We start from the raw sequence: 142,813 nt of genomic DNA, 5'->3' as shown, positions 1-142,813 counted from the left end.
CGCAGGCAGGAGGCAGATGCATGGCCAGCGGGCAGCCTGCGCCTTGTCTGGGCCTGGATGTCTGTGCTGAGGACAAGATGAAGGGCTACTTCTCACTAGTCCATTCAAATTATTAACTCCTATTATTAACCCATAGTAACCCCACCAGGCCCTGAAGAGCTATTGAAAATGGAGTTTTTCTTCGCTCTGTCTGGAACCAAAGACCTGGCATTTTCAGAGCAGACTGTAAACACCCACTTCCTTCTCTCACTATCTTCCCAAAGATCAGAGCAGGAGCTAAATCCTCCGGTACTGTAACATCAGTCTGATGTAGAGCAGCAGGCCCGGACACCTTCCTGCAGGCAGAAGGCCCTGTCCTCCCCCTCCTTCCCCTGGCCTTCACATTCCAATTCCCAGGCTGCGTGCTCATGTGAGATCATAAGTCACAGCACAATAAACCACTCCAGAGTGTGTAATAAGTGAATTATTTACCAATGACCCTGGCTAAATGTTCATAGGGATAAATGATTAAGCCGCAGATCTGTCAAAAAGTTCCCATAAATAAGTAATTCTGTGCCGCCTTAATGGGCTTTGTAAATTACTCATTCATGCCACCGCTAGATCACTCTCCGGGGTAAATTCCTCAGGCCTGCTGATTTACTGCCGAGGTCTGTACAGGGTGAGACAAATTCTGTTAGCCAGCTGGGCAGACACCCCAGGTGCCAGGCCACCTGGCAGAGCCTCCAGGAATGAGGTTACTGGAAACAGGTTACTCTCCAGTGTCACCTCACAAGAATGTGTGGTCAGACGTGAGCTGACCTTGGCCTCCTGGAGTTCGTCCTACAGGATAACACTGAAGTACCCAGGCTCCTTGTCATCCATCCTTGCGTCCCAGGCTCTGCACTTGATGCCAAGAACATAGAAGGGTACCCCACTGGGCTCAGTCGAATGAAGGAGGTGCGATGTGGTCAGCACACACTTGAACGCTATTTGCATTCATCGGGGGACTATCTAATTCAGCTGAAGAAACGGGGCAGACAGCAAAGCATGCCCTGGTTCTTAGAGCTTCTGACCATAAGGGACACTTCTGCTGCTGTTTTATTGGCCACTGCAAGTCCCATAGTGGTGCTTAAGTTAAACTGAGACAGAAAATTCTAATATGGGGCAGAGAGGGGAGGGAGTGGCAGAGAGCAAAAATTTGTGACCAACTCTAATGCTCGCCCAACCTGCAAATTCTGGTTTTTTGAATTACAGGCTGAATTTTTATGTCCCCTCTCCAATGCCCCCTAATTCATATATTGAAGCTCTAGTCCCCAGAGTGATGGCACTTGAAGGTGGGGCCTTTAGAGGTGATTAGGCCACAAAGGTGGGGCCCTTCTGATTAGTGCCCATCATTTCACACATGAAAGAAATATAGATCATTCCTCTCCCATGTGAAGATAGAGCAAGAAGGCACAATCTACAGGCCAGGAAGACAGCCTCACCAGAACCCAACCTGCTGGCACCATGATCTTGGCTATCTAGTCTTCAGAACTTTGAAAACATGTTTCTGCTATTTAAGTCACTCAGTCTGTTGTATTTGTCATAGCGGCCCCAGTTGACTAAGACACTAGCTATGTGGTCAGATCCCTAGACTTCTTTCCTTTTATTTTCTTCAGCTATGAAGCAAGGGTAATGACTATTTTTAGGGATTAAATCAGATAATACATGTAATACATGCAGCGCTGTGCAGGTGAGTGCTCAGTGGCTTTGTGGCAACTGCTATTATGTTCATCCTTGTCATTAGTAGCAGTGGTGTCATAGCAGAAGCCGAATATTGGAAACTGAATACTGAAGAGTAGGTCACAGCACACATGCACAAACACATTCACACGCTCACCTTCCCTGGGTAACTTGCTCCCCAGCAACAGCAGCCTCCCCAGCAACCTGTCAATCTCACCACACAGACACCTTCAGCCAGAAGCAGGTTTGGGTGGCAGACAGTGGAGCAGGTCTGAGCAGGTGCCAACCTCTGTTCCTTCTGCACACATGTCTGGGTCACTCACTGACACCAGGCTTCAGATATCAATTTACTCCTTCCTTCCTTCCTTCCTTCCTTCCTTCCTTCCTTCCTTCCTTCCTTCCTTCCTTCCTTCCTTTCCTCCTCCTCCTCCTCCTCCTCCTCTTCTTCTTCTTCTTTTTCTTTTCTCTCTCTCTCTCTCTCTTTCTCTCTCTCTCTCTCTTCCTTTTTTTAGTACTGGGGATTGATTCCAGAGGTACTTTACCACTGATCTACATCCCCAGTCCTTCTTATTTATTATTTTAAGACAGCATCTCACTAGGTTGCTGAGAGTCTCTCTGAGTTGCTGAGGCTGGCCTCAAACTTGCAATGTTTCTGCCTCTGCCTCCCAAGTCACTGGGATGACAGGCATGTGCCACGAGCTTCAGTTACCAATTTTACCACAAAATCAGAGCAATGATATAATATAAAGACCCAAGTATTGGACCAGAAAATCCTTTGAATTCCCTTTCTGTGTTAAGACCTTTGGTTCTCTACTTGGCCCTCACCTCACCTTGCAAGCTTCCTGGGCCACCTCCTTGAACTGGACCTGCATGACTGTGGCTGGGTTCCAATGGGGTGGAAGGAAAGGAGCTTTGGATGAGGACTGGCCTCCTCTGCCTTCCCAGGGACCAGAGAGACATCTGTGCCTCTGGCTGTCATGTCAGCACAAAATGTGTGCCAAGGGACCAGGAGGAAGCAGATCACGTAAAGTGGCTTGTTTTCTGTGAGTGTCTCCAGCTGACTCCTGGAGGCATGAACCCATTACTGAGGGGAGGGCCCCAAACTGCTGCTGACCACCGAGGCTCCCTACCTCCCTCACCAACCTGCACGGGGAACCGTGAGGCCTAATGAGTGGATCTCGTTTAGATTGTCAAGGCTGCAGGTCTGGGCCCACAGATCGGAGCCCTGCCGGCTCTGCCTGAGCAAGCCTGAGGCGGCTGGGAGGCTTTATGTTCCACTCTAAAAAAGAAGACATGATTTCCCATCTTTCATAATCGAACCAACTCACACTTACTCACAGCTTGGCAGGCTTTCAGCACTGCGCGAGCATCAGTCAACTCCTCGTTCAGTTCATTCCACAGTGAGACTCTACCGTAAGCACAGGGTTGTGCTAGGCAGAGGCAGGGGCTCAGACATATTTACTGTGCATTCTGTGCCTCCTGGAAATGCACAAACGATTACAGGAGATAAGACAGAGGTGTTGCAAAAGGATAATGTGAAGTTACAGCACGGAATTCGGTGAGGGTCCCTGGAAAATGGAAAGCTCTCTGATGACAATAAGCAGATAAAGGGGAGGCCTGGGACATGGGAAGCTCTCCTTCCCCAGTGCTCCAGCCCTGTGGACATGGCCCCAGCTTTGAAGGTAGCCAGTGCTCCAGGGGGAGGTCGGGCCTCCAACTGTTGAGCAAGGGTGGATTGCTCACCTGCACAACAAGCAGGTGAGAAGAGTCGGGTAGGGGAGAACAAGAATAGCATTGTGTAGTTCTTTGAGCTGGTCCATCTGTCCCTCACACGTTTCCAGAAGCCAGGGAGTGCTGACCAGTGGGACAGGGTATGAAGATGAGGAAACTGGGAGCTTTTGCCTCCTCCTGATATCAAAATCAAAACAAATATTTGTTGCATATCTATTATGTGTTATGCCTTGAGTTAAAGACTTTCATTCTATTATTTAATTTTCACAGTAACCCCCTGGATGTGTTCAAGGCCAGCCTGGGCAACTTAGCGAGACTGACTCAGAATAAAACATGGAAAAGGTTGGGGTCATGGCTCAGTGGTAGAGGTAACATTTATTGAGCATCTACTATGTGCCAGATATTGTTACAAGTTCTACACGTGTATTGATTTGTTTAATCCTCATGACATCCCTATGAAAAAGATGCTATTACGTCCCCCAATTTTGATTGAGGAAACTGATTCACCAAATAGTTTCATCAATTGCCTGGGGTCAAATAAATTGGAGTCTGAGAGCCACGCCCAGGCAGGCTAGTTCAAGAAGAGAAATGTTCTTTGTGAGTCCCACACACTGCAATCTGTTTTCAGCTTCTGTAATTTGATTCATATTCTTCCTTCAATCTCAAATACCATTCCCTTCTTGCTTGCCCTGGAGAAAAATCACTTTTTTGGCAGGTGGGTACTGAGGATTGAACCCAGGGGTGCATTAACACTGAGCTACATCCCAGTCGTTTTTATTTTTCCTTTGAGATGGGGTCTCACTAAATTGCTAAAAGCCTAACTAAGTTGCTAAGGCTGGCCTTGAACTTGTAATCCTCCTGCCTCGGCCTCCCAAGTCACTAGGATTACAGTGTGCACCCCTATGCCTGTAATCTTTCAAGACTTGGTTCAGAACTTATTTTTTCAAAGTATTTCTTTCTTTCTTCCTTTCTAAATTGAGCTAGGGTCTTAAAGTTTTTCCTAGAGTGTGTTGCTGTGGGCTGGGGATGTAGCTCAGAGGTAGAACACTTGCCTAATGGGCACGATTCCTGCAAAACCAGAAAAGTGTGTATTGCCATGGAACCCTGTGAACATCTCTGTGTCCTCCTCTGGATAGCCTCCTCATCCAGATCTCATCTAGACCTACCTATAGCCCGCCACCCAGTTGAATACTGTTTCCTCCTCCTCTTCCCTTGGTTTCTAGACCACTATTCTGAGCCAGGCACGGAGGCATGCGCCTTTAATCTCAGCAATTTGAGAAGCTGAGGTAGGAGAATCGCAAGTTCAAGGCCAGTCTAGGCAATTTAGTAAGACCCTATCTCAAAAATAAAAAGTAAAGCCAGGCGCCATGGTGCATGCCTGTAATCCCAGCTGCTCAGGAGGCTGAGGTAGGAAGATGGCAAGTTCAAAGCCAGCCTCAGCAATGGGATGAGACCCTGAGCAACTTAGTGAGACCTGGTCTCAAAATGAAAATGTAAAAAGGGCTGGGGATGTGGCTAGGTGGTTAAGTACCTAGGTTCAATCCCTGGTACCCAAAATTAATTAATTAACTAATTAATTAATTAATAAAAATTTTAAAAAGCTGGAAATGTAGCTCAATGGTAGAGCACCTGTGGGTTCAATCCCCAGCATCAAAAAAAAAAAAAAAAAGTACACCTCAAAACAAAAAATACACTCTCCCTTGGCTTTCTGTCTGCTCTCCTTCAGAGTCTTCTTGGTTGAGTCCTCTTGTCTCCCTGACCTCTAAACATTAGAGTGCCCCCAATTTCAATCAACCAACCTCTTCTCTCTTCTTATCCACACTTGCTCACATCTTAGGTGATCTCATCCAGTCTCATGGCTTTAAATACCATCTATATGCTAATGACTCCCAAATTTATATCTCCTGCTCAGAATATTCTTTCCTGAATTCTAGATTTTGTTATCCAACATTTTAGTGACTTTCTCCACACATGTGTCTAATGGACTCTTCAAACTTGACAAGTGCAAAACCAAGCCCCTGATCTTCCCTGTGCCCTGCCCACTCACCCACCCAAACCAGCTCCCCCTGGGCTCTTTTCTGTCTCAATAGGGGACCTTGGTCCAAGTCTCTCCTAATTGATGGCAGGCAGGCTCCACACTGGCCTCTCTGCTTCCGCCTGCCTCCCTTTGCAGTCTGTTCATAACACAGCAGAACATTTTGGCTGCTCAAAACCTTCCACTGGTAACACGCCTTATTAATATTAAAAGCCCAGAGTCTTTACAATGGCCTCTAAGGCCCCGAGTGTCCTTTCTGACCACTGCCTTTCTGATCTTTTCGCTCTCCTCTTTGCTGCTCTTCAAATGCATTCAGCGTGCTCCCACCTCACGGGCCTGACGCGCTACAGCCTCCTGGAACGCTTCCCCAGACCCTGCACATGCAGCTCTGCACCTCCTTCAGGTCTGTACTAAGTGGCACCTTTTCAGTCTTTCCCTGGCAAGCCCATCCCCTGTTCCAATATTTTTGATCCCCCCACCCTGTGTTAGTCAGTTTAATTAGTTTTCTCTCTGTGACCAAAATACCTGACAAGAGGAAAGACTTATTTTGGCTTATGGTTTCCAAGATCTCGGTCCATGATTGACTGGTTCTAAAGCAGAAACATCATGGTGGAAGGGCATGGTAGAGGAAAGCAGCTAGCTCATGAGAGCCAGGAAGGAGGTGGGGGCAGGGAGGAGATAAGTCTTCCAGGTGACTTGCTTTCTCTAGCTAGGTCCCACAACTAGGACTCTCAACAGTCCATCCAACTACAATGAATTAGTCCCTCAGAGAGACTGAGGAGACCAGAGCCCTCACCACCCAATCATCACCTAAAATCCCCACCTCGAGTCTTGCTGCACTGGGGACCTAGCTTTTGATACATGAGCTTCTAGGGGACATTCCAGATTCAAACCACAACACCCCTTTCCACTTTATCTGTCATATTAGTTGTCTCCATAAAGGCAGGGGGGTTGTTTGTTTTTCTTTTCGTTTTGTTGCTCTGTTCTGTCCCTGTGGTTTCTCCAATGCCCAGCACAATACTGTGCACATAGTAGGTTGAATGAATGAATGACTTTCTGAACTCTACTCCTGAGCCAGAGCTCCAAGTCGGCAGTATGGTGGTGTTTCCTTATTGGCAGCAAGCACCGCACATTTCCAAAGCAAAAAATGCTCCTCCATTCACATGTAAATACAGAAACGCAGCCCCGAGCCAAAGAGAAATTACTTTTGTGTTCTCCCATATATGTGGATTGCCTAGGCCTCTGCCCATCTATCAGAGACGGGAACAGACAGCCAACGAGAATGAGGTTCACTTACAAATAGAAGCAACGACTTTCAAACCGGCTACTTGATGAGCAAAGTTCTGGAAAATGCTCTCTTCAGAAGAAGAGAGGCCATTTCTTGCTCACCTGGGAGGAAATTTCTGGTTTATTGTGTTTCTCTCCAAAGTTATGGCTTTCCAATCCTGCCAGCAGCCACCAGGGGAGCACTGCCTTTCAGAGTGGGGCTTCCAATTCTGAAAAATTAATTTTAAATAGAGACACATTACACCTCCCTGCAGAGCACTTAGCAGGAAAGTGCTACTTAGACTCAGCACAGCTGCCAGATCTGCTCAGACTGGGGTACTGATGGTGGGTGACTCTCTGTCCCCAGCCCATCCCTGCAGGTCCAGCCTGGCCAGGCTCCCAGCCTCCTTCTCCCTTCCTGAGTCTCTGCACAAGGTTTTGCCTTCTCTTGTTCTTCATTGGTCATTTATATAACACTAAGAGTTAATGGATGTCTGCATTTTTTGGTCTTGCACTGTATTAGGAAGGAAAGAGTATGAAGACAGAATGAATGTTTCAACATGTCACTCATTAGAGTAGGAGAAGATCCTTCAAAGGCCATACTCTTCATGGGGCTCACGCTGATTGCGTGCAGGCCCTCTGTGCAAGTAAGAGACAAACTGCATACACACAGGATGGAATACCAAGAGGCGGCCTCAGATGCAAAGCAGGCCTAGGGGCAGTGTGCAGCAAGGACAATAACATGTCATTGGGATTCTGGCGAGCTGGGTTCAAGGTCCATTGTGGCATGAGGGTTGAGACATCAGGCCAAAGGTGCTGGACCTGACCCTGTTGGAGATGGCGCAAGGTCTAACCAGGCATTTGGAGAGAAGGGACAGGGCTCGAGTGCCAGGCCCACGTGAGGAGGGGTCTGCGGCAGCAGTTTGGCGGACGCTGGCTGGGAGTCCATTAAGCAGTGATGGAGGTTGGCTGGACACGACCTTGGCAAAGGTGTTTCGCAGATGTAATTTAAGTCCCAAACTGACTTTTGTCCAGCTGATTTTGAGTTTATCAGAAGGCAGGCTAAGCCCAGGACAGGGACACATCTGTGATCCCAGCAGTTTGGGAGGCTGAGGCAAGTTCAAAGTCAGCCTCAGCAACTAAGTGAGGCCCTAAGCTACTCAGCAAGACCCTGTCTCTAAATGAAATACCTAAAAAGGGCTGGGATGTGGCTCAGTGGTTAAGGGCCCCTGGATTCAATTCCTGATACCACCAAAAATAAATAAATGAATAAATAAATAAATAAATAAATAAATAAAATGGTGCAACTACAAAGTGAAATACTATGCAGTTGGTAAAAAGAGAAAGAGAGAGAAGCCATCTATATAGCTAAGGAGAAATTTCCTGGATGTAATGTTAGGGGAAATACTACCATTTGTATAGGAAAGGAGGAATGACTATGTACACATTGGTGTGGGCTTATATCTGCATAAAGAAGCAATGAGAAGTTGGGTGTGGTGGTGCACACTGTAATCCTATTGACTCAGCAGGCTGAGGCAGGAGGATTGCAAGTTCAAAGCCAGCCTCAGCCATTTAGCAAGGTCCTAAGTGACTTAGAGAGACCCTGACTCAAAATAAAAGACTGGGGATGTAGCTCAGTGGTAAAGCACCCCTGGGTTCAATTCCTAGTACCAAAAGCAGAAGCAGAAGCAGAAGCAGAAGCATCAACAGCAGCCTCCATGAGAAGATGGGACAGAAGCTAATTAATCCAGTGTCCTACAGTGGGGTGGGGTTGTGGGAGGAGCAGAGTGGGAGGAGGTGGGTGGAAGGAGACTCCCTAATGTATTCATTTTTATATCACTTTTTGGAAACTCTGAATCTATTCAAAATAAATTATTTAAAGATACTGAAACATTTGAGGAAGAAAGAGAAGAGATTCCCAAAGGACCAAAGGAATGGAAGAACTAGGATTCTGCAATACACAGTTTCCAAATTGCTGAGGAAGAAGCCAGAGGTCAGTTCTGCCCTAGGAACACAGTAGCAGATGTTCCTATGTGCTCCGTTGCATCTGCCAGCGACGTGGGCCTGTGTGGCCAGGTACTGCTGAGAGGTCCTGAATGTTGAAGGAAGAGTGAGGGAGATATCAGGCTATGTTTGCAGGTGATGGTACCCAGTCTAGAGTAGTGCTGTCACTCACCATCTTTGTGACAGGCTGATCTAGACAGGGCAGGTGCTAATGGGCTGAACTGGGTCCCCCCAAATCCAAACATTAAATTCCTAATCCTAGTACCTCAGAATTGACTGTATTTGAGGATAGGGTGTCTAAGGAGGAAATCAAGTTCACTAAGGTCATTGGGGTGGGCACTAACCCAATAGGACTAGTGTCCTAATAACAGGAAGTCAGGACACAGGCCCACACAAAGGTATGAGAACAGAGAAAAAAGATGGTTACCTACAAGCCAAGGGGAGGGTCTTAGAAGGAACCGACCCCGTTGACACTTTGATCTAGGGCTTCCAGCCTCCACAACAGCGTGTAAAAAGAGTCTGTAATGTTTTCTGGGTGTGGTGCTGCACCCCTATAATCCCAGCGACTCTGGAGGCTGGCACAGGAAGATTGCAAGTTGGAGGCCAGCCTCAGCAATTTAGGGAGACCCTGTCTCAAAATAAAAAGGGCTGGGGATGTGGCTCAGGGGTAGAGCACCCCCGGGTTCAGGCCCAGTAAGGAGACGGAGGAGGAAGCCGGGAGGGGGAGGGGCAGGAGACTTCGTATTGTCGAGGCCCCCAGTCCGTGGGGCAGCACTCTGCAGAGGAAGACTAGCGGAGGTTTGTGCAGAAGGCCACAAGCCTCTCATTTCTCTCTCTCAAAATCTCCTTTTCCCTTGGTCCAGCCCTTCCCCTCTCAATGTCCCTCTGTTCTGCTCCAGGAGCAGAAGGTTTGGCTCTGAGGGCACTGTGCAGAGCGGTCCCCACCCCTCCCCACCATCTGACGGCCCATTGTGCCCACAGGGCCGGGCGGGTGATCTGAGGGGGAAATTCCCTCCTCCCTGGAAAGTTCTCCGGCTCCCCGCGCAATAGGAAGGGAAGGGGCGGCTCCCAGGCCCGGAGGCGGCTGCAGTCTGCCAGGGACTCGCGGGCGCGCCTCACCCCCGCTCCCAGACCCCCATCCCCCGCTGCCCCGCGGCAGCTGGGCACCGGCCCTCCCCTTCCCGGCCCTTTGTGGCTCCAGTTTATTTTCCAGTTAATGAAATGGGGGAGGCTGAGTCACTGCCACTGCCCCTGGAGACGCGGGAATCCTGAAAGCATCCCCTTCGCTCGTCCCCCGCCCCCGCCCCAGGCTGCAGTTGGGTGACACCTGCCGAGAGTGCCTGAGCCAGCCCTGGAGCTACTGCCAAGGGACCTGGGCCCAGGCCAGCGTTGGGTGGTGTGGGAGGGAAAACCCTGCAGCCTGCAGGTCGGATCTTGCTTCTACCATTTCCCAGCTGTGCGTCTTCAGGCCAGTCACTCAGCCCCTCTGAGCTCTGGGTGCAGCCCTTAAGCTGTAAGACGTGCTGGAGGAGTTCTGGGACTTTGCTCTTGGCTCTGGTGAGGGAAACAGAGTGTTCGTGTTGTCGCCAGGCTTTGCAGCCTCCCAACTGAATAACCCTGGACAGGCTACCTAACATCCGAGAGACTTCAGTTCCCTCAGCAATAAGATGTAGGAAACACGTAGTTGTGGAGGGTAGATGAGAGAATTCAAGTAATGCACTTGGAATAATGCTGGCATATACCAAAGGCTCAGCGGAAGTGCTGCCATTTTTATTGTTATTATTCAACCTTGCCTTGATAAAGTACCCGAGCTGTAGACAGAGGTGAATCCAATTTATGGTTGGGAGGTTCTACCTATCATAAAGGGAAAGAATACAAAATATAAATGGAAAATCAGGTAAATTTTTTATTTTAAGAATGAGAAAGGGAGTCCTAACAAGTTATAAATTCCTAAAAATGGGCAAATTGAAAATTATTAACAACACAGAAAAATAACGTAATTTTTAAAATTAACTGCCTAACACATTTATATAATATTTTTTTCTACTTTTTTGTTTTGGCTGCATGCTCTTTGATTGATTCTTCATAATGATTTTGTAATGTTTTTTATAGAGAGCAGTAAGATCATTCAGTTTTCTTCTCGCATGGTTGATCAAAATTTGTTTTTTTTTTGTTATTGATAGCTTTCATAAGTGTCTTTTGACTTCAAAATTGCTATTGGTAATACCATGTATAATTTTAGGATTGTCAAATTCGGGAAAAAAAAATAAAAGAAGAAGCCTCTACAGGCTTTTTCATAGTTGAACTGAAGATTTCACCACTGTTTAAGTTTTCTTACATAGTAACTGATCTTAAATAGTGTTTTAAAAGACAATAGTCATTAATCAGTTTGCCTAGTTGTGATGGCCTGTTATGAGTTTTATGAGCATTACCTTTATCAAATAACCAAGGAATTTAAAACTACTCTTTATTAACTGGATTATCAGAAAATCCAATAACCCAAGGCAATGGTGTTGCAGGCCTACAGTCCCATCTACTTGGGAGGCGGAGGCAGGAGGATCGTAAGTTCAAGGGTAGCCTTAGCAACATTATTTTGCTGAGACCCTGTCACAAAATTAAAAAAAAAAAAAAAAGGGCTGGAGGTGTGGTTCAGTGGTTAAGTACCCCTGGGTTCAATATCCAGTGACAGAAAGAAAGAAGGGAAGGAAAGAAGGAAGGAAGGAAGGAAGGGAGGGAGGGAGGGAGGAAGGAAGGAAGGAAGGAAGGAAGGAAGGAAGGAAGGAGGAAGGAATGGAGGGAAGAAGGAATGAAGGAATGGAGGGAGGGTGGGAGGAAGGAAAGAAGGAAGAAAGAAGAAAGGAAAAAGGAAGAAGGAAGGAAGGAAAAAAGAAAGGAAGGAGGAAGGAGGGAAAGAAGGAAGGAAGAAGGAAAGAAGGAAAGAGGAAGATTGGGATGGGGGAATGTAGCTCAGTAGTAGAATATCCTGGGTTCAATCCCAAGTACCAAAAAAAAAAAAAAAGTGAAGAAAAAAGAAAAAAAATATCCATGAGCCTATTAGATATATCTCTCATCCTCTTAATGCAGTTTCTCTTGAGGGATAATTTGAAGCTTATGTTACAATTAACTTCTTAGCGTTAATAATTTCTAATAGTACCATATAAAAATACATGGGAACCAGGTGTGGTGGTGCACGCCTGTAATTCCAGTGACTTGGGAGGCTGAGGCAAAAGGATGGCAAATTTTAGGCCAGCCTGGGCAACTTAGACCCTAAGCAACTTAGTGAGATCCTGTCTCAAAACATAAAATAAAAAGGTCTAGGAATATAGCTCAGTGGTAAAGTGCCCTTGGGCTCAATGCCTAGTACCCAAACCCAAACAAACAAAAAACCCGGAAAAACAAAACCATGGAGCCAGACCCAGGGGCACAGGCCTATAACCCCAGCTACTCCACAGAAGGATGGCACGTTTGAGGACAGCCTCAACAACTTGTTGAGATCCTGCCTCAAAAATAAAAATAAATAAATAAAAAGAAGTGGGGATGTAGCTCAGTAGTAGAGAATCCCTGGGTTCAATCCTAGTACAGAAAATAATAATAATAGATACCTGAAAAACATTTTCATGTGGTATGTTCATAACTGTATACACTACATTATTAAGCAGCCTCCTGGCAGGAAAGAACTTGCATTTTGACAAAGCATCCATGAGAACCAAACCCACTGCTCACAGCGTCCCACATGTGGCGATTAGAAGAATCTTCCGTGGCTTGACTTCTGGCTCCATACATTTCAAACACTGCTCTCAGGTCCAGGCACTGGAGGTCATGTTCTTGTCACCATGACCCTCTAGTGCTGCACTTAGATGCATGATGTTACCTCAGTCACCTTGGGAGCCATAGGAGCAACTGCGGAAGCCGTTCCTGCACCAGGAGAGTTAGCACTTCACACCCCCTTTCACCCAATCTCAGCATGATTTCAACTCGGTTTTTAGGCCACCAAACACCTGTCCCTCCTTCACCACCAGGCATGAGGGGAAGTGGGATGGAGGCAGAGTCATGATGGAAAGAGGTAACAGTGTCTCACTCTTGTTTCTTTTATGCAGAACCAAATGAACATACTGGCAGGTGCTTCCCAAGGGCTTAAAGGCCTAAGTGAGCCTCCTCAGTCTCATGGGAGATCTGCCTATAAGCTCTTGGACTGGGTATAATTTCAGGGGCTCTGGGTATCTCTAGGACACCCCCAAATACCTCCTTATCAAGTAGAAAAGTGTCCATAATTACACTTAGAAATTCACTCTCTGGCCAAAGCAATTTCCCAACTTCTCTTTTGAATTTTTGATTTTGAATTTTTGAATTTTTGATTAATTTGAATCCCAGCAATTGGGAAAGTGAGGCAGGAGGATTCCAAGTTCAAAGCCAGTCTCAGTAACTTAGTGAGTTCCTGTCTCAAAATAAAAAATGGAAAGGACTGGGCATGTAGTTCAGTGATAGAACACCCCTGCGTTCAAGTCCCAGTACCACAAAAAAAAAAAAAAAAAAAAAAAAAGAAAAGTAAAAGAAAGAAAGAAAGGCCTTTTGGTATGTGGAAGAGAAGCAGAATATAGAGCCCCTCCCACTTTAGTAGTATGAATTTACTCACGGGGGAAGGGAGAGTGTAAGCAATAGTTGTGTTATGATTTGGATATGAGGTGTCCCCCAAAAGCTCCTGTGCTGATGCAGGAGGTAAAATGATTGTGAGAGCTATGACCTAATCAGTGACTTGATCCATTTAAGGGATGAATAATTGAAATGGATCACTGGGTGGTAACTGGGGAAGTGTCTCATGGGGCCTTCCTTAGGGATTATATATTTTATTCTTGGCTCCTTATACCCTTCCCTCTGCCTCTTGTTTGTCACGAGATGAACAACTTTCCTCTCCCACACCCCCCCATGATGCTGTGCCTCACCTCAAACCCAGAGCAATGGGGCAGGCCGATGAAGGACGGAACCTCTGAAACTGTGAACCCAAATAAACTTTCTCCTTTCACTTCTAGTTGTTAGGTATTTTGACCCCAGCCATGAAATGCTGACACAAACGTTCTCAGGATTCTGGAATAAAGATTCTTTTTCTTTCTTTTTTTTTTTTTTTTTTTTTTTTTGTGGGAGGTTGGGGGCATTGAGGATGAAGATTGAACCCAGGGAAACTCCACCACTATGTCAAACACTATGCAAAGGATAATCCATACTGAGCTACGTCCCCAGCCCTTTTTATTTTTATTCTGAAGTAGGGTTTCACTAAGTTGCCCAGGCGGGCCTCAAATTTGTCATCATCCTCTTGCCTCAGCCTTTTGAACCTGGCCAATTTTTTTCTTTTTCCTTTTGTTGGTACTGGGATAAAACTCAGAGGCAGTTTATCACTGAGCCACATCCCCAGCCCTTTTCATTTTTCATTTTGAGATGGAGTCCCACTAAGTTTTTGAGGGCCTTGTTAAGTTGCTGAGGCTGGCCTTGAACCTGTGATCCTCCTGCCTCAGCCTCCTGAGTTGCTGAGATCACAGGCGTGGGTCAAAGCACCCTACGGGAATAAAAATTCTTGAGGAAAGGCTGCATCACCAAAGGCAAACTTCAATTCTCCCTTTGCATGTGGAATAATGCGTTGGCCAAATTTTGGGTTGTACATGGGCTCTGTTAGAAGGTAGAATTGGAAAAAAAAAAAAAAAAAAAAAAAAAAAAAAAAGAAGGTAGAATCGGGGAAAAACCCCATACCATCCAGCGTCTTTTTAAGTCACTCTGTAATCATGAGCCATAATAGAAGATATCAGAATTATTAAATAATATTAACATGAAGTTTTCAACAAATTCACTTTTCTCAGTAAATATTTTGGATTTTTTTGAATGCTTTAAGCCACATGCTGGTGACTTAGTTCAGGATGAATTGGAAAGACACATAATTTTTCTAATTTACTTTGGCCTGCTTCCCCCGCTGCCACCTGTTCCCTCTCCCCAGCCTCAGCTTAGAGGAGCCCAGCAGATGCCAGCTCAGCTGAACTCCACCCACATCCCTCCCCACCCACCTTGGGCAATTTCTGCTCCACACTTTCCCTGAGGTGAGCATTCCATGATGTGTTCATTTGTTTTTCCAGTACTGAGGCTGGAACGCAGGGTTACCACTGAGCTATTTCCCCAGCCTGTTTTATTTTTTGAGACAGGATCTAGCTAAGCTATCCAGGCTGGCCTCCGCTTCTGGAGTAACTAGAATTAAAGGCACTGTTGATTCACCAGGCTTTGCTGATGTGTTTAAGAAGGAGAATCTCCATCCACTTTTGCTGTTTTCTCCCTTCCTAATCTACACAGAGGTGGCGGTAAAACCTCCCCAAGATCCTGAGCAAAGGGGCAGAGAATGGAAAGGGGACTAGCATGAAGGAGCTGGGCTGGCAGGTGACTGTTTACCTCTGTCCCTCAGGTTGACTGGGACCTTTTTTCCCCATGTAAAGCAGGTAGGGGAGGGGAAGGCTCCAGAACATTCCTGGGGCTGCTTCTTTTCCTAGCAGTAATTTTCACTTTGGTAACTCCACTGTCTGAGCAAGTCACGTTAGCTATGAAGAGGCAGACTCAAAGCAAGCCGAGTGCCATATCTTGAGAAGAAAATAGGAACCTGGGCTCATTAGATGGAAATCGGTCTACGGAGCACACGCCCCAGGTCTCCAGGAATAGAGGGAACATGGTAATGTTTGACATACGGGGTAAGAATCCCGCAGTCATATTCATTGGCTGTGTGCCCTTGGACAAGCTGCTTAACCTCTCTCTGCCTCAGGTCCCCTACACAAAAGTGGAAATGATGATGCCTACCTTGTCATTGTAAGGACTGAAAAATAATGCCTGTTATAGCTAGCAGAATACCAGACGTGTTGTAGTTGCTCACAGAGGAGTGGGTCCACATAAGGGACGGTCAGGGACCTATATTTGATTGAAAAACATCCTCTCAGCTGGACACAGTGGCACACACCTGTAATCCCAGTGGCTCTGGAGGCTGAGGCAGAAGGATCTCGCGTTCAAAGCCAGACTCTGCAATTTAGTGAGGCCCTAAGCAACTCAGTGAGACCCTGTCTCTAAATAAAACACAAAAAAGGGCTGGGGATGGGGCTGATAAAGCACCCTGTTTTCAGTTCCTGGTACAAAAAAAAAAAAAAAAAAATTCTCTTGAACATCCATGTGACAGATCCTGAACAGACTTTGAGGGATCCTAAGATGCATAGGGGAAGGGATCCTAAGATGCATGGGGGAAGGCTCTCAAAGTTTGAGGAGGAGACAAGACAAGACTATTACAGTTATGTGTCTGTAATAGTCAACAGCCAACCCGAAGGACTGGAGCATCAACGGCATTGAAGGAGATTCAGCGGGCGCACGGCCCAGTCGGCAGCTCAGGGGAAATGGTGCATTTGAATTTTGACTGGAGACTTGGGGTGGAAATGTAACCCATGTGCTGGGGAACGCGTGGACGGAGGAGCAAGGGGGCAAAAACCCAGTGACTGCAGAGGCAAACTCTAACGGGTTGGAAATTATGGACAGCTTGACGAGCAAATAGAGCTGGAAGGAGACACGCTCTCCGTGAGGCTGGAAGGTGAGTGACGGCAGAAACCTTGCTTGCCTGAATTCCCAGCTTCAGTGAAGCTTCCCCCCATCCCAGTACCAGGGATCGGATCCAGGAGTGCTTTACCACTGTTCTACACCCCCAGCCCTTTTATCTGAAACAGAGTCTCGCTAAGTTAACCATGCTGGCCTTGAACTTGCGATCCTCCTGTCTCAGCCTCCTGAGTCCCTGGGAGAGAGGAGTGCACCACCACACCAGCCCATGGCAGGTTCCTGAATGCAGGTTTTTGGAGCACGCGAGTACCCGCAGAGCAGGGGCCTGGCCCTGACATCCTGTTCCATATGATCGGCAAGGAAGGCGGCCACTACTGAACAAGGGAATGAGCGGGCAGGCGGGCAGGGAGAAGCACTAGTGAGTTACACCGTTATAAATACACTTTAGGGCCGTGTGACTTGGCCATAAATCGCCACACTGTGCTCAGGTGATGTCACCCGACGCTCGACTGTATTTATAGCTTTGTTCACTGTTCCCTGGGATTTTTTTTTTTTTTTGCACATTCGAGGTAATATGCATCTCCCACACACACTCACCCTGTGCAACAGAAGACAAAACTTTTACCCCATTTCTTCTCTTCTTTTTCCAGCTCTTTGCAAGGATGATTTCCTGGAACTTAACAAATGTCTACTTAGTGGGGAAGTTCCTCCTACAATCTAATTATTATCTCTCTGACTTTGTATTCTGTAAGATGGTGTCTAGCTCCCTCAATTCACCAGGAAATCCTTTATGGAACTCAGAATGGAAAACATGTCCCTGTTTTTCTAAATCCTGAGTGCCTACTAGGTGCCAGGCGCTTTAGCAACAGCAGCGACCCATGCTGGCACCGTATCCACCTGCACAGGGCTTAGGATCAAGCAGAAGAAACAGACGTGGAATACCTAATATGTATGATTGATGTTACTGGTGGAAATAGAGGAGACTTGAGGGAAACCTGTTTGGAGGAATTAGAGAAGCTTCCACTGAGAAGAAAGGTTTAGGGTGAGGGCTGAAGAATGAGCAGGACTCAGCCTGGGGGCCAGGTGCAGGTTGAATCCTGGATGGAGAAGAACCCTTAGGCAAAGGAACAGCATGTGTCAACACTCCACCATAAGAGAAATATGGGCTGTTCCAAAAACTCAAAAGAAGACTGATGGCACTGGAATAAAGGAACAAGAGGAGAAGTGGGAAGCAGTGGGGCAGCGGGGAAGGCAGATCCATCCAGGGAAGCTCCGGAAGCCCAGGGAAAGATATTGGGTCTGATCCTAAGGGTAATTTAGCAAGATCTTGTTTCAAAAAAACAAAGAAAAAAGAAAGAAAGAAAAGAAAAGGTGGGGGGAATGTTGTCATCACATCTGGTCTCGAGTGAGACCACTGGAGCTGCAGGGAATGGAACAGATGAGGAAGGGGCATGAGCAGACATGAGAGGCCATTGCTACAGGTCAAGGCAGGAGATGACACAGCATGGACCAGGTGGTGATGGTAGAAATGGAAGGAAGCGGAATACTACCTAGGAAAAAAAAAATCAGCAGGCTTTGGAGAATTGGGGAGAGGGAACAATCAAGAACAGACTAGCAGGCATCTAGTTTGAGCCATAGGATGCAAGGTAGTACCATTTATTTTTCTGATGGCGCTGGAGATTGAACCCAGGACCTCATGCATGCTAGGCAAATGCTCCACCACCACGCTACATCACCAACCCAGGGTGGTGCCATTCTTGAAAGAGGAATACTAAGCAAGCCAGGGCTTTCTGTGGTTTTGTTCTGTTTTTGGTGGAAAGACAAAATTTTCCTCTGAATTTGTTTGGTCCCCAAAGCCTAGAGTAAGACTCTGCATGGGAAGAACTTAGGGATGGAGCTAGAGGAAAATTTAACGCTCATGGGGCTGTGGGCTGGTAGAGAAGGGGAAACTGCCATTGCCTGGAAGCAGGGGACTTGGTGCCAGGGCCTTATTGCTGGCTGTGTCGTGGAGGCTGGGATAGAAGCATTGGAGAGACATTAAACCAACATTCTCCATCTGTCCATTTAGGAAATGCCATCCGAGCCAGCATCCAGACCCTGCCTGGCAGGCACTTCTAGGCCTGTTCCCTGGCACAGAAGCGGGAATCCAATGGCAGTGGAGGAGTGCCACTGGCCCGAGTGTGGCCCGCAGTGTGTGGGAGCCAGAAGTGGGCCCCCGGCCCGGGCCTCAGGGGGAGCCTGGGCTGTGACTCCTAGGGAGAAAAGGGGCCCCAAGGGTTTGAAAAAATAGTGCTCTCTTGATGCACGGTACATCCCAATGACTCAGGAGGCTGAAGCAAGAGGATTGCAAGTTCCAGGTCAGCCTCAGCCACTTAACAAAACTCTGCCTCAAAATATAAAGAAATAAATAGAACTAGGAAGGTAGCTCAATAGTAGGGCACCCTTGGGTTAATCCCCAGTATCGAAAAAAATAAAATAAAATAAAGAAAGACAGTTCTCAAATAGAGAGCATCTATAGAAATACCCCTAATGGTCCTGATGAAACCCCTCAATTGGCACAGCCGGGGAATAGACCCTGACTCTGTATTAGAGGCAAAGAGTAACACAGTACCACAGGGTAATCAGAGCTAGTAAGAAGCTGAGGCACAGACAGGGCAATTATCTTGTCCAGGAGCACACTATAAACTTTGACTGAAGACCCTAATTCTCAGTTCTCAACTCCAGGAAACTTTTCTTGATACCTCTAAGGCTGGACTTAGTAGTAGTACCTGTTCTACACACTCTCTCTCTCTTTTTTTTTTTTTGGTGGTGCTGGGGATTGAACCCAGGGCCTTGTGCTTGCAAGGCAGGCACTCTACCAACTGAGCTGTATCCCCAGCCCCCTGTTCTATACTCTTAAAAAACCTGGGCAATGCTGGGTGTGGTAGGGCACACCTGTAATCCCAGTGATGCGGGAGGTTGAAGCAGGAGGATGTCAAGTTTGAGGACAGCCTCAGCAATTTAGCAAGACCCTGTCTCAAAATAAAAAAATAAAAATAAAAAAACAACTAGGGATGTGTCTCAATGGTAAAGCACCCCTGGGTTCAATCCTATACATATATATTAAACCTTATCCTTAAATCTACCAGGATGTTTGGTGTACTTAAATTGTACTTTAGCTGCCTGCTAAATCTCATCTTGAGTTTAGATGCCAACATAAGTCATAAACCTACCAATTCCAAGTCTGATAATAATGGATCTAATGGTGGGTGGTTTGGGGTCTTCAGGGAAGCATTGGAGAGTCACAAGACCATGGGTTTGGTTTTTGAATCCAAACAACTAAAAACAAGGATCAAAGAAAGATGAGAGATCTCATTTCCCCCTACTTACTGGTCATGTGGTTCTCTCTGATTTCCAGAGATGTAGAGTAGACTCTTGTCTTTTGCATAATGGTCATATCTGGGTATAACGACTCCCTTTGCTAACAAAAGTATTTGGGACCAATTTGGGGTACAGGGTGGAAAGGGCAGAGTTAGCAAGACATTTGGGCTTCTCCTAGTCTGACAGATAAGAGGCCTGGGTTCTATGGCTGGCTTTCTTATAACTTGCTCTGTGACCTTTGGCAAATTATTTGACCACCTCAGAGGGAAATGGACTTGATGTTATCTGAGGTCCCAGCCCGTTCTAAAGCTTGGCATCTGAGTCCTTGATTTCTATTACTTTCCCCATCTTTTTCCTAATTAAATCTACTTCCCACTTTCCTCCCACACACACGTCCATTCCCCAACTCAGTGCCTCTGTCGAGGTTTCCCAAACATTACCCACCTTCTCTCTCTGAGCAGGTCTCCTCCATGGGGCTGCTCACTGGAAGCAGAAATCTTCCAACCCTGTGAGCTCAGACAATGAAGTCTTCATTAAACCTAATAAGAGATAACTGCTCCACTCGGCACCGATCATCTCCTCATGCTGGAGCTAGAATATGAAGCCCTGAAAGTGGGTGGCATGGAAGGGACCACAGTCGTTCACAGCAATGAGGTCATGCTGGTATGCTAGGTTTTTGTCTCTATGACCAAAATGCTTGCCAAGAACAACTTAGAGGAGGCAAATTTCACTTGGGCTCATGGTTTCAGAGGTTCAGACCCTGGTCAGCTGACTCTGTTGCTCTGGGATCAAGATGAGGCAGAACATCGGAGCGGAAGAGTGTGTTGGAGGAGCCCTGCTCTGCTCCTGGCAGGGGAAGGGGCCTCAGGGAAGACGCACCCTTCCAGGGCACACCCCCAGTGACCCACCTCCTCCAGCCCTGCCCACCTGCCTATGGTTACTACCCAGGAAGTCCATTCAAACGAGGATGGACTGATTAGGTTACGACTCTCACCATCTAATCATTTCACCTCTGAATATTCCTGCATTAACAAAGGGGCTTTGGGGGGACATCTCCCGTCCAAACCACAATAGCTGTTCCACAGTAAATTCACACTGGGAGTGTGTTTTTTGCCCAGGTCATCCTTTCTAAGGTCCTGCTCAGAGCTCCATCAACCCATCCAAACCATCTCTCCCTAAATATTTTGAACAGTCCTCCCCAGCAGACAGTCCCTTGTAGGGTCTAGCCTTTACTCTCTCTGCATCAATAACAGCACTGCTTCTTCACATATCCTCCAAGGCCCCTCCAAGGAGTCCCACCGCCTTGGTCCACCTCCCTTCTTCAGGAGGCTGAGGCTGGTGCCCTAACAACCCCACAGTTGCCCAGCATGCCTAATTTCTGCGGAACTCCCTTCTGGCAGTCTCAGATCTTATTGCTCCAGGGTGCAGGGCTTCCTTAGAATGTCTTGGCTCTGCACACAGCGGGAGGGAGTAGCTGAGACCACTGGTCCTTGGCAAGACATGGAGCGCAGTTGACAAATCAGAGAGGAGGAGCCACCAGTTTTCAGGCCCAGGATTTCTCTTCTCATTCCTTTTACAGAGGGGCCAGGCCTGATGGGATCCAGACTTAGGGCCCATTGACCTCTTAGAAGTTCCAGGAGCAAGTGTAGTGGTGCAAGCCTGTGATTCCAGCAACTTGGGAGGCTGAGGCAGGAGGGTTCCAAGCTTGAGGCCAGCCTGGGCAACTTAGTGAGACCCTGTCTCAAAATAAAAAATAAAATGACTGGCGGTGTAGCTCAATGGTAAAGCCTCCTGGGGTTCAAGTTTTTGTACCAAAAAATAAAAGTAACCCAGGTGTTCTGCCTGATGCTTATTCTGCTTATTCTTCCTCTTCCACCTCTGGCTCCCCTCCCAGTGCAGATTGGCATCTCTCTCACTGCTGTTCAGATGACCTCTTGCCCCCGCCCTTCTTCTTGTATACCTCAGAAGCTGGGCCTCTTAAGGAAAAGGAGAACATGAGACAACGGACTGGTATAGCAGCAGGAGGTTCAAGGCCTAACATCTAGAAGGACTGTATGCAGCCGCCTGGGCTTCAGGGCATAAAAGCAGAGAAAGTGTGAGAAAGAGCTGCCTTTAGTGGGAGGGTTTTTTTTTTTTTTTTTTGACTAGGGATTGAACCCAGGGGTGATCTACCGCTGAGCCACATCCCCAGCCCTTTTTATTTTTATTCTGAGACAGGGTTTGGCTAAGTTGCTCAGGCTGGACTCGAATGCTGGGAGGACTTTTGAAGAAGGGGACATCTCTTGCTGCTCCGGGCTGCAATCTGCAGCAGAGGGAGAGATGCGGCTCCCTCCAGGGCTCCCTCACCCTGAGGGACTCGCAGTTCCCTGTAGGGTCAGGATGATTTTCCAGGCTGAAAAATAAGATCTTGGCCTTTCTCTCCTCTGTCTCTGGTAAGCAGCAGGGACACAGTCCTCCACCCCCTTGCGGGGGAAAGAGGACAATTTATAGAATTGTTCTGCTGTTCTTAGCCCTCATTGAGACAAAGAATTCATCTCTGTCTCTCAGGGTGGCTTCTTGGACTGATGGTCATAAATTGCCTTCCTGCTCACTTCCTGACCTCTTGCTCTTTTTGCTTTTGTGCTCAAAAATTTATTAATATTTCTCTTGACTCCATATATAACCTTTGACTGCATCTTTCTTTTTTCCTAGGTGGAGTGCTATCCTTGGGGATGACAACCTCTGCATCCACACTCACTTGCTTCCTTCTAGGCAGGGCTCTGTGCTTGGGATGAAGAGGAATCCAAAGGAAGAATATTCAAAAGGTCCCTGCTTTGGGGAATTCCCAAACAACAACAAAAAAGTCACAACTAGCATTTATTGAGTGTTCACCATGTGCCTAGCACATACTCTTAAGGACTGTACGTAGATTGATCTGCTCAGTCTTCATGATTACCCCATATATTAATCGACTTTGTGCTACTGTAACTCAAAACCTGAGATGGGATACTTATGAAGAAAAGAGGTTTATTTAGCTCACAGTTTTTTTTTTTTTTTTTTTTTTGGTGCTGGGGATCAAACAAGCACTCTACCGACTGAGCTATCTCCCCAGCCCTAGCTCACAGTTTTGAAGGTTCAAATTTCAAGGTTGGGCAACCCCATAGTTTTGGCCTCTGGTGAGGGCTGTTGATGGTGTCACATCATGGTAGGAGTGTATGGGGAGACCAGGGACCACATCGCCAAGGAAACCAGAGAGCTGAGACCCATAAGAATTACATATGCTCTCCAATTACCTAAGGAGCTCCACTTTATTTAATTTTATTTTATTTGTGTTACTGGAGATTGAACCCAGGGGTACTCTATCACTGAACTACATCCCCAGCAGTTTATATTTATTATTTTGAGACAGGGTCTCACTAAGTTGCCCAGGCTGTCCTTGAATTTGTGATTCTCTACCTCAGCCTCCTGAGTTGCTGGGATTACAGGCCTGTGCCTCTTGCCTGTTAGGATCTCTCTTTTAAATGTTTTACCACCTCTCAATACTGCTGCCCTGGGGACCAAGCCTCTAATCACTTGGATCCTTGGGAAATACCCAAACCATAGTTCTCCATAAAGTAAATAGTATTATTATTCCTGTCTTCAGATGAAGAAACCTATAATCAGAGAGGTTAAGTGTATAAACTAAAGTTGCACAGCAGTAGGGGCAGAATGTGGATTTAAATCCTTTTCTGGTTTCAGTGTCCTGTTTCTTGCTCTCAATCATTCTGCTATCTCACTGATGAGGAGAAGGTAACCTAGCTTCTTATTTATCCTCAGGGAGCTCCAGACTAAGGGGACATGGACAGTCATTGCCTCCCAGAAGTCTCAAGTTTAATAGAGGAGGCAGATATCCTGTCCTATGAAGTATGTCTAATCTCATGGGAAAGACACAGGCATTGTCTTCAGAGTACCTGCCTGATACTGGGGGCTCAGCCCTAGGATGCTCCCATTTGGTGAGAGTTATGCGATTAGACTCCAGGAGACTCAGTTAATCCAATAAGACAGAATTGTGTGCATTGATGCTGAAGAAATGAGAATGGAGCAGAGTTGGGGGAGCTTAACTGGGGTTGCCCTGGAAGAAAGGGAAATAATGCAGGATTGGTAGCAGGCAGAAGGAATGCTAGCGGAGAGAAGAGGGCAAGGTATCCTGATGGTGTGCAGGCTTGCCAAGGGCAATGTCTGCGAAGCAGGAGTCTGCTCACATCAGTGGTTCTCAATTCTGTTTGACCATTCGAATTACCTGTGGCTATGTTTATTTTATTTTATTTTATTTTGGTACTGGGAATTGAACCCAGGGGTTCTCTACCATTGAGTTACATCTCTAGCCTTTTTTGAAATAAGGTCTGAGTTGCTGAGGTTGGCCTCCAACTTGCAATCCTCCTACCTCAGCCTCTTAAGTTGCTGGCATTACAGGCATAAGCCACAGTGCCTGACCCTTGGAGTATGTTTAAAAATACTGATGCTTGAACAATACCCCAAAAGAATTATCTTAGCAGGGCAAAGTCTCAATACTGCTTTTGTTTGTTTGTTTGTATACTGGAGTTTGAACCAGTGGTAAACCCAGAGGTACTTTACCACTGAGTTATATCCCCAATCTTTTAATTAATTACTTAATCAGAGATAAGTTTTCTAAGTTACTGAGGGTCCTGCTAAGTTGACTATGCTGGCCTTGAACTTGGGATCCTCCTGCCTCAGTCTCTGGAGTTCCTGGGATTACAGGTGTGCACCACCCACACTAACTCAGTACTGTTTCTCAAATGTCCACCAGGAGAATCTAATGCAGCTGGTGTGCAGTGGTGCTCGCCTGTAATCCCAGTGGCTCTGGAGGCTGAGGCAGGAGGATTGCAAGTTCAAGACCAGCCTGGGCAATTTAAACAGACCCTGTCTCAAAATAAAAAACAAAAAGGACTGGGGATGTAGCTCAGTGGTAAAATGCTCTAGGTACAATCTCCAGTACCAAAAAGAAAAAAGAAAGAAAGAAAATGGAGATGCTTATGCAGAGTTTGTGTTGAAGACCTCTAGGTGGGGTGGGGATCTGGAATGCTGACTGGTTTATGTGGAGGGGATTCTAGAGAAGTGAGTTTGGGGGTTGGGATTAAAGGGAGAGAGGGAAAGGAAGCCAGGAGAGCAGAAGAAAGAGGCAAGGTTGCTGTTTTGGCTGTTAGGAAGTGGAAGAAATTTGGCTTCATGGTTGCAAGAGTAGTGAGATGAGATAGAAACCCTGAGGGAAGTCAAGAGCTTTGGTAGCCCAGTGCTTCCTCATGCTTAGAACAGGTATCAAGCCTGAATATCAGAAGTTGGAAGGCAGGTGATAAGCACTAGACTAAGGATGTTCTCCTTCCTTACTGAGAGACCCTTTCTTCTTAACATTTCCCTACATCACCAACACACCATCCCTTCTCTCCAGGTACCTTCATTCAGTGTGAAAATGGGAAAAGTCTGTCTCATTGATTCTTCCAGAATTCATCTACCTCAGGACTTTTGCATTTGCTATTACCACCTACCTGCTACTTTCTTCCCTGAAATGTTTGGTTACTGAATCCCTCAGCTTCTTCAGATCTGTGATTAAATGTTACTGTAGCAGGGCAGTTTAATTTGACTACTTAGAAGAATAGCAATTCATCCCTTCCTTCCTTCCTTCCCTCCCTATTTTTTATCCTGATTTATTTATATTCCTTAGCATTTACCATAACCTAGTGCATTTTATATTTTTCTACAGCCTCTCTCTCCTCTCCAGAACCGAACACTAAAAGGGAAGGATTTTGTCTACATTTTTTCATTGTTGTATCCCCAAAGCCTAGGATTGTGACTAGAACATAGCAGACACTGAAGAAATGTCTGTTGAATGCATGATTAATGGATGAATAAATGAAAACCCCTTATGTGTCTGTATGTGCTGTGTATCTGTGTCTGGGGTTGCATGCTTGTATTTCTGGGCTAAGAATGTTCTATTTTTAAATTTTTAAATTGCACGTTTGCTTCTGCATATGTGCTTCTGAACCCATGGAGGATTCTCTGGGTCTGTGCATATTGTGCTTCTGAATATGAGCTTATGTATTTTTCTGCTTGTGTCCTCTAGTTGTGTGTGAATGAGTCTGGACCGCTCAGCCCAGTGTCAGGATCCTCGGAGGAAAGAGGATTTGTAACTGTCTTTCACCAGGAGAGGGCACCAGAGAGCCATGCGCCTCAGCTCCGGGGCCGAATCGACAAATCTTGGCGGGGAGTGTTAGGGACCCAGGAGACCTAGAATCTGCAAGAAAAGAGGTGCAGAACTCTCTAGGCCAGCATTATTGTAAAGTTGTGCAATTCCTGTGGCTCCTCTGTTATTTCCCCTCGATTCATCCCTTAGACCGCCAGGCACCCTCAGCACCCCTGAGCGGTATTTGGTATAAGGGTTGGAAGATGAGCTGGTTGCCACACTGAGCCCTTTAGAGGAGACCCTCTCCTGAACGTCCTCATTACTCTCACCAGAAATCCCCTCCCTCCCAGTTCCTCCATCTCTCGACCCTAAAGGATCTCCAACTCCTGCGTGCTTAGAGATCTTCCCGTGGCTGCTCTGTCTTCTGGCCAGTTTTTCGAGAGGCGGGATGAGACGAGATCCGGAGGCCTTGGCCCTTCAAAGCCGTCGAGTTGGCTGGCTCTCCCTCTGGATGGGTAGATGCCCAAGATGAACAAAGGAAGAGTCGACTGTGCCTCTTCGCAGCCGCTAAGGACTCCAACGCTTAGTCTGGCCCCACAGTGGCTGAAAGAACCCCACTACCCCACCCCTCGCTGCGCAGGGGTTCAAGGCCAGTCCAAGAAGATTCTCCAGTTCCGGGTTCTGTAGGTGGGGAGAGGACTGTTCCTCCTTGACTCCAACATTTACTAGTCAATTGAGAATTCTTAATTTGGAGAATCTAGGGTTCTTAATTTGGAGACTCTGGTGTGGAATTTTTTTTTTTTTTTTTTTTTTTTTAAAGAGGTCTTTAAGCTCTTTAACACGCCTCTCCCACACACACATACTCAAACACATACACTCACATGCCCTCCCCCTCACGGTCATCCTCTGGGTTAGAGCGTCGTCCTCAGTCCAAGTCCCCCCACCCCATCCACTGCCCAGTTCCGTCGCCCGGGAGCCAAGATTGTGTCTCGAAATGGGAAGGGCAGGGGTCCGGCCCGTCCTGCCCCAGAGCTCACGAGCTCACGACTGTCGCGTTCTTTACCCCCTATGCCTTTGCCCTCAATTCCTTTCTCTGCTCTCCTGCCATCTCAGTTCCAGCGAGTGGAGCGAGTGTGTGTGCGCGCGCGTTGGGGGGCAGGGGGAGGGCTGGCGGAGGGAGGCGCCGTCGGAGGGAGAGTAGACGTCAGGAGGAGGGAGGGAGGGAGACCGGGAGACAGGGAAGGAAGAGAGGGGAGAGAAAGGGAGAGCGGCGCGGAGATCGAAAGAGACCCGAGATAAAGCTTGAGAGCAGAAATAATTGAGGCGGGGGGCGGGACGAGAAGAAGGACTGGGAGGAAAGAGAAAGAGGCTCGGAGGAAGGGAAGTGAGTTTGTGCGCGTGAGTGTGTGCGTGTGTGCAGGGCGGGCGGGGGGCGGGCTCCGGGCTCCCTCCTCCCAGCCCGCTCCTCTCGCTGGCTCGCCAACTCCGGGCCCCAGCCGCGGGCGGGCGCACGGCGGGCGGGCAGCATGCTGAGCCTCCTCGTCTGGATCCTCACTCTCTCCGACACTTTCTCCCAAGGTAAGGCCCCCACCCCCAGCCAGCCCCCGAAGCTCGGCCCCACCTCGGGGCCCGGGGCGCGCCGCCGCCGGGGAGCGGGGGTACCGGGGTGCCCGCGCCAGGCGCCGGGGTCCAGACACCGCGAGTCCTGGGGGAGGGGGCGCGGAGTCACCGCGCTGGCTAGGAGTTTTCCGTTGATTTGCCCAAGTTGTTTCCTCTGGTTGCGCGGGAGAACAGAGAATTGGGGCCGCGAGGGCCGGGGTCGGAGTGAAAAGGGGACCCGAACGCTCAAAGTCTTTCTTGGAGCCTCCGGCAGCCCCACCTGCCCCTCTGAGGCCAGGGGTCCGCACTCCTGTACCCTAGCTAAAGAAAAAGCTGGAAAGCGGGTGGGGTTTCAGATTTGGGGTGGTGGTGCGCGGAAAGCAGGGGACCCAGTCTCCCGAAGATGATGCTAAGGGATCTCCCTACTCCAGTCCAGCCCCTGGGTTGGGGAGAGGAGTCTGACCCGCGGTTCTAAGCTGCCCGGGGCTGCCCTCTCTGGAGGAACGCGAGTGCTTGGGGCCTTTGGTGGGGTTTTGGAACCGCTGCCCTGTAAGAGGGGGAGGTTCTGGGCTGGGAGCGGAGTTCCAAATACAGCTTCAGGCGAAGCTGATGGGGAGGGGACACTGAAAGTGGTTTGGCACCCACTTGGGGTCACAAAAGAGTTGATGTCTGGGGGCTCATTTGGAACTGGCAGGGGAGAGCCTGTGGTGGAGAGAGATGAGGATGTTGTTAGTGTATCCTGAGCAGGGCTGGTGTGTGTGTGTGTGTGTGTGTGTGTGTGTGTGTACCAAAGGTCCAGACTCCAGCCAGGACTGGGGTCTGTGGGAGAGGGTTCTGGCCTCCTGGGTCTGACTCCAAGGGAGATTTAATCCTCTGAGCTCCACTCCCCACCCCAAATAGAGCTGACACACAGAGAGCAACACACAAACACTTAAAACAGTCACAGACATTGAGACAGACTACTCACCTACTGAGACATAGACATACCCACAAACGTCCCCCACAACGAGACAGACACATACACAAAGACACAGACACATCTGAGGAAAACAGATTCCTCCCCCACAAATGGCACACACTTGCACATTCATATACCCCAGCATCCAAACTCATATGCACAGTTCATATATGCAGGCGGGCATTTACAAGGACATGGCACCCACTTATGCACACATACACTTCCACATACATCAACCCTCTAGCAAACAAAGAAACTTGAAGAGACAGTCACACAGGCAGACACCTATGGAGTCCACAAAATGGAGGAGGTGGTCTCTTTTGGGGTAGGGGCTGATCTGAGAAGAGGAAAATCTGCTTCCATGGAAGAGCCTCAGGCATAGCCCAGCTCAGTTCCCTTCCTGGTTTGTGGGTGTGTGTTGGGGGTGGGGTGTTTCACTGGACCCCTCCTCTCCTTGCCAGGCCCCTCCCCAGCTCCGAAGGCAAAGCCCAGCTGAGTTGGTGGGGACTGGTCTAGCCTCATCTTTTCTCCCAGGGCATCCAACCCACCCCCCAAAAAAACACCCTTAAGGTATGGGAAAGCTCACACATCTGGTGGAGTGAGAGTGGGAGGTGGGGTTGGGGGAAAGGGGGAGGCCTGGCCTCCTGGGTTGGCAGGCCAGGCCATCCACTTGGCAGAAAGTTGGGAAGATGACTTAAGATGACTTAAGTTCTGACTTTGTTCAGCCAGGCTGTGAGGGAGGGGGAGAAGGGGGAGGGCTGTGCCATGGGGGAGGGGCGGCTGGGTCAGTGTTGGCATGTGTTGGGGGCAGGCTTCTGTCTGTCCCTCTCTCACAGCCCTCCCGTGTCAGCAACATGGATACGGATGGGCTTGAAGGAACAAAAGCTGCAGTTAGCAAACAGGAGAGACATGTGGATTGAATCGGGGACAGGAATGGTCAGAAAGAAATGTGTGTGCTGTGTGCCTCTCTCCCTTTGGAAAGGGGGAAGGGGCTGGGGAACTCAGGAGCTCCTCCCACCTCCTGGCCTCCAACTGTGGTGTGTGAGTGTGAGTGTGTGTGTGTGAGAGCTGGACCTCATGAAAGTGTGCAAAAGTATTTGGGGTGGAGGGGGAGGATACCAAAGAAAGGGAAGGGAGGGAATAGTCCTGAGGGAGAGGAAATCACTATTGAGTGTCCAGGGGAAGCTCTGCAAGGGGCTGGGAGGCTGGGAGGGGAAAAGCAGGAGTCTGGGGAGAAGGCAACATGCTAGGGGGTGGGGGTGGCAGGCCCCCCTCTCCTTAGCCCCCGGCCTTAGAAAGGAGTTCTATACCAGGCACCCGGGCAGGGAGGGAGGAAACAGGGGTACTGCCGTGGGGTTGAGGGATGGGGTTGGGGGTGGCCAAGAAGGCAACAGAATTGAGGGGAGCAGAGAGGAGGAGCCAGGAAGGGGAGATTCAGCCTAGGCCCAGAAATAAAAATCGCATTTTAAAGAATTTCAATGGGCTTCATCAATCTTCATTTTTCACTAAATAATTTTCTGTATCTTATCTAAATGAAAACCATTATCCTTCCCCCCGTTTCCATCATGCGCTGGCTCCTCAGACTGATTGCGCCGAAAATTGAAATATTTATTCATTTTCTGGGAGATTTTCTCGCTCCCTAGTCTCGGGGAGGAGAAATTGAAAAAGAAAGATTATAGCTAATCAGAGCAATGTGGGATGACAGGCCAGCTCAGGGCGGGAGCTGCCGCCACAGGAGGGGTGGCTGTGGGGGTAGGGTGAAAAAAATCTGTCCCTCTCATCCCCAGAGCTCCCCCTGGCATTCCTGCTGTTGCTTTGGAGGGGAGTAAAGGGTAAAGGGAAGAGGCCCCAGGGCCTCCTAAATTCCCAGTGTTTAACTCTCTGAGCATAGCTACATCCTGGCAGAGAACAGCTACTCTGGGAAGGTACTTGGGAATTGGCCCTCCCCTCCCGGTTTGGCACATGGATACACACACACTCCAGATGTCCCACTTCTGCCCAAAGCAGGGCATTGAGCTTGGGGAAGAGGCAGGGGAGACTGGCGGAAAGCAGAACACTGCCGGGTCCCCCTCCTTGACCTTGATTGGACTCCACCTTCTGTCTTCTAAGTGAGTACTCAGACCCAAAGGGAGGCCAAGTTCTTGGTGCCACAGTCCTGGAACCAGATCAGCTAATCCAAAGGAGGCAGAACCCAGTCCTTCCCACCTTCTTACCAGAACTGGGTGTTGGCCATCCTGGTTGTACCTTTGGTTCTCTGGTGGGGTAGGGGTGAGTGAGGAAGCCCTCTGCCCTTATCCCCTGCATGCATAGAGTGTCAGGCTCTGATGAAACTCCTCTAGGACCTCATTATGTAAATGGGGACCAACTCTTCATTTCTTATCCTATAGTTTCTGGTTCAGTGTTGTGCATACGGTAAATGCCCCTTAAATATCTGATCAATGGATTGATTCGATGACATTGCTGCAGTATTGGAGGGAGGCAGGATTAAATGGTGATTAAATCACAAGTTGGCGCCCAGCTGCCACCTTGGTAGTCATGCAAGCTTAACCAAGTCATGTGCTACCTGTGCCTCAATTGGCACATCTATAAAGTGAGGACAGTCATAACGCCTTATAGGGCTGTGGTGGCCATGAAATATGTTGATTTGTGGAGAGTGCATGGAACGGTGTCTGGCACACAAGTGCTCAGTAAATGCTTCATGTGGCTTTGGGTTTTGATGTAAGCGGATCGGTAGTGGAGCTGTCTGTGCAGACTTAGGATTCTCCTTTTGTTTTCTAGCCCCAGCTCCCCTGATTCTTGGCCCTGGGCTTCAGTCAACCTTTGCTTTGTATCTCATGGAAAGAAGCCAGTTGTGGCCAACCCAAAGGAGAAAACTCAGTACACACTCCCTGCCCCATGTCCAGATCTCAGGAAAGGTCACAGGAAGGGACTTGTGGAGAGGGCAGAGTAGAAGGGGGTTGGCATTCAAGTGATAAGGAGCCAGGGCTCTCCTGTGATGAGGGACGCTAGCTCCAAGGTGGTGCATTTCAGTCTGGAAATAATATGAATCATTTATTGAACCCTCATGCTAATTACTAATTATGCATTAGCTAATCTAATCTATACAGCAATCCCTCCGAGATCTACTCTGTCAGTAACCCATTTCATGGATGAAAGAAACGAGGCTTATTTATTATTTTTGGTACTGGGGATTGAACCCAGGGGTGCTTTACCACTGAGCTACATCCCCAACCCTTTTTATTTTTATTTTGGGACAAGGTCTTGCTTAGTTGCTGAAACTGGCCTTGAACTTGTGATCTTCCTATGTCAGCCTCCCACACGTTTGGGATTACAGGTGTGCACCACCATACCCGGCTAAATTGTTCCTTGATGAATATGACAGTGCTTCTAAACGACTTTTAAAGAAAAGGATTTTATTGGCAAGTAAGTTTTGCAACCCCATGTTTTTTTCTAATAATAAACACAGCCTTATAGGCCAGTGAATTACAAATTGCAAACTATCCCTGTACTTCCAAGGCTGACTCCTCGAGAGGCTCAGAGGCGTACAGAGGCCTGGAGTGAAGCATTCGCAAATGTCAGCTTAGAAATCAGTCCAATGCCTGGCACATAGGGAGGCCAGGGCCTCGGAAGCCTTGTTCCAACCTGCCTGATTAGGCCCTCAGCCCTGCTTCCTAGCCTGTGTCTTGCCTGGCCCAGAGTAGAGGGAAGATGTTATGTGAGGTCAGCTCTCAGCTGGAGGTGGCACATGCCTATTATAATACAAGTGACTCAGAAGGCTGAGGCAGGAGGATCCCAAGTTCAAGGCCAACCTTGGAAACTTGGTGAGATGCTATCTCAAAGTAATAAATAAAGAGAGTCAGGGGTGTACCTCAGTGGTAAAGTGACCCCGGGTTCCATCCCCAAACTAAAACAGAGTTACATGGCTTGCCACAGGGTCAAAGTTAGAGTTGGAGGGAGGGACTAGAAGGCAGCTTCCTTAATCTCCCCAACTTCTGGGAGTTGTTTCCATCAGAATAGGGAAGTTCCTCTCCATGCTTCCAGGATGAGAAAGCTGTGCCCCTTCCTGACCTACTAGTTCCTGTCGGGTTTCTTCCCAGGGTTACCGGCCAATTGACTTGGCAATCTCCCAGAAGGAGCTTTGACCTGGAAAAGGCTGGGGGTGCAGCAGTGGCTCATCAGTGAAGGAGGAGAAAGAAGCCTCTGTGTCCTTGATCCTGAAATGTGAGGCCAAGGAGAGGCAGTCCTAGGAGTCAGGAAAGAGAACCAACCCTTCAGAGTGAAGGAGAAGACCATTTGCTTTTGTGGAGGGCCTACTTTGTGTTTGCATATATTAGTAACTAATTTAATGCTGACAACAATCTGGTAAAGATAGATGTTAATCCCATTTTACATTTGGACAAAGAGGACTCAAAGAAGTTAATACGATTTTATATATAAGATAAGCTAGTAAGTGACAGAGCCAGGGCTGGAATGCCAGTAGGGCAATTGGGGTGGCAAATAAGGATGGATCCCAGAGGAAACTTCTGAAGGCCACATGTCTATCTCTTTTGCTTTACTGATGCAGGCAAGCCTATGGGTGCAGGCTCACTCTATGCACATGATATAGTCAATGCCCTAGTGCACGCTTGCACGCTTCCACACACCCATTTTTCACCCTCATGTGCATTTGGACAGTTATCTCTTTCTTTACCCCAGTCCTTCCATTCACCAGATGCACTGGTGTGCAACAGTGTAACGTTTCTGTGTATCATTTTCCTTCAAACTGTAATAGCCCTCTGGAGTCTTGGAAGGCACTACTTCTTGCCTCCTCTGGCATGCTCTGTGTCCTCTCTGATGGATGCACACTCTTCCATATTGAGAAAGTCAGAGCCCTTGAGTTCCTGGTTCTCTGACTCAGGTCCCTTTGCATCATTAGCCTCAGCTTTTATACCTTCCTACCCCTGATTTTCTAACAATGGCAAACCTGATTGAGTTCTTGGAGCACCCAGGATGGAAACTTCTTAACTCCCATATGGCCTGCCACTGAACATCATTTCTCTTCCCTCTTTCCATCCCACTCACTCTCCCTCCCATGCATCAGCCTCTTCCCATGTGGAAGGAGCTCCCAGATTCTTCTCCATGTTTAATTTCTTCGGCAACTTTTATTAACCTTTGTCATCTCCAGGGTCTGCAGTCCTATCCCTCTCTGCCCTTCTTGAGCCCATTTAACAAAATTGGGATGGTATTGAAATAAATGAGCCTTGCAGTCAGCCAACCTCCTCAGGATTGAAGGTCTTAAATCCAAGGATGGAAATCTCTAGCACTCTCCAGCAAATTCCATTAGTTTCCCAGGAGACCAGGCTGCTGCTTCATTCCTCTCCCCCCCACACCCCCTGCCACCCCAAGGTGATGGAAGAGTATCCCAGAAGGCTGTGGGGCTTGGGTTTTGAGGCAGAGAAGGGACACAGGAAACTGAGTCTCAGAGGTGCTGTTCAAGGCCCAGCAGGGCTGTCTCAGGAGACTGCCCTACCCCAGGCTAGTTTAGAAACCATAGAGACTTCTCGAGAACAGAACCATTTGTTTTCTCTCTGCTGTGTATTTCCTTCTGAGTGGAACTAGTACAAACTTTGTCCCTTCACTCAGCAAAAAAGTATAGTCACGAGTTGTTTAACGATGGAGACAATTCTGAGGGATATGTTACCAGGTGATTTCCTTGTCGGGTAAACATCACAAAGTGTGCTTGCCTAAACCAAAATGGCTGTGGCATCAACTAGGTGACATAATTTTCTGCAGCCACAGTCATATAGGTGGTCTGTCATTGATGAAAATGCCCTTTTGTGGCACATGATTGTGTATTTGTGTTGCAAAATGAATAAAATACTATCCCTGCCCTTAAGGATCTTCCTTCACGATTTAGGTGCAAATTATTTGACTTTAGTAGACTTTAGTTTCCTTTTCCACAGAATGGGGACAACTTTTTTTTTTTTTTGAAATCAACAAATATACATTAGTATATGCAAAACATAGTGGTAAGAATTATGTGGCATTAAAAAAATGATAGCACAAGATCCTTCCCTCCAAGAAGTTAAAATTCACATACTGGAAGTTTCCTTATAATGCAGGAATAGAGGGGGCAGTTGGTCGTGCCGGGATATTAAGTGTGCAGGTCAGAGCTGGAGTGTTCGGGACAGGGGAGTTTGCTGTGAGCACTAGTGACTAGGAAAGGCCCCTTGGAGGAAGTGGGCCTAAGGATGGGGCCCCACGTGGGTGTGGCAGGCAGAATGATAACATCATCAGTCAGGCCGAACTCCCCAGCCTAGGTGTGGCTGCCTGCTGGGTTGCATGGAGGTTGGCTGAGGACGTGGGCTGGAGAGAAAATGAATGAGGTGGTCTTAAGCAGTGGACTAGGGTCAGACCCCAGAAGAACAGCCAAACCAGGTGTGCGGTCCAGGCCTGTAATCCAAGCAATTTGGGAAGCTGAGGCAGAAGGATCCCAATCAAATTGCCTGGGCAACTTAGTAAGATCCTGTCTAAAAATAAAAAAGTATAAAGGGCTGGTGGTATAGCTCAGTGATAGAGCAACCCCGGTTCAATCCCCAGTACCCAAAAGGGCCAAGTCAAAGACTGTCCTGTAAGAAGCAGGGAGCCAGGGACTTCTGATATTTAAGCAGAAGGTGTGTTGAAAACAGGTATGGTCCCTATCTCATTCTTTGTGAAACCCTCTCCTCCCCTTAAACTCTCCCCTGCTCTCACCTCGTTCTGGGAATTGAACCCAGAGATGCTCTTAACACTGAGCTACATCTCCAGCCCTTCGTTATTATTTTAAAATTTTGAGACAGCGTCCTGCTAAATTGCCCAGATTGGCTTCAAACTTGTGATCTTCCGCCTCAGCCTTCCCTGGGATTACAGGTGTGTCACTACTACTCCTGGCTCCTCTTAAACTCTTTATCTGCTGAAGCTGCTGTGGAAATTTGCAGCCCCTATAGTTAAAAAAAAAAAAAAAAATGATGAGCTAGACAGATAATCAGGGTTTGGTCGGACAAAAGCGAGCAGAAAGTCAGAGAAATATCAGTTCCTCCGTGGGAAGTCTCTGATCTGTGACCTGAGTTGGGGAGACTTTGGAAGGATGAGGAAATCTTTTTCTCTGTGAATTCTTGGGTATAAGATAAAGATGCCTGGAGACAGAGTTCAATGGAGATAGCCAAGAGGAGAGCCCTGCAGCCTCTAAGATACCTGAATCTGAGTCAAGGTCCTTTGTCATCTGTACCTGGTAAGCCTGGGCCACATCTACAGGACCCAGAGTCAAGGGAAACATCTGGTTCCATTGGCGGGAGGGCCAATTCGTGTTTAGTACCTTCAGGGTCAATCCTGGGCTGTCTGCACTGGTCAGTGGCCTTAGCTCTAAGTGCATTTAGGGGCTGAGCCTAGAGATTCCAAAACCCTCTGCCAGGAAGTGAGCTCTGGGTTTTCAAATGGAAACCTTTGAAGAGGGGCCCGCCGGGGGTGAGAGCTTGTGCTCCTAAGCAAGCCATTGTTTTCGTGTGTGTGTGTGTGTGTGTGTGTGTGTGTGTGTGTGTATGTGTGTATGTGTGTGTGTGTGTGTGTGTGTGTGTGTGTGTGTGCTGGTCCTAGACCAGACCTGGGGATAAAAAGGTGAGTGAGGTTTAGTCTCTGTCCTTGAGGCACTCTTAGCCTGGTGTGGGAGATGGAAGTATAAACACATATTGACAATCCTATAAGATAAAGGTTGTAAGAGAGGTATGTGAAAAATGCTGAAGTCTAACTGTCCGAGTGAGGGGGAGCGGAGGCGCGAGCCGGCGGGGGAGGGGACGTGCACAGATGTGAGCTCCGGGGCTGCCCGGCCTCTGGAATGCAGGCCGTTCAAGATATCCTGGCTCTGGACAATCCCTGATTGTACCCCCTGCTCCGGATGGAAGGAGCCGAGGAATCCGAAGGAGTGAGCCGCGGGCCCTCCCGAGGATTATGATTTCCAGGAACAAAGGCAGTTTATATAAAGCACACTTTCCCCAAATCTCCCATCCTCTTGTATCCAACTCCCTCCTCCCGACCTGTACCCTCACCCAGTAGGGCTGATTTCTAAATTAACGTTGTTCTCCTAATCAGCATAGCAGAGGTATTATTATTATTATTATTGTTGTTGTTGTTGTTGTTGTTGTTATTTTGCCCCCTCCTTCCTAAATTCTCCCAGGAACAGCCTGGGGCCCTGCTCGCTCCATTACCCAGCATTGTCAGCCAGGAGGTGCTTTTAACTGCTTCTTCCCATTCGATTCGCTTAACTGGGAGGTTATTAAAAGGAAAGGAGCAGAGATGGGCCAGCGGGAACAGAAAAGAGAAGACCAGAGTGGGAGAAGGCATTTTCCAAGAAGCAAAAACCCAGGGACAGGGAGTTTGGCAAGTGAAGCTCTGGGTCTTGAGTCCCTAGACATCCAGGGAGACTTCCTGCCTGGAGAGAACTGGGTTTTAATCCCACACCCTGAGCAATTGACCTGCTGCTCTGTGCCTCATTCAGCCCCGCCTCCCGCCCGGCCCCTCCCCCACACCTTCCTGCTTGAATGCACTCAATGTGGGATGGAGTGGGGGCCAGACGCCCTACACTGCCCTCTGTGCCCATCTCTCCCCCCACACTCCAACCGGCTGTGCTGCCCCTGCTAACCCTCCCACCCCGCTGTGAGGAATCCCAGGCCTGTACTCTGTGGATGATGTTGGATTCGAGGCTGAAGTACCTATCGCCCAGCAAACATCTGGGATGTCTGATGAGTCAGTGGGTGAAGTGAGAATGCAAACTCATTTTAATGCCAGTGTGAGTCAAATATAATTAGAAAGGAAAAATCTGACTTTGCAAAATAAATAAATAAACAGATTCAATGCAAAGCCAAGTTGAAATGGCTTCTGGATTATCTGGACCGAAGTTGTTCTGTTTATGCAGAAAATTGAGAAGGGAGCCTGTAAAGCCTGAATTGAAGGGATTTAGTTGGTACACATTGCCTTAGGTTTCTTACTAGGGTTATATCAAGGCACTGTGTAACCCTGAGAATGCCCTAGGACTTCCTAACGAGAGAGTCTGTGGGAGGGTCAGCCTCTCTGCCTGTCACTTACTTGGAGCCTCAGTTTTCTGGTCTATAAAATGCAGATGACTATTCCTACCTCATAGGGTCATTGTGAGGACTTATTCAGACTTATTCAGAATATATTAAGGAACAGTATCTGGTACTTGGTAAACCATAGTTATTAATATTGCACAGTGCTTGCTTTTCACAGTACACAGTCCAAGGCAGACTTGAGGGGAGAAACAATAGAATGAGAGATGAACCAATAACAGGCCAAATACAGATAAGTCTGTGCTAATGGTGCCAAGGGAAGCGACCAGCAATGTGGGTAATCCCTGTTCTTTGGGGTTCAGGGATCTTTGGGGAGGCTGTAGGAAATAATGGAAAGCACCCTGGTTTATAATTAGGTCTGTGTCTTAGATTTGGAGATTGAATGAGCCTCTGTTTCCTCATCTGTAAAATGGAGTGATTGCACCTACCCACATATTTAAGCCCTGGGGAAAAAAAAAAAAACACTCTCAGATATCGGTGCAATGGTGCACGCCTGTAATCTCAATGGCTCAGGAGGATGAGGCAGGAGGATTGCAAATTCAAAGCCAACCTCAGCAAATTAGCGAGGCCCTGTCTCAAAAATGGGCTGGGGAGGGATTGGGGTGGTAGCTCAGTGGTAGAGTTCAGTCCTTAACACAACATAAAAATAAGCAAATAAAATAAAGGCATGTTGTCCATGTACAACTACAAAAAATTTTAAAAAATAAAAAAGACTGGGGATGTGACTCAGTGATTAAGCACCCCTCGTTCAGTCCCTGGTACAAAAAAAAAAAAGAACAAAACCAAAAAAGCACTCAGAACAGTGAACCGTAAGCTTGAGCATCATTTTAACCACTTTCTCTCCAGAAGGCTTCAACTCTTCGTGTGTGTTAGAACAGAGGCTTTCAAATTTTAGTGTGCTTACAAAACATCTGGGAAAGCCAGGCCCAGTGGTGCATACCTGCAGTCCTAGCAACTTGGGAGGCTGAGGCAGGAGGATTGCAAGTTTAATGTCCATCCTGGGCAACTTAGCAAGACCCTGTCTCAAAATATAAAAAATAAAAAGGCTCGGGGTGTGGCTTGGTGATAGACCACCCTTGAATTCAGTCCCCAGAACTGCAGAACAAAACACCTGGGTATCTCCTTAAAAAGCAGACTCTGGGGCTGGGGTTATGGCTCAGTGGAGGAGTGCTTGCCTAGCATGTGTGAGGCACTGGGTTCAAGTCTCAGCGCCACATTAAAAATATATATATATATGTATAATAAACAATAAAGATATTGTGTCCATCTACAACTAAAAATATTAAAAAACAAAAAACAAAAAAAGCAGACTCTAATTCTGAAAGACTGGGCCAGGTGGAGGTTGGTGGATGTTGTGCATTGGTGTCAGACTCCTGGTGCGGCTGATGCTGCTTGTCCTTAGGACCACACTCTTGAGGTGTGAGAAGATGCTTTCCTCTAGGGAAATAGATCTGCAGCCATTCTAATGAGAATCAAGAGAAAATAGAATTCATTAACAGAATTCGCTTTTCAGCCAGCTTAGTTGTATAACACAGCCCTGATGGATCATTGATTCAGGAGTCCTGATGTGTTTGTTTTAGGGAAGCTGGTTGTGGGACAAGAGAGGATGCAGAGCTTGTCTGGCTGTGCCTGTCCTCAGCTGCTACACTGACCTGTCCATCTCCTCCCTGCTACCTCACCCACTCCCTGCCAGATCTTTACTCATGCTGCCAGCTGCAAAGTTGAAAAGCAACCAGCCAGTGTGTTGGTGGAAACTCTTCCATGCCTGAGCCAGTTATTTCCATTCATTTTTTTTTTTTTTAATTTTAAAGTCCTCATAATTCTTCTCAATGGGAGATTTGGGGGATATCATTTTGATAGAGCATCTTGTCAGGGTCTTGACCCTGTTCGTTTGACTTGAAAACTGGGTCAGGAGCAAATTATGTGACTTGGGAAGGAAGGGAGGTCCTCAACTGGGGGCATGATTTGAGGGGAGCAGTGGGGAACATTCTCTGGGTATGTTAGCTTCTCATCCTATGACCTAACAATTGCTCAGCCAACATGATGCGCTGACTCAGTCTCCCTCCCATCTCCATTGCTGTAAGAGTGCCAGGCTGCCGAGGAAGATTTATAGGTCAGAGAGGAAAGACCCCTGCCTTAGGGATCTCCTGGTTCTGTGAGGAAGCTTGAACAGGAACACCCATTGATTCTCCTTTATCCTCTTTTCCTTCCCATGAAACTTTCACACATTTGACCATCTGCAGTTGTGCATGGGAATGCATGCAGACTGTGAGCATCAGTCCTGAGGGGTTTCATAGTCAATAGGGAGGGGATGAGACGGATCAGATTTGGCTTCCTGGACAGAGAAAAAACCTGATGTCAGAAACAAAACTCGATGGACAACTCTTTAAGGACCCCAACATCAGCCAGTACGATGTCTCATAGCTGTAATCCCAGAGTTTGGGAGGATCAAAGATTTAAGGCCAGTTTGGGCAATTTAGTGAGGCTGTCTCAAATTAAAAAATAAAAAGAACTGGGGGTGTAGCTCAGTTGTAGTGCCCCTGGGTTTAATTCCTCCTACCACCAAAACAAAACAAAACCCTCAGCATCTTTGAACTCTTAAGATTAATATCTCTCTCTCTCTCTGGTACTGGGGATTAAACCCAGGGGGGCATTGAGTTACATCCCCAGCCCTTTTTTTTAATGTTTAATTTTGAAGCAGGGTCTCACTGAGTTAGTTGCTTAGGGCCTTACTAAATTGCTGAGGCTAACCTCAAACGTGTAATCCTCCTGCCTCAGCCTCCTAAATCACTGGGATTACAGGCATGGGCCACTGCACTCAGCTTCGAGATAACTCTCTCTCTCTCTTTTTTTTCTTTTTTTTTGTGGTACTGTGGATTGAACTCAGGGCCTTTTGCTTGCGAGCACTCTACCAGCTGAGCTATCTCCCCAGCCCAAGGTAACTCTCTTAATACCAAATTAACGGGAGTCAACCAGGACATCCATGTTTAAAAAGAAAGGCGTTTCATCAGCTGTCTCTGTTTACTCACTCTCATATCTGATACTCTCTGGTAAGCAGGAAGTTCTAACCTGAAAACTTTCCATTTCCTGCATGGAAATGGGACTGTAACAGAATACATCTTCAGCCTTCTCTGTCTGGTACATTTTCTCAAACTTCAAGGCAAAGTTCCTTATATTAAGAAACAAGCCTAGAGAGGTCAGAGGCGAGGCTGCTTCTGAGGCCTCATGTGAACCAAAGAAGTTTCTCTCATTAGGAGTCAGATTTGCTTTCCGACAAACCACCTAGGCTGCCCTCTTCAGTGTCACCAGCCAGGGCCAGAAAGATGGAGTTCACAGGAACCTGACTGAGTCACTGTGCCCTTACCTGTCCAATTTCCCCTTCTCTGCAGCTCAGAGCAGCTGGGGGCCTGAGAGCTCTGGTGTCCTTCCTGTATCTCTAGCCATGGCCTGCAGGCCCCTCCTCCTCCCTCCACAGGGGGCAGGGGTGGCAGGCTGAGAGAGATACTGGCATCTGCTGCTGAAGCCAGGTAGGTAGGGAAGTGGGCACAGAGGGTGGTGGTAGGGTGGGCTTAACCCGCAATCAATATCTGTTTTACAGGAATAGTTTCCTCTTGGAATCACAGGGATGTCCTCTGCCCAGCTTTGTGTGGGTGGACACCAAGTAATATCAGTGTGGACAAAAGAAGGAGAGGATAGGACATCAATGGGGTGCCTGCCTTTGGAAATCTCCTAATTTGATGAAGGGGTTGGGCATTTCCCTGGGATACAGGACTTATTAGATAACTGCAGATTCTTAACTCTGACCCTGAACTTGAGAGAAGAGACTTGATTTCTGCTATTAGATAGGTAATTACAGTAGGGGAGATGGTAACCCATATTTAGAGGATAAAAACACACAAATAACTAGATTATCAAAATAATGGGTGTAAATTTTGAACCCTGTTATGCATCTGCACAGAAGAGGATAGGAAGAGGTACTAGAAACCATGTATAATGGTGCACTCCTGTAACGCCAACTACTTGGGAGGCTGAGACAGGAGGATCACAAGTTCAAAGGCCAACCTCAGCAACTGAGCAAGACCCTTAGCAACTCAGTGAGACCCTTTGTCAAAATAAAAAATAAAAAGGGCTGGGTGTATAACTCAGTGGTAGATCATCCCTCGGTTCAATTTCCAGTACTGATGGGGGTGGGGGAAAAAGAAAAAGAAAATACTAAAAATACTGCAGCTGGGCAGTCAGGAAAAGTTCCTTGGGAGAGATGGAGGAAAGGGCAAGAGGGAATAATGGAACCAGGTGGGAAGGAGTGACAGGAAGGGAGAAAAGTAGGGGAAAACACCCTGTAGGAGGAGGGCTTGGTGGGAAGAAGAGTGGAGTCCAGGAAAAGCTCTGGAGGCTCTGGGGAGCTAAGAGCCCTGGTGTCACCTTGCTGAGTGCAGCCCTACAGCATTCACACCAGCCTGTGACAGCTGCCAACATGGACAGGCAACCCTGCACCCGGGGTGAGGTCTGGTCTTCAGGCAACTCCTGGTCCCTGGAGGACAGGGTGGAATGTAAATCCTCCAAGAGGGAAGGCCTTTGGTCCTCCCCCAACCAAGAGGAGTGCAGAGGCCTGTCCTGGAGGAGACAGTGACAAGTTATGTGTGTTTCCAGTGTAGAGCCTGCCTGTGTTCAGGGGTAGTGTACCCTTTTTCAAGGGTAGGAGGATAGGACAGCCATGGCCTGGGGTCCTGGAAGCTCAGCCTGTGGTCTGGCACCGGACAATCTGCACAGCCTGCTCTGTGGCTTCTGTCCACCAGCAGAGCCGCCGGCCCCCATGCTCCAGCTCTCCCTGCCCCCCAGCCAGATGCTCCCCAGGCCCTCTTCCTCCTGCTGTCCTTCCCTGTCTGTCGGTCTGTCACTCGGCAGGAGTGAAATGCGCCCTGCTCCTGAAGCATTTGGTGCTTGATAATTTGTGGATTATAGCTAACTCTCGATAAAGATTCCCCTAATTGCTTGGCTCACCTCAGGTTCTATCATCAAAGCAAAGCCGAGAGGCCCCCCTCTCGCCCTCCTTTTCTTTTTATTATCTCTTAATTAATCACTCTGGCTTTCACACTTAGCAGATAATTACAGTCTCCTGGGCATGCAGCTCATTTTCATAACCTCCTGCTCCAAGCCAGCAGCAGAGGGGGTGGGGAGGAAGAAGGAGAGAAGGGGAGAGTGGGCAGAGCCATGCTGGAGGAAGGTGGGGGTGCTGGCAGCCAGTGGGTGAGACCAAGGGGAAGAAGAAAGGGACGTGGGGAGGAGAGCAATGGGGAGCAGACTAAGGGAACCAGGACCCTTGGCCTGCCTATCAGGCCCCAGGAGGCCCTGCCACTGGATAGGAGGCCAGTGGTGCCTGCTGAGGAAGGCCCCACAAGGGGACATAGTCTTATCCCCTGAGCTGTGTGCTTCTGGTTCCCTTGGCCTGCTCTGAGGTACAGCAGGAGGAGCATAGGTCAGAAAGCCCAGGAGGAGCTGGAGATGGTCCCAAGGAAAGTTCATGCACCCATGTGCTGCGAAGTGGGGTGCATAGAAGTGGGAGGCTATGACAGGAGAAAGAGATGGCAGTGCCCTCAGATTAGGACCCAGGCCTGGGAACTTTTCTGCTTTGGAGGGAGCAGAACACACACACTGGGACCTGAAACCATGGAAAAGAAGAGGGAATGTTTACTGCATAATACGGTCAGAAGAAGGGAGAGGCCAGAGAGCTTAAACCTTCCTTTCCCAGGCGGAGGCTGTGCCAGGTGTTTCCAAACCTGCTCATCATTCCCATTTTAGAGGTAGGGAAAACTGCCACGGCTGAGGGAGGGTAATATGTCCGAGCCACACCAAATTCAATCCAGCCTTGTCAGATTGACTGAGAAAGGTTCTGTTCTTTTTTTTGTTGTTGCTCTTTTTTTTTTTTTTCCTTTTTGGTAATAGGGATTGAACTTGAACTCAGGGGCATTTTACCACTGAGCCACAACACAGCCCCATTTTATTTTAAAACATGTTTTTGGGCTGGGGTTGTAGCTTAGTGGCGGAGAGCTTGCCTAGCATGTGTGAGGCACTGGGTTCAAGACTCAGCACCACATACAAATAAAATAAATGTCCATCAACAATTGAAAACAACAAAAACAAAAAACAAACAAACAACAAAAAAACAGGGTCTCACTAAATTGCCTAGGCTGATCCTGGCAGCCAGAGGGCGAGACTCCTAAACAGCTGGGATTACAGGCATGTCCTACCCAGCCTAATGAAAAGGTTGGTTCTTAACCATGGATGGGCCCAGTCTCCACAGGGTCAGAGCACAGGACAGGAAATAAGGGGAAAAGGGAGGGAGAGGATGCTGTTCCTGCTGGGCCCTCACCTCTGGACCTGAGCGCCCATAGCAGTGCCTGTGCCAGCAGGACTTTCCTTGGATTTCCAACCCAGAGAGAAGCAGAGAGACCACAGGTCCAGATGACGGATCTGAAAGGCCCAAGATAAAAGTTTATCCAGTGAGTTAGTCACAGCGTCACAGCCTGGGCAATTTAGTAAGACCCAGTCTCAAAATAATGAAGGACTGAATAATGAACGTAGCTCAGTGGTAAAACACCTTTGGGTTTAATCCCCAGTTAAAAAAAAAAAAAAAAAAAAGAAGAAGGAGAAGAAGAAGAAAGGATGAGCCCTTGCTAGTCTAGATGTGGCTTTTAGCCCCATTTATGCCCCTAATGGAGTGACCCTACTCAGTGACCTGGGCCTGTTTTCTTATCATACAATGGGAAGGTTAACCTCCAAGATTCTTTCTGGCTGCCATTTTCTGACTGTTTGCTGTCTTGTGGGAGTCCACCAAAAGGACTGACCTTTCCCAAATGAGGCCCTGGACCTCTCTGATTAATTTTGTGAACTATGGCTGGAGGTCCTGATTTCAGAGGGCCAGAGCAGGGGTATCCCAGGAGGAGCAGCGTTTGCTCAGGAACCAGAGTGGAAGCAAAGGTTTTAATACACGTTCAGATCTGGTCTGGACTTGGGGTAAGGTGAGCTGGAACTCTGTACCACACCCCCCAACACCTACCTACACCCACACTGTCCTGGGGTTGGCCCAGCCTGCTAGAGGAACGTGGGGATCTGACCAAGGGTGTGGGTGCTTACGTGTGCGTGTTGATAAGATTTTCTCCCTGAAGAAACATGTTCTGGCTTTGCCCTGAACTTTAGCTTTGGTCTATGAAAAGGTTTTGCAGAGTCTTGTGGGAACATAAATATTTGGCAGATTTCTTTCCCTGAAAGCTATTTCTTCTCTTTTCTTTTTCTGGGAACTTTAGCCAGTAAGATCAAGGCCCCTCCACCCTGCCCCTCCTCCCTCCTCTTTGTGAGACACCCAACCCCCTCTCTCTTCTTCTCCAAAATCAAAACAAAGTTAACTGGTGTGTACTGGGAATCATCCTGGGGCAAACTGGGCCAGAAGAAAGGAGTGAAGCAAACAGCTCTCCCAAGAGGAGAAATTACAAGGGAGGGGAGAGAGAGAGAAAATAAGAAAATGCATCAGTGGTGAAAAGCGAATTCCAGACATTTAAAATTCTTTTGGTTTTAATCATCTCAGAGGCCTACCAGAGCTGAGTTGTGGGGGAAGGGAAAAAATGAAAACCAGGGCCATCTACTCCCAGCTCCCAGGAATCTGGGAGCCTGTCTGTAGTAAAGACTAAAGCCTTCCACTTCTCACTCTTCTCTGCCCAGACCCCCACGACCTCCCTCTGGCTTCTGACCGGCTTCTGACCGCTGGCATCCACTGGAGCTCAGAAGGTTTTCCTCCTCCAGAGAGCCCTTCCCGACTAACCCTCCCTTTTATCTCATTTTACAGGCTCAGTTTACACTTGGTTTTAAAGCATTGACCTTTCAGTTTTCCAGCCAGATTGCAAGTTCCCCAAGGCCCCGGATTATGTTTTGTTCAAAACAAAACACAACTAACAAACAACAAATACCAGCCTCTTTCAGAAGCCATGCCTGGGCCCCCTTCCTGTGGGCTGAGGCCCTCAGATGAGGCCTCTTTTCCTCATTAGCAAAGTGGAGGCTTTAAAGTGTAGAGATCCCAGCAGAGCCTGGAAGAGACTCCAGATGGAGCGGGAGGTGTGTTCCGTTGGCCACCTCAGAATTCCCTCAAGGACTGCCCTGTGGGAGGGTTAGCCAGGTCCCTGAGGCCTGGGGGACGTAGTCTCCTGTCCCTTCCTCAGGTACAGCCCCTGACTCGGTGGCTAGACAGGGTGGGTGGGATGGGGTGGGGTGTGTGTGCAGGCACTTCCCTTTCTCTGGCCTGGATGGGTGTTGAGGTGAGGGAGTGAGTCAGGAAATTTTGTTAGCCAGGATGGTTGGATCAGAGGGAAGCAGAGTCCAGGGAGGAGAAGCCAGGGAAGCCAGATGTGAGCATGTCCCAGCAGCCTCGCTTGGGAACCTTCCCCAACAGCAAGTTCCCTACTTCTCTGTTTTCATCTGGAGGCAGCCCTCTTCTTGTTCTCATGACCACAGCTGTTTGTCCCACTCCATATTCCTCTACCCCTCTACTTTCCTGAACTATTGATTCTTGGGGCCTTTGTGGGTTTTTTTTTGTTTTTTGTTTTTTTTTGGTACTAAGGATTGAACCCAGAGGTGCTCAACCACTGAGCCACATACCCAGCCCCTTTTTATTTATTTATTTTTATTTAGAGACAGGGTCTCACTCAGTTGCTGAGGCTGGACTCAATCTTGCAGTCCTCACACCTCAGCCTCCCAAGCCACTGGGATTAGGGCATGAGCCACCAGGCCCAACCTTTTTGTTTGTTTGTTTGTTTGTTTAATATCAAATCTTTCACCTCCTGCCTCCTGTTTCCTCAGGGCTGATCTCAGGATCTCAGATGAGGATCTTAGGTTGATTTTAGAGTTGATCGTAGGATGGAGTCCGTGGCCTGATTTTTTACCTCTTCTTGGACTGCTTCTTCCTAGAGGAGTTTTGTGCTCTTTCAGAGCCTCCGTCTGCTGTTTGCTCACTAGAAGATGCTGATGATGCCAGAGGCCCAGAATGAATGTGCTCTTCAGCTTCTGGGTTAAAGGGCAAGGTCTGGAGTTCAGACTGCTCTGTTCAAATCCAGGACCTGCCCCCTCCAACCTGTGTGACTTTTGTGCAAGCTGTTTCACCTCCTAGCAGAAGAACAGTGCCATCCACCTGGAGTGATGGAAAAGATTGCACAAAATAATCTGTGTAGAACCCGTGGCATGGTCTCTGAGGTGTTTTCAGCATTTGGTATTAGTTCTTATTGTTTAATTGAATCCTAACTTCTTTTTTGTTAAATCATTTTTTTTTTTTTAAATGATACTGGGGACTGAACCCAGTGATTCAGTATACCACTGAGCTATATAACCCTAGCCCTAAGTTGCTGAGGCTGATCTCAAACTTGTGACCCTCCTGCCTCAGCCTCCTCATCCTCTGGGATTTTAGGCCTGCACCACAACTCCCAGCTCAAATATTTTATGGTACAGGGTAATTTAAAAAGCCCTAGATTTGTAGTTAGGAGACCTGGGTTCAGATTCTGTCTTCTTAGTTTTGACTCGGTAATCTTGTGCAAGTCTCTTTTCCTAACGATGACATGGGATTCAAGAAGCCTATTGTGTGACATCCTGGCTTCTGCCACCCGCAGCATTGGGAGTTAAGAATGTAAGGTAAGGGGAAGTCCTTGTGGGCAGGGTCCCCTTCTCTGATTGGTCTTGCATCTGCTCCCCAGTGCCTGGCATCAGCACTCCATGAACAAAGAAACTGGAACAAAGAATATAGGAATGACTTGCTTTAGACGGACACAGCTAACCCTGTTGTGGGATCTGTTTTCCTCCCTGGGGTGTGTATAGCTGCATCCTGAGCCTCTACCCACTAAAAACAGTGGCACCTCCCTTTCCAGGTGAAACAATAAACAATCCTGCAGCCCGAGAGATGATGCATAATGAGATGATGTAATCCCAGTTGCTCAGGAGGCTGAGGCAGGAGGAACACAAGTTCAAGGCCAATCTGGGCAATTTAGTAAGACCCTGTCTCAAAATAAAAATGCAAAAATGACTGGGGATGCAGCTCAGTGGTAAAGTGCCCCTGGGTTCAGTCCCCAGTACCAAACAAGACAACAAAACAATAACAAAACAATAATAACAACAAAAATCCTCCAGATGATTTCAGATGTACTTCAGGAAGTAAAATTTCCTGTCCTGAGATCCACTGAACTAACCAGAGGAAAAATGGGAGCCAAAAATCAAGTCCTCTGATTTCCCATATATAGGTTTTTCTAAAATGCTATATCATGATCCATTTTCCCCTTTATCCAAATGTTTAACCTTGACCCTATGCCCCTTACAGTTAAGAGAAAGAGGCCAGGTATGCTGGCACACATCTATAATCCCAGTGACTCAAGAGGCAAAGGCAGGAGGATCACAAGTTCCATGCTAACCTGGGCAATTAGGTGAGACCCTGTCTCAAAAGGAAAAATAAAAAGGACTGGGGATGTAGCTCAGTGGTAGAGGGCCCCTGAGTTTTGATTCCCAGTGCCTCAAAAAATAAAAGAGGGCTGGAGAGATAGCTCAGTCGGTAGAGTGCTTGCCTTGTAAGCACAAGGTCCTGGGTTTGATCCCCAGCACCCAAAAATAAATAAATAAATAAATAAATAAATAAATGAGGATTCTATTGTTGAGATATTTTGTTGTCCAGTTCATTTTAGAAACGATAAGCTTTCCATGTAGGCTGTGACTTGCATATCCAAGGTTTGGGCTAGGGAGACAGGCAGGTGGCAAAGTCACCTGGGTAATCCACTGGTGGCAGTGGGGGTGGGGTGGGGGGGACGTGAATGGAGGCCCTGACTTCCTCTAGGAATGTCTGAAGTTTGTGATAAGGTCCACTAAAGGATCCACCACATCTCTGCTCTAAGCAGGTAAAAGCGGGAGTCCTGGTCCTGGTGGTTCCAGGTGCTTGCTGTGCCTGCTCACCTTGCATGCCTGCTCACCTTGCACACAGCCTCTCAGCCCCGCCATGACCAGGACACCTGAATACAGTTGGAAACTCATAGATTTAATCCAACCCCTCACTGCTGGAAACAAAACCCAGGACCTAGAGGGTGAGTGACTCACTGCCCCAGAGCAGGGGTTGGAACTGGAAGTTCCACCTTAACCTCCTCCTCCCCAGCCAGCCAGCATGCTCTGGAAAACTACTGCTCCCTCCAGGTCTCTCCACAGATCGCCCTGCCTTCCCCCCTGTTGCACAGATCAAATAGTCCTTTCTGACAGGACAGGACATAGTGGCGCATTCCTATCATCCTAGTGACGGGCTGAGGCAGGAGGATGGCAAGTTGGAGACCAGCCTCAGCAACTTAGCCAGACCCTGTCTCAAAATTAAAAAAAGGACTGGGGGTGTGGCTCATTAGTGGGGTCCTTGGGTTCATCCCTGGTATGGGGGTGGATGGGAGCACTTTCTGGGGGTGCTGGGTGGTGACAGAAGGAAGCTGCTTGCCCATTAACTACTGGAGGAATCGAGGCCAGGGATGGGCCTGAGAGCCTACAGGATGGCACTGCTCCTGAGACTGCCAGCAGACCCTCACCTTCCCCAGATATGCCCTTATCTTTCCACCTCTGCCCCCATCCCTCCTCAGCACCCCCTCTTGCTGTCATGGCAACCAGGGGATTAGGACCAGCTTGGAAGCCCAAAGATATGGGAGAGGGCTTAGAGAAGAGGCAGGTGGAAGGAGGTAATGAGAGAAGGAGGTGATGATAAGGACACAGCTGGGTGGGGGAAGCGGAGGGCAGAGAGGAAGGTGAAGGGAAGCCAGGAGAGGAGAGAAACCTCATCCCTAGTAAGAGAGGAAAAGGAGGAGGGGGAGAGAAACCTCAACTTTTATTTAAAATCAGAGAGCAGTTGTACGCCTGGAGTTGTTGCCATGGCAACGGCAAAGAAAAGGAGATAGAGAGCTTGTGAAGCCGTGAAAACCCAATAGGGGTAAATGTTTAAAGCCAGGAACAAAAACCATTCAGAGATAATTAAGTAACAGGCTGCAGGTTCCATACTCCTGTCCATTGTCAGGGGACTGGGCCTGAGATTCCAGCCTGCTTTTCCCTCTCTTCCTTCTTTACCCTCACTCCTTCCCCTGGCTTATGAAGAGGATTTCAGAGAAGCAGCCGGGGAACACACCAGTCCTTCACCCCATTTTCTGCCCCCAGTCCCAGCACCTCACCAAGGCTGGACAAGTTTTCTTTCCCTGCCTTTTTTTTTTTTTTTTTTTTTTTTCCCCAGTACTGGGGATCCCTCCCAGGGGTGCTCTACACTGAACTACACCCCCAGCCCCTTTCATGGAATCTTACCAAGTTGCCCAGGCTGACCTCTAACTTGCAATCCTCCTGCCTCACCCTCCCAAATTGCTGGGCTTAGTAGGTTTATGTCGCCGTGTCAGACTCTCTCCCTCCCTGTTAAGAAAAATATGATCTTTGTAGGGTGAAGAGGTCTTTGGTCAGATAAATGGGAGGATTTCTGGACATTGAGTACCTGAAGAATGAGTTGTGAGCTTGCTCCCTTCCTGGGTTGCTCCAGGAGAAAGGTGAGGACAGCCTCCACGTCCAACCTCTGTGGACTGCGACCTCCAGCCACTGGATTGTGGGGGTGCTTGGGTTGTTCCTCCAGGAGAAAACCTGCTAGCCAGGCCTTCTCTAGTGCCACCTCCAATTCCTCTGTGACTGTTTCTTAGGATTTTTCCAGGCTAATCTTCCCAAACCTCAAGATGCCAAAAACTAAGCTGATATTTATGGGGTTAGGTACACTCTGCAGCATTTCTTTCTTTCTTTCTTTTCCTTTTTTTCCCCAGAACTGTGGGGAGAGCTTTCTTCCTTTTTAGATGAGTCTCACTTGGGCCCCTCATCCACCCCAGACATCACAATAGCCGGCTGGCCCCTTGCCCCATCTCCTTAGTGAAATAATCCTTTGAGTTCTCCCTCCCCCTGTCTTCAGATGCCTCCCAAGAAATCGTGAATATCAGAGAGGGCTGTGATGTCCTTTCCTTCCTCTCATCTCAGGATGCAGCTCTGAGCTGGGGGCTAAAATAGCTAAGTCGGAAGAGTCCTGTTTTATGTCTTCAGCTCTCCCTCCCACGGTCGTCACCCACCTCCAGTCCGTTCCTGTACGAACTCTCAGTTTTATCCTTGGACTAAGCCAGACAGTCCCAGAGTTGCAAACCGAGACCGAATGGTTTTGGCCCCTTCAGGAACTGCTTTTCCTGAGCTGAGCATCTGGCACAGTGCCACCAGCCTGCACTGAGGAATGTTCTAAAGAGCAGCCCCATGAAACTCCTTAGTATATTTATGGTAGGGATGTCATCCAGGATATGGTTCAACACATCATAGTGTCCTTTTATGAGGATCTATTGGTGAAAGTTCCGTAGCGGTACTTTTCCTAAGTCATTGGGTGGTTCTTATTTTATAGATACAATAAATTATGTCACAAAATTTGAATCTTTCCTCTTTGCATCGGCTGCCTGGAAGCTCGAGGCTGAACCTTCCCATTGTCTCTGACAAGGCATTCGGGATCCTATGGCATATGTTTAGTTTATTAGCTTTATCCCAACCCAACCTCAATTTATTTCTCATGTCCTTATTTACTTTCCCTGCTTCCCTAATCACCACCATGCCCATCCAATGTCTAGTCTTTTCTCTTAATCTGTATTTTATTTTATTTATTTCTGACTATTATTTTGCCGTACTGGGGATTGAATTCAGGGGCACATTCCCTCTGAGCTACATCCCAGCTCTTTTTGTTTATTTTGAGGACTGGGTCTTGCTAAGTTGCTCAGTCTGAACTTGAATTTACGATCCTCCTGCCTCAGCCTCCTCCTGAGTAGCTGGGATTATAGGCATGTGCCACACTATGTCTGGCTTAATTTATGTTTTGTATTATCAACCAAAGGTGTCCGAATGTGTTACTGCAAATCCTTTTTGGAATGAGTAAACTAATTAAATGAGTTAAACTATACGAGACATCTAGCATTGAGCCTGGCAAATTGTAAGAAAGCAATGAGAATGTTAGCTACTATTTTAAGGAATAAATATTATGAATTGTCTCTAATCTTCCTTTAGAGGCACTGTAAAGATGGACCAGAGGCTGCAGAGAGCTGTCCAGATTAAAGGCCGTCTGTAAATATAGTTAACACCCAATTGACCCAGTAGAAGGGAGAGCCTCGACATGGACAACACCCACTCTCTGATTCTTTTTTAACCTTTTTTTTTTTTTTTTCCAAACTTTGGAATGCATCATGGTGATAACGATGATGATAATAATCAGATTTGCCTTGCTTATTAGAGTTGACTTGGACTGCTGTTTAAATGAGTTTCTAATTCCCTGCTCACACCAAGACTGACAACCGAAACATCCTGGGTGGCAAAGGGAATCAGCCTGCCCAGGATTAAGATTTTCCATGGATAATCTCCAAAGTGAGGATCCCATGTTTGAATTATTGAGAGCTGACAGCGTTTCGTTGGATCAGTTTTGCCTAGCCAGATGAGGGAGAGTACAGTCTCAGGAAGACAGAAGGGTGAGATGAGGGGTTGACACAGGAGACCTCTGTTTATTAGCCTTGTCCACCCTGCCCTAGCTCAGGGGAGGCCAACCCTGAATTCTTCGTTTCTTTCTGGTCTGTTGGTTTCCACTGGACCTTTCCTTTGGCCCTGGGGGGCAAGGAAAAAGAAGAAGAAAAAATAATTGCCATGACAGCTCTGTTTTGTTTAAACCCACATGTATTGAGCACTTACTGTGTACTAGGCACTTTTAGGTACTATGGATGTGCCAGGATCCTTTAAGCTCTTCTTCCTGTTTAGGGTGGGATTCTAGTTCATTTCTTACTTCTAAGTTGGAGAAGCTGTTGAGTGGCTGCATAGTCCAGGAAATGGGCATGTCTTCTAACCCTCCCCACTCCTTCTCTAAAGATCTTTGCAACCCTTTCTCATTTTCTCTGTTACCCTTTTAACCTCACCCTCCCTCTCAAGGGCCTTCTTTTTCCTTTCACATGTTCAAGATCTCTCCTTTATTTCTAATTAACTAATTATTTTTGGTACCCAGGACTGAACCCAGGGGTGCTTTACTACCAAACTACATCTTCTGCCCTTATAATTTTGTATTTTGAGGTAGGGTCTCTCTAAGTTACTCAGGGCCTTGGGCCTTGCTAAGTTTCTGAGACTGGCCTCAAACTTGTGATCCTCCTTCCTCAGCCTCCCAAATTGCTGGAATTGCAGGTGTGAGCCACCACGCCTGACCCAGCTCTCTCTCTCCTTTTTATTTCCAGCTCTCCTTTATTTCTATTAAAATAAATTCTTTAGAAAGAACATAGTTCCACATTGATTTTTTTTTTTTTTTTCTTTCTATCCAAACAACAGAAAACCTCTTTCTCAATTACTTACGAGGGGGAAGACACCCCTCCCAATCCCTCAGTTTTTTGTTTTTTTTTTTTAACTAAGAAGACAAAAGATCTTTCAGAATTAGAGAGTAAAGGGGGAAAGGAAAAAAAAAAAAAAAGAATACGAAGAAGAAGGGATTCCAGTTAAAAATCTTCATCAGGGTCAAAAACCTGACAGAAAAGCTTTGTTTGAAGGGAATGTGAAGCAGGGCGGGTTGGTGAGGAAACTGGCAACTCTCAACCTCAGAAGGCAAAAATCTTGAGAGTTGAAGGAAATCTAGAGAGAGTGAACATTCCCATTGAAGTAGTAGACTAGCTTTGATTTCCTTTTTAACAGGAGTCTTGTTCTTCTGAGGCCGGTAGAATGTGCTGAGAGGAAGGACTGGGGGCGGGAAGGAAGGGGAAGCAGGAAACTGCCATTTTAGTTTCATCCAGGGTCAGAATTGCCAAGAGTGTTTGGGAGTGGGGGGGACAGGCCTGGAGGCCTCGGGCCACGTGCTGCCCCACCTTCCCAGCCTACTGCTTGCTGAGAGGGAGTAAGAGAGGAGTGGAGTTGAGGTGAGGCCCTGGGAGAGACCTGTGGGCAGGTGGGAGGCCTCCTGGCCCTGATGTCCTGGGCCCCTGGAAGGAGATGGGGGGTGGGCAAGAGCAGAGTGCAGTGAGAGGGCAGGTGATGTGGGAGGAGGAGAGGTGTGAGACCAGGTTCCACCCAGTCAGCTGCTCTGGGACTTTGGGCAGACAAGATCCAGTTTTAAAACAGCAGAGGTAGAGCAAGAATGAAAACCAAGGGGGGCAGGGGCACTGTTGAAAGGGTTAAGAATGGGACAACTAACCTGGCACTGTAGAGCATACCTGTAATTCCAGCAACTAGGAGGCTGAGGCAGGAGCATCACAAATTTAAGACCAGCCTCAGCAACTTTGTGAGACCCTGTCTCAAAATGATCAGGTCTGGGGATGAGGCTCAGTGGTAGAGTGCCCCTAGGTTCAGTCCCCAGTACTGCCAAAAAAAAAAAAAAAAGAGAGAGAGAGAGAGAGAGAGAGCGCGGACCAGCTGGATTGAAGATGTGAATACAAAACGGATACCTGGACCTCAGGGAGGACTGGAATACAGAGGGGAAGAGGAGGGGACAGGATCCCATTCCGCATCCAGTCCACATTGAGGCTGTTGGCTCGTTCAGGCTGAGAACTATTTGTGGCAAGTGTTTTAAATCCTAGGCTGATTTCGCCCCAGCTCCTGGTATCCAGCCATCGATTGATGTGTCATGAGAGAATATGAACCAATTTTAATATTAGCCAGAACAAAACATAATTAGGAAGAGAAATTTGCTTCTGTTATTGCTGCTGCAGCAAAGTTACATAAGATTCATTTAGATGACTTGGGAGCATCCTCCCCATTCCTGTCCCCATATCTCTGGCTTGAAACAGAGGCACAGAACCATCCCTCTGCCTTCTAGAAGTCCCAGAGACAGACATGCTGCCCGGGAGCAGGCCTGTCTCTGGGCCTGGAGCGGAAACTGAGCAAAGAAGGCAGAATGTGTGGGCTCAGGGGAACAGAGGGAGAAGGGGCAAAAGACAGAGGAACAGGCTGGAGGGGGAGGAAATAAAGAGCCCAGGCTGGCTGGGCTCCTGCAGTGTTAGGAAGGGAAGGCAAAAGCAAACAAACCAAAAAAGCATCGAATTATCCCTCGACAATTGTAGAAGGACAAGGTGGCTTCAGGAGGGAATTAACTCGGTCTGTCCTGTATTGTTATTATTACTACCACACTCAGGCAGAGGAAAGGCTGTGGAGTATTTTGGCAGAGACACCGCATGATTGGAAGTGGGTGAGAGGGGGTGGCACCTGGGGTGACTTTGTGGGGCGCCGTTTGTGCTGGACGTTCAAGCTTAAGACGAAGACGGATCCAGTCTGAGCTCCACACTGGCCCCCTGGGCGCTGCTTTTCACTTGGGCCACTTAGCTTGGGTGGAGGGAGGCAGGAGTGGAAACTCCAGGCCTAATTGCTAGGTCTCTTTCAGCTCTTCCAGGGAGCAGGGGGCAGGAAATTCCTCAAATTCCAGGCTTGTAGGATCATTGCTGAGCGTTAACCGCAGAGCTAGGGAAAGAGGCAGGGAGGCAGAGAGAACTGCCTCCTCTCCATCTTCTTTTCCCTTCAGTTTTAAAACAGCAGCAAAATTAGAAGGGTATAGAGGGGCTGTCCCCTAAGAGAGAGGCCCCAAACATAACGATGCCCAGGTGGAGAAAGCCCCAGGTCTGGGAATCCCAGAGAAATGAGCCAAGAATCCAGTAAGTTTGAGGTTCAAACACTCACCACTGTGGACAGGGATAGGAATGTTTTTCCCAGGGTGAATTTTTGAGCTCTGAGGAATAACAAGTGGAGAGGAACATGCCTCTGGAGAACCTAGGCAAGAACTGTCTTGTTGAGATAAAGGATGACCCTGCACGGAGCGCAGGGAAGGGGTGCTGGGGTCTGTCCCCAGATTTAGAGCAAAATTTGCATTTGCTCTGAGGGAAACCCAGGCGAGTCTGTCTCCTATCCCAGCCACCCTCCCAGGACACAGGTCACACCACCTCACTGTTCCCTGGGCAGTGTAGACCTCCATTGGGATTTGACTTCCAGAGGCACCTCAGAAGCCACAAGAAAGCAGTCTCCTTACTCCCCCGCCGCACCCCCGGCAAAGAACGAACTCTTCTTTCCTTTAGGCTTCCAGAGCAAATGGCTCCTCCTTGGACAGTATATTCCATTTTCATCACAGGGACTTGTTTACCGCCATCTCCTGCAGGAGACCAACCCTCCTTAGGACTGGGAGAATGACTTCTCATTTGTAACTTGCCTCTCTTTCCTCTTCTCTCATTGCATAGGAGAATGACAGCCCCATAGTAAATAAATACACACAGGCTCACACAAATTCCTGTTGAGTGAATATCCCAGTTCTTAGAGGGTGGATTATCCACTCGTTAGGGCCCCATAATGAGGTTTAATTCGAAATCTGGTTCCTTTTCCAACTCAGCTCTTCACACTATCACTTAATACGTGCTCAGAGAATGCAAACACTTTTTTAATATTATCTTCCGCGGCACATAATTAGGTGCTGCTAAAAATTCATTATCATGCTTTCCAATGCCAAAAAGAAATGACTTTTGCATTATCCACACCACTGCTTTTCCTCAGTGGTGTGGTTAACCGAGATGTGACTGTTTCCATTGTGATTGATGATGGGGACCCCCTTAAAGGGCAGTTGGATGTAAAGGTCTGAGGAGGAAGAAGTAGTGGCCCATGTCCTCTGTAATCCTTTCTTCTCAGTTTGCTGAGTGTCCTGGGATTTGCATAGAGTGCAATCTGAAAGTGGCCATTGTAGGATGGCATCTAGGAAGGCTCTCAACCCAAACCTCAAAAATTCAGTCAAAAATGCCGGATCCCACCCGGCATGGCAGTACATGCCTGTAATCCCAGCTACTCGAGAGGGTGGGAGTGCTGAGGCAGGAGATCAGAAGTTCAAGGCCAGCCTGTGCAATTTAGTGAAGCCCTGTCTCAAAATAAAAAGGGCTGGCGAGATAGCTCTGTGGAAGAGCAGCTCTAGGTTAAACCCCCAGAACTGGGAGGGTGCGGGGAACAAAAGATGGATCCCAGAACTGGTAAATTCTACTTCAGGATGGAATTATTGGATTTCTTTTCTTCTTCAGACCTGTGTGACCCTCTTTGGTTATCCAGACTCTGGTAGATGAACAGGAGAGATTTTTTACTGCATGATAGTGCCGATTCTCCATTTTTTAAAAAATGCAGAATCAGGTTGACTGTGTGATACCAATATAACTCCTTGATCGGTGTGATTTAATCAACTGGTAGAAATATCGTGGTGTTGTGGAAGGTTTGATCCTTTACTCTTATCTTAGTTTCCTTCGTGACTCTGCTGTTAATGAGCTGTGTGACTTTGAACAAGTTGCTTAACCTTGCTGGGCTTTAGTAACTCCTAACATAAGGAGGTTGGGCTAGCCAAAGGCTCTTTTTAACTGTAGCTTTTTATGTAAGTCTGTAATTGAGGTTGAAAAGAAATGTGCATATACATGATTTTTGAGTGAAACTATTTGCTTTCTATAATAGGTTACCATAGGTTATAATAGCTTCTATAATAAGATACATTATAAAATGTTTTCAACCCTTCTTTCTCCTCCCTTTCCTGGGGAAGACTTAAGTCTTCCCCCACCCCAATCCCCCCAGGCTCAGGGGGTAAGGCAATTGCCGATTAGGGACTTTTTTCTCTTGATACTGGGGATCCAACCCAAGGGTGCTCTATTAACTGAGCTACATCCCCAGTCCTTTTTATTTTTTATTTTGAGGCAGGGTCTAAGATGCCCAAGCTGGCCTTGAACTTGGATCCATCTGCCTCAGCTTTCTAAGTCCCTGGGATTACAGATGTGCACCATTGCACCCAAATGTGATTCACTTTCCCCCAGATCTCTCTACACCGTCTACCCCTGGTTCTTTATGGGCTTTAGGCAAGGGACTTTCCTTAGTGCTTTCTGTTCATTTCTAAGTCCCAGAGGCAAATTATGCCTGTTGCTACCAGGATATATGTAAACAGCCTCAGTTAAATATAATGCAACCCCAGGCCTTAGAAACTGAAGAGACAGGAAATAGCCCTGGGTGTGGTGTGGATGGTGCTGGTTTGGCCAGACTTCCTTAAAGATGTCTGCAGCAGGGCTCCGAAGGAGGGGACAGGGCACAGGGCACGGATTGCAGGGGAAGAACAATGCACTCCAGGTATGTGGGGGTGCAGTTGGGATTGGTGAGGCTTGGTGGGTAGTTGTTAAAGCCTTATGCACCTGGATTCTTAGTAGGAAGCTTTTGTGGGTTCTCCAGAAGGAGGTCGATGTAATGGAATTTGAGAAGCTCCGTTTCAATTTCTGGGCACCCAGAAGTGAAGAAGTCAAGAAGCAAGAAGCTAGGAGGATTAAGAAGTGTCATTATCATCCATATGAGGCCTGGGGTATGCCAGGGGTGTGGAGAACATTTTAAATATCTGGAGGAAAGGAGTCTCAGAAGACGTCTATACAAGCTTTGACCTGTGCGGAACAACTATTGTATGCTGGAGTGTCAGATGTGGAAGGAACCATAGAGGTGATCTAGTCCCTGAATTAAGAAACTGAAGACCTGAGAAGGGATACAAACACCCCTGGCCCTAAGCCACTCAACTGACTCTGAGCCAGTCTGGGCTAGAAGCCCTGATTTAGGATTCCCATTATAGTGCTCCATTCCAGGACTTTCTTTCTCTCTCTCTCTCTCTTTCTCTCTTTCTCTCTGTCTTTTCTTTCTTTCTTCTAGGGACTGAAGCCCGGGGTGCTCTTTTGAGACAGGTTCTTCCTAAATTGCCCATGCTGGCCTCAAACTTGTGATCCTCCTGCTTCACCAGGGCCCTTTCTGTTACAGCTAAGTACCACCCACAGACTTTGATCTCTGCTTCCCTGTTGACTTTGCATCTAGTGCCCAAGGGACTCCACTGGATAAGAGGGACCTTAACACACATCCCAGGATCCCTATAATACATGTGTCGCCCTCCTATGGTATAAAGTCAGGATTTGCTTCAGATCCTTTCCAGCTACCCAAATCCCAGGCCCTATGATTAAACTCCCTATACAGCCTCCAGAAGAAATTGCACAATAACGTAATCAGAAAGGAGGGAGGGCGGGAGGGCCCAAGTGTTCAGGCAAGTACTGCTCAGCTAGGCAGCTCTACCACCATCCGCAATTCCTTTGACAAGTATGAGGACATCTGCAGACCTTCTGCCCAAGTGCCAGGGGCCCCAGCCTGCTTCCAGTCTGTTTCTTCCTGGGGAACTCTCATCTGCATATGTTCAGTGTGTGCAAGTGACAAGAGATCTTGGATTGGGTCCAGGAGGAGCAGGGAGGAGCTAGTATCGACCACCCTAGATGATGTTAGAGCCTGCAGGTGTCTTCTGAAGTTCTTTCTGGGAGCCCGTATGGCCCCTACCCTCCCTTCTCCATGGCCTGCAGCCATGAAGTAGGCCACCCAAATGCAAAGTTCCTGGCCTAGATAGTGATACTATTCCCCCATGGTCTCAGAAAGGGCAAAAAGTGCAAATTGTGTCCCGAGGATCTCCTCCCACTGCCCCCTTTGAGAGGCTCCCTAGGGACTGGGCCAGGCTTTGTCATCCTTGTCTACAAAGAATCTTCCTCATCCTCTGGCTGGGGGGTTGGGGGAAGACTGTAGTTTTAGACAATCAACAGTATGTCTTCATTTTAGTTAGCTTCAATTTGCCAAGTGTTCATAGAGAGCCAGACACTGTTAGTTTGCTGAGGAAACAGAGGTGAATACAATATGGTTACCTGCCTTCCAAGTGCTCACAGCTAAGAAAGTTTCTATTTAAGATCAACAACACTGGTCTCAAATGTAGCAGAGACCGACTATAGAGAGAGGTACTTTGAGGCAGAGAACAGGAAGCATAATAATGGAAATCCCCTGACCACCAGATTCTCCCCACTACCATCAATTCTCTCTTCTCTGGTGAGCAGACAGGTTGGTACAATGGAGAGAACACAAGAAGAGGAATTAGAAGACTCGATGTCTTCTCTTAGCTTTGCCATTAATACACTATGTGCACTGGGTAAATCATGTGACTGCTCTGGCTTTCAGGGCCCTAATTCTAATAACTCAGATTTTTTTTTGTGGTGCTGGAGAACCAGAGATGTTCTACCACTAAAGTATACCCCCAGTACTTTTTATTTATTTACTTGCCTTTTCATTTTGATACATTCAGTTTCCCAGGCTGAACTTGAACTTGGGATTCTTCTGCCATGGCCTTCCAAACCACTGGGATTATAGGCATGCACTACCATGCCCAGACCCTAGTTCTAAACTGAGATGGGATTAAATAGTTTTTTAGATCTCTTCCAGCTTGAAGGTGCAGTCAGTTCAGGAAGGCTTCCTAGAAGAAGTACAATTATATATTTTTTATTTTATTTTGTGGTACTGGAGGTTGAGCCCAGGAACACTTTGCCTCGAGGCTATAGGCCCAGGTTTGTTTTTTTGTTTTGTTTTGTTTTGTTTTTTGGGTACCAGAGATTGAGCTCAGGGGCACTTGACCACTGAACCACATCCCCAATCCTATTTTGTATTTTATTTAGAGATAGAGTCTCACTGAGTTGCTTAGTGCCTTACTTTTGCTGAGGCTGTCTTTGAACTCGTGATCCTCCAATCTCAGCCTCCTGAGATTCTGGGATTACAGGTGTGCACCACCATGCTCAGCCTTTATTTTTATTTTGAGACAGAGCTTTGCTAAATGCCAAATTGGGCCTCAGACTTACAATAGCTGAGATTATAGGTGTACACCACCACACCCAACCAAGAGGTGCAATTTTAGAAAATAGGAAGGAAGCCTTCAGTTATAGTGCTGGAGCTAGGCCCATGGTGCACACCTGTAATACCAACCACTGGGGAGGCTGAGGCAGGAAGATTGCAAGTTTGAGGCTATCCTGGGCAATTTAATTAGACCCTGTATCAAAATAAAATGAGAAAAGCTAGGGGTATAGCTCAGTGGTAGGGCACTCCTGGGTTCAATTCTCAGTACTGCAAAAAAAAAAAAGAGAGAGAGAGTGAGAAAGTTATTGTGTTGGAAAGACATCCTGCTGTCTAATTTCATCTTGGGAAGAAGGAGACAGGAAGTGAAAGGAGGGAGGGAGACGCAGGTCGGGACTCACATTATGAGCAGTGGTGTTAGAATGGTGGACCTGGGAGTCAGGTTGGCTCCAGTTGCAGAAGACATACTGGACAGCATAAGTTTTCATAGTAGAACTGGCAACAGGCCAGGTAAAGGCCATCCGGATGACCTCCTGTGGCAAATCCCCCTCCCTCCAGCCCCACTGGGCCTGTCCTGACCTTGGAAATAAAGTCAGCTCACCACAGGCTACATTTTTAGATGGAGTGGGGGCGGTGTGGCAAACCAAGTTGAATAACTCCTCAGAGGTTGGAACTTCTTGCCCTAAACTATGGAAACCAAATCCAAAAAAGAGGTCCTCCCTTCAGTCCTCAGCAACAGCTGCCGATGGCCCAGATGTGGCTGGGATGCTCCTGTTGCCAAGATGATCCAGGTGACGCCTACCTGAAGCCTTTGCTCCTGCCTCCTCTGTGTGGAGATGGTTTCTCCTTGACCCTAACCCCATGAAGTGTTATGTGTCACTGGGCTTCATGTTGGGGACCAACTAGTGGATTTTGAATGCAGCGGGGCACTTAGGTTGCGAGAAGTCAGATGCCTCCTTCCCCCATATTCTCCTCCCACCAGGAAAGCGAAGGAATGTCCACAAGTACTGATTTCAGTGTGGCAGAGAGGGGGTTAGGAGGAGGATAAAAGTGGGAATGGAGGAGACAGTAAGGAGAGGAAAAGAGAGACAAAGAAAGCAGAGTTGGGAGTAAATGGAGCAGAAGAAAGAGGTGGAGCGAAAGACAGGAGATGCAAGGAATGAGGACTGGGAAGCCAGGGACAGAGCCAGCTAGGGTGCAGCAGGGAGAAGGTCACACAGCCAGAGAGAGGAAACAAAGGAGGGGAGGGGCCCTGGAAAGGTGGTCTGGGGAGAAAGCTGGCAGGGAAAAGAGGCAGAGAAAGAGGAGGAGAGGAGAGAGGATAAACATGGAACTGGCAGGGGAGCCATGCATCCCGGAGCCTACAGAGGCCAGAAGGGTGAGGTGGGAGAGGAAATGGGGGCGAAGGAGATGCAGAGGAGAGGGCAGGGAAAAAGGCAGAAGAGGCACGCATGGCTAGTTTAATGAGCCACTCTGCTCTCCCACTCCCCAGGAGAAGCGGCTGCTAATTATGCCTCCATCCTCGGGGCAGGAGGAGGTCAGGAGGGCTGAAGAAATGCCCTGGCCAGGCCAGCACTGGGCGGGGTGGGGCAGGGGCAGGAGGGAGTGCTGAGCTGGCAGGACCGCAGCGGGGCCCCTGCCCTGCGCCACCCACGCCTCTCCCAGGCTGCCCACATGCACCAGGGGTGATGGTGGAGGGGTGCACCTGTTTTTCTTGATGCTTTGGCGCTGCTTTCCACTAGGGTAAATCATAAGAAAGCAGAGACCATGAGGGAAGAGGGGACTGAGAGAAGGGAGCTGCAGGCAGGGCTTTCTTCTATCCACACCTCCACGGGGCCTTTTCCCCTCTCCAGTGCCTAGTCTGGATGCTTCCCTTCCACATCTCACAGGCACAGAAGGCAACCTGGGGACAGGTGGCACTTTGGGCTCAGATCTGTCTACCATTCTCCCTACTCCTGTCCTGCTGGGTGACTAGGAGTGCTCTATATACCTGACCCTGGACTTGCTTGTTTGGGCTCCCTGAGCAATATGCTCTACAGAGAGGTAAAGGAAAGATGACCACTGTCCCAAGAGGGGTTTATAACCTAATAGGTACTGGCGAGAGATGAGGGACAACATCCTTAGAGAAAAACCAGGGAATGAGACACTGCATGAAAGTGGAAAGAGTATGGACTTTGAAGCCATGCACTTGGATATAATCATTTATAGGTCTTGGACAAATTTCTTCTTTTTCTTTTTCTTTTTTTTTTTTTTGTGGTGCTGGGGATTGAACCCAGGGCCTTTTGCTCACAAGACAAGCACTCTACCAACTGAGCTATATCCCCGGTCCTTTGGGCAAATTTCTGAGTATCAGTTTGTTTACGTGCTAACCATGTGCAAGGCATCTTTCTTTCCCGTTTCTTTTTTCTTCCACTACTGTGGATTAAACTTGGGAGCACTTTACCACTTAGCTACATCCCCAGCCCTTTTTTTTGTTTTTATTTTGAGACAGGGTCTCACCAAGTTGCCCAGACTGGCCTTGAACTTGGTGATCCTCCTGCCTCAGCCTCCTGAGTAGCAGGAATTACAGGCATATCCCACTGCACCTGCTTTTTCAAGCATCTTTTTAAGTTATATTAGTGCATTTGACCTTCACAGTGATCCTACAAGATGAGTAATTATTATCCCCATTTTACAGAAGGGACGCCTGCAGCACAAAGTTAAGTCACTTGTTTAAAGTCTCACAGCTAAGATGTGACAAAATGGCTGAGATTGGAGTTAGACAGACTGACCTGGAGACGGTGCTCCTAACCCTCTCTTGGAGATGGGGATAATGTAACTGAGTGCACAAGTGTGGCGAGAATTAGATGAACTCAAAGTACCGGGTGCGTAGTAGGTCCTCAATATGTTTGTGTCCTCTCCTATCAAGTCAGTAAATGTTGAATTGTCATGTGAGTAGCATAGCTAGAAACCTCAGAGCAAGGACAAATCACTTCCTATTAGGGTGTCTGGAAAAGACTTGACCTTCAGAAAGAAATAATAGCACTTATATAGAACTCAGTCTTAGGAATAGGACAGGGGCAGCCCCAGGGAACATGTGATAATCCAGAGACCACTTCAGAAAGGAGCCGCACTCCTGCCTCCCCCCTGTGTCCCCATGTGGGTTCTCCTGATGCTACTTCTGTTACTAGCCTACTACCCATCCACTGCTATAAGGTCTGCTCGCTCCTGCCTCCATGTTTGGAATATCCAGGGTAGACTGCCCTATCTCATTAAACCACCAATCCTTGACCTTCATCTTGTGCTAAACCAGCCACAGTTGAACCACGACTTGATCAGTCTTGTCTGCCTGCTCAGGTCTGCCTGGGCCTGGGTCCTCAGGGGTACCCTTGTATGGTAATTTGCACTAGTTGGTCTATTGCTTAAGCCTCCCTAATGCTAGGGATTGTGTGGCTGTGGCTGTGTGGTGCATCCCACCCACAATAGCTAGAGATAGACCAGTGAAATTTAGGAAGAATTTGGGCTATATCTTTCCTTTTTAGTTGTTTCCAACATTGGATACAAATCTAATTTTTTTTTTTTTTTCTCTCAGTACTGGAGATTGATCCCAGGAGTACTCTACCATTGACCTACATCCCCAACCCTTTTTATTTTTTAATTTTGAGTCAAGGTCTCACTAAGTTGCTGAGGCTGGCTTTGAACTTGTGATCCTCTTGCCTCAGCTTCCCAGGTAGCTGGGATTAGAGGTGTGTGCCACCATGCCGGTCACAAATCTGGCTTTTAATTATACCAGCTTTTGCAAGGATCTCTGGAGTATTCATCCCATTTGCTGATGATGTATCAGATCTTATGCAAGGCACCGAGGATAGTGACTGTCACTGGGGATGGAAAGCCCAGGAGACATCTTCCTGGTGATAAACCCTGGGACACTACAGCATCTTACAAGTTTGCTCCAGTTGTTGTTTATTTATTTATCTCCTTTGTGGTGCTGGGGATTGAATCCAGGTGTTGCGTGTGCTGGGCAAGTGTTCTACTACTGGGTGACACCCCCAACCTCTATTTTTCTCCTTTTTAAACTAAGTAACTGAACATAGCATTTTTCCATTTGCTAAGGGTTTCATAGTCCCTCCATTTAATTTTTACCGCAGTCCCCTGAAGTGGATATTATCTCCACTTTATAGGTGGACAAACTGATAATGGAGAGGGACCAATTTTCTCGCCATCGATCTAATAGAACCAGGTAGAGGCAGGGTGCAGAGCCTGACCTTTTTCTGGGTATTAGTGTACGTTCCACTGCCCAGCACTGTCTGCTGAAAATTACCCTACCCGGAGGCCTCATTTCCCTTTAAGTTGGAATAAATGACCTTTATCTTTGTGGTCATCTGCGCAAACCTTTATTAAGCACATAATTGTGTCTGGCTCGGTGTGGATATAGTATGAAGAGAGGCGTATGGTCTGGCCCCTGCCCTCTGGGGCTGCAGTCCAAGTCAGAGGCACTGACATGGGTAAACCTGTACAGGACATGTAGCCAGCAGAATGAAAACGATGATGTGAATCGACAGCGAAGTATTTACAAGACTGTGCAGGGCCAGGGTACGTGTACTTTAGAGATGGGACAGAATGAATAACTCTTGCCAAGCTGCCTGGGTGGATCTCTACAGTGCCAGATCGTGGGGGTACATTTTCAATGGCCATTCTAATTCTCTCTCCTTGCTAAAACAAAAGTTTCTGTGCGTGTGTGTGTGTGTGTACTTTTAATACTTTTTCTTCAGGCAGCCAGTGCACAATTGGGTTGGTTGTAAGGAAAGTAGTTATGGGAGTCCTATATTTAGATAATGATTGGGAAAATTTTAGCCCTCCTGTAGCAATATAGTGCAATTTATTCTCCTCCAATATTCATCAAGTTTATCTCTTAACACTGAGCTTTTATGAGATAGAATGAGCACCTGTAATATAGGAGGGAGAGAAAGCACTAAGTAGCAACTCTGAAATCAGAGAGATATGAATTTTAATCCTCGACCTGCTAATATTGAGTCACATCCATGACACTGGGTGACTTATCTGAGCTTGCTGAGCCTCAGTTGCCTCATATGCAGTTGGGAAAATTATCTCTACCTTGCAGGGCTGTTTGGAGAATTAAGTGAGATTGTGTGTGCAAAGCATTTTATTACCTTGATGGCTTAGTGTATTTTTTGTTAAATTTTTAATTTTATATTTTTAGGAGGTAATGCACATGGTACAAAAGTCAAAAGATGCAAAAGGGTAAACAGTGAAAATAATTCTTTCTCATCATTTTCTTCTAGCCACCCTTTCTTTTTCCTTTATGTATTTTGGTCCTTATAAAACCCCTGTGTGCTAGGCAGGGCAGAGTTAAAGATCCTCATTTTTCAGGTATGGAAATTGAAACCCAGAGAGGGTGAACAAGTAACTTAAGGTCATCCAGATGAACATGGGAAGATGAGAACCCAGGTCCTCTTATTGGTAGCCCCACTTTTTGGATTCTACATTTCACATTAGAAGTCATAGCCAAAGATCATCCCCAAGTCTGTGGGGCCATAGACTCTTGAAAGTCCAATGAAAGTTACAAATTGCCTCCTTCCTTACCCCTCATATGCACATGCCATTTGCACTCTTGCATAAAATTTTATTTATTTATTTGGTACTGGGGATTGAACCCAGTGATGCTTAACCACTGAGCCACATCCCCAGCCCATTTTGAATTTTAAGACAAGATCTCTAAGTTACAATCCTCCTGCCTGAGCTTCCTGAGACACTGGGATTACAGGCCTGCACCACCACACTCAGCTTGCATGTAATTTTAGATGATTCTTCAACCAGTAGAAGTCCAAGAAGCCAAACCATCCCAGTGCCTTGTTTATATCCTGAATAGGGTTTTAACTTATGGGGCTTCTCTGGGAACAGTAGAATATGCCCAGTGACCTGCAAGCCAACTCTGCTCCACAAGAAGCTTGGGGTTTTGAGCCAGAAGTTCTGATGTCCACTCTCAGCCCCAGTATGTCTTCACTTCCTGACCTTGGATGAGTCCCTCAGTTTCTCTAAGCATAACTTTCTTTGTCTATTAAATGGAATTGTTGTAGTTCGTCCTCAAAGAGTTGTGAACTGACATTTATGAAGTCGTTTTGCAAACTGTGAAATTATAAACAAATCTGTGGTATTACTTCTCCCTGCAAGGCCTGGAGGAGGTGAAGAATCCAGAAAAAAGTAGACTCATGCTCTCATTTCACCTAGCAGCTTGAAGAGTGCCATAGTGTTTGGGGGAGTCTGTACAGTCATCTACCCCTCGTGTGTGTGTGTGTGTGTGTGTGTGTGTGTGTGTGTGTGTATGTGTATTTGTCATGGTCCTGGGGATCAAACTCAAGTGCTCTCTAACATAGAACTACATTCCCCAACTCATTTTACTTTTTTTTATTTTGAGACAGGGTCTTGCTAAATTGCTGAGACTGGCCTCAAACTTGCAATCATCCTGCCTCAGCCTCTTGAGTCCCTGAGATTACAGGCGAGCTCCACCTACCGCACCTGACTATACCCTTCTTGTGGAATGGGCATCTGGAACCAAAGTCCCCAGCCCTAGGTGTGAATCCTGAATCACGTACCATCATCAAATCTCAAACTCCATCTGCTTATCCCAGTCCACAGTGAGCAATAATCCCATTATTAAGATGTGTCTCATTAAGACATCTCTAAGATAGAGCAAGCAAACAGCCCAGCAGAATGGAGGTTGCTGCCTGGGAACGCTTTCCTCCCCTCCTCCATTCATTAATGATTATGGGAGGTTTTATTCCCCCCAACAAAAGTGTTAATTAGATATCATTCTGAACAGGGATATTACACAAATGAATTAAATTCGAACCAATCAACAAGCCAGCTCTGTGGTTCAGGTCCCCTGAACGAGAAGGGAATTGAAGGCTGTAATGGGAAACAAATGGTACAATGTCTTCCCTAATATAGAATAATAGGTAGGAAGGTCTCCTTCAGTTCTAGCATCGCTTCTTTGATGGCAGATACCTTTATCCTCCCACCTCTTCTGCCTTCTTTTTCCTTTCTCCCCTTTGCTGAACATGTTTGGGCACAAACACCCTATCCATGAGACTTGGAAGGTAAGGATTGCCTTCATGTGTCTGAAACTGACCTGACTCTCCAGTGGTATATTTTGAGTATGTTCTTTAGGCCTGGGGGCCAGTTGTGGTTGGAAAGAGACTATGTGAAGACAGAAGACTCCCCTAATCCAATGTCTCTCTGTCACTCATCACCTTTTTTTGAGGATGAGGCCTTGACTTTTTTTTTTTTTTTTTTTGGCACTGGGGATTGAATTCAGGGGTGCACTTCCACTGAGCTACATCCCCAGCCCTTTTTTGTTTTTATTTTGAGACAGGGTCTCACTAAGTTGCCTTCCTGTCCCAGCCTCCCCAGTAGCTGGGATCATAGGTGTGCACCAGTACCTCCAGTTTATAGACTGAAAAGTCTTTTTAAAACATTTAAAACTGGGAGCAATGATGCACATTTGTAGTCCTAGCAACTCAGGAAGCCGAGGCAGGAGATCACAAGTTTGAGGCCAGCCTGAGTAACTTGGTGAAGACCTTGCATCAAAATAAAAAACAGAAAGGACTGGGGAGGCTGGACCCAGTGGCTCATACCTGTAATCCCAGCCGTTCGGGAGACTGAGACAGGAGGATCGAGAGTTCAAAGCCAGCCTCAGCAAAAGTGAGATGCTAAGCAACTCAGTGAGACCCTGTCTCTAAATAAAATACAAAATAGGGCTGGGAATGTGGCTTAGTGGTTGAGTACCCCTGAGTTCAATCCCTCGTACCCTCCCTACCCGCAACAAAGGACTGAGGATATAGCTCAGTGGCAGAATGCTCCTGGGTTCAATCTGCAGTACCAGAAAAGAAAAGATAAAACATTCAAATGAGAAGAAAACTGGACAAAATTAGATATTAGACACTTGGTATGTGGGGTAACTGGGGGACTGGATCTCTTGGGGAGACTAGAGCAGAATCGAGAAGTAGAGGCAGGAATTCTTCTTATGCTGGGAGGGAGGCCACCTCTGCAGGGCTAGGTGCTGGGTGGGGGTCAGGAGATGAGCTGGTTGTGTTTGAAGCAGGAAGCACGGGCCTGGGAGCAGGCGGATGAGTTGGGGTACCAGGGGGCTGGTTGTGTGGGGACTCACTAAGGGTGGGGCTGATTTTCCTCTAGTGCCTCAGTTCCCATCACATAGTAGGTGCTCAAATAAAAGTTGTATTTGATGTAAATGGTCTGTAGGGGAACTGGGACCCTATCCCCTTTTCTTTGGGATCAGTAGTAGGAGTCACAAGGGAATGAATCCAGAATTTTAGAATTGTGTTCTTGAAGAGAATGCAGAGGTTGGAAAGCAGGTCCATAGGTCCACCTAAAGCCCTCCTGGCATGTTGGAGAAGAACTGTGCTCTGTAGCCCCTCCTTTAACTCCAGGTAGACTGTCCCTAGGAGGAAGAACTCATCCTTCACAAAGTCCCTTTCACGAATTGTCCCCAGTCTTTACAGATCATCCCCAGATAGGATGGGGGATCCCTCCTCCCTTTGAGAGCACCCCACCAGCATCCCTGAACCTCAACTGCACAGGAGATATCACAACCACCCATGAGCACACCTTCCCTTTCCAGGGGCACCCTGCAGCTTTGGGCCGGGTCTTGAGCTTTTGGCTGCCATTCCCCCACTGTCCCTTCTCTTCTCGTCTTGTAGTTCATTTTGTTGACCTTTCCACCACCACTCCATTCAGGAAGTTGTTGGATTCTTGTCTCAGACTGACACAGCAGAGTCTTCTTTCTTGTTTAGCCTTTGTCTATACACTGTGGAACCAACACTAGAGTTAAAAGAGGAAGTTTTACATTTTTTTTTTTAAACTTTTAATTTTTAATTTTTTGGTGCCAGGGATTGAACCCCAGGGCGCTTAACCACTGAGTCATATCCCCAGCTCTTTTTCATATTTTATTTAGAGACAGGGTCTCGCTGAGGCTTAGGGCCTCACTAAGTTGCTGAGGTTGACTTTGAACTTGCAATCCTCCTGCCTCAACCTCCTGAATCACTGTGCCACTGGGCCCAGCTACAAGATGAGGTTTTCATCCTCTTCTTTGATTTTAGATGTCTCGATTTCCCACAGATTTCCTTTTCTCAGTTTCTACTTTATATCCAAGTAGTTGGCTTTCTTTATATTCCCCAAACCCAAGCTCTACTAGGATCCCAAGCAAATGTCCAAAATTGAAGGGAGTTGTTGTCCAGCCTCTGTTACCATTTATCTGGACTTCTACTTTGCAGTACAGTTTAGGGGAAAGAGAATGTGCGTTAGGAGTGTTAGTTTTCTATCACTGTTAGGAAATACCTGAGATAATGAACTTTAAAAAGAGGAAAGTTCAATTTTCATTAATGGTTTTGGAGATTCCAGTCCTTGGATGGTGGACTCCATTGCTTTTGGGCCTATGGTGGGGCAGTGAATCATGAAAGGAGCTCATGAAGGGAGCACATGGATGAGAAAGCCATTCTTCCCTTCTTGTGACTGGGACACAAAGAGAGGAAGAAGAAGATCTGGGGTTCTAATATCCCTTTCAGGGACAGGTCCCCAGTGACCTAACTTCCTTCACTAGGCCCTACCTCTTAAAGGTTCCACCACCTCCCAATAGTGCCTTGAGCTAGGGACCCAAGCCTTCAACGTATGTCCTTTGGGGGACATTTCAGATCCAAACTATAGCAAGTAGTCAGATGTGAGTTCAAATTTATAATCTCACCATCTGTGTAACCTTAAGGAAATCACTGAGCTTCTCTGAGATTCAATTTCCTTGGGATGAGTTTTTGTGGTTTGAAAAATAAAATGGACATGAAAGTGCTTTGTGAATTATAAGCTGTTCATCAAACATATATGGTGTGTGTGTGTGTGTGTGTGTGAGTGAGAGAGAGAGAGAGAGAGAGAGAGAGATGAGGTGACTGGGGATTGAACCCAGGAGTGCTCTGCCACTGAGCTACATCCCCAGCCCTTTTCAAAATTTTTATTTTGAGATAAGCTCTCGCTAAGTTGCCTAGACTGGCCTCAATTTGCCCCAGCCTCTTAAGTCCCTGGAGTTACAGGTGTGTATCCCCACTCCTGTCCACATAAGTGATTCTTATTGCTTGCTATTCCTATGTTAGTCCTGGTGTCAATTACACAGTTAGTAGGGATCGGGGGACAGGGATCCTTGTGGATGATCTACAGTTTAGATAGCTAGAGTGGACATGGTTTTGGATATGGGGATATCCAGTAATTACTGAAGATAATTTACTTATGCACATTTACTTCTCATCCCAGCAGATATAAATGAATATTATTTTTTTTAGTAAAGAAATTCAAGCATGCTAAGGAAATCAACATTTAAATTCTCTCTGTTCTATATTTTCTACCTAACAAACATCTATATTAAACTGGTTGTGTGTGTACCAGCACTTACATTTATTTTTTGCCATCTTTCCCCCCTTGCCTTCTTTTCTTCCACCTCTTTGGTTATGTCTCGTATCTTGGAATCTGGGAATTGAAGCAGGAACTGGTAAGAGCTATCCCTCACTGCCTTCTGGCTAGGTAGCTATTCAGGCGCCTACCCTGCCTCTTTTAAGGGATCAATTACTTACCATCCGTCAGTTTCTTTTTTCTTTTAGAAGGAAACCTGTTTAGAACAGCCCCCCTGGGACTGGGGCCCCCGGGCAGGGTATCACAGCTTCGGGAGGTCCAGATGCTGTATGTTGATGTACAGTTGCAACTGCACACATGCAGCCTGACAGCAAGAATCGCAGAGCGTTCTGCACCGTCTCGGGCATGCTTCCACCATGAGTAGAGGGACAAGGGTATTAAGACTGAGACAAGAGCCCACCCTGCACACCAAGAGGGTGGATTGGGGGAAGGAGAGAAATCAACAGGGAGAGAATGAATACATAACGAGTACCTATTCTGCACCAGACAGAAGATATTCTACTTACTGTTGACCCATTTAATTAAATTCTCATAGAGCCCTGTTAAATAAGAATTACTAACCCTATTTTCTGAAGGTGTTAAGACCCAGAGTAGTGAAGGGAGAACTGGGATTCAAACTCAGGCCTCTGACCCCAACGTACTGGCTCTTTTTAACCAGTTCATGATCTCTTAGACCTTCAGTGAACCTCCTTATTGAAGGAGATAGGCCATGCCCCTGCTAGATGCACATCATGTGGTTAATAACACTAATTGGACATTTGGAAGATTTTAGCCATGGTCTATATCCTAGTAGCAATAGTGCCAATTATTTGGGAGGAACATAGCTTTTTGCCCCTTAAATAGACATTTTACCACTGGGTATGGTGGTGCACACCTATAATCCCAGCCACTTGGGAGGCTGAAGCAGGAGGGTTGCGAGTTCAAAGCCAGCCTGGGCAACTTTGCAAGACTGTGTCTCAAAATAAAAATGAAAGGACTGGGGATGTAGCTCATTGGTAGGGTGCCCCGGAGTTCAACCCTCAGTACTAGGGCATGCGGGGACATTTTCCCACCTCAAAATCCTAGAAACTTAAAGACTCCAGAGAGCCAAAGGATGGATTTATGCATTCATAGAATTTACTCAGTTCTTTTTTTTTTTTTTTTTTAAAGCAAATGACAAAGACCCAGTTTACCAGCTTTCTTAACCCTAAACTTAATATTACATATTTAAAGAGTCCTCAGTTCTTAATAAATATAGACCACCAAGCTGTGGAGAGATACTTCTCTAAATTGACACGCAAAACCTAGAAATACTAGGAATACTCCAAAAGTATTATGTTTTTTTTGTTTTAGATATAGAAGGGACCTTGGGCCTTGACATTGTTAGTCAAGGGACATGAGTCACATAGACTACAATGCAAATGGTGCCCCCTGGAGCACAGAATCAGTATGGAATTCCACAGTTTAGTCATTCATTTGTTTGTTATTGTTTTTGACTTATTTTCTGGTTTTGATCCATCCAGATGGATATTATGGTAAACTTGAGGCACCGAGTATGTGGATCGACTGGTTTGGGAGGAGTCGGGGATTTTTCAGGGGCTTAGGGAGCTACTCTGGGATGAAGGATGTGCAGCTTCTTTACAGACTGGACCTTGATGGAATATGTGTGTGTGTATGTGTGTGTGTGTATGTGTGTATGTGTGTATGTGCATATATATATATATATAGAGAGAGAGAGAGAGAGAGAGAGTTTTTATATATATACTATATATATTATATATATATATATATATATATATATATATATACATTTATATAAAGAGAGAGTTGTTTGGTTTTTTGGGTGGTATTGGGATTGAATCCGGGGTACTTAGCCACTGAGCCACATCCCCATTCCTTTTTGTATTTTATTTAGAGACAGGGTCTCACTGAGTTGCTTAGGGCCTCACTAAGTTGCTAAGGCTGACTTTGAACTTGTGATCCTCCTACCTCAGCCTCCTGAGTCTCTGGGCTTACAGGTGTGTGCCACTGTGCCCGGCTTCAATGGGACATATTGATGTTAATCTCCTGGGTGACCTGTATTTATAAATGGTGAGGGGACTTGAAGAATAAGGGCAATCTGAGAAGGCTCCTGGATCTCTCCAGGCTTAGGCAAGGAACAGGGTCCATGGAGGGGATTCATGAATCCATGGAGGGGTATCCCATGAAAGGGATGTGGCTTGATGGTGGGAATAAACTCCCACAGACCAGGGAGCCTGGAGTAATCTTGGTCAGCCATTGGTGTTGAATCCTCCATTCTTAAAGTGAAGGGTTGGATTGGAAATGTCTGAGGCCTCCTGACAGCTGCAGGAGGCTGGGGTCAGAGAATTGTAAGTTTGAGGCCAGCCTGGGCAACTTAGTGAGATCCTGTCTCAAAATAAAAGATAAAAAGGGCTGGGGATGTAGCTCAGTGGTAGAGCGCCCCTGGGTTCAGTCTCAAGTACTGCCAAAAAAAAAAAAAAAGAAAGAGAGAGAGAGAGAGAGAGAGAGAGAGAGAGAGAAGAGAGAATGTGTAGAATGAGCCAGTGGGGGCAGTCTCACTGAAGCAAGAGTGGCCAGCAGTTGAGCTCTGTGACTTTGATCTGTCTGAGGAGCCTTGTGGGGTTTGCCTTGAACTTCAATGGGTCCTTGGCTGGGATCAATCTCAGCTGTGTCCCTGAAGGCCCCCTGTGTCTCTTTCAGATCTCCTGTGGTAGACAAATTTCAGAGGATGCCATGGGGCCCTCTGGTGCAAGGTCAGATCTGGAGTCCTGGACGCCTGGGTTCAAGTTCGACAGACTGGGATTGGACCATGGCCAAGTTGTGTTATTGCCCAGGCTCCCCTGTCTGCATTTGTGGGAGGGGTCAATCATACTGACTTCTCAGGGGATTGTGAGCATCAAGTGACTCATTGTCCGTAAAGTAGTTAGCAGAGTGCCCAGCATTCACACGCATCCAGTGAGTGACCGGTGTTTTAATTATTGTCATCCATCAAGTCTTGTCTCTCCTTTCTTTAATTTTTTATACTGGGGATTCAACCCCAGCTGCTCTATCCCTGACCAACATCCCCAGCCCTTTTTATTTTTTATTTTGAAGTAGGGTATTGCTAAGTTGCCCAGATTGACCTGGAGCTTCTCCTACCTCATCCCTCGTGGCTGGGATTTCAAGCATGCATGATGGCACCTGAACGTGATGTACTCGTTCCCCAGATCTCTCCTCAGGGCCCAGAGAAGCTGCCTGCCTACCTGTGCTCTGGTCTAAGTCCTGGATGCCTCCCTGATTCACCCCCTGCACTACTCACATTCCCCCCAGCCCCCAGGAAATAGTCCTAGACTCCGTCAGCTAGACCCAGGTAGGACCAGTATGCCAGTTGCTGGTGGCTATAGTTGAGTTAGCCTGACTCTGTGCCCACAAACCTTCCCAGGAGGCTCTCCTCAGGCCTGCCACCCATCTGCCTGGCTGATGAGGGAGGCCAACTCTTTCTTCCTGCCTGTGGAAGAGGTCTGTGCAGGGACCTCAGCTCTTCTCCTCTGTGCAGTCTGCATCCTGTGCTTCCAGCCATGTAGTCCTCAATTCAACACATGTTCATGAGTCTTCTATGTAGCTTGCCCTGCTCTGCTCCCTGGGGAGCCAATTGGAATGAGGCGAAGAGGACTGTGCCTTGGTATAGCTGGAGGGGGTCAGTCAGTGGTGTTGGGAGTGGGTAGAGGATAATAAGTGAGCAAGAACCTGTAACTAGGGATAGGTGTTATGGTGTGGAAGATAAAACAGGTGACATGAAAGAGACCGGCATCTCTGGGACCCTTTAATCCTTTGTCTTCCTAGCCCAGCACAGTGGCACACACCTGTAATCCCAGGGACTCAAGAGGCTGAGGCAGGAGGATCACAAGTTCAAGACCAGCCTCAGCAATTTATCAAAGCCCTAAACAACTTTTGGAGGCCCTGTCTCAAAATAAAAAATGAAAAGGAGTGGGATGTAGCTGAGTGGTAGAACTCTAGGTTCAGTCCCCAGAACCACCCCAACTTTCTCTTCCTCTTTTGAGGGATACTTCTTGGTGTGTAGTAGGAAAAACTGATCTTAGCACACAGAGATCTCACAAACTGGAGACTCAACACAAATGGGATTCCAAAGGGTCTGGGCAAAAGTGAAAAATCCTAGGTCACATGCAGGACACCTAGCTATGTGTCCCTCTGCTTCAGAATTTAGAATACATCGTAGGTCCTCCATAACTATTTACCACTGAACTAGGATGAAGGGCCATGGCATTACAGAGAGACGGCATTCCACAGACATAAAGAACAGCTTTTTAATAGCTGGAGCTGCTGGTGAGTAGAAAGGGCTGTTCCATGAAGCAGCAAGCCCTGCAGCCTGAGAGGGTTCAGGAAGAGCCTGGATGGCCACATGCTGGGCATGCTGGAAGGGTACTTCCGATTGAGAGGGAGGTTGGACAAGGTGACCTCCATTGTCCCTTCCAACACCGAGGCTCTGCCATTATCACCACCCCTCCCCAGGCTCCGCCTGCCCGGTCTCGCATCATGAATGCCTGGACTTTGCTGACGACGCCTGCGTCTGGCTTAGGATGGAATTGTCCACAAAGAGGAGCCCTGACTGCTCGGCAGTAAAAGGGAAAAAAAAAAAAAATCACTTGGAAATATACTTCCCTTTACTGACCCTGCAGCTCTGTCCTCGTTTTATTTTTCTGTATCAAATTGCCAACAGTAAAATTGCTGGATGCACAGCATGTGCTGTTTGCTTCCTTTATGGCCCCTCGTTCCCACCAGTTGGCCAGTGGAGAAAACAATTAGCGGCATTGGCTCGAGACTCAGGCTGGAGGACGCGGGAGCAGCAAGGGCCGAGCGGGATGTGGGAGCCCAGCAGGCTGGGGGACGGGGGCCAGGACGAGTGTGCACTCACGTCTCCATATGCCTAGATTCTCCCACCGCACACCCGGCTCCAGTTCATCAGGCTGGGCTTTTTTCTCCAGTCTCTCCATTTGTCCCAGCGCCCACTGTCTTGAGGGGCCTGGTTGCCGATTGCAGTTGTTCCCTTTCCCTCCCCACCACCTCGCGTCTCCTGTTGGGCCCGTGCTGTAAATACAGTCTGGTCATGCACTGTACGGATTGTCTATTTCCAGGCCCTCTTTCCAGATGGCCTAGATGTTGCTACCTGTGTTGTGTGTTGGTCTCAGAGGGAGGTCCCAGAGGGCAGGGAACGTGTCTGTCTTGTTCTTTGTAGAGACCTGTGCTTGTCACCTCTGGGTGTTGTTGTTATGTTTTTTTTTTTGGTTTGTTTTGATGTGTTTGGTTTTCTGTTTTTTGGCAACCAGGCCATCTCCTTGTGGCTGTTGATTTGCTTTGAAGGCAGAGCTCAAGAGAGGAGAGGGTTGGTGCACAAGAGGCTCCCTGTTGAGAGCCTGGGACTGGACCTCCCCTGTGTGCTTGTCCTCAGGACAGTTCCTCCATCTCTGCTCACACCTGGGGAGTGATGTCACTCTCGGTTCCTTCCTTCCTTCATTCACTCATTCATTCATGCACTCACTTGTTCAGTTAAGCACGTTTACTGAGACCCTTTATAAGCCCAGTTCTGGGATTGGCCTCCAGGAACGCAGACACAAGTAAGAACCAGCCTCTCAACCTGCCTCTAACAGGAGAAGCAGTCATGTGAGCTGAGAAATGCTGAAAAGCACAGCGAACAAGCCTCATAACAGAGGTGAGGAGGGCTGAAATGGAGAAGAAAGAGGAGCAGGGATTGGGTGGACCAGGGTTCAAATTCCAGCTCCAACTTTCCCAAGTTTTTCACATGAGTGAGCTAAGGTTTAGTCAAATGGTGGTATCTATCTTCTGGGACTGCTGTGAGGGAAAATTAAATAGATAATACAGAGCCTGAACTCTACAAACACAGAGTTGTAAATTCTCTCTGTTGTTTGGGACAACATGAAAGGAATGACTCACTTTGCCTGGGCAAGTTAGGAGGGCTTCACAGTGGAGTTGGTTGTGAGCTTTGAGCTTACAACACAGAGAGCATTTTCCCAGGTAAAGATGGTGAGGAAGCCGGGCATGGTGGTGCACCCCTGTGATCCCAACTGCTCGGGAGGCTGAGGCAGGAGGATCGCAAGTTTGAGGCTAATCTAGACTATTTAGAGAGTCCCTGTCTCAAAATAAAAAATAAAAAGAAACTGAGGATGTGACTTAGTGGCAGAGCTCCCCTGACTTCAATCCCTACTGAAAAGAGAGAGAAAGAGAGAGGGAGGGAGGGAAGAAGTAAAGAAGGAAGGGAGGGGAAGGAAGGAAGGAAGGAAATAAGGATAGAAAATGGAATGGAAAAGCATTCCAGAAAGTGAGAAGAGGCATTCCTTTAACATCAACCCTAGTAAAGGAAAGGTCTGGCCTGCTCAGAGAAGGAATGCTGTGTGCTAGGGAGTGGATGGCAGAAGATAAGGTGGAGAGGGGGTTGGGAACCTGGTTATGCAGGGAGTCCAGGTAAGGATTTTGAATTTTGTTGTCATCAGCAGGGACATAATGGAGGTTTTTAAGCAGCAAGGGATGTAACCAATTTTGTGTTTAGGATAATATCTCTGGGGGACAGTGTGGAAATAAGAGTGGCACAGGGGAGAGACAACAAAAGTGGGTGTAGATCCAGGAGAGGCTACATGCAGTCATTCAACAGATGTTTATTGAGCAGCTGTTATGTGCCAGGCACTCCACTGAGCATTGGGGTACTAAGATGAATTAAATAGGATCCCTGGGGGAAGAAGATAAATAGAGAACACAATAAGCTATGGCAAGGTTCTGCTTGAGGGAGGCATAGGTCCTGCTGAGACTGAAGGGAGGGTCAGCTCATGAAAGAGGCTGTGACGGAGGCCGCTCATTCATCCACGGAGTCGGGTGTACATTGCACAACTCAGGGGGGTGTCATTCACACAGATAACTAGGCAGGGTGGTCCTGATGTTGCAATTGTCCAGGAGAGAAGGAATACAGGCTTGAACCAAGGGAGAGACCATTCAGGAGAGAGGAAGACTTCAATTCAAAAAGGGTTCCAGGGTGGGAATTGATAATTGACTGGAGGTAAGATTTGAGGGAGAGGAAGGCGTCCAGGTCCCCAAGGGCACAGTCCCTCTGGAAGGTATGGAGGATCAAGTGTATGAGGGGAAAGCAATGCTGGCAGATCCTCAAGTAGGACGGACCCCTGCCTGATGGGCGTTACTTCTCCCATCCTAGAACTAAGCCAGATGGGATGATTTCTCCCCACCAGCCAGATCCCTCTGTCAGCCCTCTCCCCAAACCGGATTCAGGTCTCAGCTCTTTACCTGCTAATGCATGGGCAGTGGTAGCGAGTCTCCCCTTGGGTAGCAGCAGCTGACTTGGATGGCGGGGAAGGGAATGGGGTTGGTGAGCTGGGGATGGGGAGGAGGCTTAGGTAATTGGTCTGGTTCAGAGATTTTTTTTCTGGGGAAGGTGGTGAGAAGAGCAAAGTGGACCTTAGAAGTTCAAGGGCCTTTGCAGGAGCTCAGAGCACTTGCTGCAGTGCCCAGGTTTTCTAAAGCTTGAGATGTTAGGGGAGCATGGAGTATGGGCCAGGGAGAGGAAAGAACCACCGCAACCCTGCTGTCAGAGGCAGGTCCCGGACTGTGACTAGACAGTGGTGATGTGACCCTAACCACAGACTTGAGCCTGTGTGTTTTTGGCTTGGAGAGAGTTGGTAACAGGACAAGGTTTCCAGGTGAACATGCAGGTAAGGAGCAGGGGCCAAGCCTGGGAGTTCAAGGGACAGAGTGAGGGTGCCCTTCTATCACTTCCTGTTCCATCAGGAGGCAGCTATTGAGAAGGAATATTTAACCTGGTCCCACAAACACTTGCATCTTTGGCTCTGCTCTTACACTGTTACCCGGGCCTCAGTTTCCCCATGTGATATATTGGGTGCCAGTTTCTCCCTCATAGGGGTGTCATGAGGTGAAGTGAGACTATGGAAATGCAAGCATCTGATAACCTGCAAAGCTGTACCCTGCTGTAGCAAGAGCTAATGTTACAGAGACCTTACTAAGTGCCACGCACTGTCTGTGTGCTTCACACATACATAGGGCCTCAGTTACAAGTCACAGTGGCCTGAGGCAGGGACAGTTATTCCCAGTTCTGTAGGTGAGGACATAGATGCACAGCCATGCTGTGCACAGCTGGGCAGCTGGGCTCTGGTCTGTGCCCTTCACTACCTACTGTACTCTCCTTGTGATGGCGTGTGCTCTGCCACGTGGAGGATGGTCACCGTTGTGGGGCTCCACAACCCAACTCTAGACAGAAGCAGACGTGGAGAAAAGCTGTGTGCAGAGTGGGCCGTGAGGTCCACTGGAGAGGCTGGAGATGGGAGAAGACGTGATGGCACACACATGTCATCCCAGCGACTCTGGAGGCCAAGGCAGGGGGCTTGTTAAGTTCAAGACCAGCCTAGGCAACTTGGTGAGACCCTGTCTCAAAATAAGAAATAGAAAGGACTAAGGATGTGGGTCAGTGGTAGAACACCCCTGGGTTCAATCCCCAGTACTATCAATCAATAATAAACAAATGAATGAATAAATAAATAGATAAAGGGAGTGTTGGGGGCTGGGGTTGTGGCTCAGTGGTAGAGCGCTTGCCTAGCATATGCTAGCATGTGTGAAGCACTGGGTTTGATTCTCAGCACCACGTATAAATCAATGAATCAAATAAAGGGTCTATCAATATCTAAAAAATATTTTTAAGAAGGGGGTGTTGGAAAAGAAGAAAATGAACGAAGAACTCCTTAGAAATAAAAACTGTCACACATCATTGTTCCTGCTAGCATCTCATCTCTCTTGTGGAGGGAGAGGATTAAAAGACCCTGACTCTGCACTCCCTCCTCCATTCCTGCCCCTGTGTACCTCAGCCCCTCCCTTGGCCCCTTCTGCTGCCTCCCTGCCCCCAACCTGTGGCCTCCACCCCAGCCGGATCAGATATGGCCTTTGTCTTTCTGCCTGGCTGCTCCCTTTCAGGGGATAAAGGCCTCTGTGTCTGGGAACACTGGTAGTTCAGGGGAGCCTGGGGGCAGCTTGGGGATCTTTCCTTGTCACCCTGTGGTCCCTGTTCCCCATCACCCTCCCCTATGCTGGTATGAGTTCGGGACAGTGGAAATGGCCTCTACTCTCTTGGGTTCCTGCTCAAGGGAGAGGGAGAAGCAGAGCAGAAAATGTGCTTTCTGGAGAAGCCCAGGGGAGTTGGGGGGTGGGGGTGGGGGGGGCTGATCCTGGGGTGAGCCCTCCCTAGCTCACTCCATCACTCCCGTCAGGACTAGCTGTGGCCATGATGAGGGGGCTGAGGTCCTGGCAGCCCTGTGCCATGTTGGGTGGTGGCTTATCCTGTGGGGACATCATGTGCTCCCTCAGGTGGTGGAGGGGCAGTAACTGTAAACTAGCTTAAGGTGAGCCGAGAACCCTGATGGTGATGACAGAAAGGCTAATGCAATTTGATGTCACTTTATAATCATAATTATTACTAATAGCTACCATTTACATAGCATTTACTATGGCTAAGCACTTTATATACTTCAGTTCATGTAATTTTTTTTTTTTTTTCCCAGTGGTGGGGATCGAATCCAGGAGTGTTCTACCATTGATCCACACTCCCACCCCTTTTTTATGTTATTTTGAGACAGGGTCTTGCAAAGTTGCCCAGACTGGCCTTGAACTTGCCATCCTCTTGCCTCAGCCTCCTGAGTCTCTGGGATTACAGGCCTGCACCACTACATCTGGCTAGTTCATCTACTCTTATAGTCATATTTTATAGCTGAAGAAATTGAGGTTCAGATGTTACTTCACTTGTCCATGGTGACGTTACCTTTGAGGTGATATGTCATTGAGGCATACGTTATCTAAATGACCATGCTCTTAATAGCAGAAAGATCTCACATTTAATCCTGTTTTCCTTTCCCAGCTCTGCAAATTACTGGCTTTGTGTCATAGGCAAATAACTTAATTTCTTAAAGCCTCCATATTTCCATCTGTACCATGGGATTAATAACATGTATTATTAATTAATCCCATTAATTTTGTTATGATTAACAGTGGGTGTGGGCTGGGGATATAGCCTAGTTGGTAGAGTGCTTGCCTGTCAAGTACAAGGCCCGGGGTTCAATCCTCAGCAATGCAAACAAAACAAAACAAAACAAAAAAACAGTAGGTTTAGGTGAGCTAATTACATAAAATGATGTACTCACCAGGTGCTATGGCATGGGCCTGTAATCCAAGGGACTCAGGAGGTTGAAGCAGGAAGATTGCAAGTTTGAGGCCAGCCTTAGTAACTTAGCAAGTCCCTGTCTCAAAATGAAACATGTAAAGGGCTGGTAATGTAGCTCATTAGTAGAGCATCTCTGGGTTCAATCCCCAATACCAAAACAAAACAAAACAAAAAAACAGAGAGATGAGCTTGATGTCTTCAACATTCATTTATTCGTTTGTTCATTCACTCATTCAGTTAGCAGATGCAAGCTAGCTGTGCTCTATGCTGGGGACTGTGCTGCATGCTAGATGCACAAAAATGAGCCAGGTGGAGACTATACCTGCCTTTGTGCAACCAAGCTGTCTCTGCAAAGCATGATAAGTGCCATATATAGGATACACTGTATAAGAGACAGCTGTCAAAAAGTGGCAGAGCAAGAGGTGGACCCCCTGCTGCCTGTTAGCTTTGGGCTTACTGTACAGTCTTCCCTGGGGGAGGGGACAGTCCTCTGCACTGCTCTAGAAGTTCCACATCCTTTCAGGACACCCACTTTAATGGGAAGTGAACCAACTGGACTTCCCTATAGGAGGACAGTGGGGAAGCTTCTAGAACTCATATCAACAAGCAGGCCATATAGCACATCTCGTAGAAATCATATCAACCCACTTATTCATTTAATATTTTTAAAGCACCAAGTACCTTTTCTGAGTTTACAGCAAGGAAAAGGAAAAGAAAACCCCTACCTTCACAAACTTTGTAAGACTCATGTCTAGGAGACAGCCAATAAGCAAATTAATAAATAGAACATTATTAAGTCAGATAATGATTGGTACTATAGAGAATAATAAAGCAAGAGAACATGGTGGGCTGTGCTCAATTTTAGGTAATGTGATTAGGGAATGTGTTGGTTAGCTTTCTGTTGTGGCAAAGTACCTGAGATAAACAACTTAAAAGGAGAAAAGTTTTATTTTGGTTTGTGGTTTCTATCCCTGACTGGTTGATTTCATTGGTTTTGGACCTATAGTGAGGCAGAAAATCATGGCAGAAAGCACGTGGTAAAGTCCCAATGTCTCCTTGCAGGGGACACCCCCAGTGACCTACCTTCCTTCCACTACCTTCTACAGATTCCCCCTCTGCCCCCCAACAGCACCATAGGCTGAACTAGCCTTTATCATACAGGCCTTTGGCAAACATTTAAGATCCAAACCATAACAGAAAAGAACTTACTCAGAAGATGATAATTAAGAAAAAACCTAAAGGAGATAAAGAAGTAGGCATATTAACAGGAAAAAACATTCTAGGCAGAAATCAGCATGTGTAAAGAACCCGAGATGGGAATGTGCCTGGCACATTTGAGAAAAAGTCAATGTGGATGTAGTGAAGCTAGCAGGGTGGGGGTGGGTGTGCAGACCCGTGTGTGCCTGTGTACGTGTACATGGTACGTGGTATGTGAATAATGAAGGGCCACAAAGCTGCAATACATTTCTGACACCAACCACCCAGAGTTAGTGCACACTCCACAGGTGAAGGGTACAGCCCCCAACATGATTGCCCCCACTTCAGATGCCAGCCTCAAGTTCAGGAGTTCCTAGGCCACCTGCACTTCTGATCAGTTGGCTACAAATGCAGGTGTTTCCAGTCTGATTAATAGAATGACTTAGGAAAGTGCTATACTTACAGTTTTTTTTAAATTTAAATTTTATTTTAATAAAGGATGTGGATTGGGAGCAATCAAATGATCCTGAGGTCTGAGAGGGTCCATGATCCTCTAACTGTGGAAGAAAGACTATCACTCCTCCTGCATATCACTGTATTCACCAACCAGGAGGCTCCCATGACCCTGGGGTATCCAGAGTTTTTGTTGGGCTTTCACTACTGAATCATTGGCTTGTGATTGCATTCAGCTTTCTCTCTTCCTCACTTTGAGGTCATCAGGTCAGGCTGATATTGACCCTGTAATCACCAGCATGGCTAACCCTGTCCACTCACCTCATTAGCCTAAACCCAGGTGTGGTCCAAGGGTCTACCAAGAGTAACAAAGACACTCCTATCACTTGGGAAGTTCCAAGGGTTTAGAACCTGTGTCCCAGGAACCAGGATGAAGACAGACGGGTTCTTCATTGAAGGAATCATGGGGACTTCTGTCCTCTTCCCACCCCACCCCCATACTAGGGATTGAACCCAGTGGGTGCTCTACCACTGAGTTTTATCCCCAGCCCTATTTATTTATTTATTTATTTATTTTGTCACTATTGACCTCAGGGGCACTTTACCACTGGGCTAAGTCCCCGGCCCTTTTTTATTTTTTGAGACCAATATTACTGAGGCTGACCTTGAACTTGCCATGCTCCTGCCTCAGCCTCCCAAGTTCCTGGGATTACAGGTGTGTGCCACTGCGGTCAGCTCATAGGGACTTCTTTAACTTTGAATGATTCTAGAAGTCATTGGTAGAATTTGAGCAGAGGAGTGACATGACGTAATTTCTATTTTAGTAGAATCCTCTGGCTGATATGTTAAGAAGAGACTGTGTGAGGAAAGGGTAGGGGCAGGGAGACTCACCAGGCTTTTCCCTGCTGCAGTTACCCAGGCACGAGATGATGGCAGGGCACCTGTAAAAGCTGTGTGAAGTGATCAAGGTCTGGAGTTATTTTGAAGTCAGAACCAGCAGGATTTACTGATGGATTGAATGCAGGGTAAGAGGGACAGAGGAGTCAAGGATGAAGCTGAAGCTTTGTCTTAAGGTTCTGGAGGAAATGTCATTTACTGAAAGAATGGGACTTCAGGGTGGAAGATCAGGGACGTTTTGCTTTTTCTTTTCTGTTTTTTTCTGGTGGTGCTGAGGATGGAACCCAGAGCTTGTTCATGCTAACCACGTGCCCTGCCACCGAGCAACACCCCCTGTCCAGGAGCTCAGTTTTGAACATGTTAAGCATGAGATGCCAATTAGATGCCCAAGTGGAGATGTTAAATAAGCAGTTTGACAGATGCAACTGGGGCTGGAGGGAGAGATCAGAGCTGGGATAGAACATCAGAAGAGATGGCATTTAAAACCACATGACTGGAGGAGTCCACACAGGAGCAAAAGGGAAGACAGAACAGGGCCAAGCAAGACCCTGGGAGCGTGGGATACTCCAACAGAAGATGAAGCAGGCTGTGGATGGGGCAGGGGAATAGGTGGAGAGTGTGGGACCCTGCAGGACCAGTGGGGAAAATCCTTGCCAAGGCAGTGATTGACCGTAACAAGTGCTGTTGTAGGAGGACTTAGGGCTGGGGGTAGCTCAGTGGTAGAGAGCTTGCCTAGCATGTTGTATCCCCAGCACTGCAAAAAATTAAAAAAATTTTTTTTTTTTTTCTTAATAGATGAGGACTAGTGTTGGATTTAGCAACGCAGAGGCATCTAGTGACCTTGACAAGAAAAGTTCTGGTGTTAGCTCATGAGAGACTGGAGGAGAAAGATTGTATACATTACTGTACCGAGCACTTTGGCTATAAAGGAAAGCAGAGCACGGGGGCAGGGGTGGCTGGATGTGGGGTCAAGAGAGGGATTTTTTTAAGCAAAGAGAAAATGCAGCCCATTTGTATGCAGATGCCAGTGGAAATAGCAGTTTAAGAAACTAGGGATGTTTGGTCATGAGTAGAGGAGACTCTGGGGGCATGTCATAACTCTTCACACATGCTTAAAGGACTGTCATGTGGAAGAGAATTAGATTCATTTTATGTGACTCCAGAGAAAAGAATGAGAACCAATGGCTAGAAGCTACAGAGAAGGATTGTCGCACAGCCTAAATGGCAATTTTGTGCGTCCATTCATTCATTGGGGAGTCAGTGTTGGATGCTGAGCGTGGGGCCAGCACCAGCCTAGGCACTGGAGCACCGTTGTCATGAAAAAATCAGCCGCTTCTAACAGCGGAAGAGAGCAGCACAGAGAGGCAGGGTGATGCGGCGTGGAAATTGCTGACTAGGTTGGTGGGGAACAGGGTTCAGGAGAAGGTCAGGCTGGGCGGGGAAGCCATAATGGTTGGCTGATGATCTTCCACCTTCTGATAACTGAGAGCCTGTTTGGCCTAAACAAATGAGGCTTAAAAAGGCACTTGGACCTCAGTTATCAGGTACATTTTCTGGATGACTAGGCCTTGTAGATATAGCCTTCGTAAAAATGATGTCTGATAGATGGGTGGTGCTTTATCATTTCCAGAGCACTTTTAATCCCCAGAGCAGCCCTGCCAGGGTTGTTGCTATCCCTGCCATATAGTTGGGTTCACGGAGGCTCAGAGCAGTTAGCCTTGCCAAAGGTTGAAAAATCGGGATAAAGATAGAACCAGGCATGTTGGTGCATACCTGCAATTCCAACACTTTGAGAGGCTGAGGCAGGAGGATCACAAGTTTGAGGCCAGCCTCAGCAATTTAGTGAAACTTTGTCTCAAAATAAAAAGGACTGGGGTAGTTCAGTGGTAGAACTCCCTTGGGTTCAATTTCTACCACCAAGGCGGGGAAAATGGAGCTGGGGCCAGAAATCAAATCCACAAATCCCTTGTCCAGTGGACCCACCCCTACCAGAGCTGCAAAATACTGACTCTTAATTTACCTGCTCTCTGCTCCGCCCATGCACAGGGGTGCTTTGGGGCCAGGGTTTAGGTCTCAGATAAAATATTCCCTACCAAACACCCCTTCATCCAAATCTAGTTTCCAGCAAGAATTTGCTGTAATCAAGCCAGATGGTTTCCTTCCTCTGCCAGGGACTTTCTCTCCTTTCTCATGCTCTTGCTTCACATTCTCTTACTTCAAGAAATTCTCTGGGGTGTGACTGTAATCCCAGCAGCTTGGGATGCTGAGGCAGGGGGATTGTAATTTTGAGGCCAGACTAGGAAACTTAGAGAGAGACCCTGTCCCAAAAGATAAAAAGGATGTACATCAGTTGTAGAAAACCCCTGGGTTCACTCCCCAGTACCAGAAGAAAAAAAAAAAAAAGCATAATAATAAGAAACAGCAGGAAGTTTTCTGATGCTCAACAGTGGCTTAAGAAGATGGCATACCCTGTACTTCCTGGGCCTGCAGTCCTTGGGTTTCTCAGATATTGGTGAACTCTGTTGAGCCCAAAAGATCAAGGAGAGTCAGACATCTAGAAACTGTAAATCAGAAGGGTGGAAAGAAGGAGAGGACAAGAATAATAATGATGATAATTAAAACTTACCTAATACTAATGTCATCTACATTTTAGAAATGAAGAAACTGAAGCACAGGGCCATAAAGCACATTGCCCCAGGTTGACTAGTAGACAGGGCTGCTGTGTGGACAAGCTTGACCACTGTGCTGTACACAGGGAGGGTAAAGCAGAGAACCAAGGCCAAGAAAGGCTTTTGTTCAACATGATTGTCTTGAGCCTTCAGTGGCTGAAGCTGTGGGGGAAGAAATTGATCTAGTTCCTGCTCTCCATCAACTCACGGCTATAGAATCCCAGAGCATCAAAGTGGGATGAGACCTTGGAGGTGTCATCCAAAGTGGGACACAGGGAGGTGAAGTGAAATGCCCATGAGGGAAAGGAGAATGCACGCCTTTACACACTCACAAAAATAAGATGAAACACACAAGTGGGCATCAAGGCAGGCCATTAACAACTGCAGTCAGCACCTGTTACTGTCAGTAAGGGTGCTGGGTGCTGCTGCAGAAATGGAGCAAAGTCCTTGCCCTCTAGCTGGAGGGGAAATTGCAAAGGTAGGAAAGAGTATGATCTTGACCAGGAGAGTGCAGAACCTTTGACATGTTTGAGAGAGAAAGAGCATGACTTGGAAAGCTGAGGCAGGAGGTTCACAAGTTTGAAGCCAGCCTGGGTAACTTAGAGACCTTGTCTCAAAATTAAAAAATAAAAAGAACTGGGGACTGTAACTCAGTGGTAGAGTGTTCATGTAGCATGCATGAGGTCTTGAATTTAATTGCAAGTACCACCACCACCCCCCCCCCCCAAAAAAAAAAAGATGAATTGAAAACATAGTGTCCACCTCACGGGACTTCAGTGCTTCAGAGTTGGAGGATGCACAAGTTCCATGGGAGCTCAACTGGGACCTTGGCCTGGGCTGGGGGCCTTAGGAAGCCTGAACTGCACTTTGAAGGATGATGAAGGGGACTTCAAGGGATGGGAGGGGGTGCCTCCTAAGGTAGGGAGGGCACTGAGGTCAGAGGCAGCTTGGTGTGGATAGGAGTCTCTGAGAGCCAGGGATTTCTCGAAGGTGAAGTATGCATTGGAGAAAACAGAAGAGGATGCTAAAGAGGTAAATAGCAGCTAGATTGGGCAGAACCTAACCTAATTTGTACTTCATCTGAAGTCAATGGGGAGTCATTGAAGGGTTTTACGCAAGGTGGTGATATCATTAGATTTGTGCTTTAAAAAGATCGTTCTGGCAACTGTGTGAAGAATGGATTTAAGAGGAGCAAGCTGGAGGCAGGGGAACCAATTAGGAGGTTATTGCAATAGTCCAAGGGAGCAATGAAAAGGACTTCAACCAAGGTAGTGGGGGTGGAGAGGAAGGGATAACATCAGGACCTATTTAGGAGGGATATTCAGTGGTACCTACTATGACACAAAAGACAGGAAAGAGTCTGGGCTGAGTCCCAGGTTTAATGAGAGTGAAGAGGTAGCAGGATTGCTGGGAAGAAGGTCTAAGGAAATGAATCTGAGAATATCCATATCAGAGCAGTGAACTAAGGAGGGTCATCAGAACAGTCCACAACTTTTATAGACTGAGCTGGTCTCAAGTGATGATAAGAAATTCCTGGGAATCCCTGGATGAGGACCAAGGCTTTGGCAGTTCTTCAGGTTTAAAAACAAAAATCAGTGTCTGGAGGTAGGGGCTGAAGGAGAGAGGGACGTGAATGTGAGTATGTGTGCAAGCCCACATGTCAGTTGTGGTTGGAGGGTTAGGGTTCCTGGGTTCCAGGGACTCTGGACTTCTACTGTAAATTCGAGGTCTCTGCAACAGTTCTGCCTTACACCGGCAGTCTCCTAGTCAAATAGTGCATCAATCCAATTCCCTCCATGCCAGAGTTCTGCAAGGGGTCGAGGAAATCAGGTAGAGGGCTTGGAGGCTAACAGGAATACAGGAGAATATTGCCCATTAAAGCAAGAAGTCACTTGTTTGAGAGGCCACTGAGCTGATTGCAGTTCAGTGTGTTAGGGGACCTTTATGGTGACAGGGAACTTGAGGGCAGAGGGAGATGACGATGGCACCTAATTAGAACTCCAGAGGGGGTGACTTATGCTTCTAGCTTGGCTGCTGACCAGCTTGATGATTCCAGGAGATTCTCCTCTCTGGTCCTCTATTTTTTCATTTGTGTGGCTAAAGGATTAGGTTAGATTGTGGAAATCATGTGGGTTTCTCCAACTCTAAAATTTCATGATTCTGAAAAATGCAGTCAGATCCTGCTCTAAGGGTGCTCTGGTTGATCCCTCCCTGGTCTCACTTTCTATACTTTTCCGAAGTCAGACCTTTTCTGAATTCTTGATAATCTTGAAATCGAGGAGTTCTCCTTCCTGTCTACCTACTCTTTCTCCTGAAGCAGAGGGTGACATGAGAACCCTCATTACCAGCTTCTGCTTCCTGCTGTTATCATCTATGATGGCAGTTGATAAACTATTATTACAAATGGTTCATGGTCATACAATGAATATCTATAGATGACAGAGTTGGCATTGATGAAACAAACATCAGCTAATATTTCAGAACACTTACTATGTGTAATCTTGTTAAATCCTCATAATTGTCACCATTACCAACAACCAGCACACGGCCACACCCCCACTGATACTAGGCAGCTGTTCCTGCTCTTGACTTCTGGTTACCTCCTTTGGGAAGGGACACAATGAATGGATGCCCACTGTGTTCTCTCCCTTCTGCCCTCTCCCTTCTCCTAACTCATTCTTCTTTCTTGCTTACTCTTTTCCTGGGAAGGGGGAAAGAATACAATTTTAAGAATCTTCCCTTCTGTGGCACCCCATCATCTGCAGAATAAAGTGCAAACTCCTGAGAGTGACCTTGGATGGCCGCCAGGCCAGGGATCCTTGACCTCTGCCTGCCCACCACCCTGCCAGAATTCCCATAAATACCCTCGCTTGCTGTCTGGTTATCCAGACTGAAAGCGAACCCTGCTTTCCCTCAGGTTCTGCAGTCTTCCAACCATGAAATCCTGTTGATTCTACCCCCTTGGTATATTTCATATCCATTTCGTTTCTCTTCATTCACTTACTTTGACATCCTTATAATTTCTCTCAGGAGCACTGTAGCCACTCCCTGCTGTACCCCGCCTCCCCCAACTACCGGCAGCAATGTTCTCTTTAATCGCTTCTCTTAAACGCCAGGACAAAATCCGAATTGATCTGGCATAGGAAACTCTATAGGTTCTGGCTCCAGCAACCTCCTTTGCCTATCTTTCCTCTCTCTCTTGAACTCTAGCTAATCAGAACAGCTGGTGGATGCCACAGTCCACTGAACATCCCTGCCCCAGTCTTTGCTCACATTGATCTTCTGCTTGGAAGAGCCCCCTGCCCCCAACACTCCCCTACCTGCTTGGGGAACCCCTCCCACATTTCAAATCTTCGTCTAAGTGATGTCCCTTCTGCATGTCTTCTGTCCACCAACCTTGCAGACCTCTTTTGTTGCACCTGTAACCTTATGCTGTATTTATGTGTGGAAGTCTGTACTTACCTGTGAATTCCTTGAGAGCAGCAGACGTGGGATTCCACATCCTGTCTCTGTCTCCAAGCACAGATCCTGACACATAGTAGGGTAAATGTGCATTAAATATTGAGTGGGTGGCTGGGTGAAGTGGCACGTGCCTGTAAGCCCAGCTGAGGCAGGAGGATCACAAATTCAAGACCAGCCTGTGCAACTTTGTGAAAACCTGTCTCAAAATAAAATTAAAAGGTCTGGGGATGTAGCTTAGAGGTTTGATCCCCAGTATCACCAAAAAAGTATATATATAAATATTAAGTATACATATAGCATATATTGGTATATATAATATAAGTATATATGATGAATGAATGAATGAATGAAATTATAGACTTGCTACAATCTGATCCCAGTCCACCTGTCTTTTTCTTATTTTTTGTAAACAATAAAAATGCAGCTTTTTATAATTGCCATATACAAGTAGCTTGCAAGTGTATCTAAGGGGATTATCATTTTTAATCCTCACAACCCTGCCTTCCCACAATACCCAGTGCCCAGCAATGCCACACTATTTTACAGACACACCACATACTTCCTTGCCTTTACCCTCCCTGCTTCTTTTGCCCAGGTGTGACACATCTGCTTCACTCCCACATCTACTGGCTAAAGGCTTAACTTTGCCCCTTGCAAAATGCTCAGATTCACTTTCTTCTTTTTCCATCATTGAAATTAATAATTTCTTTCTCACCTACCAAAGCTGATGATTGACCTGAGCATTCTTCTTCTTCCTCTTCTTTTCCCCAGTACTGGGGATTTAACCCAGGGGCTCTCTATCACTGAGTTATATCCCCAGTCCTTTTATTTTTTGAGACAGGGCTTTGCCAACTTGCCCAGACTGGCCTTAAAGTTGCAATCCTCCTGCCTCAACCTCCTGAGTCTCTGGGATTACAGGTGTGCACCACTGTAACTGCTCAGCCTGAGCATTCTGTTTCATGGAAGATATGTATTATTAATATCTCAAGGGCAAGTCTTTATCTTAATAACCCTTATGTTATGGTGTTCATTGTGAACTCTGGCACGTAGTAGGTCCCCAATGCTTAATCTGCTGATAGAATGGAACAGAATTGAACTGAATCTGTTATATAAGTTTCAAAGTTCTGCCAGTTTTCGCTGGAATCACAGGCCAAAGGAAATCAAGAAAATGGTGGGATTGATTTGGAATGAGGGTAAAGGTGGGCCCAGAGGGGAGACTGCTTCAACTTGATGGAAACGTACAGAAGTTATAAACAAGACTTCTTTCCACCATGTTGCCTGTGGACATTTATGGAAGCATTGTTATTACTATCATTTAATCTTTTATTATTTTAGCATCCTGAGCTCTGTCTGAATGGTGTGCTGATGGTTAACCTAATCCTGTGCTGAGGACTCATTCATGGCTCTTTCTCATTATGGTTCCCAGAGTCCCCTCCCTGACCTCAGAGAACTCACACCATCTTGGGAGTTGGAAGACATCTTCCAGATTTTCTTTCCAGCCCATCACTTTACAGATGAGGAAGCAGGGCCGGGAGTCGGGGTGCTGGCTCTCCCACAGTTTCCCTGGTAGTAACTGGAAGAGCTGGAGATTAGCCCAATTCCTCTGATACCAGTGGTCATGTTTATGTTGTTGTCATTTGTGGTGCTGGGGAAGGAACTCTGGGTAGAGCCAGGCAAGTGCTCTACCCCTGAGCTACACCCCCAGGCCCCAGAGGACATGTTCTTTGCTATATTCTCTCTACTAAAATCTGCCCCACCAAGTCGCTATTAGAATTCCTCATATTCTGTCTTCATCAATTCTGTTCAATTCCACAAATGTTTATTTTATCAAGTATCTACTCCTGCAGAGAGATCTGTGCTGGGGGATATTGAAATAGTAAAGCCATGGGGAAATGGTGGTTGCTGCTCTTGACATGTTCACTACCTAACTGTGTCTGAATGTGGGAATGCTCCCCGGGCACACAGGGACCTTATTTCATAGAGCATGTCAGAAGGCATCTTCCAGGTTGTCTCTGAGGGGGTTCTTGCCACCCCCTTTCTTGAACCATCCATCATCAGTGTTTTACCACTGATGAAACCGGAGCTCAGAGTCTCAGCTGGAACTTGGTTGTACCTAAGGTATGAGCACTTGCAACTCTGCCACCTGCCTTCCCCTCTGAATGGATGAGAACGAAGAAACCCAGGGTTGCCTTGCCTGCTGTGGCGCACCTGAAGAAGATGGTGGCAAAGAAAGACACCAAGCCGAGGAAGGGGAGGGGCTTCTCCTGAACTCCTGAGCCTGACATTTGCTGTCATCACCAACAGCTGTTTGCAGCTCAGCGGCTCCACTTCCCTTGGTTCCCTCAGGCCCCTTCCACTTCCTTCTGGAAGAAACACATCTTAAATCTTTTATTTTTGCAGCTCTAACAGAGCTGGGGATCCAGGAAAGATAAGAGAGATAAGGTCTAGGGGACCTGAATCTGGGGTATCTTTGTTGAGAAGCTGAGGGGTACTCTTTGTGGGTTGCCTCAGTTCCTCCAACCTCACAGGGAAGAGCAGCAGCCCCCTCCCTGTGCCCTGGCCATCCAAGTGTTGTCTCGGGAATACCAACATGCTGTTAATTTGTGTGCCTTGCAAATACTTTATTGGCATCTCGTGGTGTTGAAAGTCATGTAATTATGAGCTGAATTTATATGTCGCCAGGGCTGCCTGGGCGCCCTCCCTGCGTCTCCTTCCAGGCACTGCAAATATTGAAGGCTGGCTTAGAAAGGAATCAAAACCTACCCGCCTTTATATCTGTGCACCCTGTAGATAAGGTTTTAATTGAAAATTGGTTCGTCTGTTCGCCATGCCTAATTATAAGCTGCCTGCACTGCCAGTGGGGCACACGGACAGAAGCCCAGCACCCTCAAGGAAGACCTAGGGTTTGGGTCCCGGATGGGGATGGCATTGACTTTGGCAGCTTTCCCTCTTCATATCCACCACCTGAGGCCCGACTCTGCCTTGCCTCCCTCCTCCCTTCCTCTCCATGGCTGGTGCTTCTCCAGTGAGAACAGGATGTAGCACACTGACAGCTTCCTCCCTTCTGCCCTGCTGGGAATGTACTCCTCCCTCCCCATCCTGCCCAGTCTTTTCCTTCCACCCCAAATGGGCACAACCAGTTCCTCTATGTCAGCACTATTCCCTCGGCAGCTACTCCGCAACACCTCTCTGGGTCTGCCTGGAAGTCACTCAGTACCATCTGGGCGCTTCTTTCACATCTAGCTTTGTACCCCGCTCCTTCACAAGGCCCCGTAGTGCAATGACAGACATTCTGCCCTTGCGTATCCCTCCAGAGGACTTGCCTCTCCCATGGGGCTGGAGCGTCCTCCACCCTCGGCAACTCCTCACAGGCAGAAACAGGTTCTGCACCTGGGGAGGTGCTTGGCAGCCCCTGGGAAGTGGACTTGGGCTCTTTCTGCCTTCTGTCAGGCACCCCTGAAGGCTGATGACCATGAGGGAGAGAGGTAGGGGTCAGGTTGGCTGCCTTGCCTGGACAACGCCCATATGTTTAATTCAAGTCCTTGTGCAGAAGAGGAGCACCCAGGATCTGCCCAGGTGGGTGTCCGTGGCCTGCACCCTCAACTGCCCTCTTGTCTTGGCCCCAGTCACATGTCATTGCTGTCACATTTGGCTCCAACAATAATTCCCTTGCTGGAGAGCAGGAAGAAGAATTCATTTTCCAGCTCCAGCAGGGTGGCTGTGAAATATGATTTCTAAAGTGTTAATAATGCATCACGTTTAGATAGCACTTTACATCTTCCAGAGCAGCTGGCTGGGCAGGGGGGCTGACAGCCTGGGCTCGGGGGGGCTGACGCCCGAGTCTCATCTCTGGACTCCTGGAACACATGCTTAATCCTTGGTACCTTAGTTTCTTTTCCTAAATGGGGGAAGCAGTCCTTCAGTCTTCACTTTCTGCCGGAATATGGAGGCACCTCCCCTTCTACCAAACCTCTGTTTCTCTTTCATTCATCTCCTCTCATGTCTCCAGCGTTCATTCCTTCGTTCACTCAACAAACCCTGATTAAGTGCCTGTTGTGTTCGAGGCCTGGGATGCAGAGATGCCCCTCTCTCTGGGGTCTCTTGAGGGTGGATGGGACAGAGAGGGTAAGGCTCCTACCTTCAGCACTGTGGCCTAAAGTGAGAACAGCGGAGGGATGACACCTCCACTCTGCTTTATTTGGTGACTATGGGATGCTCTCTGGGTTTTTAGGGGAACCCAGCAACTCATGTCTATGAATCCAGAAAAGACCTCTGCCTATCTTTTGTGATCCACTCAGAGTCCCTAAGCCTTTAGGGCCTTTGACCCTTTAAGACCTGGATCATTTCTCAATCCTTGACCCCTGTGCCTTTCACAAGTGAACAAGATAAATAACCCCATCTGATCATTTTTCTCCAGGGCTTTCATCCCCATCCATGCCACAGAATCCTTTCCCACCATCTCTCCATCTTCTACCCCATAGCCACAGCCATGGCTATAGCCACTGTTTCCAGAAAGCCCTCCGATGGTGATCTGAGGAAAAGAGAATATGTGTAATGGCTAAGATGGCTACCCCAGGTTTCCCCACCATTTCCACCCCAAAAAAGCAGCTGCCCTTGACATTCCAGCATATCCAGGTACTCCCCTCTTCGGAGCAGTTGGCCCCCTGAAAAGTATCCTGGAATTCTGTTTCCTAAGTTAAAATCATATTAATTTTTAGGTGAGCTGGATTTCTAATTTCTGGGAGTTCTGCTTCTACCACCAACACTCTGCAGTGTCTTTGGACCTCAGTGTCCTCATCTGAAAAATGAGGCCATTGAAAAGGTGGTCACCAGGGGCTTTCTCTAACCTTCTTTGATGACATTGCTACTTCAAACAATTCCTGAGTGAATTAATAGGGAAAGAAAAGAAGTCCTTTGATAAGCATGTAATTGCATTCCCATTGGTTGATTTCACAGGGCAAGTTGTGGGGATGTCTTTCTGGAGAGGTGTCTTGATGGTGCTCTGTCATGACCTCAGAGATGGCCGGTGTGTCTTCAGCCATGCCTGTGACCAGTGGATCTGGCCCAGAGTGGATGCTCCCAGAGGACCAGGCCAGGGGCTCTCTGATTCTGTTTGTACTTTGTCCTGCCCTGCCAGCTAGATACTAACTGGAGGCTCTTTGGTTCCCGGGATGAGGACTCTTCCTGCCTGCTCTCATCCCCTCTGACTTCTCTTGCTTCCTAGGAAGACAATTCCTCACCAAGTTTTCCCAACGGGTTGTGCTGCCGCTGCTGTTGAGCTGACACCAGAGCTGACGAGTTATTAAAAATCCTTCATTATTATTCTGTACTGCCTCCCTCCCTCCTCCCTCCCTGCCCTGCCCCAGGCTTCCAAGGCCCATGGCTGTCACTGAGAAATGCCTGGAGGCCCCTAGCCAAGAGCAGAGGCAAGCTTTCCCACCCCCCTCCTCAAAGTGGCCCCCACAGATATTGGCAGCTGGCCAGAAGCAATGGGTCCCACTCAGGGCTAGTGATTATGACACCAGGGTTCCTGATCCTACTTTCTGCAGGACTTGGGGAGCTAGTGCAGGTGTCTGGGGGCTCAAAGCTCTTTGTAACAAGAAACGGTTGGAAGCCAGGAGGGATTTTCAGTCTCCTGGGATCTTGGTTAGGGAGACATCTCCTAGGTATGCACGTTCCAGATGACATCTGGGACCCGATGCTTCAGCCCCTGGGGAAAGCGTGACAGGCTAACTCCATCATCCCACTCCCTGAGCTGGGGGTCCAAACTCAGCTCATCCATCACACGTCCCCATAATCAGATTTGGCTGCGGCAAGAACAGAACATAATACTCGTCGGATCCTCTCCCAGGCGCAGCGGTGACAGGTCCTAAGAGATGTGGAGAACCTTGCTCCTTGGAGATGTGAGACGGTGGGGTGGGGCCTGGAAGCAGAGGTCCCTACAACAGAGTCATGGGGACAAACAGGAAGAGGCTCCGGAGGAGCATCTCAGCACTCTGCATGGTACCCTCCCCCCACAGCCTTCCTGAGCACCCTGTAAAGCACCCCCACACCCAGGATCTGGGCAAGGGGTCAAGCTTTGGAGTGTGTTCACTTCCTCTGGCAGATGTCTGTCTACGCAAATTTGCCTGTTCAGATTTATTCTTATTGCTGTCTTGAGTATCAGGTTCCTTTGTTCTGTGGCTCATAACGTTGGACCAGTCCCCAAACCCATGTTCAGTCCCGGTTTCTAGGATCCAGCCACTGGGTCAAAGGGGTAGAAAGCTTGGGTGGCTGGGTTAGAGGCAGGTAAGAGCATCCATAATTAGTCTGAGAGTTCTGGGGCCTGCCTTCCACCTCCATGGTGCCTCCAAGTTGAGTTGACACCTTTTGTTTGTCTCTGCCTTTGATGCCCTAAGTGAATTCTAAGGACTGCATCCATCCAGGGGTGTGGGGGCAGAAAAAAACTGGGGTTAGAGTTAGATGCAGTTGGAGTTAGGCACAGTGGCCTTTAGGGTTAGGGTGGGGAATAGTCAGAGCTGGGATTTGGGATTGACTAATGCTAAGTATGAGGTTGGGAGAGGCAGGAGGGGTTGGGCTGTAAGAAGGGGTTCCTGGTAAGGACAGAGGTGATGGTTTAGGTCATCATGTATTCCACACACATTTGTTGATCACTTATACTGTACCAGGCTCTGAGGGACTCTACATGCTTTACCTTCAAGAGGCTCATGTTCTATTTAACATTTGGGGCTAGAGTGATTATTAGGGTCAGTCTGGGCTTGGAAGGAGTGTGGGGTTGAGGTTGGGGGAGGGGTGACTGTTTGCAGTAAGGATTGAGGTAGGAAGGCGGGTTAGTTGCGTGTCACCATAACGGCTGGTGTGAGGTTTCTGTGGAGGGTCTTCCTCCAAGGCTCTGCTCCTTAATTCTCTCCTCCCAATGCTTACCCAAGCTTGTCCGTGCTGTCTAAGGCTTCCTGGACTTACTGGAATCCGTTTAATGACAGCGACCATCTGCCACCCCTCCTGGTGATCAGCCCTTCCCCTTCTCTCCTGCTCCTCCTCTGCTTTTCCCAGTGGGGAGTCTGCATCCTGTACTCCTGGAGGGGGATGCTGAGACTTCCGTCCCCTCTCACAGCTCAGGTGGGGGTGGGTGTCTGTGACCCTTGCCCTCCTTCTTCATCTTCTGTAGTCACTAGGATGCACCATTTGTGCCCCATTCAGCTCTCCTTCCCCTCCGACGCTGCCCTTCACAGCTCTAGGTTCTCACGCTTCTGTCTTTCACGCATGTGGGACCCTTCTGGCTTCTGCTTCGGTGAGTTTGAGTTTTCACCATTCTCTGGGGAGCTGGCCTCTCCTGGTTTCCCCTTTGGCCTTTAAAGCAGCACCTTCTTGTCACGCCCTCCTCCTTTCCCCTCTCACTCATTTCCCGGGTCAGGACAGAAGCCTCCTGCTTCTCTTGTTTCCATCTGCTCTTCCCACTCTGTCTACCCGCTTCAGAGGATACTACCAGCCCAGCCTGGCCTCCTCTGCTGCCTCTTGGGCAGGGGAAATTTCTCATCATCTCCCGCTCATCAGCTATGTGGGACAGAATCCTTGCCCACCAGTCAGAAGCAAGGGATTCTGTTTGGAACAGTCACTTCCATGGGTTTGAGATGTGAAGGAATGTTGGAGTAGGGGCATGAGGCAGGAAGTGTCTCTTCCTATCATTTCATTCCAGGTAAAATAGCATGACTCCCAGGCTGTCCCCAAGCCCAGAGTGTGGGGGGTGAAATACCAGGATCAGAGTGGCATGGGAAGTAAATTTCAAAACCCTCTAAGGAAAGATCAGACCTCTCCCATCCTCACCTTCCGTTTCTGAGAATAGTGCACATGAACCCACTGAGGACCTGGCTTCAGCGGGCTCCTCTGTGCCCTGCCCCCTCCTCAGCCCTTCCCTCGCTCTTGGAGCACTTCTGGGCTCCCACAAGAACCTACCTCCTGTCCATCCATGGGAGACTATGAGTTTGATTGACTCTGATACCAGGGAGGGCAGAGGCTGCTTGTTGGAATGCACGTCACCCTGTCCCCCTCTCTGGGAGATAATCGCGGGGGAATATTGGCTCATCCAGGAAACGAGGTGCTAAATTTGTTGTGAGATTGGTGTCACAAGCAATCAAAGGGAGCCTCTCCGCATGGAGGGCTGGGCAGCGAAATGAGAAATCATTAGGTTATTGCAGCAACCAGGGACAGCAGAGGTTGGGGAAGAAGAGACCTCCTCCCCATTGCCCTGGAGCGGTGTTGGCAGGAGCAACACAGGGAGATCAAAAAAGGAAGGAAGCAGAGGTGTGGAGAATGAGTGTGAAGGAAAGGCAGGCTGCTTTCTCAAGGTTTCTCCTGTCCCTGGGTGTCTGCATCCTCATTCCCACCACCCCATCAAGCACCTATCTGCACTTTGTATGAAGCTTTAGGGAAAACCTTCATTGGTAACATGCTTCTGGCTCTTCCTCTGGTGTCTGAGCTGTCGTGAGACAGTGTACTGACCCAGGACAAAGAGGCAAGTGAGCAAGGTTGGGTGTCCCCAGATCAGTGAGGTATCTTGGTGAGTAGAACAATTGAGAAAGGCATGCATGAGACAAAGGCCCAGGCTGGAGCTGCTGGTTTGGATGGGAAAGGAAATCCAGGCCTCCTGGATGCTGCCTGGACTGGGGGATATGAAGACTGAGATGGGTGTGGGTCTGGTGTAGATAGCAGAGTGGCTAGCGTGAATATAAGAAGGTTGTCCTCCCTTTTGCTAACCTCTTGCTTCCTTATAGAAATAAGGTCACCAAGCTGCCCTGGCTTTTATGTGCTCTGGGGTCTCAGAAATAGCCATCGGATCAATATGCATAATCTTGAAGAAAAAGTCTCTCATGGCCTCTTGCCATGGCCTTGCAATTGGTCACTGCCACCATGTCCCCACTAGTGTTCTAAAAACTTCTGAGGGTGGTTAGATGAATGGTTTGGGTCTTCCTGGTCCTTCTCTGCTCTTGGGGCAATTGTGTTCCACCTAGCAAGCAAACCAAGACAAGCAAAGCAGGAAAGATCAGGGGCAGATACGAAAAGCCCAGAGTTCCCCATCTAGTTCCTAGTCCTGGAGGCATCAACCTGAAGGCTACCTCTGGGCACTCCCTTCCCTGTGCAGGCAGGCTTCTTGAATGAGCCATTAATTATGGAGCCTCCACTTCCAGCTCCCTCAGCTCCCTGCAGCAGATTAACATTCTGTGCCCCTTGCACGTGTAGAATGAACCAAGTTAGATGGATCGATTCAGCAGCTGGTTGGAGCTGCTTTTACTTTATGCAGGATTGATCTGGATGACCCCAACTTGGGGCTTCTAGAAGCGCCTTTGCGGGAAATCTTTTTAATGGAGATTAATTGGAAAAGCCTAACACGTCCTGGTTATAGGCAGAAAGTGTCCTGGTCTCCCTTTTGATGACTACATACCAATATTTGTATATAGATGTGTAGTAACACTCACATGCTTACCTAGACAGGTGAATGCCAACCTGGACACACATACCTGCTCTATGCACACATAACACTCACCACCACATACAGCTTTATTCCTTCTGATTCTTCTCAAACCTATCCCCAAACCCTACCAGGTTGACACACAACTTTTGCATCTGGCATCAGCCACAGTCTCCACTTTTCTCTTTCTGAATCTGGACTTCTCTGTGTCCACTGTCCCTCAATAGCTCAGAAGTTTCTGGAGGGCAGAGACTGAAGAATGCCCAGAAAGGGAAAGTGTTAAATGTTTTAAAATGTCTGATCTTGTTTCCAATTTCTTTATGTGCTTGAATCCCAGCCACTTCCAACTGCTCACTGGACTTTCATGTCTTCATGTCTTGGCTCATGCTGTTCCCTTTGTCTGAAATACCCTTCCCCCAGTTTTCTGGCTGTTGAAATCCTGCTTGTCTTCAAAGCTCAATGCAATTCTCATCAGTAAGTGTGTATTTATTGAATGTAATACACATATTATACATAGACCAAGAAAAGCCATGAAGTGTGTGGCTATAAAAAGAGCAGACAAAGGCCAGCAGGGTCTGGGTCTTAGCCTGAGGGACTACCAGTTTGGAAGCCAGACATGGGGCAAAATGCAGTTAATTGACCATTCAACAAACTCCATTAAGGTGTTCATTCAGCAAGCATTCATTGTAAGAACCCTGAACCCATGCTTACAAGAATATTTGGGGCCAGGTGTAGTGGCAGACACCTGTAATCCCAGCGACTCAGAAGGGTGAGGCAGGAGGTTCACAAGTTTGAGGCAGCCTGGGCAACTTAGCAAAATCCTGTTTAAAAAAAACAAAAACAAAAAAAGAATAAAAAAGGAAGGAGCTGGGGATGTAGCTCAGTGGTAGAGTGATTTCAAAAGAATATTCAGGTGGTCCAGGTTGGTGCCACCACCAAGCCCACCCTGATTTCATCCCCAGCATTGGTCAGTACTGCATAGCATGACACTGGTAGAGTGTTTTTTAGCACTTAACTGGTTATTAACGCAGATATGACTTCCTGTTTATCCTGCATGCCCATCCCAGAGAGCACAGTGTCTGGCTTACCAAGACACCGCCAGGCTGAGCTATTTCCAGGATCCTAAAGGCTGTGTTTTCTCAATTTCACCGTCCATAACCTCTGTCTTCAGAGAACACTTCTCCCTTCTCACCGGGATGACTCCTACTCATCCCTCAGAGCCCCGCACAGATATCACTTCCTCTAGGATTCTTTTCTTGACCTTGGGCACTTTTCTCCATGTTGCTCCATCACAGTGCACATCACACTGTGTTGCTTGGATATTTGGGGATGCCTACTGGCTGGTGGAAGGATTCCCTCGTTTGCCTTTACAGTCTAGGGTCTGGGACAGTACCTCATATGAAGTGTGCACTGAATATGAATAAATATTTGTTACATGAATGAATGTACATTAAATTGAGTTGACTTTTTCTGTTTTAATCCATAAGTCATTAGTGCAGATAACAAAACAATAAGCATTTATCGAGCACTCTAGGTATGCAACACTCTATTGTACCAGTCATTTTAGAACATGCACAACTATTGCTTCTAGGAGTATACCATTTAATTATCTCTAAAAGGAGCCATAATAAAATACAGGATAGCTACAAATGAGACTACAGGTCTACATTGGTACTATTATCTTCAAGTCCCATCACTATCTTGTTGAAGTTGCTTGGTTAGTTGCCATGGTATGAAGATTTTACTTACAACTTTACCTTCTCACAGACCAAAAGAATTGGTCTAAGACTGTGTTTTGACCAATTCTTTTCCCTCCAAGATGCTTCTGTTCAGAATTCCCTCCTTTAAGCTTCAAGTAAGTCCACCTTAATAGTACAAACTGTTGTGAATTGATTATTTGATTGGGCGTATGTCCAAAGTAAGAAGAAAATGTATGGATATAAATGTATGGACATAGACAGAATCCTAAATATCATCAAGTGCTCTCTGGAACATGGCTGCCAGGTGATTACACAGTTTTATCTTGGACACCTGTAGTAATGCAGAGCGCACAGCTATGTGCTATTAGAAAGTTCTTATGTGAATAAAAATATCTGGGATCTAACGTGTGGCCTGCGGTTTGTATGGAAGGTGCAGTCATGGGGCCTGGGGACACACCTGGACTATGAGCTTGTAAAGTGTCAAGTCAGATGTTCACAGGGGCACTAGTGGAGAGCCAGGTGCCCCTGTGGAGAGCATTCATCAGAGCCCAGGCCTGTGCCCATATTGGTTGCTCATCTGGCTCACTGGCTCAGATGGTTCACCTGGAGTGCCAGAGAAACCTGCAAAGTCATCGTGATGATGTGTTCCAAATTCTGGAAGGAGAATAATATTTACACCTGGATCTGTTTTTTTTTTTTTTTTTTAAGGTGGGGTCGGGGCTATGGTAACATAAAAGCTCATTAAACTTGAAGCAGAGAAGTGTCCTTAGGAGCACCTGCCTGGTATCAGAAGATCTGGATTTCCTTCTGGCTCTTCAGTCCCAGCATAGAGAATGCTCCCACTGCTGCCCAGAGCTTCCTAGATCTCTTCAGTGTGAGGCTGTTTATTTAGGAGACTGCTCCTAAAAGTGCCAGGAGAGCTTTGGAGGGATCTGGGCCCAGCCTGAGTTTCTTCCTGGCTTCGAGCCTGTTGGGGGAGCTCAGAGGTACCATTCTGGCTCCACTCGGGCTGTACTTTGAAGCTCTGTTCATAATGGCGTTAACTAAGAATTTTAAGCGGGCGGAGGGGCGCTTTCACAGCAAACTGGCGCTGTCTTAATTATGGAGCCGCAGGGAGGCGGTGCGCCCCTCTGCTGAGGGAGGGGCCGGAGGGCGTGGCTCTGGAGGAGGAGGACCTGGGACCGGGCCCAGCAAAAGGCGTGTCTGCCCCGGGGGAGGCAGGAAGGCAGGACGCAAAGGGGTAACTGGCCTGGGTCCTCAGAGGGCAGGGATCAGAGCGCCTTGAGGGTGCTTGCGGGAGGGAGGGCTCAGTGGAACCGGAACCAGTCTTAGCTTGGGGAAGTCAAGGCCCCTGACCTCGGTGGCCTTCTAAATTGCTTCAGATACAGCCCACCACCTTCTCCTTTCCTCCTGTTCCTTGGCTAATCCATTCATAAACCCCTTCCATTTCTCAAGGATTTCGCTCCTTTTCTTTGACCTGAAAGCTCAAGACGTGTAGAAGAGGCCAGAAGGTGGTAAATCCACCAGACCCCAGGCCCTGTGCCCGCCCGTCTTCACCTCCCTGGGTCTTCTCCAGTTTCTCCCCCTGCTCCTCTCTCCTTTCTTATCTTTATTCTCATTTCTCTCTCCCATGGTCTCATTGCTTTTTGTTCTCGATTCTCACTTCTTATTTTTTATCTATCATCCTGTCTTTTCTTCCACAATTCTCTCACGGTCCCTCCTTCGTTCCTTCTTTTGCTGCAGGAGCAGTTCCAGGGAGAGGAACTTGCATCTTGCCCCAGTGCAGGAGAAGCATGCTTTGGGACGCGCCCAGTCTCTAGAGAGGGGTTTCTAGAGAAGCTAGCTTAGAAGCCGCTAGGAATTTGGAGACATACCCACCCCAAACACCTCCCTTCCTCACTGTCCCTCTGTTTCTTCAAAATAAAGGGTGTTGTATTGGTGATCGATAGACCTTTCCCTTGAGTCCTCTTTCCTCTTTCTCTCTTTCTCTGTCTCTGTGTGTCTCTCTCTCTTCTTCCTTTTGTACTAGGGGTTGAACCCCCAGGGACACTACTGCTGAGCCACATCTCTAGCCCTTTTTATGTTATGTTTTAATATAAATATATATATATTAATAAAAATATAAATATAAATTATATTTTAATATTTATATATTTAAGTTGCCCAGGCTGGCCTTGAACTTTCGATCCTCCTGCCTCAGCCTCCCGATCCGTCTCTTTCATATCATAGTGCGCCTTAGCTCATCCTTCCCTGTTCCTTCCTTACCTCACCTTAAAATGATCTTTCGCAGCCTCTTTCTCACTCCTCCTGCCATCAGCTCTCTTTTTATCTACTTTGCTCTCTACTTTCTAAGATGTCTTCCTTCCATCCTATCTCTGTCTCTCTCTCTCTCTCTTTTTTTTTTTTTTTTTTTTTTTTTTTTTTTGTGGTGCTGGTGCTGGGGATCGAACACACAGCCTTCAGAGTGCATGCTAGCAAGTGCCCTGCTGCTAAGCTCCAGTCCTGGCCCTCCTTCTGGCTTTGCGTCACTTTCACTATCCTGCGTCTCCATTTCTTTTCCTCCCTCTGTGTGTGTTCTGAGACAGCAGAAGGTTCAGGGGTTGGCTTCTCATCCAGCTGCTTACATGGGTGAGGGTGAGGTAAATGGGGGGCTGGATGCAGGGGGGCAGATGCTTCCCCTTCTTGCCTGCCTTCCCTCCTAGCTCTGCCTTCCCTTATCTCTTGCAGCCTTCTCTGTCTCTGCCCTAGTTTCTGTTCTTTTTCCTCTTAGTCTCTGTCCCCTGTATGAGCTAAGTCCTGGCCTGCCACCTGCTGCCCCCTCCACCTCTCTTCCCTTGCCCACTGTAGCCAGATGGAAATTCAGGTTTTCTACAGAACCATCCACCAGCCCTGCCACCCTCTTTCTGCTCCCTCCTGTCATACCTGCTACAGCCAACCTCACTTGGGCTCACCATGCTATTGTCCTTCTCATAAAACATTTCAAGGTCCCCTGCCAGGGCACATTTGCATAGAGCTGTCAGATCAGGTCTGGCCCAGGTGCCTGGGGGTTGGAGGCCCAAATGGGGCAGGTGGGAGTGCTTCCAGTCACACCTGCCAGTCTTTTTCAGTTGGAGCTCAGTGTCCTTGTGAGTAGACCTGGGCTGGCAGGTGGCTTCAGTGACCCAGGCTTGCCTGTCCTCTCTCCTCCATTCACCCACCATGAGCCCTGTGGAGGGAATGTGAGGAGCTCTAATGGGGACTTATTCAGGAAAACAGTAGCTTCTTTTTTTACTAGGATGCCCCATCTAAGTCTTCCCTGCCACTGTCCTACTGTCACAAACCCACAGACCTCCCTCTATACCCTTGTCTGAGGGTGGCAGGACATGGGACTGAGTCCTTAGGCACATCCTCAAGTCTCCCAGTATTGGAGACTGAACCCAGGGCCTCATATGTGCTGGGTAAGCACTCTTACCAGTGAGCTGCATCCCCACCTTTCAGACAGTCTCAAAATAAGTTGCTAAGGCTGGCCTCAGACTTGTAATCCTCCTGCCTCAGCCTCCCCAGTAGCTGGGATTACCAGAGTGAACCACCCACCAGGCTGTCCTCAAGATTTGCTGAAGCTCTGGCAAGCAGGAAGCAGGAAAAGAATCTTCCAGGACATCAGAGATAGGGAGGCCCTTGGGAGCCAAGTTATTCAGCTCCTCCCTTTTACAGTGTAAGGAAGCCGAGATCCAGAGGGGAGGTGTGACCTCCCCTCCCCACAGCTGGTTGGTGGCAAAGCCAGGACTAGATATACCCACACCTCCTGACTTCTGGCTCAGGGGCCTCTGCCCATCCCTGGCAGGGCTGTACTGGCCCATCCCCCTTGCCTTTTTCAGGACTCAGTTCCTTCCTCTTTGGGTGACTAATCCACTGGCCCAGACTAGTAAACCCGGTTGCTCTGTCACTGTGAACATCAGCCAGCCCCTTGTCCGCTCAAATGCAAGGAAACCAGGCCAGACTGTGACCACTTGTAAAATCCCATCTGGTCCCTGGAAAGAGTTCCCTTTGGCCGTCCTCCCTGTAACCCCAGCCTTAGAAATGGACATTGGGGTGCTGTGGCCAAGCAGGTTGGGGTGAGGTAGGAGAAACTGGGTCCTCTGCCTGTGACTTGGGCTTCCTGAAAGGATTGAAAGGGGGAGGGTGGTAAGGGAGCGCCAAACCCAGGCATTTGAATACCCTACTGCTTGGAGTCTTTTCCACTTGCATCATAAAATGAAGCCAGAGTGCTCTGGTGGGCAGGAGCGTGGAGGTGATGTTAGTCCTTGAATATGTGGTCTTGTCTGGGGGCGGGGCGCTGTTTGTCATTTTGGATTCTTCATCTGATATACATAGTACCTCACATCTACTCAGACATTTCTCTGAGCCAGTCAATGGAGTTTCCTGACCCTTGAAGTCTTATCTGTCAAAGGAGTGGCTTATAGTCTTTAAAGACAGTCACATCAAATTTTGACATTATAGGACTCAAGGCTGGGCCCTGGATAAGGCAGAATCTACAGACCCAGACCAGACCCTCCTGCCTGGTCAGCTGGGTGGGCACAGACCTGCCCCACTGGGGAGCTTCAGGTCTAAGGGTCGGCCTCTGTGGGCTACAGCCTGGCCAGGGTTTCTGTCTTTCTCCTGTCTGTCTTTACTCTGCCCAGCTCCAGCCCAGCTCTTCCTCTCTCCCTCTCTTTCTCCTTTCCTCCCTCCTCCTCTATCCAGAAGTGTCAATCTCTCATCTCCTTCCCTCTTCGCTGGCCCAACCCAGAGAAGTGAAATCCTCTTTTCTCCATGAGAATCCAATGTGAGGGGCTCTCTGGCTGTTGTATTTTTTATAGAGCAGGAGAGGAATGACTGGGGTGGGGGAGTCCAGTGGGGGTAGGGGAGAGCCGAGATGTGAGAGGAGAGAGGGAGGGAGAGTGGAGTGTGGAGAGATTTAGTTCCATCTGAAAGCTGTCGGTGCGAATCAAAGGCTTCCCTTTGAACCAGCAGCAGGATCTGGAGTGGAGAGCTCAGGGACTGCTCCGGCCCAGGGGGTTCATTACTGCTCGTTTGATAAATCTGGGGAGACAGGGCCTGGCCTCCACCATCCTCCTCTCCTGCCGCCCTGCTCCCTGGCTTCTCATGTGCTTGGCCCCACTCCCTCTCCGGTTCTGAGCCTGGCAGGCAAGGCTCTGGGAACATGACCACCAGGGCACGCGTGCCAGGACACAGTAGACGGGTGCCCATGGGTGCAGAAGCAGATGTTACTTGCATGTAGAGCTGCAGGAGGGTGTACCTATGGGCCTGTGAATAAATGTGTGTGCTTGCGTGTTGTGGTACACACATGCCCATAGGAAGTATAGGACTAGCCAGACACGGAGCACCTGTAATTCCAGCTTCTGTGGGAGGATTGCAAGTTCAAGGCTAGTCGTGCAACTTAGCAAAATCCTATCTCAAAAAAAAAATTAAAAGGGATGGGCATGTGACTCAGTGGTAGAGCACCTCTGGGCTCAATCTCCAGTTCAAAAGAAAAAAAAAAGAGTGCATGACTGTGTGAGACCGTAAGCTGTTCCATCCCATGACAGATTTAGAGGCCACTTCCTAGTTCTCAATTAAAAATGGGATTTGAGGGCTGGGGGTGAAGCTCAGTGGTAGGGCTCTTGCCTAGCATGCACGAGGCCCTGGATTTGATTCACAGCACCACAAAAACAAACAAAAAACAAAACAAAAAATGAAATTTGACTTCTTGGTCCTCCCTAGGCCCAGTGGGAACAGGAGATGTGTTCAGACACAAAGATTGGCTTAGTTCTGTACTCTAGTCCTGTGAGGAAGGAGGGGGATGTTGGAGAACAGAACTGGAAGGCTAGTGCCCCATGAAGGTTGGGGTTGAGAAGGGGCAGTGGGTGATGCTGAGGAAGAGGAGAGTGGTGTATCTAGGTGAGGGGACAGCATCCAGGGGAGGCAGGGAGGCCTCTGGGACAGGTTTGTGCAGTGGCCAGAGTCTGCGTTGGGAAGTCCCAGAGGAAGGCACCAGTAGCCAGGCCACTGAGGTGACACTGCAGGGGGAGATTGGAGTTCTGGTCCCTTGGTGTATTTGCTGGGTCCATACTTATCAGTTGATTGATTGGAGGGAGGTTGCTTCATGTCTCTGAGCCTCAGTTTCCTTTTAGGAGTAATAATTGCCCCTATCTCATTGAGTAGTTGTGTGTATGTCAATGAGGTGCTTATCACGGTGACCAACACTTCGTATGCAGAGAATATCTTTTTCTTATTACTGCTGCTACTAGCAACCATTGGTGACTCAAAGGCTGGCATTTTGTGACTCACTGAAATGTCTCTGGATGCTGTTGATGGTCATTCTGGCTTTGGGTACCACTGTTCCTTTCACGTAGGAACATTCACGTCAAGGCTTCTCCTTCGTTGGTGGTAGCCTGAAGGGCAAGTCCTGCGTGGCTATAGGCCCTTGGCCAGCCCTGGATCTGAGGATCACTGCCCTCGCTGGAGAGAAACAGGTGGAGATGGAAGTCTAAGCTATAGGTAGGTCTAAGTAGAGGGCAGATGGACAGAATTTAGGGGCACCATATTTCTCTTTGGGGCAAAGGCCATGAATCTGGTCATCCAGGAAAATGGATATGCTACAGCATGGCATAATGCCAGGGGTAGGGATTCTATAGCTGAGAGGCCTGAGTTCAGATCCCATCTCTGCCTCATAATAGTTATACCTTCAGCGTCCTGAGCCTTATTGCCCTCTTTTATAAAATGGAATACTAGGGCTGGAATTGTAGCTCAGTAGTAGAAGGCTTGCTTAGTATTATAAAGTCTTGGGTTCAATTCCCAGCATCAAAAAAAAAAAAAAAAAAAAAAAGGAAAGAAAAAAGAAAAGGAAATAATAACTGCCACTAGATGGTAGAGTATAATGCAGGAAACAATTTCTACAAGGCATCTTCCGTGGTTGGGAGGTCCCAAAGGAAGGCAGCACATAGTCAGCATCTTATAATTTGGAGTATTTATTTATTTATTTATTTATTTTTGTGTGTGTGGTGCCAGGGATTGAACCCAGGGCCTTGTGCTTGCAAGGCAAACACTCTACCAACTGAGCTATCTCCCAAGCCCTGGCATATTTATTATTAAGGAGCATTGCTAGGCAGTTAGGAGGCTGAGGCAGGAAGATTGAAAGTGTGAGGTCAAGTTGGGCAACTTAGTGAGAACCTGTCTCCAAATAAAAGCCAAAAAGTGCTAGTTCACAGGTAGAGGGCCCCTGGGTTCAACCCCCATGGAAAAAAAAAAAAAAAAGAAAAAAAAAAAGAAAAAAGAAAAGGGGGAGAAAGAAAGAAAAAGGGGGACATTACTGGGGCTAAAGGGACAAGAAAAGTAACTCAGAGTGTCTCTGCTCTCCGGGGCTCCCAGAAGAGTGGGAGAAACAGAATCACACAGATGAGTAACTTTTAATCCAAGGCAAGCTGTGATAAGTGCTATAACCAGAAGCCCAAACAATGCCATGGGAGAAAAGAGGAGGGAACCCTTCCAAGTCTGAGACCAGAAGAGCTTTGTGTTGTGAGAGTGGGGCAGAGAGGGCATGAGTTCACCTGAAAGGAGGGAGGTATGGGTTCCCTGGCTGCCGCCTCTCCTCACCTTGGCAAGAAGCGTGGATCTCCCGTGGTGTTGCCTGGTGCACTTCCAACTGCTGCTCGGGGCCCCTCCGACTCTGATCTCTTCTACCCTGTTCACCCTATGAAGCTGTCAGCTTCCTGCAAACCCTGGCTCAGCCTTCAGGAATCTCCCATTCTGGTGGGAAAGACAGAGGATACAACATGGGGAGTGGATCCAGAGCCTGAGACCCCCTGAGTGTCACTCAGTAGTCACCTCGAGTAACTTGTTTTGAAGGAAAGGACTGAGCTGAATCCCCCCACCACAATCTACACCCCTCCACTGCCCACCTCTCGGACTGTCTCTTGGTCTCTGTCTCTCCACCTTCCTTCTCAATATTGGTCTGGGTCTGTATCACTTCACCGGCAACTTTGTCTGGGATCTTACATGAAGGCCCCGGCAAGCACGTGCATTTTCCATCCCAAGTTCTTTCTAACCCAGAGCTCCATTTCCTTTCCCTAGTCTCCTTTTTGCTCTCCCTCCGTGCGAGCATCTGTATCTCTCAGCATTCATTTGTGTCTGTCTGCCTACCCCTTGGGACGTGTCACACGTGCACGCGCACTCCTACTCCTGTGTGTGCAGCTCCGTTTTTCTCCGCCTGCCTTCACAATGGCTGCTTAAGAGTTCAACACACCTGTGATGTAGCCTGAAGATCAGGAGGGAAGGACATCAAGCAGGTTGAAATTCACTTAAAAACATGAGCAGAAGTATGCTGGTCCCAGAGGTGAGGCCCTGGATTTGATGTTGTAATAGGAGGATGTCTGTTTTCCTCCTCTGTCTGCAGTCAGACCTTTTCTGATTCCTGCCCCCCTGACTCTTCACCCTACAGCCCACAGTTTTCCTGCATTGCTGTTGGGTACTGGTTTTATTTCCTGAAAGTGGGCACAGTTGCAGAGTGGGACTGAGAATTCACTCCAGGTCCAGGAGACTGTCCTGGAATAGATGATGGAAGGCAAGGTCCTCAGGACATTGGGAATGTGCTTGGATGTGTGCACATGCCACACGCTAAGTCATGGGTTCTGGGTTCATGACACCTTCTTCACACTCAAGGACTTACAGTGCCTTGTGCCTCCTAAGGCTACCAGGTCCCTCTACCTTTCCTACTAATGATAATGATCTGCTGGGCCCTGTTTGACACCTGCACCCCCTGTTCACTTTCCAGGTGTTTTCCTCCACTCTCTCACTTCCCTTCACCTTCTCACTGCAACAGAACCTTCCAGTCTGTTTTTTCTACCTTTCAGCTCTGCTCCACATTTCTTTTTTGCAGACCTTCCCAAGACTCACTCAGTCCTGCCTCAGCACCGTTCTTCCTCCCACTGCAGAGAGAGGGCGCTGTCTCTACTCTCCTGTGTTGCCTCTGCCTCTGGTGCCTCACCTGGGGTGCAGGAGATGCTTTGCTTCCTTCTCCTGGTAGGGTTCCACAGGTAGAACTGTGACTTGGACATTTGCTCCCTCACACTCCTTCAATTGACAGACTTATTCTAAACACCTGTGGATTGCTTGGGAAGACAGAAATAAAGTGCTCTGAGGGAATTTAGGCAAGTCATAGAAGAGTCCAGAGGAGGTGACTCTTTGAATCCCAAGGGAGCACAAGGGAACAATGTCCCTTCCCCCAAGGCCTGTGCAAGGGCAGGAGGGGATGATAGATGCCTGGTGTGGAGTGTGGAGTAGAGAGAACGGGACATGGTGAATTCAGACTTGGGGCTTTCCCCTAATCATGAGCCAATGTGGGTACCACCTGGGGTGTCTGGACTCTTCCTCACTCACTGTCTTGACTGCAGGGGCTCTTTTGGGACCAGAAACCTTGCTTGTGACTGGCAGGCTCAGATTTAGATGACCTTTCCATGGAGTTAAATTCTGAGATCACTTCATTTCCATCCTCTCTGGAATCTGCTGAGTCGTTGCTTCCATTCCCTTCCTTCCAGGCTAAGTTGTTTTAATCAGGCCTAAACCCAGGGTGAATTTTACTTCCAAATCCCCAGAAAGACAGATAACTACCTTCTTCACCTTGTGCCTGCTTAGGTTTCCTGCTGTCCCTCCGGTTGTCTAACTGCTCAGGTAAGGTAAACAATGACAGTAGCTCTCATTCAGTGTGTACAGGCAAGGGTCTGAATCAGATGTGGCACCTAGCCCATGTCTTGGAGTAGGCATCAACATTCCCAAACTTAACCAAGGAGGAAATGGAGCTTAGAAGGTAAATCATTTGGTCAAGATCACTGGGTTAGGAAACCCCAGAGGCACAATGTAAACTGTGCTCTCTTTCCTACACTTGTGCTCCTAGGTTTTGAGCAGAAAGGAACTTTTGCAGTTTCCCTCAGACCTGTCATTGTATAGGTGAGCAAGTGGAGGCCCGAATGAGGAAGCAATGTGGCCAAGGAGGCCCCATTCCTCACTTCTGCAAAATCCATCCCCAACCCCTGACTCTGACTCCAGGTGCTTCCCGCCTCCATCCTGTCAGGGTCCAACCACCACCTCGCTCCAAGTGGACAAGGAGCCAGCTGCTCACTGTCCTCTGGAGACTTTGACAAGAGACCAGAGTGTCCACGCTCCATGCAGGAAAACCATGGATGTAAATCCCATCTCCGAGCCAGGGCTCACTGGCCACCCCACTCTCAAGCCCTTGACTAGGGCTCCAGGGGCCATGGGAAGGAGAAATGTGAGTGTGGAGAGTTTGCAGTGTGTAGCTGCACTAGGGAAATGCGCAAGGATATGAATAAATTTGAATAATAATGAGGGCAATGCCTGAATTAATAATGCTGGCTGCTCACCTGACCCACCCTTCCCCCAGGATCTCAGCACCTGCCACCCTCATCCCTCAAAATGTGAATGAGCCTTTCCTTCTTTAGGAGAAGTCAGGACAACAGAGGTGGGGAGCTGTTCACAAGTATGTGGGAGAAAAACACTGTTTCTAATTTCCTGGTTCCCTGTAGCCCCAAAGAGCTGAACTGATGGTACACTTAACCAAGAGTGAAAAGACTGCTTGAGATTATATTGTCCTCTGGCCACCAACCTGCTTCTCAGTCCCCTTTGTGGATGTCCAATGTCTAGGGACTTGGAGGGAGGACAGAGTGTGGCCTCTGGCCTTGGGAGAGAGGTTCCTATTCCAGAAGAACAGATGGGACAAACACCCCTCCCACCTGTTCCCCTGGATCTCCTGACACACGAAAACATGGGCATAAACCCTGATAGCATGAGACAGGAAATCCTGCGGATAGAGCTGCACCAACAGGGATGAGCCTGGGATCAGCTGGGATGCCCAAGGAGCCAAGGGTCAGTTTAGGAGGGTTTCCTGGAAGCAGGCAATGTGGAGTGGATTTGGGAAGAAGGGAAGAAATGGGGCTGGAGGAGAAAAAAGAAGGAAGAGGGCTGGGGATTTGCTCAGTGACAGAGTGCTTGTCTAGGCCCTGGGTTCAATTCCCAGCCAAAAAAAAGAAGGGAGAGAATAAGATTAGGATTCTGGGGGACTGAGGTCACAGTTCAGTGACAGAGCAATTGCCTCACACATAAAAGACCCTAAGTTCATTCCCAGCACTGTAAAAAATGTAAACAAACAAACAAAACTAGGAATGTCAGCAGTGGCTTAGAAAGAGGCACTGAAATGTTGAGAGGTGAGTTACCTTCATTCCTTTACCAACAGAAGCAATGGCAAATCAGAAGAATTTGGGGAAGATGAGTTTGGAAAGGATTGGATTTGGGGATTGTTGGCTCTGCAGAGACGTGGGGAAGTAGGAGGGACAGAAGAGGAAGGACCCCCTGAGTTCTGGGGAAAGCCGATTTGGTTACCTTGGTGTGACGGATTAGGAGATGGCAAAGAAGCCCGAGGCCTCTCCCTCTGCTCTCCTCTGGCCACCCCACCTCCTCCCCTCTCCTTGCCCCACAGTCCAGCAAAGAAAGCTGATGCCCACTGCTCTTCCAGCTCTGCGTAGAGCCCAGGGCTGTCGGGCCGACCAGTGACGGGAGAGAGCTGGTGGGTGGGAGCAGTGGGGGAGAAGAAACCGCAATCCAATTCCCTGCTCCATTTAGGCTCCACAATTAAAGGCAATTACTCTGCAGTTCTCTAATCAAATGCTCCCGGCCGAGCTGCCAGCCGGGCAGCCATGTGTAGCTCCTGCAGCCGGAGGGAGAGTGGAACAAAGTCACACGGACTCTCAGCTCTCATGGTGCAGGAAGCTGAGTGTGTCCAGGTGTGTCCACGTGTATACCCTTGTGCCCTGGCACTTGGGTCAAGGGGTAAATGCATGGATCAGGGCCAGTGTGCCAAAAAGTGGGCTCAGAACTACTTTGTTTTGAACCTACTCCCCATGCAGGAAGCTTCTATGCACACATATGGCACATGGACAAGCCTGCCCTGTAGAATCTACCATTCTGCACTTGCTGGATGCGTGCATGGGGGAATCATAGTTGCACACATGTTGATTCATGACGTGTGTCCAAGAGGAGTCATGGGGTTGTGTTCATGTGTATGGATGGGCCTGAGTCCCAAGGACCTGGTAGGAGTTGAGGGGTAGACTGCAGCATTACCAGGGGCTTTTCTTACAAATGCATTGTGCATGAACTTGGGTGTGTGGAGATGTAGTAGGTGGGGTCTTAGACGAACAGCCTAGGACCTGAAGGACAGCCACTCGGCTTTCACCGCAGCTGTACTAATAACTCACTGGGTGTCTGTGGTTAGGATCCTCTTTTTCCTGGACCTCAAAATGAGAGAGTTGGACCATACCCATCTCTAGGGCCTTTATATAACACTGCACCACCACTGTGATTTCTAAGCACCTCAGCTCCTGAAACCCACTCCCCTGGGCCACAGAGGGAGAATGGAAAAAAGGGCACTCACGTGACATCTTGGAAGGATGGGGTTGGTGCTGAAATGGGGCAAGGGCCAGAAGGTCCTCCTCCCTGGCCCGAGGCTGTCTCCCGTCCACCTTTTCTCAGGGTGGAACCCTGAGAGGGGTGGCCTCTTGGTTGAAGACCCTCTCATTTCCTTACACAGTACTCTCTTTGGCTTTGCCAGGGACCCAGACCCGCTTCAGCCAGGAGCCAGCCGACCAGACTGTGGTTGCCGGACAGCGGGCTGTGCTCCCCTGTGTGCTCCTCAACTACTCTGGGATCGTGCAATGGACCAAGGATGGGCTGGCCCTGGGTATGGGCCAGGGTCTCAAAGGTGAGTGGGGCTGCCCAGCCACCCAGCTTTCCTGACAGCCCCATTTTCACCCCTATTCCCAGCTTAGACTTGCGGCCTCTCTCCTTTCTTTTCCTCGGGAAGCTCTTGGCCTCTCCTCTCCATCTCCTCCTGAGCTTTGTCCTGTCCATCCTGCATCTTTGCCTTTCCTCCCCACTGTGGAGGCTGAGGAAAGCCAACCCCAAGCCTGGGAGATCAAGGGAAACCAAGAGACCTCTGCATAAGACAGACAGACAGACAGACACTGTGAGGTGCTGCAGGCCGACAGGTCAAACAGGAGATGTTGGGACAGTACCGTCACCTGCATGCTGTCAAGCTCCAGCACTTCCTTTGTCCCCTCAAGTGCATCACACAGGCTGGCTCTGCTCCAGCTTCCCCCGACTCAGGCTGCATTTGCTCAGAGGCCAAAAACTCATTTTAATATCAGCCTGAGCACTTATTTAGTTATTCATTCAACAAGCGTTTATTAAGCACTGGCTATATAGCCAGTGTTGAAGAAAACAATGATTCAGTCAGAAGCAAACAAACAAAAAATCCTCCTTTATTCCCAAGCAAGTAAAGAGATCTGTGGAAAGGCCACCTGGCAGAACGGGTGAGGAGTCAGGATATCTAGGCTGTAGTCCTGTCTTTGCCACTACCAGCTGGGTGATCTGGGAAAGTCCCCTCCCCTCACTGAGCCTTGGTTTACTGCAGTGTGAAACAGGTCTACCACTCGCTTTGAAGGTGTGCCTGCCTTCAAAGTGCATCTGTGGGTTTTGCAGTAAAGGAGAGAATGTGCCTTGTGAAAACATATTGTTAGCTGTAAAGTACTATAATAGCGTATGGAAGGACTGTATATTTCTGTTCTTACTTTTGAGGGGGTTGAGATTACTTGCTGTGGGTTCCAGGTATTAGCACAGGTTGGGGAAATTTGTGTGGAGCAATCTATAGAAAGGGTTTGGTGCATCTATTGATGATGGAAAGAGAAAGAAACTAGGAGAGAGAGAGAGAGAAAAATCAATAGATATGGAGTGAGAAGGATCGATAGCCTCTGGACAGAGGGAGATAATGGGAGGGAGCTGGTGGTGGGAGGGCAGGAGAGTGGGCTGGGATGGGTGGGAGCCTGCGGGGAGGAGGGTACGGGAGACTGAATGAGAGGCCCAAAGGCTCAGAGGCCCACTGAATTCAGCCCTTGTCCATACAAGGAACCAGGGCTCTGGGTAGGGGCTCCTTCAGAGAGCTGGAGGACTCCGCCTCATCACCCCTCCCCTGGTGAGTGGTGGGGGCAAGACTGTGGCCGCCTTGGGCTTCCCGCTGCCCTGCAAGTCCCACAGAGGCGCCCCCAGTGAGCTCATGTCTGTGCTGCGGTGCCCTATATTTCCTAGCGCCCACACACTCTCCCTCTCTCCTTTTCACCCTGCTGGCTGCCTTTCTCCCCCTCTCCCTTTGCTATCATTATGAGAGACATTTGTCTGCAAACAGCTTCGGAGATTTCATCTGCTCCTGCTCATCTCCCTGCTCCTGCTCTCCCCTGGCTTCTGCTCTCCCCCCTGTTCACCCCTCCTGTTTTATGGCTCCCAGTCTCGCCTTGGGGGGTCCTGACATTATGGAGTCTGGCACTTCATGATCTCACCTGCCAACCGTGCCCCAGGAGAGGACAGAGGAAGATGTGCTGGCTTGGGATGAGTGTGGGTACTGACAGGAGATGAGATGTTGGGGGAGAATGAGTCCTTGGGACACGGTGGTCCTGGCTCCAAGGCTGGGCCTCATCCTTTCTGTTTCTGCAGCTTGGCCACGGTACCGGGTCGTGGGCTCTGCGGACGCCGGACAGTACAACCTGGAGATCACAGATGCCGAGCTCTCTGACGACGCTTCTTATGAGTGCCAGGCCACGGAGGCTGCCCTGCGCTCCCGGAGGGCCAAACTCACTGTGCTCAGTAATGACCCAGGGCCCCTCAGTGCCCCCAGACCCTTGTCTCTCCCGCTTTCCAATTCCCTTTTTAATTCTGCAGCTTCTCCCTCTCTTCCTGGCCTCATCCCTGTCCCGCTGTCTCCCTGGTTCTCTCTCCTTCCTTAAATGGCTTCCAAAAACCAAATGCAGATGAAAAGTGTTTAGGGGGCTGGTGGCCGTGCAGGTTGTGTGGGCCTCTGCTCCAGCCTTCGCCCAGGCCACTCCGGGGGCCCAGCCCCACCTCAGGACTTAATGCTGTGGAGACAGGGCTGTCCTGAAGGAGAGGAAGAGTTGGGATGGTAGAGATGTGGTCCCTCCCTTTCCCAGCTCACGTGGCAGTCAGGACTGGGGTCAGAGAGTCTCTCCTTCCTCCCTTCCACTCCTCTCCATGGCCTCTGATCCCCAGCAATGGCTCTTTGCTCCTTTTCCTCTAAACCAGCCCTTCCAGCCTCAGCTGCCTCCTCCCTCTCCCCTGATCTCCCTTTCTCAGTGCTGACCCCTCCTCTTAGATTCACCTGGGCCTCCTCAGGGAACAGGGAGCTGGAAGGAATGGACCTGAGGGCTGGACCCCAGAGGGCCGGGGTGCTCCAGGCTGTAGCTGTAGGAGGGCTTGCCTCTAGGAGCCCTGCTCCCTGCAGGAGTCCATTGGGGGGAGGGGACAGAGCAGATGTCCCTCTATGGTAACCCCTGGGGCCATGTGCATAAGGAAGGGACTCTCCTGCAGGAGGCCCCGGGAATGAGGCCAGCCCTGGCACGCCCTTCGCCCCTCTCTCCAGGCCTCCCATCTTTCTGCCTCTCTAGCTTCATGGTATCGAGGTGCCTCGGCCTCAGTTCTGCTTGTCTCTGACGTGAACCTTTCTGCCTGTGACCCTCTGTTCCCTCTGTTGATTTTTGTCCCTATCTCTTTCCTTCCTCCAAATGGATCTATTCTGCTTCCCTCTCTTTTCCCTCCCTGTAACCAGAAATCACTGAAGTGGGGACTAAGGAGAGGAGCTGAGCTTGAACACCAGGATGCTTTCTATTCAGAGGGAAGAGGAGTGAGAGTGTGACAGGTTGTCTGGGTGGGCTGCTGGGAGTCCAGAGACCTGGGTCATTTTGATCCTAAAGAGGTCACGACCCCTGGGCATAGGGTTTCTCATCCATAATGTGGCACAGTGACGCCAGCCTTTTTTAGCAATTGCCGCCTCGCTGCTCCCTGCACAGGGAGCTGTAAACTGTGAAGATCTGGATAAGTGCGAGGTGTCAGGATAAGTGAGGCCTGGAGGAACCCAGCAGCTGGTTTCTTTGGATGTAAAGGCCCCAAAGGACTAGGATTCAAGGCTGGTTGGTGACTTGCTTTTCCTCTCTAGGACTAAAATAGGAAGAGTAGCCAGGAGCAGGACTGGGAATGGAGAGCGGGAATTAGAGCTGAGCACAGGATGCCAACGCATCATCTTGCATCTTGTAATGCCACGCTGGGCCAGGCGTTCCAAGGGAACCACGGCTTAGGGGAAATTCTTCCTTCATTTACCCTCCCTTACTGCCTCTATTTTGGACCCTGGAAAGTGCTACTTCTGCCTTGGAGAACTCCCATAATAATGAAGGGTCCTGATGCTCTTCACTTCTCTCTCCAACCCCAGTACAGAAATGGAGAGATAAAGATGAAGAAAATCCTACTAGGCACCTAGGTGTGGTGGGAGCAAGGGCTTATAATGGCCTCCATTGACTTGGCTGTCAAGGAAGACTTCCTGGAGGAGGAGGAGGATATCAAAGGGAACCCTAGATGGAGGAGTACCTTGTTCAAAAGCTTGTAGGTCAATGAGCGTGTGCTGCTTGAGCAAGGAAACTGGCTTGTGGGAGGGTGTGGTCAGTGTTGGGTGGGGTCTTCCTGGCCTGACTTGAAAGGATGATTGGAGCCAGGGAAGGCCTTAAAAGTTAGAACTGCCAGGGAGGTAGGTTTAGTCCAGCTGCACCTTTCCCTTGACTCTGTCCCCTCCTGGTCTCTTTCTTGAGCGCTGAAACACCTGGCAGAGGCACCATACAGAGATAATAAGAAAGCATGACATTTCTTTTCTTTTCTTATTTTGCAGTACTGGGGATTGAACCCAGGAGCACTGTACTCCTGAGCTACATCCCCAGCTCTTTTTGCTTTTTGTGTTTTTGAGATAGGGTCTCACTAAATTTCCTGGGCTGTCCTTGAACTTGCGTTCCTCCTGCCTCAGCATCCTGAGCGGCTGGGATTACAAGGCATGTGCCACTGGGGCCCCACAGAAGGCATGCTATTTCTTGCAGCCCTCCTGCAACCAAGAGCCTTGCCTCCTGGCAACCTGGGGCCCAGAGACTGGGCAGGGCAGAACTGAGGAGGGGGCTGTGCCCTGGACCTGGGATCAGCCTTCCTACACACCAGCCTCATAAACTCCCCTCATCCCCAGCCAATGTGCCCCTTGCCCCCCCGCACCTCCCCAGGCCAGCCATCTTCACAGAATGAACTTTCACTCTTCCTTACAGCAGGCTTTGAGAGGAGGCCTCCGGCTCCCCCACAGAGGCAGATGCAGACATGATATAGATCTGCAGACCTACAGCTCATTATTCACAGCAATAACAACCAGAGTGCACTGCGATGAGCTCAGCTTCGGGGTCGGGCAGGCCTGCTTCACATCCCAGCTCTGCCACCGAATTCACCCTCACGGCTCTGAGTGCATTAGCGTAACCTTCCCAAGCCTCAGTTCCTTATTGGTAAATTGGGGTTAATGATATTTCCATGAAGGATTAATGAAGTATACCTTGTGGTAAGGTAAAATAAAAACATATACGGGAAACCCATGGCTGACAGAAGGTAAACTTCCAAGGAAGGCTGAAATTATTGTTGATCATGTTACACTTTACAGGTGGCTTCACTTCCTTGATCTCGTTTTACCTCCACAACAACAACTCTGGGGAGTCGGTATCAATGTTATTTTTGAAATTTTATAAATGAGGAAATAGAGGCCACTGACACATGTGCATACTGATATACATTTAAGTCATAAATCCTAAGACCGTGTTCATATGCACGTGCACACGGGGACTCCTACATTCTAACAGCTGGCAGAGAGATACTGCTGTGACTTTTTTTTTCCTTTGCCCAGATACTGAGGGCAGTGATGGGCTCATAGGGAGTAGGCAAAGAGTTTGAAAGATTCTAGAAAAGGGTGGGCTGGTGGCAGAAGTGACAGATGGATAGTTCTTCCCTGAACAAAGGGAATGGAGAGCTGATGGGAGAGCTCGGGAGGTTATCCTGCCTGCGGGAGGGGCCCCACACAATTGGGTGTGTGTGTGTGTGGCATCTCCACCTGTAGAAGCTCAGGGCTCTGATTATCCATGACCTTACTTCCTGGTATGACAGCAAGATGTGACCGTTGAGGGGCCCTTGGAAGACCAGGAGACCCTGAGAGGCAGCCCCTCACCCATTTCTCTCCACATTTCTCTAGTTCTCAAGCTGTTTCCCAACTGCATCCCCAAACCTGCCCCCATCTGGCATTGGAACCAGATACACCAGGGTGCAAGGAGTTGGAGCTGGGGATTCAGGACAGTTAACCAGACAGGAGCCAGGGGGTGGGGAGGGGATCAAAGTGAACACATTTTACATATCACAAGAGTCTTACACAGTAGTCTACATCTACGTACAGCATCTCACTGACACTCCAGTGAGTAGGCATTATGATTCTGATGAAGAAACTAAGACTCACAGACCCCAGAAACTCGCCCCAAATCACAAGGGAGGCAAACAGGTGCCGGGATCTGAAACCACAGCAACTTGATTCTAAATTCCATCCTTTTCCCAGAATACCATGTGGCGTGCTTGAGTTGCACAGAACACTAGGACAGGGCTATAAGTGGTTCATTGCTACTGGAAACCCCAACATACGGAACCTCATTTCACAAACTCTAAGCCCTTCCTCCCCACGCTCCATGAACCTCCTGGAGTCTCCTTTCAAGGGTCCCATTTGGAAAACTCCCTCAGCGTCCTCCTTGTCTTTTCAGAAAGAAGGGAGGGGGCAGCGAGCGTGCTGGCAAACGCCTGTAATCCCAGCAGCTCGGGAGACAGAGTCAGGAGGATTGCTAGCTCAAAGCCAGCCTCAGCAAAAGCAAGGCACTAAGCACTCAGTGAGACCCTGTCTCTAAATAAAATACAACATAGGGCTGGGGATGTGGCTCAGTGGTCAAGTGCCCCTAAGTTCAATCCCCAGTATCCCCTGCCAAAATTAAAAGCCAAAAAAATCTTTTCTTATTTCCAGCTGATCATCACTGTGTGCACTAAAAAGATTATAATCAAAATCCTCCTGCCTTTATCCCATCAATTGTCCATTTATTAATTCAGCAAAAATCCCCCCAAGTGCCTGCTAACTACCAAGCTCTGGCTAGACATTGAGGGTTTAGAGTAAATAAAAAGAGCCTGTGCCCCAAGGGAACTCACAATCTGATTCACCTGAGCATTTAGAAACCTGCAGAGATTTGGGATAGAGAGGCCCCTTCAGTATTTGCCAGCATCAGATATCTACAATTTGATTCTTTAAGTATTTAGTAGAGGGCTGATTTGGTCTAGGCACTGGAAACTATATTAATATTAGTAGGGCAGGGTCTCTGCTTTCCAGGGGGTAACAGTTTTGGTTGGAATATAGTTAGATAATTATTGCAAGTAACTCAAATACAGATAAGAGCTGTATCTAGTTAGCGCTGAGAGCTGTGGGTGACCAGCTGGGGAACAGGGCATGAGAAACTTGTGTAGCAACTGAGGCTTGGGCCCCGGTGGCAGCCATGAGAGAAGGGTGTACCATCGTGAATGGGGTGCAGAGCTGCAGGGCCTGACTGAGGACCCCAGAGCCAGGGTTGAGGTGCTGGGCACTCACCATGTTCAAGGCCGCTGCAGGCATTGAAGGTGTGTGAGCAGGGGGGTGGCAAAGTCTTAACTGTGCCAAAGGGAAAATGAGGTGCTGTGGAGTTGCTATAAAAGGCTTGCCCATCTGGTTGCCCCAAGGCAGAGGAGCAGGCTGGAGGGGATGGATGTAAGAAGCCCTGTGGGGGTAGACACCCTTCCCTAGGCTGTGAGCTGTACTCAAAGCCTGAGAGCCCAGCCCTTTCCTGAGTTTGAAGCTATCGCTCCATCTGTAGTGTGTATCCACGAGCCATGTGTATATATGAGCCATGATGCGGGGTATGGTACCAAAAAATGACTCAGACTTGGAGATGGAGGAGGATGCAGGGATGCCTCTGTGGACAGAGGTTTTGGTCAGGAACGCGCTGTTGGCTGCAGCCTGGGCTGACTCTGCTTTGCTCTCCCCCGCAGTCCCCCCGGAGGACACCAGGATTGATGGAGGCCCTGTGATTCTGCTGCAGGCGGGCACCCCCCACAACCTCACATGCCGAGCCTTCAATGCCAAGCCTGCAGCCACCATCATCTGGTTCCGGGATGGGACGCAGCAGGAGGGTGCTGTGGCCAGCACGGTGAGACCCTGCCCTGCCCTGCTGGCTTCCTTTGGTCCAGCCCTAGGTCACCTTTCCTTCCCCGCAGGGGTTTAACCATAGACTGGGGAGAACACAGATGTGAGAAGGGACCCTTTCATTATACACTAGAGAACAGAGCTGGATTCCCAGGTTCACTGTGCCATTTAGCTGAACAGCAATGAAGAGTAGTAATAATAGCTGCCATTGATTAAGCACCTCCTGTATGCCAGGTGTGGCACATGATAAGCACTTTCTGGACAGTCTCCTTTAATCCTCACACAAGTCCCAGGAAGTAGGTGCTACTTTGAGCCCACAAAGGGGTAACTGATAACCAGAGAAGTTGCATGCCTTGCCAAGGTCACACAGCTGGCCAGTGGCACAACTGGAATTTATACCTGGGTCTGACAGTGCTTTCTCTCCACAAATCACTTCTACCTGCTTCCTTCAGCATCAGGTTGGCACACTATCCCAATCATGACAACTAAGAGGTTGGGGAAGCAGGGATTACTGCTTATGTTTTATTGATAAGGAAGCTGTTGCAAAGAAAGACAGTAAGTGACTTGCCTGAGATCACGTGGCAAAATTGATGGTAGAAGCCCTTCTGGTGGTGCATGCCTATAATACCGGGGACTTGGGAGACTGAGGTAGAAGGATTGCAAGTTGGAGGCCAGCCTCAGAAACTTAGGGAGACTTTCTCAAAATAAAAAATGAAAAGGGCTGGAGTGTAGCTCAGTAGAGTACCCTTTGGTTCAATCTTGGATACCATGAAAAAGAAAAAAAGAATCTTTGTTTCTGGGGTTCCTGGGCTAGCCATGGGAAACATATGTGTGTACATGTGTGCCCAGACCTTTGCTGAGCGCTGCAGGAGATGCTTCTCAGTGTGGGAAAGAGAATGTTCTTCAAAGGATAAGCCTAAAGGATTCTGTCTTTAGCTCTACTCTTAACACAGTGTATGACCTTGAAAAATTCCTTCCACTTCTCTGTGACCTTAGTGTCACCATTTTATAAGTGGTCATTTGGCCTCAGTAGTTCTTAACCCTTTACCACCAAGGACTCTGTTATTTTTCTCTTGTAGGGTACATGTTTCAAAATATTTTGGCTGCTGGGGATGTAGCTCAATGGTAGAGCAATTGTCTAGCATGTGTGAAGCCCTGGGTTCAATCTCCAGTACTGAAAAACAATATATATATATATATATATATATACACATATATATGTGCATATATGTGTATATATGTGTATATATATATTCACATAAAATCTGTCAAGCAAGTCAATTTGTTATGGTATTTCTTGTCCACCCTTTTCATATTTATTTAAGCCTCTGGCACTTTAGAGCAACATGAGTGTTACTGTACTGTCACCGCCCCCAAAGATATATGTATGATTGTCAAACTGCAGGACCTTACCTTGGTTCATGGCATCATTTCCCTTAGGCAGTTTACAATATGGAAAACAGCTGGAGGGCTCTTGTGACCACTTTTGGGGACCTCTGCTTGCATGTCACGGAGCCAGTGTGAATCTTTGAGTCTATGAATCCCTTCCCTAAATTCAAGGATTTTACAGGTTAGTCGGAAAGACCCAGCACTGAAACACACCCAGTGAACCAGGCTGGATGTGCCTAGAGCTGTGTGTAGGACAACCTGACTGTGAGAGGCCAAGTTCAGGCTCAGAGTCCTGAAGCCTGGGCTGACCCCAGGAGGCTCTCCAGAAGAGAAAGGCTCGCACTGGGCTCAAAGAATTCCAAGAATGAAGCTCAATGCTACAAGGGAAACTGTACATCACAAAGTGAATTCTTGTGCAAGCTATGAACTTCAGTGATAATATGTCAATATTGGTTCATCTGTTTTAACTAATCAATTAATTTATATTTGAGGTACCAAGTATTGAACCCAGGACTTGTCTATGTCCAAGCTATACCCCCAGTCTCTTTTTTTTATTATTATTTTTTAATTTGTTCTAACTTGTTGTACATAACAGTAGAATGCATTTATACATTTTGATAGATCATACATAAATGGAGTGTAGTCTCTAATTTTTCTGATTATACATATTGTAGGATCACATCAGTTTTATTTTGAAACCAGGTTTCACAAAGTTGCTGAGGTTGGCTTTGAACTTGTGATCTTCCTACTTTAGCCTCCCAAGGTGTTGGGATTACAGGCATGTGCCACCACACCTGGTTATTGTAATAAATTTATCACACCAGTGCAAGATGTTAATAATGAGGGAAACTGTGAGGTGAGAATATATGGAACCTATATTCTGCTCTAAAATAATAAAGTCTGATAAATAAAAAACAACAACAGCACATCATGATGCAGAAGTTGGGAGCAAGGGAGGGAGCTGAACTTTAAAGTCCCCCATCAGCCCAAGCTCAGCTCCCAGTGGTCCCCTGAGAGCAGAGAATTTTTGGCTTGACCATGTCACCCACCCTTGGCCTTCCCAGGAACTGCTGAAGGATGGAAAGAGGGAGACCACCATCAGCCAGCTGCTCATTAACCCCACAGACCTGGATATTGGACGTGTCTTCACCTGTCGCAGCATGAATGAGGCCATCCCCAGTGGCAAGGAGACTTCCATTGAGCTGGATGTGCATCGTGAGTGGGATCCCGCAGAGGGGCAGTAGGGGCTGTGAGGTGGGGAGGGGATGCAGGCAGCCTTTGAGAAGCCCAAAATAAGCATCCCCCGGAGGCCCCAGGACAAATGTTCCCTTCCTTGTCTTCAGTTTTCTGGTTGGAACTATGGGCACTGAGGGCTGACAGAAGGGATGTTGTAGTTGCAGAAAATAAAACACAGACCAGCAATGCCTTATCCACATTTCCAAACGAAAGTGATTTAGGGGCAAAACCTGAACCCAGGTTCCTCACAGTCTTATTTAACTTAAGCTTCTGCTGGGTGTGGTGGCACATGCCTATAATCCGAGCAGCTAGGGAGGCTGAGGAAGGAAGATAGGAAGTTCAAGGGCAACCTTGGCAACTCAGTGAGACCCTGTTCCAAAATACAATTAAATAGAACTGAAGAATGTGGTTCAGTGATACAGTGAACATCCTTGGATTCAATCCCCAGAACTGCCAAAATAAATAATAAATAAAGTGGGTTATATGTTTCACTTCAGATGTATTTATATGTCACTATGTGACATTGCCCAAATGCTGCTGGGGGTTTTGCATAGTCGAGTCTTTCTAAAATTTTGAAAAATTCCAATTCCAGTCCCAAGGGTTTCAGATAAGAGATTGTGGACCTGTACCTGCTTCTTGGAGTTGTGAGAATTAAATAAGTTAGAGTATAAGAACACCTAGTATGGGGTATACTTATCTGGTGGATACTCAGTAAATTCCCTCTGCCCAGGGAAACATGGGGGTGCCAGCAGCAATTTGGGGATGCTCCCATCCTTTCCCCTTGTAGTGAGACAAGCGAGCCCACACTGACGCCTAGTGGCCATCATATGTCATTACATCCATCGAATAATTTGTCCCTTGGGTACCATCCTTTATGGTCAACCACCCTTCCACCTATATAGAAAAGATGAGGGAGATGATTTATTCATTGGACCTAGTGTGCTACAAACCCAAATTCTCAGATCATACCAGAATGGCGAGGTCTGAACATATGTGCTAGGGAGAGAATAAGAAATTCAAGGGACAGAAAAGACCCTGACTTCCTGTCCCCTACTTTGCAGACCCTCCTACAGTGACCCTGTCCATTGAGCCACAGACGGTGCAGGAAGGCGAGCGTGTTGTCTTCACATGCCAGGCCACAGCCAACCCTGAGATCCTGGGCTATAGGTGATAGGGTCGGGGCTGGGAGCACTCTGGGAGGGATAGTGGAGAGGCTCTTGAGACCAGGAGGTGGGGGGTACTGCAGAGGCCAGTGTTCCTGGATGTAATGGAGAGCGTGCCAAGTCCTGATCCCACTTCTGCGTTGCATCCTCCCCCAGGTGGGCCAAGGGGGGATTCCTGATTGAAGATGCCCACGAGAGCCGCTACGAGACAAATGTTGATTACTCCTTCTTCACGGAGCCCGTGTCTTGTGAGGTCCACAACAAAGTGGGGAGCACCAACGTCAGCACTTTAGTAAATGTCCACTGTGAGTAGCTGAAATGATAGGGACAGGAAGAAAGAGCCTTAAAAGGGTGGAGGTGGAGGGGAGAAAGGATCTATGCAGCTGAAGGAAGTAAGATGGGGAAACCATCAAGGGGAGGTAACCGGGCAGGGGCAGGAAGGAGAGACTGATGAGCTTTGGACCTGACGAGTTGCTTGTGTTTATCTCAGTTGCCCCTCGGATTGTAGTTGACCCCAAGCCCACAACCACAGATATTGGCTCTGATGTGACACTCACCTGTGTCTGGGTTGGGAATCCCCCTCTCACCCTTACCTGGACCAAAAAGGACTCAAACATGGTAAGAGTCTCCCTGGCCATTCTGAATACTGGGAGGAAGGGGTATGACCCTGGAGGTCTAGCAAGGGGCAAGGAGGGGGCTGGGATTCTTTTTCAAATTGAACCTGGGATATATCTAGGGTTCTGGGATTTGGAGGAGAAGGACAGTGGCTTGCAATCAGCCCTACCCCTGCTCACTCAACAGCTGACCAGTTCAGAGGCTGTGGGAGGGACAACCTGGCCTATGCATGGGATGCAGCTGGTGGGGGAGGAGGAAAGAGGGCCTGAGGTGACATTGCTTTGGTGGCAAAAGAGCCAGTAAATTAATGGTGCACAGGAAAGTGGGGAAGCTGGAATGACTCACTAGAGAAGAGAATGTCGGATTCCACAGCTCTAGAGACCCACTAATGTGGGTCTAATGACAGTTTGGACCAGAATGGTAGGAAGAGGAATTTCAGAGTAAAGTGTCCTACCTGGTTTGGCAATAAACACACTAGAGGAGATCATTAAAAGGGACTTTATCTTAAAATTATTGCAGCCTCCACCTGCCCTCTCTGGCCTCCACTCAGTCCCTGCCCACTCTTGCACAGATGATGCATTTAAGTGCCAGTGTATTTAGAGTCAGGGGATGAATCAGATGGACTCAGGATCTCCGTTTCCCTTCTGGGAATTCACATGTGGCCCTTCCTGCTTTCTTTCCAATGCCTCCAATGCGGGGCCCTCACGGACCTAGGGGTCCAGGCCTCCTGGCTCCCCACCCGAGGCTGCTCTCTCTGCCCAGGTCCTGAGTAACAGCAACCAGCTGCTTCTGAAGTCGGTGACCCAGGCAGATGCCGGCACCTACACCTGCCGGGCCATTGTGCCTCGCATCGGAGTGGCTGAGCGGGAAGTGCCACTTTATGTGAATGGTGAGTGACCTGAGTGGGGTGGGGGTAGGGGCTACTGGGCAGGACCTGCAGGTTCTGACTGGCCCTAACCATGTCTTCTTGCTCCCAGGGCCCCCCATTATCTCCAGCGAGGCGGTGCAGTATGCTGTAAGGGGCGACGGAGGCAAAGTGGAATGTTTCATAGGGAGCACTCCACCACCCGACCGCATCGTGAGTGCTGGGACCCAGCCTGGACCCCAACCCCTGCGCCTGCGCAGCCTCCTCTCGCCTCCTCTGGCTTGGTGCCTTCAGTGTCCCCACCCCCTTTCCTGGTCTTCTAATCCTTTACCTTTTCTGTTCCTCTATCCCACCTCCTTCTTTAACCAGGAGCAAATCCCATTGCGTTTTGAACTTTAGTGTCTTGCTCTATAAAATGGAAATAGCACTATCACCCCTTACCTGTAAGACTGCGGTGAGAAGTAATTAGACAACAGGTGTGGTGAGGCTGGTGGAGCCCCTGGTCCCTGTGAGCTCCCCTCGCCTGCTCATCGCCTGTGCTTTCACGTCCCTCCTGATCTTTCATTCCTTTCTCTTCCCTTCTCCCTCCTCCCCTTGCCTTGCTTGCTTCCTCCCTCCCCACGGGCTCTCCTGTCCCCCCTGCCTATTCTTCTCTCCCTTCTGCCTTCCTCCTACCAACCCCTTACCACTCCTCCCTCTTCTCCCCGACACCATGAGCCATTAATTCGTTCCATGACCATTAACCGTCAAACCCCTCATCACATTTAATGACCATTTGGCTAACTCCAGGGCTGCCCAGGGACACTTCATTACCACGGCCGCCCGGGCAGCGGACCACTCAGCTCCTGGGGGGCAATCTTTGCAGAGCTAGGAGGATTGATCCCTGGAAAGGAGCCAGTTAGTTCTTGGCTGCTCCCCTTCCTTAGCTCCACTCTGTGGGTGAGGACATGGTGGTGGTGGGGTACCTGGCTGGGAGGTCAGGGAGGCTGGGGTCTAGGGGATGATCCTCCCTAGTTCCTGCCTACCACAAGAGCCTGTGATGGGTCCGCAGTGCCAGCATGCAGGTTCTTGTGGGTTGGTTAAAGGTAGGGCTAGCTGCAGTTGTAGCTCAGTTGTAGAGCACTTGCCTAGGACATGTGAGGCACTAGGTTCGATCCTCAGCACTACATAACAATAAATAAATAAAATAAAGTTTTTTGTTTGTTTGTTTGTTTTTTTTTTTTTTTTTTTGCGGTACTGGGGATCGAACCCAGGGCCTTGTGCATGCAAGGCAAGCACTCTACTGACTGAGCTATCTCCCCAGCCCAAAATAAAGGTTTTAAAAACAAAAACAAAAACAAAAACAAAAGCTAAGGCTAAAGATTGAGTTATGGAATCCCAGACTCCAGAATTGGAAGAAATTTTGAGTATTGTTTATTGCTAGCCTGATTTTCTCATTTTACAGATGAAGAACCTGAGACCTAGAGAGGGAAAGAGAGGCCACACAGGGATTCACGGATAGGAGAGAGCCAGGATTGAAGCCCAGGGTCCTCAAGTCCCAATCCAGAACTTTCTGTGCAACATCTGGGGTTCCCTTTGTTGGGTCAGCTGCATCCACATCACTTGGGATCATAATAAAAAGATCCCTAGATCTCTTCCCTGGAGACTCTCCTTTTTACAGAATTTCCCTAAGTAAATTTGACATTCTCCATATTTATGTTTGGAAGCCAGTGCTCCTCTTAGAGTGGAGATTCAATGCCAAGGGTTTGAGGCATTAGGTTTGTGATGTTATAGCGTGAGTGACTTTATAGAGTAAGTGTTGGTCTGGGCTTAGGACACACAGGGCAAGTGGGAATGAGGGTGCGAGAGGGAGGAGCCGGTGACACCTGGGCAAATGCTTCTGCCACTTCCTCCTTTCTTACCGCCTTCCTGTCCTCCCCACCCCAGGCTTGGGCATGGAAGGAGAACTTCCTAGAGGTGGGGACCCTGGAACGATACACGGTGGAGAGGACCAACTCGGGCAGTGGGGTGTTGTCCACCCTCACCATCAACAATGTCATGGAGGCTGACTTCCAGACCCACTACAACTGCACTGCCTGGAACAGCTTTGGGCCAGGCACAGCCATCATCCAGCTGGAAGAGCGAGGTGACTGGCCGTGCTGGCTGCCCAGCCCCGCACAGGGCAGCCCGGGGATTCTGCTCCCTCTTCTCTCCAGGGCAAGGCTCAGAGAGAGAGAGAGAGAGAGAGAGAGAGAGAGAGAGAGGACTCCTTCTCTTGAGTAGCCCTACCAGCTAGCCTTGGTGCTCAGTTGGGAAATTTGCTCTCTTATGAACATTTATTGAGCATCTTTATGTGCCAGGCTCTGCAGTAGGGGCTGCAGGGACAGTTGTGAATAAGACAGAGTGCCTGGCCACAAATAACTTTCAGCTTAGTGGAGGAACTTACAGAGTGGAAGCAAATGAATTCGAATAGAGAAAAATGATCTGTACAAGGGAGTAATGCTACCTATCTCATTGGGTGTTTTGTTAGGATTAAATGAGACAATATTTACAAAATGCCTGGCATATGACAGGTGCTCAGTAAGTTTGGGATCCCCTACTGCTTCGAGAATCCTTAGTCTGATAGGAGAGATGTGTTCCCTCTTTCAGGCACTGCTGGCAGGATGGATTGCTGTTGACTTTTGGACATCCTCAAGTCTGACAAGGAAAAGACAGCATTTGTTTTTGTTTTTGAGAACTAACCATTGACATTGGGTATAGGGAACCATAGAAAATGACTAGATCTCATCGATTTAGATTTAGCTGAGGATGCCACAGGGTGTGATGTGGGTAGGGAGAGGAGAGTGGTGTGGCTGGGGAAGGTGACTAGAGAGTGGAACATAGATGGCAGATCAGTGTTTGGAGACAACTGTCCCCAAGCAGGGAGGGACCCTGCCCAGGAAGGAGGGACCATACTTCATGGTCAGGTGAACCAAAAGAGAGGGGCAGACAGACTAACCAAGGGCCAGAGTCAAGCTGATGCCCAGCTGCAGGGATGGGACACAGCCATGAACTCAAGTCTGGTCCAGCTAAAGCACTACAATCCAGCAACAATCCAGACCTCCCTCTCCAGTGCAGCCTGAACTTGAACCTCATATGGTCCACAAGCTCAGTCACAATTAAGGCTTGTACACCATCCAGGGTTGCCACTGTAGCTCATGGCCCACACTGAGCTCAGATCCCCAGTATGGCTCCACCCTCACCCCTGCTCCTTTCCTTCCCCTATCGGAAGAGGTGTTACCTGTGGGCATCATTGCTGGGGCCACCATTGGCGCAGGCATCCTGCTCATCTTCTTCTTCATCGCCTTGGTGTTTTTCCTCTATCGACGCCGCAAAGGCAGTGAGTATGGGCCCTGTGCACACCTGTCCCCACTGCCCCTTCCAGGGCACACGGCAGAGAGCACCTGTGATGGGTGAAGGGGGTGGCAGCTGAGCTCCCCAGCTCGTGGGGGCTGGAAGCAGCCACTGCAGAAAGCGCCTGAGCCAGCTGCATCTCCCCACGCCAGGTCGAAAGGATGTGACCCTGAGGAAACTGGACATCAAGGTGGAAACAGTGAACCGAGAGCCACTCACGATGCATTCTGACCGGGAAGATGATACTGCTAGCGTCTCCACGGCGACCCGGGTCATGAAGGCCATCTACTCGGTGAGGTTCCTGTTCTTCCCCAGCTTTGTGCCCTCTTCACACTCTCAGGACCAGCTCCACCAGCTCTCTGAGAACTGCAGTTGCTCTCACCTGCCTCAGTTTACCTTGGTCCTGCCATACACACTCCCACACAAAAACTCACACTTCCACCCACACGGACACTTACACACTCACCCCTACCTCCACACACACATGCCAGGTTAGTTTCTTTCCAGCAGAGGACAGGCAGGGGTGGGATTCCCTTAGGCTTCTTTTGTCCCATCTTTCTGCCACACAGAGTCAGACTTGGACATCCTTAGATGTTTTCTGCTCCAACCCCCTCATCACTGAGATGAGGAAACAGCCCCAAATAGCAGCTCACATACACAAGGTCACACTGCATGTTAGCAGCGGAATTAGTGCTGGGTAGCCAGGGGCAGTGGCACATACCTGTAATCCAGAGACTTGGGAAGCTGAGGCAGGAGGTGTTCAAGCAAGCCAGCAAGACCCCGTCTCAAAATTAAAAATAAAAAGAACTGGGGCTGTGGCTCAGTGGTAGAGCACCCCTGGATTCCATCCCCAGTACCAGGAAAAATTAATGCTGGAAGCCAGTCTCTGACCTCTTCCTACCACATCCCAGTGCCTCTGCTGGGGGAAGATACAGAATGCAAGTCTGCCTCTGACCCCAGACCTTTCCCTTAGCAGGTGACCTCTGGGCATGGGGACGGGGTTGGCGAGGGGGGACAAGAGCAGGGCCCCCACCTCCTGACACCCGCTCCTGCCGCTCTGCAGTCCTTTAAGGATGATGTGGATCTGAAGCAGGACCTGCGCTGTGACACCATCGACACTCGGGAGGAGTATGAGATGAAGGTGGGAAAAGGGCTGGGGCTGGCACAAGGACTGACTGGGAAATAGGGTCCGAGAGCCTGTGGGTGGCGGAGGTCTGTGGAAGGAACAGTGGGGGTAGAATGGCACTGAGGGAACAGGGGAGAGCCAGACTGGGAGGCCCAGAAAGCCATGGTGAGACTGATCCCATCAAGAGGAAACTCCAACCTCCATCCTCTTCTCTCCTCCTCCCCCAGGACCCCACTAATGGCTACTACAATGTGCGTGCCCACGAAGACCGCCCATCCTCCAGGGCAGTGCTCTATGCTGACTACCGTGCCCCTGGCCCTGCCCGTTTTGATGGTCGCCCCTCATCCCGTCTCTCCCACTCCAGCGGCTATGCCCAGCTCAATACCTACAGCCGGGCCCCTGCCTCCGACTATGGCCCTGAGCCCACAGCCCCTGGCCCTGCTGCCCCTGCTGGCACCGACACAACCAGCCAGCTCTCCTACGAGAACTACGAGAAGTTCAATTCCCATCCCTTCCCCGGGGCAGCTGGGTACCCCACCTACCGACTGGGCTACCCCCAGGCCCCACCCTCCAGCCTGGAGCGGACCCCATATGAGGCGTACGACCCCATCGGCAAGTACGCCACTGCCACTCGATTCTCCTACACCTCTCAGCATTCGGACTACGGCCAGCGATTCCAGCAGCGCATGCAGACTCACGTGTAGGGACCAGAGCATGGCTGGGGCATCTCTGCGGGGCAGAGGAGAAGGCTTCTCACAGCTGTTCCCTGATATTCAGGGGCATTGCTAATTGCTCCCTTCTTGGACCAGCCTTCCTCCTCCCACCATGGCAGGTGGGGAGCAGGTCTCCCAGAAACACCCCGTCCCGAGGATGGTGCTCTGCGCATGCCCCAGCCTCCTGGGCCTGCCCTTCCCTCTTCTTCGGGAGGTTGTGTCTCTTCTGACCTATGCTCTTGTTGACCCCAGCATGGGGACAGGGAAAGTCAAGGATGGGGAGAACAGAGGGGGCACTTTTTAGCATTCCCTTTCTATCCCACCCCTCTGGTCTCCCATAAGTAGACAGTGGGTACGCAGGGGTTGGCAGGCTTTGACCTAGGGGTCATTTAAGTATGAGAGCGGGTGGCTCTGGCACCCTGGCACTCTGGGGGTAGCCCAGTCGGTAGGTGGGGTACCCACCTAGACAGATGGAAAACAGGATAGCCCATCCAGTCCCTTTGTTTGCTTTTATGTCTTAGATGCATCTGTCCCTTAGGGCACTGCAGAAGGGACCTTGGGTTTATGTTGGCTCTTGTCTACAGAACAACCCTGGCACTGAGTTCAACTCCAGCCTCCACTCGGCTGGGATCAAAATGCTGGTCACTCTAGCTGTCACTGTGGACATCTGTCTGTCAGCGTGCAGAGGGATCCAGAAATCTCCAGTAGCACAGCTCCCTTCCCTTCTTCCCCTGCTGGGGCCAGCCAGATAAGTTGCAATTGTGGTGGAGAAGGAAAGGTCAGGACCCTGTCCTGATTGATCAGCAAAAGACCACTGTGCGCTGTGTGGCAGTTCCCAGAACCAACACTAGAGGGAGGCACTCAAGCCCCTTTCTCTCCCCGTCTGCCCCATTTCCTCACTTTAACCCTTGAACCTCCTCTGGGAGTAGTAGGTTGAGGTAGGGGTGTTGTAGGCTATTTTTCAAAAGCAACAAAAAAACAATTAAAACCTCATTTGGAAAGAAGCTGTAGGGGTTACCCCGCCCCAATACAAGTCCCAGTGGAAAGAAAAAGGGATACCTGTTCTTCTCCACCAAGTTCCTGGCACCCTCCATTACCCTTTCAGTCTCCAAGCACTTTGAATCCATTTTATACATTCAGGTGGTCCAGGTGGGCTCTGACAGGGTTAGGGAAGGGCATAGTTCTCTGACTTTGCTGTCGTACCCTAAGCCCCACCAGCTGGTTAGGGCCCACCTTCCAGCCGGGCATGGGAGATGTTCTCTCCAGGGAAGTTTTGGTTTAAGTGTCTTTCCCCCGCCTTGGACCAATCAGATTCCTTCTTCCACTTCAGTGCCTTGAGTGTCTAGCTTTGGATGACCATCCCTGTGTGGGCGGTTGTGCAGGGAGCGGTACTTGGGAAGCTTCAGACAGGCTGTCAAGTGTTACTGTGTCAGAGGAGAGCCAGGTGAGGGGACCTGGAGCGGAAGCGGGCCTGGTAGTGGCTCTGAAGGAGAACTCAGTGCTGATCGGATGGAGAAGGTGGCGCGGAAGGTACTGCAGGCATTCCAAAGCTCGTGCTCTTGTCCCACCCCCACGTGCACGCATGCCCACACACATTCCACGCAATCGCTTCTCAACCACCACCTTCTGACCAAAGAGAACAGGCGCCCCAAAGAGAATCTGTACCCTTGCCCAGGCCTTGTCTTCCCAAGGAGCCGCGTCTGCAGTTCGCCTCCCCACCCACTGCCAGCCCGATGAGAGGGGAGCTTCGTTGCAACTCCCAGAATCCTCCTTGCCCTTTCTCGGTGGTCACCATTCATTAGTCATGTTCGCTTTAATGAGTTACATGCTCATCAGCCACGGGCCATCACCACCCTTACAGATGGGTCTGTGGGGTGACATTCCCAGCCATTCCCTTGCTGGTGAAGACCACGTAGTACCCGGGAAGCCAGTAGCTGCAGTTCCAGCCTGTCTCTGCATCCTCCTCCGCTTCAGTGGGACAGTCCCTGTGAAATGGGACCTACCTGCGACATTTGCAGGTTTCCAGCTATAGTCCATCCCTGGAAGCTCATACACTCCTACAACATCCTTTCATGGGAGCACAGTGAGAAGATGTCCAGAATGCAGATTCCTGTGCAGATAAATTTGTGCAAATTTTCATAGATACCAGAAGCTATGGCTAATTCAAACTAATTCAATTTAAGTCTAAATAGGGTGACTCTTAAAACAGGAGTATTCAAAAAAAATATTCGTTTTTGTTTGAGATTTGGCCAGATTCTCATATCCTCTTTTGGGGTTTAAATGGTGGGAACTGCATGGTGAACCAAGTGGAATAGCTTATCTAGGGAGGGGAAGATGCCCTTGAACAGGGGGTTCTATTATCTGAAGCTGTAGTTCCCAGCAGAACTTGGCAATCCTGATTCCCTTTAATGTTACCATTTAGTGGGAAGAGAAAGGGGCTAGTGGTCAGGAGATCCAGAATCCAGTTCTGATGCTGTCATTTATAGTGACCTGTCCTGACCTCTATGTTCATCTCCTCCAATTTTTTCTGTCCTGCAAAATGAGGGGATAGAGTTGCACAAACCTGTAATGATTCTGTTTTTGCTTTGTTCACTTGGGGAGGTATGGTGAGGGACTGTGCTTCTCTGACAAGGAGTTGGGAGCAGTAAGCAATTGGTGAGGGTTGGGGAGCTGAGGGGTTCTCCCCTATTGAAAGAAGCTTTCACCATGTGCTCATTATCTTGTCAGAAGTGTTGTGAATTAATTTCTACTAGGAACCCCTTTATTGCAAGCAGCAACAGCTACCCTAGTTTTCTGTGCTGCTCCCCACATGATTCTGACAGGTTTGCAAAGGAGACTGACTAGGGAAGGGCATGGTGGATTTCCTTTACTTGCTCCCAGGTTACAAGCATCTCTTTGGTTGGGGGTGGTGATGGGTCCTCTGGAACACTTTACAGCCCAAAGGACAGCTCATCCTGCTTACTGAACAAGGCAAAGCCTACAGTCCCAGCTGTCTTGAGCTGGGGTGGGAATGGGTCCAGCTGACCCCTTTGAGGGAGCAGGTAGAGGGAAGAGGAGGTCAGTGGTTTTGACATAAGCTTTGGGTCTCAAAGAGATTCTTATTACCTTGGATGACCTATGGTCTCAGCTTGTGAAGTGCCCAGACTGCATCCTAAATACTGGATCCCTCAAAGTCCAACCATAGAGTTTGCATGAAACGAAACCCATCATGGTGAGAAAGGACAGCAGTAGTCAGGGATGAGATCAGTACTAGGCTCCCTCAATTATCAAACTTGGAATGAAAGGTTAGTTTGACCACCCCGTGTCCCAGCCGTACTCTCTCCTCATCCAGCAGTTGCTGCTTTCCTTAAAATTTTGAGGGAAGCCTTTTCTGCCTTTCAGGATGGGGCACGGTTGCAGGGTTGTCTCTGGCCCTCCATCCCTGTTGTGAAACTGCAGACACTGTCAGGAGCATCAAGTCCTGGGCTCCTTAAAACAGTCAGATGGTCTCTCCATACACCTGGCCACAAACAGCAAGGTTAGACCATTGGGGTTCGATGAAACCCTTGTTAAAGCCAAGACCCCAAATGGGAATGAGCTGACTTGGTCACAGCCTTCATTCTATGGCTGAACTACAGGACCTCCCAAAGCCACCCCAGGCTCAGAAACCCTGGTCCTCTATCATTTCAGTTCCGTGTGACCTGAGGCAGGTCATTGCTCTGTGCCTCTGCAGGCGATTCTACGTGTTGGAGAAATCACTCCAGAGAATTAGTAAGGCTCCTGACCCTGGTGTGCCCAGTGCGGAGGTGATGGGGGAACAATGAGGTACACAGACAAATCGATGTCATTAGAAAGACATTTATTTTTGTGAAAAGGCTATAAAATTGGCATCTATAGATCTCATTCCCTTCTCCATTCCCCTCATGGTATTTCTCTCGTCAAAGTCAGACTGTTTCTGAGGTCATTAACTCACCTCTGGCAGCTTGGTTCTGACACTCAGCCTCTGGGCTGGTGAGGAGAACAGAGATGTGTGGCTTGGGAGATTTCTGAATTTGGGAGATGGGGCAGAATCCCATTTTCTCGCATCACTGTGAGGGAACTCCAGGCCCTGCCGCTGGAGAAATAATTGCTGCACAGAAGTCACAGGCCATAGTGGGCAGTTCTGGTACAAGCCTGCCCTTAAAAATAATAACAACAATAATAATAACTCCATGTGCATAGAACTGTCATTCATTCCTACCAGTCTGCTGTTCCCCATCCCTGGGCTTTTTGCTGGGCCCTGACCACTGGTCTCTGCATTGGTGGGTCAGGGTCCTTCCTATTGGCTTCTGGAGCTTTCAGATTCAGCACCTGGGAACACACAAACTCTGGGGAAAGAATAGCCAAATTGCCAATACAATCAAACTTTTGACACAATCTCGTTAGCAATAGTGACCCAGAAGATTTTTGCTGCCTCCAACTTCACCAGGAAGAGGCCCAAGGCTCCCTGTGGTCACATTTTCTACCCCTTTCTTGGGATTGCAACCTCTATTTCTGGCTCCAGTTGAATTTTCTCTGCCCAAATCCCAATAAATGGATCCATGAAGATAATTAAGAGAAGAAGAAAAAAAATATTATTTTTGTTAGGACAAACCATCGTAGATTTTTAGCAATGTGTATTTGTGTGTCCCTCACACCTTTTCCTATTCTGCCTTTTTTTTCTTTTTTTTTAAATATTATGTACTATATTTTTAGTCTCAAACACACTATATATTATATATATTTAATTTTTTTATATATATAAATATAAATGTTTTAAAAAGTATGATGTTTTGTGTCATTTAATACACAAGCAACTAGATACTTAAAAGCCTGTCTGGTTTGGAGTGAGATGGTCCAGGTTTGGGAAAAAGATTGGAGAGGCTATATATCTGTGTCACCTCCAGGCCATTGTGGCAAACATCTTATTCACCAGTTTGTGACTATTACAGAACCCTGAGGCCAGTTACAACAGTTCAGGGATAAATACTAGGAGCTCTGGGTTTTGTTGTTTGTTTTGAACATAGACTCCCAATGTTCTGTACCCAGCCTGATTATGAGCATGGGGGAGCATTTGAATCTAGGATCCGGATCCCAAAGGAATTGGAAGTGGGTTTGCAGGCAGAGTTGGTTTCATTTATTAAAGTGCTACAGTTTGGGTAAAAAGCAAAAGGTTGCCACGTCTCCAACCTTTTGAACTTGTGGTGAAACAGATGGTTTGGCAGTGTACACACAGAGGACACCCCACTGAGAAATCTTAAATTTTCCGAGTTTAGTAGAGTTTTTCTGGGATTTCACTGTGAGTAGTTTGAGGGAACATTTGATACCTGGAATTATTTTCAAATAATGATTTTGAAAGTTATAACTCATGAGAAAAATTCTGGGGCTTATCGCTTTCCTCATCCAGTTAACGACCAAGCAAGCTGAAGACTGTTCACAGGAGACTTTTTGTACACAAGGGAATAGAACACAGCCAGGGATAGAGGGTATCAGAACCCTCTGATATTATTTCAGAAAGAAATATTTTTGAGATAATGCAATCTAAGACGGTTGGAGGTTATAGGAGCTGAAGCCCAGGGAGGGTTGTAGGTGCAGGGTCTGGAATCTGGAGGCAGGACTATGGTCTATAGGTTCCCAAGGTGAGTATGAGATGGGAATGAAAGACTCAGTGAGGGGTGAGGGGTGAATCTAGAGGTTGCAGCCAGGTAAATTGCACTGGCACAGATTTAAAAAAAACAAAACAAACAAACAAACAAACAGCATCCATGATCAGCATCTAGAAGCAAATAGATTGCCCACATGTAGTGGTATAGGCCTATAATCCCAGCCACTCTGGAGACTGAGTCAAGAGAATCACAAGTTCAAGGCCAGCCTCAGCAATTTAGTGAGACACTATCTCAAAATAAAAAATAAACAAATAAATAAAAAGGACTGGGGATGTGGCTCAGTGGTAAAGCCACCAAAAGGGGAGAAAGAGACAAGTAGATGACTGTGGGGGAGGGGAGGGGATAGAAAAGGAGAAGAAGCAAAGTTAAGCAAGCGTGGAAGCCCAGGTGAATTCTGGTAGGCCAAGTGGTGTTGGCTCCAATGTCCTGTTCTTTGTCTGCTTGTATATCCTCACTTCCTGTGCTGCTTCCTGTGTGCGTATAGGGTGAGGCTCCAATGGCCTAAACCCACTGTCAACCACAGAAAGGCCACAGGAGCTAGTCCTTGTATATTGGGCCTCATCCTGTGCCAGAGGCCTTGGTCCTCTTTTAAGTTAACTCCAGCCCCAAGACAAATAATGACAAAGCCTCTGCGTCACCAAGCATTACCAAGCCTTAAAAGTCACTCTCTCTTGTGAGGTCTGCCTCACGACAGGCGCTCCAGGCCTAGCTTCAGACATGCTCCTTTCTGCACTTTCACAGCAAAAGAGTCAAGTTCAAACTCCTCCAGAATCTGACCCAAACCAAGCCACACTTCAACCCAGTTGAATGGGACTTTGCCTTGTTTGCAGTATGGCCCTGCATTTTCCTGCCTCTCTGCTGTTGCCCAGCTCTTCTCTGCCCAGAAGGACCATGTCCCTTTACCTTCTCATTTCCAAATTTTATTTATCTTTGGGGTTTAGCTCAAAGGCCTTTTCCTTCTCCTCTAGGAAACTTTAGTCATCTTTTCTCCCTCTGGGGAAGTCTCTCAGCCATCTCATCCCATTAATAACTTCTGCTTTGATCACAGGGTTTGGTGTAGAACACATCCGCACTTCCCTCCTAAAAGAAGGACACTTGAAGGCAGAGATCATGTATCATTTATTTGTATGTCTCCATCACCCAACCAGCATGCCTAGCCTGGAGTTGCTCAGAGTGTGCTGGAGGAATGTGGGAGGGAATCAACCCATGAAACACAGTGAGTCAAGGGAATTGCACCCGGAGGAGCTCATGCTGGGTGAGCAGTGCACCAAGCTGTAAAAAGGTGTGGACTCAGGTCAGTGCCAAGTGGATGAGCATGACCAGTGCTTGATACTGAGCTCTCTCTCAGTCCCCGGGGCTCCTGGGCAACACCAATCTGACTACTTTTGGCCAACATGCTATAAACAGAATTGACATGTCACTTCCAGACCAAAGCATTTAATTGCCAGTGTGAGGCTCTCCAGCTTTTTTTTCCTCTCTGCCATAGTGACAGGAGCTCATTGATTCCAGATGGTGCAGTTTTACAGTAGTGAATCTCTCTTCCAGGGTTCCCGAGTGACTATGTGAAGCAGAGTCCCTTTGCCAACCCATGATGAACATGTAATTTGAGGGAGGAATGAATCTTTATTAAGATACTGACTTTTGTCTCCCTTGTGGTGCTGGGGATCAAACCCAGAGACTTACACATGCTAAGCCACTATATGCTAGTACCACTGAGCTACTTGTGGTTGTTTGTTATAGCAACACAGCATGTCCTATCCTGATTAACGTAGAGAGTGTTAAAATCCTTCCTTCACCATTTGGTCCTTGGGTAAACTACTTCCTATCTAAATATCTCTCTTTTCTCCTCTGTGAAATGGGAAAGCGAACACCAGTTCCTGTTTCATGGAAAGTACTTAGCAGAGTTCTAGCACAGGAGTCCTCAGTAAATTTTTAGTAGATTTGTTAATCTAGAGGAAGGGGAGCAGTGGGCATCTGCTCTTTCCTTCCTTTGCCCCTTTCTTTCGAGATCTCAGGAAAGCTGTCAAGAATTGCCTACAGATTATAAATAGAACCTGGTCGGGTGCCATGGCGCACACCTGTAATCCCAGTGGCTCAGAAGGCTGAGGCAGGAGGATCTCAAGTTCAAAGTCAGCCTCAGCAGCTTAGTGAGGCTCTAAGAAACTCAGTGAGACTCTGTCTCTAAATAAAATACAAAAAAGACCTGGGAATGTGGCTCAGTGGTTGGGTGTCCCTGAGGTAAATCACCAAAAATAATATATAAATAATTTTTTTAAAAAAGTAAACAGAACCTGGCCTCTGGAAAGAGAAGATATAAATAGGTTAAAATCCCGGCAAAGGCTCCTGTGACCCTGTGATACCTGGCAGGTCAATCCATCTTTCCAGGTTACCTATCCACATGTAAAATCTTTTGAGTCTTCCATGACGGGAGACTCAAAATTTTACAAAAATCTTCTGTAAATTGCTACATGTTATTTAAATGAGAGTCGATTACATTAACACTGTGGATCCATTAACATTGTAGCATCCTGCCCCACCCTATCCCCACTCTAGCATCCGAGCCCCACACCCCTGCTGCCTGCCACAGCACCACACAAACCCTGCTTTAGCAGTGGATCTGATAGTAGAAGACTGTCCATCCAGCTGGGCCTGACAGAACCCCTCTCGCCAGGCCCCAGGGCTCTAAATCCAAAAGACCAGCTCTGCAAAGCAGAAACCTGGGGGAGGAGAAAGATCACTTCACTGGCGCTCACTTTCCCATTTCCTTTACTCAGTGTAATTAGCTACATAGAGGTGACCTCCTGGGAAGAGTAGAGCCATCAGCTCCCAGAATTGAACCAAAGAGCTGTGTCTTTCGTTCCTCTCCACATAATACTGCTCTCTTGGTGGTCGCTACGCAAACACATCCTGCACTCATTTGCAAACTGGGGGATATTTCATATTTTGAGGCTCAGATTAATGTTCCACCTCTCCAAAAGAGACACTGGTTGGGACCTCTTTTCAAACAGCATCCTGTCAAGATTCCTAGCAGAATCTGGATCCCAGGGGCACGCGATAGCCTGAAGGGTGACCAAAATCTTGTTTTTCTGAGTCCATGTGATGCCCTCAGTAAAATAAATGTTTACCTATGGAAAATAGAACCTCAAAAGTTGAAGGCACCTCTAGGACCATCTGGTCCAACTTTAGACCCAAAGAGAAGCCCCAGTTCAGCCTCAGAGACAAATGGGTTCTGTGTTAAGGCCGTTGGGAGATGTGAAAGCACGGTGGCTTTCTGTGAAGTCTGGATTTTAGAATCTGAATGTCTGATATTCCCCAGGCAATCCTTTGGCCTCTCTGGGTCTCTGTTTCCTCATCGATAGAAACCATCCTTTCATTCATGCCAAAAAATGACTATTGAGCATTTATTGCATGTACACACCCTGGGAACAAAACAGTGCACAAAACAAGGTCCTTGCTCTCTAGGAACTACACTGAAATGGCAGAAGATGGACAACAAGAAAATAAACAAAATCAGAGAGTTATAAACCCTAAGGAGAAAGTGCTGTTGGAGACAGCACTTCTCTTATAAGTAGACAGGTGAGCAGGGTTTATATCTAGGGGAAAGAATAGTCTAGGCAGAGGAAACAGTAACTGTGAAAACTCTGGTGTAGCCCCACCATGGCGAAGGCCTATTATCCCAGCAGCCTGGGAGGCTGCGGCAGGAGGATCATGAGTTCAAAGACAGCCTCAGCAGAAGAGAGGCTCTACTCTCTCTAAATAAAATACAAAAAATAGCGCTGCAGATGTGGCCCCTCAGTTCAATCCCTGGTACCCAAACAAACAAACACTAACAAAAATCTCTGGTGCAGAAATGAGTGTAGAGAGCTCAAGGATCAACAGAGTGTGATGGCCTGGCATGCCTGTGATCCCGGCTTCCCAGGAGGCTGAGACAGGAGGATGGCAAATTCAAGGTCAGCCTCTGCAACTCGGTGAGACCCTGCCTCAAAATAAAAATAAAAAGGGCTGGGGGTGTAGCTCAGTGATAGAGTGCTTGCCAAGCATGCACAAGGTCCTGAGTTCCGGCCCCAGGAGCAAGAACAACCACCACCACAACTAAAGTCTGTGGCTGGGGCTGTAAGAGAGTGGTAAGAAATCCTAGTAGAAAGGTGAGCTGAACAGGTCCTGTGAGGACTTTGGAAATTAAATTAACCTGAGATGGGAAGATATAATAAGTCAAACCACATGAAATCACTATTCTTGTAGGTCAAAAATGTTTGAACAGTAAATTTCATATGTTTCAACCAACCTAAAACATGTAAACATGCAGTACACTTGATTTATTATTACCACTTTAAAAAAATAAATCATGGTTTCAAAAGGATTAATCGGAAGACATTTCTTCTGTCATCAAGCATGAATCTGCTTCCTTGCAATTTTTACCCAAAGGTTATAGTTCTGCTTTTAGGACAGTGCTGTCCAGGTGGGCTGCCTGCTTCTCCCTTTTTGATATTGAAACGCAGCCGTCATGATGTCAGGTCTCTTCTGAGAGCTTTATCCATGGTTAATTATCCCCGTTTCTTCAAACGATTTCTCTTATGATATGGTATTCTGAGTCTTCTCATTCTGCTCACCCTGCCTTCTGGTGGGTGAGGTGTTGTTTTTTATTTTTATTTTTGTGGTATTGCGTATTGAACCCAAGGCCTCGTGCTTGCTGGCCCCATTTCCTACTTCTGTGGACAGTATGGCTCTTAGTCCTATTGGGAGGTAAAGAGACCACCACTCCCTTGGTGGGTAGGAGCCAGAAAACAGTGTCCGAATTTACTGATGGATAGGAGGAAGGGAAGACAGAGAACCTGAATAGGTTGAAATGGGAAACTGTCCCCAGAGCAGTACGGTGCAGTGGGAGCTGCCGAATTTCCTAATGTGTTCAAAACTCACCTAAAAGAACAGTCTCAGTGGTGCACGTCTGTAATCCCAGCTACTCCGGAGGCTGAGGCAGAAGGATCACAAGTTCAAGACCAGCCTGGGAAACTTAGCAAGACCCTGTCTCAAAATAAAAATGAAAAGAGCTGGGGATGTAGTTCAGTGGTTAGAGCACCCCTGGGATCAATTCTCAGTACTTGGGGTGGGGGGCATGGCAAACAAACAAAATAGCACACCTAGCACCAGAAGTGACCCTAGACCCTTGTTGCTATCAGAATCAAGATTTCTCTTCTCTTTGGTTTGAGAATCCAAACATGATTCTACTTTAAGCTCTATTAACCATGTGACCTTGGATAAGCTACTGAAACTTCCTGAGTCTTAGTTTTCTTCTCCATAAAACTGTGCTAATGATACTACGACAGGAGCAGAAGGAAAGAACTAGCACAGCTGGACATTAGATGAACATGTGTGCTAATCCTAACACTCCACCCTGCTTCCACTGCTAAGTCCCAGGGTCCCTCACCTCTCTCACCCACCGGGCTCCTGCAGGGGCTAAGTGGTATCTCTGCTTCCAGTCCTTGTGCAGATAGGGTCTTCTCCATAGCAGGTTATTGGCAGCAATTCGCTAGGGAATTGTTAAACCACTTGAAAACCAACAATCTCTTTTTAAGTTTCACCATACTAAAAACAGACTTGTCTTAGTCCATTCAGGCTGCTATAACAAAATACCATAAACTGGGCGTTTTATAAATAACAGAAATTTATTGCTTACAGTTCTGGAGGTTGCATGATCCAAGAACAGACTCATGTCTGGTGAGGAGCCCTTTTCTGGTTGA

General features: G+C 48.1%; 1 protein-coding gene across 2 annotated transcripts; it reads left to right on the top strand.

Moving 5' to 3' along the window:
• The first annotated feature begins 27,067 nt into the window (after window positions 1–27,067).
• Window positions 27,068–136,151, top strand: Kirrel1 (kirre like nephrin family adhesion molecule 1). 2 transcript variants are annotated; one of them, XM_047562098.1, is made up of 16 exons: window positions 27,068–27,389; window positions 113,377–113,526; window positions 115,311–115,460; window positions 120,780–120,937; window positions 123,387–123,537; window positions 124,620–124,725; window positions 124,878–125,026; window positions 125,212–125,339; window positions 126,051–126,225; window positions 126,314–126,414; window positions 128,128–128,326; window positions 129,452–129,559; window positions 129,726–129,865; window positions 130,550–130,714; window positions 130,927–131,217; window positions 131,864–136,151. In XM_047562098.1, exons 1-16 carry the CDS (start codon window positions 27,338–27,340, stop codon window positions 131,876–131,878), a joined length of 2,238 nt encoding a protein of 745 aa, XP_047418054.1. In that variant the 5' UTR covers window positions 27,068–27,337; the 3' UTR covers window positions 131,879–136,151. The 2 variants fall into 2 exon arrangements, with proteins under 2 accessions (XP_047418054.1, XP_047418051.1); XM_047562095.1 differs by lacking the exon at window positions 131,864–136,151 and having other exon boundaries at window positions 126,099–126,225; window positions 130,637–130,714; window positions 130,927–131,856.
• Window positions 136,152–142,813: the final 6,662 nt, after the last annotated feature.

The sequence above is a fragment of the Sciurus carolinensis genome, chromosome 1 (genome assembly GCF_902686445.1).
Source record: "Sciurus carolinensis chromosome 1, mSciCar1.2, whole genome shotgun sequence".
Taxonomy (NCBI): domain Eukaryota; kingdom Metazoa; phylum Chordata; class Mammalia; order Rodentia; family Sciuridae; genus Sciurus; species Sciurus carolinensis.
The sequence above is the reverse complement of the archived record's forward strand: the minus strand, read 5'-3'. Positions and strand labels throughout refer to the sequence as shown.

What these genes read in the sequence shown, in the direction of transcription:
- Kirrel1 (XM_047562095.1), top strand. Translation starts at nt 27,338, where the DNA reads ATGCTGAGCCTCCTCGTCTGGATCCTCACTCTCTCCGACACTTTCTCC. An exon ending in CACTTTAGTAAATGTCCACT is followed by an intron (nt 125,027 to 125,211) that starts GTGAGTAGCTGA and finishes TGTTTATCTCAG; the next exon opens with TTGCCCCTCGGATTGTAGTT. An exon ending in CTATCGACGCCGCAAAGGCA is followed by an intron (nt 129,560 to 129,725) that starts GTGAGTATGGGC and finishes TCCCCACGCCAG; the next exon opens with GTCGAAAGGATGTGACCCTG.